At 43.2% G+C, this 134,008-nt stretch overlaps 2 protein-coding genes across 5 annotated transcripts in view; both read right to left on the bottom strand.

Moving 5' to 3' along the window:
• Positions 1 to 36,341: 36,341 nt before the first annotated feature.
• Positions 36,342 to 102,402, bottom strand: LOC129851209 (voltage-dependent calcium channel subunit alpha-2/delta-3-like). The gene is made up of 38 exons (XM_055917595.1): positions 101,758 to 102,402; positions 100,348 to 100,429; positions 93,196 to 93,312; positions 90,574 to 90,633; positions 84,983 to 85,145; positions 81,447 to 81,578; positions 79,807 to 79,867; positions 79,315 to 79,465; positions 78,964 to 79,038; positions 78,649 to 78,738; positions 71,236 to 71,349; positions 67,914 to 67,992; positions 66,743 to 66,876; positions 65,621 to 65,638; positions 63,544 to 63,615; positions 63,381 to 63,461; positions 61,675 to 61,749; positions 58,474 to 58,557; positions 57,852 to 57,923; positions 56,676 to 56,737; positions 55,893 to 55,960; positions 55,666 to 55,711; positions 55,198 to 55,295; positions 54,913 to 55,006; positions 54,523 to 54,618; positions 54,272 to 54,390; positions 52,041 to 52,118; positions 51,766 to 51,827; positions 51,632 to 51,676; positions 51,375 to 51,437; positions 51,211 to 51,281; positions 50,916 to 50,991; positions 49,521 to 49,561; positions 49,350 to 49,405; positions 49,087 to 49,204; positions 47,798 to 47,910; positions 47,372 to 47,454; positions 36,342 to 47,158 (listed from the first exon to the last, which is right to left on the bottom strand). Exons 1-38 carry the CDS (start codon positions 101,877 to 101,879, stop codon positions 47,066 to 47,068), a joined length of 3,264 nt encoding a protein of 1,087 aa, XP_055773570.1. The 5' UTR covers positions 101,880 to 102,402; the 3' UTR covers positions 36,342 to 47,065.
• A 9,033-nt stretch (positions 102,403 to 111,435) lies between these two features.
• Positions 111,436 to 134,008, bottom strand: part of LOC129851208 (voltage-dependent L-type calcium channel subunit alpha-1D-like) — a 45,472-nt gene continuing 22,899 nt past the window's right edge. For 2 of the 4 annotated variants that reach the window (XM_055917592.1, XM_055917594.1), the window contains 17 exons: positions 132,537 to 132,665; positions 131,910 to 131,975; positions 131,481 to 131,572; positions 130,960 to 131,119; positions 130,538 to 130,665; positions 129,923 to 130,019; positions 129,379 to 129,673; positions 125,488 to 125,621; positions 122,278 to 122,394; positions 121,269 to 121,675; positions 120,370 to 120,393; positions 118,709 to 118,834; positions 118,345 to 118,505; positions 117,953 to 118,059; positions 116,015 to 116,169; positions 115,522 to 115,708; positions 111,436 to 115,145 (listed from right to left, as the gene is read on the bottom strand). In XM_055917592.1, coding sequence (XP_055773567.1) covers positions 114,840 to 115,145; positions 115,522 to 115,708; positions 116,015 to 116,169; positions 117,953 to 118,059; positions 118,345 to 118,505; positions 118,709 to 118,834; positions 120,370 to 120,393; positions 121,269 to 121,675; positions 122,278 to 122,394; positions 125,488 to 125,621; positions 129,379 to 129,673; positions 129,923 to 130,019; positions 130,538 to 130,665; positions 130,960 to 131,119; positions 131,481 to 131,572; positions 131,910 to 131,975; positions 132,537 to 132,665 — 2,691 coding nt within the window. In that variant the 3' untranslated portion in view covers positions 111,436 to 114,839. The remainder of the gene's footprint in view (positions 115,146 to 115,521; positions 115,709 to 116,014; positions 116,170 to 117,952; positions 118,060 to 118,344; positions 118,506 to 118,708; positions 118,835 to 120,369; positions 120,394 to 121,268; positions 121,676 to 122,277; positions 122,395 to 125,487; positions 125,622 to 129,378; positions 129,674 to 129,922; positions 130,020 to 130,537; positions 130,666 to 130,959; positions 131,120 to 131,480; positions 131,573 to 131,909; positions 131,976 to 132,536; positions 132,666 to 134,008) is intronic. The other 2 variants (XM_055917593.1, XM_055917591.1) reach the window with 2 other exon arrangements.

Here is a 134,008-nt window from a genome sequence, read left to right as displayed (position 1 = left end):
CAAACTGAAGACACAATTAGTTCTTGCACCCCCTTGTGGACAAACTGAAATGGTACAACATGTTGCATTGCACCATTGTGGACCCTGACCCATAACAGAAAAGTTTTGAATCATTTCCCATAGCTTCATAGTTATGGGAAATGTTTGTTTTGAGATGGTTAGTTCTAACTGTATAGAAAGACCAATATCAGGGTCGTCCCTCAGGAGACTGGTACCAAGATATCATGTCCAGTGTGTTCCAGGCTCAGATGGATCTCAATTATCTGCGCACTCACGGTACCAGATTTTCCCAACGAATCGTGCCATGGTCATCAACCTATGATGTATGAACAACAAAGTCCTGACCGTGTAGAAAACAACTTAACCATCAATATTTTCCAGGAACCGGGAAGTCACTGTACTAGTGATGCAATTCATCTGGCAGAAGAGGTTAAGCAGGTGCAAGAATCAAGAACTTAACAATTTTTTATTTCTATATACATAAACTTGCATCAGTGAATCATTAAACATCTTTACAAACCCCTAGCTACCACCGACACTTATCTACAGGAAAAGTGGAGATTACATTTTACAGCAGCTAGGTCTACACTTAAATGCCACAAACAAGTAGTACAAAAAACTGCTTTATTTAAAAACATATAAAGGGGATAAAAGGAGTTCAGTCACTCTGCTGCTGCCCCCCTTGCCTCGTTTCCCTGTGGTTTTAGCTTCAGGAGCAGCAGTGTCCCCTTCATCACCCTCTGCAGGCTTCTGGAAAGCTTTGGCCTTTGCACCCTTCTTGGCTGCCCCTTCACCCTTGGTAGACTTCTGTGCTTTGTGTTGATCCTCAGCTGTCCCCTCTTCCCCATTGTCCTATTCGACTTGGGCTTCTTAGCAGGGGCCACCTTGGAAGCAGATGCTTTTCCGGACTTCCTGAGTTTTGCATCCTGAAAGATGAAAATGACAGGTTTGCAATGCTGCTGGTTTGTGGTAGCATTTAAAATTTGAGATTCAATTTAACATGGTAAAGCCCAAATAGGGACCAGTACCCATGACAAAAGTGTAAGAAAAAGTCCCTATACACCAAAACCCCTTGAACAATGCCAATAGTCAGAACATAACTGAAACCACACCTGCCTCTGAAGGTTTCTCCTTCTGCTTTTTGGCTGTAGCCTTTTTATTCTCAGCTTCTAGAGACAAGAGTTAGTGATGTGTGTGTATGCATGCAATCATGGACACAATGAGGAAGTGAGATACCCATACAAGTCATTGAATGAGCAATGTTAAATGTCCTCCATTACAATGGGTGGAGCTCAACAACAATGATCCCATACAATTGGACAGATTATAGGGGGATGTCTAAATCCTAGGAGTGATGAGCACAATCAATTCAGTGGATTCAGTTTATCGGCTTCCTTGTCCTTAGTCTTCTTGGCTCCAACCTTGGCAGCCTTTGGAGCCTTCTCCACATTGGGATCAGTGTTTTCAGTGGCCTTTGGCTTGGGCTCCTTCACCCTACCCCTGACTGCAAGCTGGTAAGGGAGAGTGATCACACATTGAGCTACATTATATTAAACACCAAGCCCATGTTCAACATGTTTGTCATAATGTTGACTTATCTAATAAACAACACTTTATATTCAAAACTGGTACCATGAAGTTTGGCTTATTTGGCAGGTAAGCTACTATCACATTCAGAAAATAAAGTCCATTCAACTTGGTTCACATTTTTCTTGATTTAATTACTTGGGTTAACAAAGCCTACAAGGAGCCTATTAAAGTAACTGTCCAGTGGAGATCTCAGTTTATATTCATCCTGTATAGTGATGTTACGTTTGATGCCTGAGTTTAGAGGCATGCTTTGAAATCACAGTGTGCCGATGCCCGTATCACTTTATCAGAAGCACGTGATCAATGACGTCCAAAGCTTCATTTCGTCGAACAACCACCTGATTGGTAGAAGAAAAAAAGGCTACACTGCACACACTATGGGGTGTGGGACATAATCTATAATAATTTGGCTGCTCTAAATCCTTTAGACCAGCAGGTGCCACTAGTGTGCACTTGATCAAAGCCTTGAGAATGTAACCTATTTTAGACAATTAGCTGGAAAATCTCAATGCTCCAGGAAGCTTTGTTTCCCCATCACTAATCCTATTTGTAGCCAAAGCCAAAGAAAAAAAACAAACACCTAGACTTGTTACACAAAACATACAGTTTCGATAATGCTTGCCATTTCCTCATTAAACATTATATCGTGTTGGCTCACTGGCTGAGCTGGCCAATCATTTAATATTGATTTGATTTAATATTTTTTTTATACAGGTATATGCCCACACCATTCTGTTGTTGGGGTACATCCACGGCCTGATTAACAAAGGGGCTTCCCGGGGCTGACGCGGTTTACCTGAACAGGCGCTGACATTTAGGTACCAGTTAGAGCATTCAAGGTAAACTGATCAGTCCGAGTAGTGTGAACTCGCTTCTTCTTCTCTCCTCAGTTCCTTCCTTCCATCCTTTCCTTTCCTTTACTGAGCTTATCAGTTTACCTTCACTGTTCTGGCATATTATTAAACATGACTCACTAAACATAAATGAAATATGAAAACCCTTCTACATTTTAGAGATCATCTGTCACGATCGTGTGGCGGATTGACAGACCAAAACGCAGCATTAGGAAAGTAAGCCATATTCCTTTTAATGAATATGAAGGCAAAACGAAACAAAAACACTTACACACTAAACAAAACGATCGTGAAGCTAAATAACGACGTGCACACACAGGCTACAAATGTATCACATTGACAATTACCCACATCACGTGAAAGCCTATGGCTACCCTAAATATGGCTCCCAATCAGAGACAACAGAAATCAGCTGTCTCTGATTGGGAACTCATTCAGGCAACCATAGACTCTCCTAGACAACTAAACCAACATAGACAACGCTAGACACATGCACTCAACACAAACCCATACACTACACCCAACACCCCCTTCACCATATAACCACCCAAAACCTATAAAACACAAACATTCCCCATGTCACACCCTGACCTAACTAAAATAATAAAGAAAACAAATCAAACTAAGGCCAGGGCGTGACATCATCAAACTCTCAACCACAAATGCAGGGTTTCTGTAGATAAACTTTATGAAGCAGTTAAAAACTTAAAACAGAAGTCGAAGATAAATATTTTTCTCAGACAGACAAGTTAGTTTGTTGGTTATAAAAATCAAATTGTCGGCAGTAATGGTACAAAATAAAATCTGTTAAAGACAGATAGCTTGAGAACCTAAAAATAATTACAGATAAATTATTCTGAATGTTCAGCCTCCTTGTCCCCTGCAACATGACATTAGCACACAGTTGCCATATGAGACATCTGTGGTTTTCCTGTGAACAAGCCCCACATCTACATTTCTATTGAAACATGTATTCTTTGTCCCAGTCACTGCCACCATCTTCTGTGAAGTCAGACTAACAGTATGTATGTAGCTCTCTAAAAAATGACATTGTTCATCCCTGATATGGCTGGTCATCTGTTTTTGCTCATCCTCCTTTTCGGTGAGTTATTTTTCCGCTCCATCTGTTTGTGCTACAGGATATTCCATTCTTCTTTCCCCTCTTTTAGTCTTTTACTTTAGAAACTCTTAATATTTCAACATGTTATGGTTATAATAAGTGTGTCTTATTCCACTGATCATCCTATTGATATATTTCTCTGTCATTATTTGACATTTTGTTCAGATAAGAATGACCACTGCATGATAACATGGCTGTGAATGCATTACAGACTGTTCTGCTTCGCCAACTTGTGTAAAGTGTTCTCATCTCATGTTTTCTTATTTTTCATAATGGCAAAGAGCATGATAATGACCCATTTTGTTATGTCTAGATACCTTCCAGTACATCAAAGCCGAAGGTCAGTATCATTATTATGAATTTAAAGCTGCAATATGTAACTTTTTGGGCTACCAGACAAAACAACGGGTTACCAAAATATTCTGATAACGACTGACATATTTTCAATAAAAACTTTATTTTGATGAATTTATTAATACAATTTCATTCTTCCACGAGATGCTGTATACACTGGGTATACAAAACATTAACATGACATAGACTGACCAGGCGAATCCAGGTGAACGCTATGATCCCTTATTGATGTCACTTGTTAAAGCCACTTAAATCAGTAAATAGATGAAGGGGAGGAGACAGGTTAAAGACATGCATTGTGTATCTATGCCATTCAGAGGGGGAAAGGGCAAGACAAAATATTTAAGTGTGTTTGAACGGGGTATTCTAGTAGGTGCCAGAACTGTAACAGTGCTGGGGTTTTCACGCTCAACAGTTTCCTGTGTGTATCAAGAATGGTCCACCACCCTAAGGACATCCTGCCAACTTGACACAACTGTGGGAAGCATTGGAGTCAACATCGGTCAGCATCCCCGTGGAATACTTTTGGCAAATTGTAAAATCCATGCTCTAAATGTTTGATATACTCTGTGTAGTCCCGACACAAATCTAAGGTTGGTACCCAAGTCAGCTGGTCGATCATTCTAAATCTTCCGTTGCCATGATGGCTGTCAACGTTCTTATGCCTTGCTTGCTAGCTCGGCAACTTCGTCTAACACAGTCACGTCAAACAGTGCAGCCAGAATAACAGCAAAGAAGCTGCATTTTCATTTGTTTAAGTTGTTAACTATAGATTTTTGGGGGGATTCAGCCATAACAATGAACAATTGACTCGATGCGCGATTTTGCCTGGCATAGAAAATGAGCTCTCTCTCTCCAGGACCATTCAGAGGAGCTAGCCAACTACAATACACAGCTAACAGAGTCACTTCAAACTGAAGTGTCATGCCTGCTCCCGCTCTCCCTCTCTGGCACTCGAGGGTGCCAGACTGCGTATCATTACGCACATCTGTCACCATCGTTACGTGCATGAATTTGCACTTCATTGTACCCATCTGGACTCCATCACTATTTGATTGCCTCCACTTTATTTGTCTGTTTCCTCTGTTTCATCCCTGTGTCAGTATTGATGTAATTATTTTGTCCCCTGTCCAGACTCTGTTCCGTTCCTGTTTCATGTCCGTTTATTAAATGCTCTCCCTGTACCTGGTTCCTCTTTCCAGCGTCGATCCTCACATGAAGCTGGAATGTTCCGAAAACTAGCTGCATTTCGTGTTTTTCTGTTGTCATTTCTTTGTATATATCCATAAAAATTATACTGATTCATGATTTGGACTGGCTGAGAAAAGGTGCTAGACTGTCTCATCCCGACACATTTGTTCATTACTGTGGGACAGCTGGAGATACAATTTCAATATTGAAACAATGTTGCAAATGTCGGAGACAGACAGCAAGGTTAATACAAATCTTAACACAAATCTCCGCTGTTGAAAGCCAAATGCTAGTCTAAAATAAATGGCATATAATATCTAGATGCTTTTCACAGTGGAGATCAAGTTTATAAATTGCCCGGCTGGGCTGATGTGATAGTGGATTGAGCAGACAAATGGAATAGTGAATAGACCATTTTTTGTGTTAGCAAACGTTGCCGCTCCGGCGCAATGCGCACATTGTAGTTTTTATAGAACGACAACCAAAAAAGCCTCTATTTCCATGTTGCATATGAGCGCATTTCACACTACTTTTGGATTATAATTGGAGTTTAAGGCTCATATGAACGTCCTGCTTAATATAATGTTTGTGTCATCATCGCAAATCAACTGCATTATACTTCAATTACTTCAACTTCAACCAGTAAAATGACTCTTTGGCTATCTTTTGCGACAGCCTATGGCCATGTCAGTGAGCGTTAGCATTCTAGCTAACAACTTGCTGTATCAAAAATCGTTATTTTACAAAGATCACAACCAAATGTAATCTTAGGGACTGTTCAAGCAAGAATCTAAACATCATTGTCAGTGTAGGTGAGCCGCCAAAAAGTTATTTTGTTTAGAAGTAATAAAAACGTAAATCTAGGCTATGTTGAATGGGAGCAGATGGCGTGGCTTTCTTACTGCAGCCAAGAGTCACGCGCATCTGTACGTGACGTCAGTGTGTCATTCACTGGAAAGTATGGAACGCCATTTGGGTCTTTGAATTTCAAAAAGATACACAGGAAATAACACTGTTTGATCCATCAAATAAGACTATTTGAAACGTCAAATAAGCTTGTTGACCAATCAGGACCTGGATGTGACTGTACGTCACATAATAATTTAAAACGTTCTTTACTTTTTTACGTAGTTATTACAGATTGATTACACTATCACTTGTATTTCATTGTCACAGCGATTCACTGATATATATGATGCTGGTAAAGTTTTGTCTTGCACACCTGCCGCTGCAACACAAGCACAGACACACTTCCCCAAGTTCTGGAACAGTTCTGGTCAGAAAAAAAATCCATCACTTCCGATGTTTGGCTGTTCCAAAATGAGCATACAGTGGGGCAAAAAAGTATTTAGTCAGCCACCAATTGTGCAAGTTCTCCCTCTTAAAAAGATGAGAGAGGCCTGTAATTTTCATCATAGGTACACTTCAACTACGTCAGACAAAATGAGAAAAAAAAATCCAGAAAATCACATTGTAGCATTTTTTATGAATTTATTTGCAAATTATGGTGGAAAATAAGTATTTGGTCAATAACAAAAGTTTATCTCAATACCTTGTTATATGCCCTTTGTTGGCAATGACAGAGGTCAAACGTTTTCTGTAAGTCTTCACAAGGTTTTCACACACTGTTGCTGGTATTTTGGCCCATTCCTCCATGCAGATCTCCTCTAGAGCAGTGATGTTTTGAGGCTGTTGTTGGGCAACACGGACTTTCAACTCCCTCCAAAGATTTTCTATGGGGTTGAGATCTGGAGACTGGCTAGGCCACTCCAGGACCTTGAAATGCTTCTTATGAAGCCACTCCTTCGTTGCCCGGGCGGTGTGTTTGGGATCATTGTCATGCTGAAAGACGCAGCCACGTTTCATCTCCAATGCCCTTGCTGATGGAAGGAGGTTTCACTCAAAATCTCACGATACATGGCCCCATTCATTATTTCCTTTACACGGATCAGTCGTCCTGGTCCCTTTGCAGAAAAACAGCCCCAAAGCATGATGTTTCCACCCCCATGCTTCACAGTAGGTATGGTGTTCTTTGGATGCAACTCAGCATTCGTTGTACTCCAAAAACGACGAGTTGAGTTTTTACCAAAAAGTTATATTTTGGTTTCATCTGACCATATGACATTCTCCCAATCTTCTTCTGGATCATCCAAATGCTCTCTAGCAAACTTCAGAAGGGCCTGGACATGTACTGGCTTAAGCAGGGGGACACGTCTGGCACTGCAGGATTTGAGTCCCTGGCGGCGTAGTGTGTTACTGATGGTAGGCTTTGTTACTTTGGTCCCAGCTCTCTGCAGGTCATTCACTAGGTCCCCCCGTGTGGTTCTGGGATTTTTGCTCACCGTTCTTGTGATCATTTTGACCCCACGGGGTGAGATCTTGCGTGGAGCCCTAGATCGAGGGAGATTATCAGTGGTCTTGTATGTCTTCCATTTCCTAATAATTGCTCCCACAGTTGATTTCTTCAAACCAAGCTGCTTACCTATTGCAGATTCAGTCTTCCCAGCCTGGTGCAGGTCTACAATTTTGTTTCTGGTGTCCTTTGACAGCTCTTTGGTCTTGGCCATAGTGGAGTTCGGAGTGTGACTGTTTGAGGTTGTGGACAGATGTCTTTTATACTGATAACAAGTTCAAACAGGTGCCATTAATACAGGTAACGAGTGGAGGACAGAGGAGCCTCTTAAAGAAGAAGTTACAGGTCTGTGAGAGCCAGAAATCTTGCTTGTTTGTAGGTGACCAATACTTATTTTCCACCATAATTTGCAAATAAATTCATAAAAAATCCTACATTGTGATTTTCAGGATTTTCTTTCTCATTTTGTCTGTCAGAGTTGAAGTGTACCTATGATGAAAATTACAGGCCTTTCTCATCTTTTTAAGTGGGAGAAGTTGCACAATTGGTGGCTGACTAGATACTTTTTTGCCCCACTGTATGTCCTGATGGAAGGATGAAAATAAAACACATTTACTCAGAACAATAATACGTCTTTAATGAAAGACATGTCCTTCATCTTTTGTTTAAATGTTGGCAACCGTTTTGCAAAAAGCTAAATGCACATCGAAGCTGAGGATTATTGTGTGATAACTCCCTCCTAAGGGCTGTTCCTGGCACATTCTCATTGTTTATTGCTTAAATAGACAACAGTCTCTTAATTGTTTTTCTCTTTCAAACTCATATCATATTAACTTAAGTAGTACACTATATGTATGAGTAGTTAAATATTGAAAATTAATTTATAATTCCATTAAAAAATACACTCCATCATCCCTCTGATCTCACAGATCTTCCTCGGCCCAGTCTAACAGTGATTCCTGCAGTCATCAAAGAGAGAGACTCAGTTCAGCTGAACTGCCAGACTCCTCCATCTGTCTCTGAGTGTTACTTCAAAATGGAAGGGCAAGTGGAATTCACCCTACCATCACCCTGCCAACAGACTCTCGCAGGAACACAACTGGTGAGGTGGACAGGTCAGAGTTCACCAGCTGAGGTCAAAATACAATGTCAGTACAGTGCTACAGGTTCACAGTTTAGATCCATATACAGTGAGCCGTCAACAGTCACAATTCAGGGTAAGAAGACTATTTGAATGGTTGTAAACAATGTACTGTTGTGCCATCATTACCATGTTCCTCTTGGGATATGTTATTATACTGTGTGTTGTCATTAGCTATTACATGAAGCAATCAAGGAATATATTATATCTCCTTAATTTCCCATACTGTCGCCGCATAAAGTAATGGACTCAAGATCCTTAAGTCTGAAGTAACAAGGAGGGGCTAGGCTATCAGTACATTTCCCAAAACCACTAAATGCTAAATGCTTAATTCCCCTATTCTCACAGACATTCCTCAGCTGACAGTGAGTTCTACAGTCATCAGAGAGACAGAATCAGTTCAGCTGAGTTGTGAGACTCCTCCCTCTCTCCCTGTGTCTCACTGTTACTTCTACATGGAGGGGGAGAAGATTCTTCCAGACTCATCGTGTACGCAGACAATAACAGGAACAGAGCTGCTCAAGAGGGCAGATCAAACATTTCCAGCTGTGGTCAAAGTGAAGTGTTCCTACACTGTAGAGAAGTCTCAAATATCTCCTAACAGTGATCCTGTCTCAGTCACTGTTCAGAGTAAGTAGGTGGTTTATAAAATTATACACTTCACTGTTACACCGTATTAATTATGCTCGTTCTGAAAATGAGATCTTCTGTCGTATTTCCTAAACGTCTTCATTTCACATAATGATAGGATTTACTGTACTTTGTACAAACATAAATGCTGACATAGTTGAACAAAGGATTTTACATACTGTTAGTATGTATGGCTTACCTCTAATGGATTTTAAATGCAACTTTTGAATAGACACTATTCTCCTCATCTCACAGACCCACCTCCTCCCAGGCTGACAGTCAGCTCTACAGTCATCAGAGAGAGAGACTCAGTTCAGCTGAGCTGTGACTCTCCTCCATCTGTCTCTGTGTCTCAGTGTTACTTCTACACAGAGGGGAGAGATCCTAAACCCTCACCCTGTACGAGTTCACTCACGGGGACTGAGCTGCTCTCGTGGGCAGGTCAAAGTTCATCTGCTGAGATCAAACTGATATGTTTTTACACAGTAGAAACTCACTTTCCATCGATGCACAGTGGTTCAATCTCTGTTACTATTCTTGGTAAGAAATGTTATATTCAGATTGTCTTGATTGATTCTGTTTAAATCACAATCTCATCCAATGTCATTTTAAAATAGTTGTTGTGAAGACAATAAATATTTGAAATGTACATGTCAAAAGTAGAGTTCTAAGATCCCACGGCAAACAACCACAGAGACAGGCCAAAGTACAATCAAAGGTTCTTTATAAACTCAGCTTGACAAAGTAATACACAGTATCACCACGGCCCTATATATAAATAAGCTGGGATTTAGGGCTGTAGGCTAACTAGAAGCAACGGGCCAAACTAACACAGCAGTTGATTCCAGATCGGTGGCCAATGTTCATTCAGGTCCTTCCGAGCAGGGTTTGTTCGTTCGGTTCTACCCGAACAGGGTTTGTTCATTCGGTTCTACCCGAGCAGGATTAGTTTGGCTCTACCCGAACAGGGTTTGGTCATTCGGTTCTACCCGAACAGGATTTGTTCATTCGGTTCTACCCGAGCAGGATTAGTTTGGTTCTACCCGAACAGGGTTTGTTCATTCGGTTCTACCCGAACAGGGTTTGTTCATTCGTTTCTACCCGAGCAGGATTAGTTTGGCTCTACCCGAACAGGGGTTGTCTCTTCCTCCCGAGCAGGGAGAGGGAGATCTGTGGAATCACTGCACACCATACCAGCAAGCAAAATAGTCCGTGCGATTCAATTTGATTTCACATGTGAGAATGTAAGGAATTAAGTGAAAGGCAATCGTTGTAAACAGAAGGCACACATGATTAAATGGCACTCATAAATATGCATGATATCAAATAAGACATGCTGATACGTAATATAAAGAGAATGGCAGGCTCTAGTTTAGTAAGAGTCAGTGTCACTTGTGACATATACATTACATTCAAAGAGAGTGATGCAAAAAGGAGTCTCTGTCCTTTCGCAACAGATCCAAAACCAGACATAACAGTCCATTTTGATGAGGACTTCAACATCATCTGTTTGATTCTTGGATTCGTCAGTCCTGACACCACCTGTAACCTGTATGTTGGAGAGGAGAGTCAGCCATCCTTCACAGCAGAGATCAAGAAGAGAAAAGCCACCTCAGCATACGGACAGCAGTTCTGTCAATTCACTCCAAAACATAGTGATCTGATCAGTCGTCTACAGTCAGTGAAGCGTAAGGAGGTGAGCTGTGACTACAGAGTGAGCTCAGGACCAAACTCTCTCTCTCCACGCAGTGATGGGTACAGCTTGGCACGTGAGTCATTATCTAAACAAATCTATCAGGGCTGCAGGTCTTCATGATCTGACTCACATTGATTTTAGCATCTTCTTAGTATGACTATATTAATTCTGACCAACAAACTAAATACCACATTTCAATCCCAAATGATTTCAGATCTGGTGGGAGTTCACATCAGTGATCCAACAACTATACAGACACCTTCTATAGCAGGTAGGCCACACATTTGTGCTTTTATAGTGACACTATACTTTGTTATTTCAAAGAAAAGCAGGTTTCAGCAATAAGAATAGTTGTGTTAATGTGTAAATGAAGCTGTTCTGTTAGATAATGAAGCTGTTCTATAGATATGACACCAGCCTAAACACCAATGTCTGGGATCATCAGCACAAGTAATAGAATGTCTGTGTTCATCTAGTCGAGTGTTTAGATCGTATCTATGCGCTGTTATGCTTCTGCTGTTAGATAACATGGTGACTTCATTCTAGGAAGCTGTAAACAACAATCAACACCGTATCTGTTCTGAAAGACTTTATCACCTTATGAATTGGTCTTATCATCTCTATAATGAGGAGAAATATAATCTACCAGGGCTAGAAGCCACCTGTCCGTAGTGATTTTTATAGTCCTACTTTGCCCACTTTGAATAGATAAATCATGAAGGTATTTCAAAAGGCCAACAACACCATGATAATCATTAATAAAATCATTAATAAAATGCTAATTTCATTAATATGGGTTTTCTCAGTGGGTTTGACTCCAGGTCCTAGGTCTACTTTGCCTCCCAGCTCGACAGTGAGTCCTACAGAAGGTGTGTTGGGCCTCTAAATTACCATCTCAGCAAATACCAATTGTAGTCAAGAGTTTAGATTACGAGCCTGTAAAATGAAGTGAACAAAATGTTAATGTAAAACCTTATTCTTGTGTAATCATATTGCTTCCCAGTAGTTTCGACTGTTACTTCTACTTTGACCCCAGACACCCCAGTGAGATCAACTACCAGTAAGTAGGCCCACTAATTTGAACTTACATGTATATTTTTGTTAACATTAATTCACTAAAGCTCCATCCGATTTACGAATTGACCCATTCATTGCTGCTTGTAATTTCAGTCCAGATTTGTGTACTTTTAGTCCATCTGATTTGTAGGCAATGTGTAGTGTACTTCTCTCTTTATGCTTATTGAATGACCTTAGATATTCAATTAATTTACGTGTGTTCTTGTGTAATCTCTTCTCACCAGGGTTGACCTCTCCTTTGACCCCCAGCACAGCAGTGAATCCTACATCAGGTGTGCTAGTCATCTTTACCTAGTTAGCAGATAGAACCTAAACAAATAGAATAGCTTTATTTTACCCAGATTTTTACTCACAAACTTCCCCTGATTTAAAAAAGAGGTTGATATTTCATTAATTAAATCAACCCATTTTGATACATTTATTTTTGTATAATCAGATCCAATGACTTTGCTTTGCACCAGGTTTTGACCGCTAGTTCTACTTTGACAACTGACACCCCAAAGAGTCCACATGATTTTAGTTTAGTGGCGTAATAAGTTGTGTTGTGTGTTAACTGTTATTAAACAGTCTCTCTCTTGCGTGTGCCCAGGAGGTCAAAGCTCCACAGAAAGCGTTCTGGGTAAGCATCCATCTCTAGCTGACTACCTGTCTTTTGTCAGACAAATTAGACATTTACAGGAAGGAAGTGGAGTTTACAATAAAAAATATTCTATATTATTCTCAGAAAATAAAATGTCTATCTCCAACTCCCTTACCATGTAGGTCCATTGCTTGTTCAAGAGGTGTTGATATCTGATAGAGTTTTGGTTAATACATCCCATGCCTCAATTGTATTTGCCCGAGCTTTGTTTATCATGGCCACTGATCGCTCTATACAAACAATATCTTGAAAATATGATAACCATGTTTGAGGCAAGAGGATTGTAGGGGTAATCCACTAAGGATAACCTTTTTTGCTGCTGTTAACCCCGCATAAATTATTATTTTCTGAACCAGTTATCATTCAACAAAAATAAAGGTGGATCTTCACAGGGAAACACATTTTTGTAAGGAAATCTGAAACATGTGACCAGAACTGGGACACCACAGGACATTCCCAAAACATTAGTGTTACAACAGTATTCATTCAGCATCTCTCACATATTGGAGTAGGAATCACCTTCATCTTAAAACATTTAATGGTGTTGCATAACTTCTATGTATAATCTTATAATGTATAAGCTGGTGTGCTGGGTTTTTAGAGGTAACAAATACATTTCCCAAATGGTATCCCAGTTCAGGGCAGGCCCCAATCCCTGCATTTCACGGTTCCATACTAGAGGGACACCCAATGTAGAGCATTTAACAGACAGCAGGCAATCATAAGTGTTAGAGACCATTCTAGAAGTTATTGAAGGGAATATCCATGTAAGCATTATGTGGGATGTTAACGGGGCATCCCATGGTACACCATAAGCTTTTAAGGTTCTGGGTTTTAACAGTAATATGCCAAATTATGTAATTGTGAGCATTTAATCTTTCTACTGACTGAGTTGTGTTGTTCTCTAACAGAAATAATGAATACCTTTCTATTTGTGTAATCAGATACCAAATTGACTTGTAATTACTTTCCAGCAGTTTCGACTGTTACTACTACTTTGACCCCTGACATCACAGTGAGACCAACTAGTAAGTACCCCTTACTTTACAATTATATGTTTAATTCACTCTCATTCACTAAAGCTCCAACAGGTTTACTCATAGACTTATTCATGGCTGCTTGTACGGTCACTGACTTTGTTGTACTTTTCTTAGATATTAATTGCCCCCGGAGGGGATGGCTGCCGTTATACGGGTTCCTAACCAATTGTGCCATTCTGGGTGTTTTTTTTGCGTTGTTTGTGACTTGTTTTGTGCATAATGTTTCTGTCACCATCTCTTATGACCGAAAATAGCTTCTGGACATCAGAACAGCGATTACTCGCTGGGCGAAGATTTTTTTCTTTAATGAATTGAAGGAGAAAGATTTACGTCTCTCCACAGACCAGGCCGCAGATCCTGATGTTTGATGAGAATTTGTCTGCACGTAGATAACCCTGCTTTACCATCCGTATCTTATGTTTTACCGAGTCATGGCTGAACGAGAACATGGATCATATACAGTTGGCTGGGTCTTCCGTGCATCGTCAAGACAGAACAATAAACCTCCAGTAAGATGAGGGGTGGTGGTCTGTGTCTATTTGTCAATAACAACTGGTGCGCAATCTCTAATATTAAGGAAGTCGAGAGGTCTTGCTCGCCTGAGGTAGAATATCTCATGATAAGCTGTAGACCACACTATTTACCAAGAGAAATCTATATTTTTTGTAGCTGTCTATTTACCACCACAAAGTGATGCAGGCACTAAGACCGCACTCAACGAGCTGTAAACAAGAGAATGCTCATACAGAAGCGGCGCTCCTAGTGGCTGGGGACTTTAATGCAGGAAAACGTAAAAATATTTTACCTAATTTCTACCAGCATGTCAAATGTGCAAACAGAGGGAAAAAAATCTCTAGACCACCTTTACTCCACACACAGATATGCATACAAATAGCTCCCTCTCCCTCCATTTGGCAAATCTGACCATAATTCTATCCTCCTGATTCCTGCTAACAAGTAAAAACGCAAGCAGGACTTACCAGTGACTCGCTCATTACGGAAGTGGTCAGATGACACGCATACTAAGCTACAGGACTGTTTTGCTAGCACAGACTGGAATATGTTTTGGGATTCATCCGATGGCATTGAGGAGTACGCCACATCATTCACCGACTTCATCTGTACGTACATATTCCAACCAGAAGCCATGGATTACAGGCAACATCCGCACTGAGCAAAAAGCTAGAGCTGCCGCTTTCAAGGAACGGGACACTAATCCGGATGCTTATAATAAATCCCGCTATGCCCTCAGACGAACCATCAAACAGGCAAAGCAGTAATACAGGTCTAAGATTGAATCTTACTACACTGGCTCTGACGCTCGTCGGATGTGGCAGATTTGCGGATTACAATGGAAACCCAACCGTGAGCTGCCCAGTGACGAAAGCCTACCAAACAAGCTAAATTCCTTCTATGCTTGCTTCAAGGCAAGCAACACTGAACCATGCATGAGATCATCAGCTGTTTCGGATGACTGTGAGATCACGCTCTCCGTAGCCGATGTGACTAAGACCTTTAAACAGGTCAACATTCACAAGGTTGCAGGGCCAGATGGATTACCAGGACGCATACTGAGAGCATGCACTGACCAACTGGCAAGTGTCTTCACTGACATTTTCAACCTCTCCCTAACCGAGTCTGTAATACCGACATGTTTTAAGTAGACCACCATATTCCCTGTACCCGAGAACACCAAGGTAACCTGCCTAAATGACTACTGGCCCGTAGCAGTCACATCGGTAGCCATGACGTGCTTTCAAAGACTGGTCATGGCTCACATCAACACCATCAACCCAGAAACCCTAGACCCACTACAATTCACATACCGCTCCAACAGATCCACAAATGACGCAATCGCTATTGGTCTCCACACTGCCTTTTCCCACCTGGACAAAAGGAACACCTATGTGAGAATGATGTTTGCTGACTAAAGCTCAGCATTCAACACCATAGTTCCCCTTCAAGCTCATCACTAAACTAAGTACCCAGGGCCTAAAATCCTCCCTCCGCAACTGGATCCTGGACTTCCTGATGGGCCGCCCCCGGTGTAAGGGTAGGCAACAACAACATCTGCCTCATTGATCCTCAACACAGGGGCCTGTCAAAGGTGCGTGTTGAGTCCCCTCGTGTACTACCTGTTCACCCACAACTGCGTGGTCATGCATGTCTCCAACACCATCATTAAGTTTGCCGACGACAGAATGGTGGTAGGCCTGATCACCGACAATGATGAGACAGCCTATAGGGATTAGGTCAGAGACCTGGCAGTTTGATGCCAAGACAACAAGCACGCTCCCATTCACATTGACAGGGCTGTTATTTGATATGAAACAAATGTACATTTCTCTTCTCATCTCCTCTCACCAGGGTTGACCTCTCCTTTGGCCCCCAGCACAGCAGTGAATCCTACATCAGGTGTGTTGGTCATCTTTAGTTAGTACAACTGAGAAAAAAAATACATATTGTCTTACCCAGGTCTTTGTACTATTTTTTTCATCACAAATGTGCCTAATTACTAGAAAAGAGGTTGATATTGGATTAATTAAATCATCCCATTAAGATGCCTTATTGTATAACCAGATCCAATGACTTTGCTTTGTACTAGATGCAACTGTTAGTCTTACTTTGACAACTGACACACCAAAGAGTCCAAATGAAAGTGAGTATGGCCACACGATTTTTGTTTATTGGTGTTTACTAAGTTGCGATGTGTGTTAACTGTTAACAAACCGTCTCTCTCTTGCATGTGCACAGGAGGTCAAAGCTCCACAGACAGCGTTGTGAATTCAAACGATCAAAAAAGAGTTTTGGGTAAGTATCCTTTTTTAGTAATCCCACAGCAAAAATGCACTTGTCTTTTCCTGCTAGCACTGACTTTGCTGATAACTACTTTGTCGATGGAAAATGTACTTGTTGTGATTGTGATATGTTCTTGCCTCACCTAGCTATCTTAAGATGAATGCACTAATGTAAGTCACTCTGGATAAGAGCTTTTGCTAAATGACTTGTCGTGGAAATTTCCATCAGGGACACCTGAAGTCAATATGAAATTAATAATTATTTATTATCAGCAAGCTGGAGAGGTTCCAACTATAGTACACGTCGGTCGGGAGCTCCGTCGGGGAAGTCCCATTAGTTGTCTTATATGCTGCTTTAAGAGACAAGTTATATTTTCAAGATTTAGGTTATCAATTATTCATAATTAATTCATCATTAACGTTTGGTTCATGCATGTGACCAACCAATATCTCACGAGGCTTCTTCTCTTAAAGCTGAGATCTTGAAACTGAGACACCCCTTTCGGTTTTCAAAACAATGTTCTTGGCGTACTGCCAAATTGCTTCTACTGATAGTGAGGATTCATCCCAGTCACGATCAATCAGTCAACAGCATGAACCCAGTCTAATTGGTTATTAGAAAAGCACAAACAACATTTTCCTTCACAGACTCAAATGTAGAATGTTTAGCTAACTAGCTGTCTTTTCTCACATATATGAAAACGGAAACATTTACCAAGACTAATAATAAAGTGGAATTCTAACACTTGTCTACCATTGAAGTATTTACATTTGGATTTAGAGCTAATGACCTCTTCTGATGACATCATGTCACCAAACAGCGGTGCAATTATGGCAGGCAGCAGTGGGTCTGGCTTCTGGAGTGGGCGTGTTCCTGATGGGATTGACAGCTGTCTATCTCTGCAGGAGGACCAGTGAGTACTTCTGATTCTGCATAACAAAACATGTGCAAACATTGTCCTTCTCATATTATTGTAAGTGCCTTTGACATGGGTTAGTCTTTCAACTCCTTTTGGTGATATTGTGTAGTGTAGGCTACATTCAATAACATTAATTTAGCCTAATTTGTTTTTTCAGAGAAAACCAATTCTCAGAGGTAAGAATTCCCCTTGTGAATATGATGCAGATTGTATCAACCTTTAGTTCTGTATTGTCCATGATGAGATGTTCTTACCACAACCTTCTTATACTTTTATGTTGTACAGACCTACAGCCAGACAGGATGATCACAGACAATGTATGTTCCAAACAAAATACATCAAGCACTGCACACACTACTAACACAACTACACACATGCATGTACAAACACATATTCTAATTTCATTTTAATTTTGTTTCTGTTGTAGATGATTTGGTGATGGGAGCTATGAGCAGTGCAGGCATGTTGGATTCAAGGGATGCTGGGTTCTATTCTCTCATCACCTCTGTACCGTCCACATTTTTGCCCTCAGGTGAGTTTGTAACAGAAGGTCTTCTGTCCCTGTCTTCCTGACCTGGGACGTGAATTTGGGACACTCAGCACAATAACACTTAATCACTCAATGCCAACCAAACTAACTTACATTTTTTAGTCAGAGCATCTTGAAAGCGTGAGAAAAGAGCTGTAAGTCTCCAGGGTGGTTTGAGTCAGGAGGGGAAGTGTGAAGGGACATCCAACCCTGTTATTTTCACTTCTCCTGACCCCCCCCCCCCCCCCCTAGAAAAAAACAACCTCTTACTTGTGTCTTTGTCTCTCTCTGTGAGGTGCAGGTCCTGTGAAGCAATCTGCAAATGAAGATGTAAGTACAGGAAAATTAATTACCTTGGATATAGATACATACTGGTTTTCGGACGGACAGACAAACAGTCTGAGGGAAAATAAGGATCTTTCTCTCTCTCTTTCCTCCAGGCTGATTCAGAGAATGCAGGGGTCTACAGCCTGATCACTTCTGTAGCATCCACATCTATACCATTAGGTTTGTCTATTTAATTAAATCCCAATGATTCATAACATGTAGGGCTTTTTATAGGACTCAAAGTTGTTTAGGCTTGTATGTTGGTCTGACGTAGTCATATCAGTAATTATGTATGTATATAAGTTATACATAAGATAATGTGTTAGAGCATGAGAATAGAGCTGTACTTCTACAGGATGGTTTGAGTCAGGAGGAGAAGTGTGAAGGGACATTAAGTACAGCAAATTGGCATGCAACCACACACAGACACAGACACAGACACACACACACACACACACACACACACACACACACACACACACACACACACACACACACACACACACACACACACACACACACACACACACACACACACACACACACACTCACTCACTCACTCAGGCTCCCTCTGTGTTGTACAGGCCCTGTTGAAGAAAATGGAAAGTCATCTGAAAACGACAATGTAAGTTCAGAATCACCCACTGTGTTTGGTGATTGTGAACGGCTCTCCGTTTCAGATTGATGTTACATCCTTTTAAGTTACATTACATTTACATTACTGTAGAATTAAAGGACTGAAGTTAAACTGTCTGTTTCTTTTCTCTAGTCTGATACGTACCACGTATACAGCTCAATCCCCGACAGACCAGCAACCTCAGCCCAGCCGGATGGGTTGTACAGTCTTCTGCAGACACACTGAAACTACACCACTGGCTCTCTGTATGTCTCACAGAAATACTCTTTCTGTCAGGATGTCCTTTATTTATCACACATCATGTTACTGTAAATAAGTATCTAATACATCTACTGCAGTGCCGTTTCTATTTATAAGCGACATACAGTAAGCAGCCACTAGAGGCCCCTCCAGAAAAAAACGTAGGACAGTAGAATACACAACGTGCAGTTTCGAAATGTGGTTCTGCATCAGCAGTTTTTCTCTTGTTATGTCAGTCACTGACAGTCACTCAATTATCCCATGTCAGCTAAGATTTTATAGATTGCTATGCAAGTTAGTCTCGCCAGCTATCTAAGTCTTGTAGTAATGGCCGAATTACTGCCCAGGGGCCCTTACCTCCAGTGGGCCCCCAATGATTTTGTTAGTCACTCTCACTCAGATATCAAATGAACATGGCATAAGTCATGGCAAAATGTGTAGAATTGCAGGAAATGAGCTTTAAAACTGAATGTTATTATTTCAAAGGCAATGGCACAACGTGTTGAATTTCAGGAAATTTGCCTAATAACTGCAAAGTTCTCCCCGCGTCATGGCAAAATGTGTAGAATTGCAGGACATTAACTTTAAAGCTCCAAATGTTTCTCTCCGCCGCCACGAGCGGGGCCACTAAAATGTTTTGTCGGCGAGGTGGGCAAATCTCGCTTAGGGCCCCCAAAATGCTTGGAACTGCCGTAATTTACTGTATCACACATGGACACCTGGCTTGTTTTACATGCCTATCCATAAAATCTGTTAAAAACTTCTTAGGGCTGAGATCCCGGTAACGGGATCGATATAACAACAGCCAGTGAAAGTGCAGGGCGCCAAATAAAAGAAAACTGAAATCTCATAATAAAAAGTCCCCAGACATACATGTGTCTTATACCATTTTAAAGGTAATGTTGTTAATCCCACCAAAGTGTCCGATTTAAAATATGCTTTTTTAGCGAAAGCACCACAAACGATTATGTTAGATCACCACCAAACCACAAAAAGCACAGCCATTTTTCCAGCGAAAGATAGGAGTCACAAAAAGCACAAATAGAGATAAAATGAATCACTAACCTTTGATGATCGTCATCAGATGACACTCATAGGACTTCATGTTACACAATACATGTATGTTTTGTTTGATAAAGTTCATATTTATATAAAAAAAATCTGAGTTTACATTGGCGCGTTACATTCACTAGTTCCAAAAACATCCGGTAATTTTGCATAGCCACATCGTTTCAGCAGAAATACTCATCATAAATGTAGATGATAATACAAGATACACATGGAATTATAGATATACCTCTCCTTAATGCAACCGCTGTGTCAGATTTCAAAAAAACTTCACGGAAAAAGCAAACCATGCAATAATCTGAGACGGCGCTCAAAACCATAGTCAAATTAGCCGCCATGTTGGAGTCAACAGAAACCAGAAATTACATGATAAATGTTTCCTTACCTTTGATGATCTTCATCAGAATGCACTCCCATGAATCCCAGGTCCACAATAAATGCTTGATTTGTTCGATAATGTCCGTTATTTATGTCCAATTAGCTACTTTTGTTAGCCCGTTTGGTAAACAATTCCAAAGTCACGAAGCGCGTTCCCTAAAAGCTGGCGAAATGTCCAAAAGTTCAGTAACAGTCAGTAGAAACATGTCAAACGATGTATTGAATCAAACTTTAGAATGTTGTTAACATAAATCTTGAATAACGTTCCAACCTGAGAAATACATTGACTTCAGATGAGCGATGGAACAGAGGTCCTCCTCATGTGAACGCGCATTGTCAAAAAATGGGCAGGTCATGGCAGACCTGACTAATTCCTCTCTCATTCGCCCCCCTTCCAGTAGAGGCATAAGACAAAGTTCTACAGACTGTTGACATCTAGTGGAAGCCGTAGGAAGTGAATACTCATTCATATCTCGTTGTGATTTCAATGGGATCTTGGTTGTAACTCGACCAGCCTCAGAATTTCCACTTCCTGTTTGGATTTTTTCTCAGGTTTTTGCCTGCCATATGAGTTCTGTTATACTCACAGACATAATTCTAACAGTTTTAGAAACTTCAGAGTTTCTATCCAATACTAATAATAATATGCATATATTAGCAACTATGACTGAGGAGCAGGCCGTTTACTCTGGGCACCTCTGTGCACCTTTCATCCAAGCTACTCAATACTGCCCCTTCAGCCACAAGAAGTTAATGTGTTAGTATTTTTATTTGGAGATTTTGGAGGTGTCCGGGGCATACTCCCCTTTTAACATTTTTAATTAAATGCCCAAGTAAATATATACTCTATTTATATCTATTCTGTCATCTGTGTGATGTCTGCTTCCATAACAGTTTGATACAATTTACTGAATAAAATATATTTGTGATCAAAATCGATAAATACAGACAATTTAAAATAAAAAATATATGACATATTCAAACATAATGCAAAAACAGGTAAATAGGAAATTAAAAAATTAAGTCATTAAGATCCAAAGTGGTATTGCAAATATATTTTTCTTGGTGAAATTCATCTTTAGTTGAAATATGCTTATAATATAATTCAGATGCACCCAACAAATCTGGGGAAAAAGTCTAATGTTATTTTACCAATTTTTGCAGTAAAAGTTAGCAAACCCCAAAAGCCTGATCTTATAGCAAAAGTATTGATATTGATATTTCCCACATACTTTGTTACAAGCTACAAAATATAACATTTCGGTTTTAAAAATGTTTACATTGTTGGCAACATCAGATCATCAAAACTGAAAAATATACATTTCCTAAATGCTATTAAAATCTCCCAATTTCTCCATCTTTACTTGTTAACTTGTTATTTTCCAAGTTTCCAGTTGAATTTCAACTTACTCAGCACCTCAGTCGCTCCTTCAGTGTGCAGTGTTGTAGACACATTCTAGCCTTGAAGTCCAATGACTGCGGAGTGGTTTAGATGTAAATGGTGTGAGAACACAACTTCATTACATGTTTTCCAGTTAATATGAGCTTCCATTCTGTTTCGATGCACACTTGAGCTCAGCGGTCAGGAGGGTCGATTATGCTATGGGGGATGGCTTTGTTTGTTGAAAAAGGGGTGGCTCCCCCCTCACCTCCCATATAGACTGTACACACTGTACATATATCTTTCTATTGTGTTATTGACTGTACGTTTGTTTATGTGTAACTCTGTGTTGTTGTTTTTGTCGCATTGCTTTGCTTTATCTTGGCCTGGTCGCAGTTGTAAATGAGAACTTGTTCTCAACTGGCCTACCTGGTTAAATAAATGTGAAATAAAATAAAAAATAAATCTCTCTTCTATAAGACCTATAAGGTACAGCAAATACAAATCCTATGTTTTTTTTCTCCTTTTGAAACGCTCTCTTCTGTAAAACAAAAAAGTAAGCAGAATAAATTGACTTTGACCATTCCCTCATCTTTGTTAGTATTTTACATGATTTGATCTTGATTATTCAAGATAATGCAACAACTATGTACTGTTGTCTATGTCACCTTTTTCTGGCCATTGGTGAAGATCAAGGTGCTATTTTCCTTAAATGTTTCTTTCAGTCCATATACAGCGCATTCGGAAAGTATTCAGACACCTTGACTTTTTCCACATTTTGTTACGTTAAAGCCTCTCTAAAATGGATTAAATAGCCCCCCCCCCCCCATTAACCTACACACAATGCCCCATAATGACAAAGCAAAAACAGATTTTTTGACATAGGTTTTATACATAAACACTGAAAATTATATTTAAATAAGTATTCAGACCCATTACCCAGTACTTTGCTGAAGCACCTTTGGCAGCAATTACAGCCTCAAGTCTTCTTGGGTATGATGCTACAAGCTTGGCACACCTGTATTTGGGAGTTTCTCCCATTCTTCTCTGCAGACCCTCTCAAGCTCTGTCAGGTTGGATGTGGAGCGTTGCTGCACAGCTATTTTCAGGTCTCTCGAGATGTTTGATCGGGTTCAAGTCCGGGTTCTGGCAGGGCCACTCAAGGACATTCAGATATTTGTCCCAAAGCCACTCCTGCGTTGTCTTCGCTGTGTGCTTAGGTTCGTTATCCTATTGGAAGGTAAACCTTCGCCCCAGTCTGAGGTCCTGAGTGCTCTGTAGCAGGTTTTCATCAAGGATCTCTCTGTACTTTGCTCTGTTCATCTTTCCCTCGATCCTGACATGTCTTCCAGTCCCTGCTGCTGAAAACATCCCCACAGCATGATGTTGCCACCACCATGCTTCACCATAGGGATTGTGCAAGGTTTCCTCCAGACTTGATGCTTGGCATTCAGGCCAAAGACTTCAATCTTGGTTTCATCAGACCAGAGAATATTGTTTCTCATGGTCTGAGAGTCCTTAAGGTGCCGTTTGGCAAACTCTAAGCAGGCTGTCATGTGCATTTTACTGAGGTGTGGCTTCCGTCTGGCCACTCTACCATAAAAGGCTGATTGGTGGAGTACTGCAGAGGTGGTTGTCCTTCTGGATGGTTCTCCCATCTCCACAGAGGGACTCTGGTGCTCTGTCAGAGTGACCATCGGGTTCTTGGTCACCTCCTGGACCAAGGTCCTTCTCCCCTGATTTTCACAGAGACAGATAATGCTTAGTCCTGGACTAAAAATATTATTCAAAGGAGAATTTACAGATTATCTGTATTGTGGTTGGTTCTACTGTGAGGGAGGCAAAGTGGCCTGCATTCTCCTGCAGCAGTCACAGACAGTCTACAGATCACATACCAACCAGTACATGTATGCTGTCACATATCCACACCTGCAAACAGGTGCCCGAGTGCACACACACACACGCACCCACACACACACACCACAGTCGGGTAGAAAGTTAGACGAGACTCTTGCCGCATCCTGTCCTTCTGAAACTCCAGTCTATAATATTTCAGAGACTAGTTGTGTTGAGGAGATTGACAGAAGTACTGTTGAACCAAACCTCAGATACATCTAACTGAAATGTTTCAACTACTTTACCAGACAATTTTAGCAAGATATAAAAAAAACTCAACTAAATTCACCCCCCAAAAACACCAATATGCGAAATGTATTAATGCTTCTGACCATTACAACAAGCATCTCACGAGTGATGAAACCCCACTTGTCATGCTATATTTCCATGGAAATGTTCAGTGTCGTTGTTTACTGCTTATGTATCTGCACCTCTATTATCTTATTAAGCTAATAACTACAGTAGATAGGAGAAATATTGCCTCTAATGCACACTGTGTAGAGTCATATGGAGCCACAAAAAGACTGTTTCTTGTTACTTACTTTTGGATGTTGGCAATATATACTGCAGTTGTACATGAAACCTGCATTTTATTGTGCAGTGTAGTTAAAAAGAAAGCCTGAATAAAATATCGTTATTTCCTCTGACAGATAAGCAAATGGTTTTAGCTCATGTTAGGAGCAGGAGACATTTACCTCTAATCACATCAGTTGATGGACTTTCATTGTGGTTTTCCTGTGAGCAGGCTCCTCGTCTTCCTCTCTATATAAAGCATTCTCTCAGTCACAGACACGGTACTTATTTTGTAGTTTGTGATAGTCTGTTTCTCTGAAACATGGCGTTATTCACCCTGATCTGGCTCGTTATCTGTTTTTGATCATCCTCCTTTGATTTGAGTTAATCCTCTTATCCAACTATTGCACTAATATATATACACTGTATACAGCTATATCGTTGGTATTGAGTGTCTAATTTGATCAATTTGATCATATTTCATGTGAATATTGTACACTGAGTAAACAAAACATTAAGAACACATGGTCTTTCACCAATTTTATTGGATTTAGGTGAAAAGTTGGGTGAAAAAAGATCAAATACATTTTTCAAATCCAATCATTTTCCCACATTGATTCAACGTAATCACATTGTTTTTTGGTTGAAATGATGTGGAAACAAAGTTGATTCAATCAGTTTTTGCCCAGTGGGTAGTTACTAAAATGATGTTACTGGTGCACTTTGACTGATGCCAATCTATACAAATGTTAAACGTTTGTTCTCAAGAATCATATCCCCATCATGTTTTTAATTTCCTTTTCTTAATCTCGAGTTTGGTCTCGATACCACATATTGAGTGTCTCGGTCTCGGATCCATTTTCACTCAATCTTGACTTGGTCTTGGACAATGATGACTCTGAATTTCTTCCTTAAAGCAGCTTTTGGAGGTGGCAAAATGTTTTCTTTTGCAGTGACATTTGCTGTTTTGGACCTGTAAACACCGATCCTGTAGAGCAGTGCTGCCCAAACCTCTTCCTGGAGATCTACTGTCCTGTAGGTTTTCAGTCCAACCATAATTTGGCATATCTGATTCAGCTAGTTAAGGTCTTGTTGAGCAGCAAATTAGTAGAATCAGGTGTGTTAAATTAGGGTTGGACTTAAAACCCACAGGATGATAGATCTCCAGGAAGAGGGTTGGGCAGCCTTGCTGTAGAGGGCCTATGAGCTATTTCGCAAGCATGAAACCATCACAGTCAGTAAAGGTTAGGAATTTATTCTTCAATGATCATGGAAATGAAATAAACAGTAGGAAATAGATGCCGATTTCAATCGAATTTTAGAATCCAAAGATTAAATAAATAGGCCTAGATTGGAACTCTTCTCATCAAAGGCACATTATATTTAGCTACCTGTTCTTTTGTTATGAATAAGAGTATCATCACATACTGAGTGTACAAAACATTCCTAATATTGAGTTGCATCCCCTTTTGCCTTCAGGGCAGCCTCAATTCGTTGGGGCATGGAGTCCACAAGGTGTCGAAAGCGTTCCACAGGGATGCTGGCCCATGTTGACTCCAATGCTTCCCACAGTTGTGTCATGTTGGCTAGATGTCCGTTTGGTGGTGGATCATTATTGATACACACGGTAAACTGCTGAGCATGAAAAACCCACCTTTCCCAGTCAGAGGATTACGGCAACCGCACAGCGTTACTCACACTGAACGACTTTATTTCCAGAGGACATATGAGATGGATGTGGTTCTGAACAGAGAATAATATGAATGAATATACTAATACACATGGCATGAGAATGAATGAGTAACAGCAGTGAGCAATAATATTAACTGTATAAGGAGATAGTGACATAAGCAAAGGACTGTATAAGACACAGCATCAACTACTATTAACCACCAGCAAAAGTAACAACCAACAGTAAATGCATAACTTTCAATAACAACATCACTCACTTCTGTCCACGCACTCCATCACTCTTGTCCACTTGGAGAGAGACTGTGGAGGCTCTGACCTGAGCAGGTAGAAGGACTGTCAGGTGTCCTGCTCCCTAGCAACCTATTGGTGGCCTGGAATCAGAGGTCACTGGGAGTTGGGAGACAGTTTGTGATCGTCTAGTCTCTCTGGCAGCAAGTCCTCCACTGGCAGCTTCATTAAATAGTACCCGCAAATCACCAGTCTCAACGTCAACAGTGAAGAGGCAACTCTGGGATGCTGGCCTTCTAGTTAGAGTTGCAAAGAAAAAACATATCTCAGACTGGCCAATAAAAAGAAAGATTAAGAATGGGGGAAAAACACAGACACTGGACAGAGTCGCCTCTTCACTGTTGACGTTGAGACTGGTGTTTTGCGGGTACTATTTAATGAAGCTGCCAGTTGAGGACTTGCGAGGTGTCTGTTTCTCAAACTAGACACTCTAATGTACTTGTCCTCTTGCTCAGTTGTGCACCGGGGCCTCCCACTCCTCTTTCTATTCTGATTAGAGCCAGTTCGCACTGTTCTGTGAAGGATGTAGTACACAGCATTGTACGAGATCTTCAGTTTCTTGGCAATTTCTCTCATGGAATAGCCTTCATTTCTCAGAACAAGAATAGACTGACCATTTTGAGCCTGTAATCGAACCCACAAATGCTGATGCTCCAGATACTCAACTAGTCTATAGAAGGCCAGTTTTATTGCTTCCTTAATCAGAACAACAGTTTTTAGCTGTGCTATTGTAATTGCAAAATGTTTTTCTAATGATCAATTACCCTTTAAATGATAAACTTGGATTAGCTAACACAACGTGCCATTGGAACACAGGAGTGATGGTTGCTGATAATGGGCCTCTGTACGTCTATGTAGATATTCCATAAAGAATCAGCCGTTTCCAGCTACAAAGATCATTTACAACATTAACAATGTCTACACTGTATTTCTGATCAATTTTAATAGATAAAAAATGTGCTTTTCTTTCCAAAACAAGGACATTTCTATGTGACCCCAAACTTTTAAACGGTAGTGTATATCAAGCAAGTATTTTTATATTCCACAGGTATTATCAGATTAACTTTTTCTTCAGATAATTATCAGACTCAAGTAAAACAAATGCTGTAAACACACAAATACTTTAAGTAAAAAAGATTCTCACAAAAGTAGTCCACTGGGCCATTACTAGTCCTGTATTAGCGGACTGATATAGATGTCTTCAACGCGGCTAACTACTTCCAGCGGCTCTGGAGAGTGATGAATGTGCTGCTAACGACCAAATCACTGTTAATAATTCCACTCGTTCACAGAGGCATGCACGATTAGACGTGAGACAGATCAAAAAGATAAGCATTCTGAGCTTTGATCACCGCTGGGAGCAATATATAGATGTTGGCTCATAATTGATTTTCTTTATTGTGTACAAAATATATTTTTTTACTAATATGTTTTAAATTAGAGGAAATTACAGAGATCCAGACCTTGGTGTCCTCCTATGTTTTTACGGCCCTGCGGGGGAGGGATCTATATTAAAGAATTAATTTGTATTTTTCCCCAATTTCATGACTACGATCTTTTGTCATCGCTGCAACTCCCCAACTGGCTCAGGAGAGGCGAAGGTCGAGTCATGCGTCTTTCAAAACATGACCCACCAAGGCGTGCTTCTTAACACCCGCTTGCTTAAACTGGAATCCAGTTGCACCAATGTGTCAGAGGACACACCTTTCAACTGACGACCGGAATAAGCCTGCAGGTGCCCGGCCCACCACAAGGAGTCGCTAGAGCGCGATGAGCCAAGTAAAGCCCCGCAAGCCAAACCCCCCATCCAATCCTGGACAACGCTGAGCCAATTGTGCGCCGCCCTATGGAACTGCCTGGTCACAGCCGGTTGTGACCCCGCAATATTGCGATGCGGTGCCTTAGACCGCTGCGCCACTCAGGAGGCCATTAAAGAACATTCTAAAAGAATCCCACCATTTTAGTATACTTGAGGATTCCATTGATCATTTGGTGTGTCTAAATACAAAGCGCCATTGGTGTAACTCAATTTAATTGTGAGCAAAACGATTAATCACATCGATTTAGTCAATTATTTGAAAGGGTAATTAACTAAAACGACCAAAACATTGTCATTGGTGGCACAATGTTACCATAATGGTAAACATAGTTTAAAGCCATTAAGATGCCATATCAGTTGATTTATAATGGGAAGATGTACCTAAATAGATTTAAATTAATTAAAAATCCACAAAAATGTATTAATGCCCAAATGTCACCGCAATTCAAGAACGACCCTTGAACATTCAAAGTGTTTGATTGCTGTTCCAGACAGACATACAGGATAACTAAGATCTATTCTTTTCTCTCTCTCTCTTCCAGGTGGATTCAGGGGATACAGGAAACTACAGTCTGATCACTTCTGTACCATCCACATTAATGCCCAATGTTGGAGTGGATACGCAGGCATCTCAAAAAGTACAGCACAAATAAAAATGATAGCCATAGTTTGTCTCATTCACCATCACCCATGTGAATGTGTTCTGCACTTCTTTAAAATGTTCCTACCATATCATTTATATGCAAAATACTGTAAGCCAAACTGTCAAATTGTCTGTTTCTGTCTTTTAATCTGATACGTGTACAGCTCAATCCCCGACAGACCAGCAAACTCATAGTGAAACCACAACTGTCAATTTCTCTAGCTACAGATCCCAGAATACCCCTCTCATATAATGTCATATGTCTGTTCCGCTCAACAAGTTAAACGCTCGTCTCTCACAGGATGCTGTATATAGAGCATGTCTTGAGGTTAATGGTCAGACAATAAGTATTTCTGTTAAACACCTACCTATCTCTTACGCCTGTCTCGGTGAATGTATTTTTGGTATTTCTATGTCTCATGTTTTTATTCTGATAAACTGAGGTGGTTTAATAAGTATATTGGCTTTTTATTCATGTTTAGCTAATTCCATTAGGTGTCAGTTAAGCAAACTGTAAAACAACACCAACATCCACCTTACACATAAAAGCAACTGTTGAAGTTGAACCAAACATCAGATACCTCAGATACATTCAACAGACACTATGGTTACATTTAACATCTTTACCAGATTATTTTAGATATGAAAACCCAAACTACATACAGCCTCTAAAAATACCAACATGAGAAACCAATGAATGCTTTTGACAATTACTATAAGCACCTCAAGATGTCAACAGAAATGTAGTGTTGTTGAGTTACAGAACCAGACATGGAGTCACAGCCAGAATATTAACTGTTGGGTGTTGCCAATGCTGTACACAAACCTTACTTATTTTTATTAAAGTTGTCACAGTCAAAAAGGCCTCAAATAAAACATATGAATTTACTCTGACAGTGAAGCTAATGCTTTAAGGTTCATTTTATATTTTAGGAGCAAAATATAACTACATAACTTTGGCTGATTGACCTTCCCCCAACCTCATGATGTGAGACACTACTTGATAGTTAATGGACTTTGTTTGTGGTTTTCCTGCGAGGAAGTTTCTCATCTACCTCTCTATTCAAACCGCTCTCTCAGTCACAGACACCATACTCCTAGTAGTTTGTGAGAGTCGGAGGATCTGTGAAAATGGTGTTGTTCACCCCTGATATGGCTGGTCATCTGTTTTTGGTCATCCTCCTTGTCTGTGAGTTATTCCTCCATTCCAAGTTATTGTCGTAGTCTACAGCTATAACTGTGGTAAGTTGATGTCTCAATTTATCAGTCCATTCTACTTTGATTTGAATATGTAACTTTTTGCCTAGAGGGGTATTGCCGTTGCTACTAAATAACGTGAGCTCAATGAGGTGTCTGATCTGAAGTAATAATGTCATGATCTTGTGTGAATAGTTACTAACATTATGTTACTATAGAACTGTGACTCATGCCAATTGATACTGGTTTTGAAAAAATGTGTCTCAAGAATTGTCTTTAATGGCTAATTTGCATAGTGACCCTTTTTTGTTATTTCTAGATACCTTCCAATTCATCAAAGCACAAGGTCAGTATCATCATGGTCAAATAACTTCACATGGTCAAATAACTCAAGCATAGATTGGTAACTCCTTTTCTAATTTGGCACACATAAATGAGAGGCCATGAGTAATTGGTCAAAAAGAATGGCACCAAGTGGCCTATAGGTGGAGCTCTTATAAGAAGACTAACTCAGACCCTCATATCCGCTGCCCCGTTTCACCTCGAGCAGGAGTTTCAAACATACGGCTGGTTTGAGTGGGGAAAAACGGACTCAACATACAGTGCATTCGGAAAGTATTCAGACACCTTGACTTTTTCCACATTTGTTACATTACAGCCTAATTCTAAAATAGATGAAATAATGTTTGTCCTCATCAATCTACACACAATACTCCATAAAGACAAAGCTAAAACAGGTTTTTAGAAAATTTTGCAAATGTATAAAAAACAAAAACAGAAACACCTTATTTACATAAGTATTCAGACCCTTTGCTATGGAACTCGAAATTGAGCTCAGGTGCATCCTGTTTCCATTGATCATCCTTGAGATGTTTCTACAACGTGATTGGAGTCCACCTGTGGAAAATTCAATTGACTGTGTATGACTTGGAAAGAGACGCACCTTTCTATTTAAGGTCCCTCAGTTGACAGTGCATGTCAGAGCAAAAACCAAACCATGAGGTTGAAGGAAGTATCCGTAGGGCTCCGAGACAGATCTGTGTCGAGGCACAGATGTGGGGAAGGGTACCAAAAACTGTCTACAGCATTAAAGGGCCCCAAGAACACAGTGGCCCCCATCATTCTTAAAAGGAAGAAGTTTGGAACCACCAAGACCCTTCCTAAATCTGTCCGCCCGGCCAAACTGAGCAATCGGGGGAGAAGGGTCTTGGTCAGGGAGGTGACCAAGAACCTGATGGTCAATAAGACGAAGCTCCAGAGTCCCTCTGTGGAAATGGGAGAACCATCCAGAAGGACAACCATCTCTGCAGCACTCCACCAATCAGGCCTTTATGGTAGAGTGGCCAGACGGAAGACACTCCTCAGTAAAAGGCACGACAGCCCGCTTGGAGTTTGCCAAAAGGCATCTAAAGACTCTCAGACTATAAGAAACAAGATTCTCTGGTCTGATGAAAGCAAGATTGAACTTTATGGTCTGAATGTCAAGCGTCATGTCTGGAGGAAACCTGGCACCATCCCTACAGTGAAGCACGGTGGTGGCAGCATCATGCTGTGGGGATGTTTTTCAGTGGCAGGGACTGGGAGACAAGTCAGGATCGAGGGAAAGATAAACAGAGCAAAGTACAGAGAGATCCTTGATTAAAACCTGCTCCAGAGCGCTCAGGACCTCAGACTGGGGCAAAGGTTCACCTTCCAACAGGACAATGACCCTAAGCACACAGCTAAGACAACGCAGAAGTGGCATCGGAACAAGTCTCTGAACGTCCTTGAGTAGCCCAGCCAGAGCCCAGACTTGAAACCGATCGAACACCTCTGGAGAGACATGAAAATAGCTGTACAGCGCCGCTCCCCATCCAACTTGACAGAACTTGAGAGGATCTGCAGAGAAGAATGGGAGAAACTCCCCAAATACAGGTGTGCCAAGCTTGTACCATCATACCCAAGAAGACTCGAGGCTGTAATTGCTGCCAAAGGTACTTCAACAAAGTACTGAGTGAAGGGTCTGAATACTTATGTAAATGTGATATTTCAGTGTTTTTCTTTATACATTTGCTAACATTTATAAAAATCTGTTTTTGCTTTGTCATTATGGGGTATTGTGTGTAGATTGGTGAGGGGGGAAAACGTTTTAATCCATTTTAGAATAAGGCTGTAACGTAACAAAATGTGGAAAAAGTAAATGGGACTAAATACTTTCCGATTTCACTGTACTTTAAAATGACTAAAACCAAATCGAAACTTTAGAAACAGTAATAGACTTACATTCATATTGTTTCTTAACTGTCTAGATTGCTTATAATCACCGAAATGTAAGCTAGACAGTTAGGGAGCTTAAAACTTCTCTAGGATAGGGGGCAGCAAATTCACATTTGGTTAAATAGCGTGGGCAATTTCAACTTCCTTCTACTCATCCCCAGAACATAAAATAAGCATATTATTAGTAGATTTGGATAGAAAACACTCTGAAGTTTCTGTCAAAAACTGTTTGAATCATATCTGTATAATAGAACTTATGTAGCATGCAAAACCCCGAGGACTAACTATTATTTTTTATTTTTTTTAAGTCACTGTCTGTTCAATGAGTTTTCATTGGAATACTGGATTTCTAATCACTCTGTTTTCAGTTCCTACCGCTTCCACTGGATGTCACCAGTCTTAGGAAATAGGTTGAGGTTATTCATTTGTGTAAAGAAGAAGAAGGCCATCAGGAAGCAGTGTAACATCATGTGCACTGTTTGAGAGTTGCGCAAGACTAAAAAACGTAGGGTTAGTTTGTTGCTCTCCTGTATTGAAAACAGATAGACCCGTCTTCAATTTGATCGATTATTAACGTTTACAAATACCTTAAGTTGTATTACAAAAGTACTTTGAAATGTTTTGGCAAAGTTTAGAGGTAATTTTTGAGATATTTTTTAGTGACTTTGCACAAATTGGAAGCTGTTCTTTTCTGGATCAACCGCACCAAATAAATGGACAATTTGGATATATATGGACGGAATTAATCGAACAAAAGGACCATTTGTGATGTTTATGGGACATATTGGAGTGCCAACAAAAGAATCTCGTCAAAGGTAATGCATGTTTTATATTTTATATCTGCGTTTTGAGTAAGCGCCGGCAGGGTTGAAATATGCTACTCTCTCTTTGTTGACATTGTGCTATCATCAGATAATAGCATCTTATGCTTTCGCCGAAAAGCCTTTTGAAATCTGACATGGTGGCTGGATTCACAACGAGTGTAGCTTTAATTTGGTATCTTACATGTGTGATTTAATGAAAGTTTGATTTGATATAATGTTTTTGAATTTGGCGCTCTACATTTTCCCTGGCTATTGGCCAAGTGGGACGGTAGCGTCCCCCATATCCTAGAGAAGTTAAACATTTTTAAACGATGGATAGAGGACTATTTAGGGACATTTTTCACGGGAAGGAAATATAAATAATTGTCAGCGCGGTCCTCCGGACCTCGTTTATGACCGAATGCAGCCCCCGGGGAAACATTTGTTTAATACCCTTGACCTAGATACCTGAAACTTTGTATGTAGGTTCTTTCCTCATGCTGAACATATTTGCCTCGAGGACAGGGTAGATTTTCCTCCATCTTGGAAATCTTTTCAAACATTTGAAAAACGTATTCTCAGGAATGGTCCAAATAACACCTTATTCGGTATGTAGGCCCATGGTACATCTCTTAATTTAGCTAAGCTACATGATTGGTTCAGAGATGGCTGAGTTATTGATAAATCAGGGAATCAGATTTTTAATTTTAAATACTTTGGAAATTCACTTCACAATGACCTATCAACTGGAAATGTTTTAGGGTGATCAAAGACATTACATTTAAAAAATATATTTCTTAGATACAAAAATGTCCCCTTCACATCCTTTTCTGTGAGATGTAGGCAAAGATTTGTATAACTAAACCAAGATAGACCACAGCCTGTCGTTTCCAATGGGAACAAAATAATCCTAGTGGATCATAGTTGGGCAGAACAAGCAAGGAGGTGGGCAGAGCCAATCACAAACTAGCGAGATCCTATTGGCACTTTCTAGCATGGATTTGTACATTTCTGTTAGGGAACACCTACTCTGTGAAGTGCACGTGTGCACTAACTCAATTTGCCCTTGCACTCCTTCTGAACAACACCTTTGCCAAAGGGTAGTCTGCAAAACTTAGTCCACTCTGTTTGTAACAGATTTTCGTTTTGCGAACACAAAACTTTGAGATCAAATGTTTTATCGATGATAGAGAATTGCAGAATAACGGACAAAAATCCATCTCACTTCACCTTTTCAGTCAACATTTCCATGTGGGACCCAAATCTGTTAATGAAGGGCTGTTCCACGGGCCCCATTAGAGAAACCCAACAGTGGGACCACTAAGTTTTGTCCTCAGTATCCACGTTGGCCCCACATGTGGTTGCCATGTTGGTCTTTATGTTGGTTCATGTTGGTCTTATTGAGGGACCCCAGTGGGCAAATGTATGATAACCCATGTGGGCCCCAGATTTGAACCCAAGTGGGTTAAGGAAGGGTTAACACTTGAGCCTTCATAAAGATTAACCACAAGGGGCCCACAAAGTTTTGTCCTCAATAACTACGTTGGCCCCACATGTGGTTGCCATGTTGGGCTTCATAAGTTCTCCTAATGGGCAAATTGAGTTCTTACCTGCATGGGTCCCAGGTGTTTACCCAAATTGGTTACCCAGATGTAACACCTGGGACCCAAGTCCTCAATTTTCCCACTAGGGCAATAAGTAGGATGTAAATGTTGGTTTCAAATGGGCTGTCCACCTGGGACCAAACTGGTTTAATTCTCAGTCTTCAAGCAGGCCCCAGATGTTGCTGCCTAAGCTGTTTCTTAATTACTTCTTATGGCTGCGATCCCGTTAACGGGATCGATATGACAACAGCCAGTGAAAGTGCAGGGCGCCCAATTCAAACAGAAATCTCATAATTAAAATTCCTTGGTATCTTATACCATTTTAAAGGTAATCTTGTTGTTAATCCCATCACAGTGTCCGATTTCAAAAAGGCTTTACAACGAAAGCACCACAAACGATTATGTTAGGTCACCACCAAGTCACAGAAAAACACAGCCATTTTCCCAGCCATAGACAGGAGTCACAAAAAGCAGAAATAGAGATAAAATGAATCACTAACCTTTGATGATCTTCATCAGATGACACTCATAGGACTTTATGTTACACAATACATGTATGTTTTGTTCGGTAAAAGTCATATTTATATCAAAAAATCTCAGTATACATTGGCGCGTTGTGTTCAGTAGTTCCAAAAACATCCGGTGATTTTGCAGAGCCACATCAATTTCCAGAAATACTCATAATAAACGTTGATCAAAGATACAAGTGTTATACATGGAATTCTAGATCCACTTCTCCTTAATGCAACCGCTGTGTCGGATTTAAAAAAAAAAGCTTTATTGAAAAAGCAAACCATGCAATAATCTGAGTACGGCGCTCAGAGCCCAATCAAAACAAAAATATATCCGCCATATTGTGCAGTCAACAGAAGTCAGAAATAACATTATAAACATTCACTTACCTTTGATGATCTTCATCAGAATGCACTCCCAGGAATCCCAGTTCCACAATAAATGTTTGTTTTGTTCGATGATGTCCATCATTTATGTCTACATAGCTACTTTTGTTAGCTTTTGTTGTAAACAAATCCAAAGTCACGAAGCGCGTTCCCTAGGAGCAGACAAAATGTCAAAAAGTTCCCTTAAAGTCCGTAGAAACATGTCAAACAATGTATAGAATCCATCTTTAGGATGTTTTAAATATAAATCTTTAATAATTTTCCAACCGGAGAATTCCTTTGTCTTCAGAAAAGCAAATGGAACAGAGCTCGCTCTCACATGAACGAGCGTCACGAGCTCAAAGCATTCTGCCAGACCTCTGACTCATTCCCCTCTCATTCGGCCCCACTTCATAGTAAAAGCCTCAAACAAGTTTCTAAAGACGGTTGACATCTAGTGGAAGCCTTAGGAAGTGCAACATGACCAATATCCCACTGTATCCTCAATAGGGGCTGAGTTGAAAATCGACCAACCTCAGATTTCCCACTTCCTGGTTGGATTCTTTCTCAGGTTTTTGCCTGCCATATGAGTTCTGTTATACTCACAGACATAATTCAAACAGTTTTAGAAACTTCAGAGTGTTTTCTATCCAAATATACTAATAATACGCATATATTCGCAACTGGGACTGAGGAGCAGGCCGTTTACTCCGGGCACCTCTGGGCACCTTATTCATCCAAGCTATTCAATACTGCCCCAGCCATATTAAGAGATGACAAAATCATAGTTTTCTTTAAAATAAAAAGTTTATTGATATCACATCAAATGCATTGTAGGAACGTCAGTTAGAGGGATAGTTAAACATAATTACACATTTACACACTGGTTTCCTTACCCTGTAAGCATCCTTTTGACAAGGTATGACAACAATCCATGCTTTGCTTTTATTTACCTGGCCACTGTTTCCAAATGCTAACTTTTTACAATTTGTAGTACAAATCCAATGCAAATCAATGATACAAACTTTAGCATTTTTCACGCTTCGTGTCTAAATACAGTATGTACAATGTGTATTTTCAAATGTCTCAAGTGAAACTGTCTGTTTCTTTTATCTAGTCTGATATGTACCACATATACAGCTCAATCCCCGACACACCAGAAACCTCAGCCCAGCAGGATAGCCTACTGACTTCCTCTACACTGACGTGAAAAGTATTTGCCGTGAAAAGTATTTGCCCCCTTTCGGATTCTCTCTATTTTTCTATATTGTTGATACTGAATGTTATCAAATCTTCAACCAAAACCTAATATTAGATAAAGGGAACCTGAGTTTACAAATAACAAAAAAAGAAACATACTTATATATTTATTTAATTAACAAAGTTATGCAACACCCAATTCCCTGTGTGAAAGAAATTGCCCCCTTACACTCAATAACTGGTTGTGCCACCTTATTAAACTGCAATGCCTGCAACCAAACGCTTCCTTGGTTTGACTCAAGTTTGCCAAAAAGCACCTGGAAGTACCTGGATGATCGTCAAGACTCTTGGAAGAATGTTCTATGGACAGATGAGTTTAAGTATAACGTTTTGGATGACATGGGTCCCATTATGCCTGGTGAAAACCAAACACTGCATTCCACAGTAAGAACCTCATACCAACGGTCAAGCATGGTGGTGGTAGTGTGATGGTTTGGGGATGCTTTGCTGCCTCAGGACCTGGACGACTTGCCTTAATAGAAGGAACCATGAATTCTGCTCTGTATCAGAGAATTCTACAGGAAAACGTCAGCTCATCTGTCTGTGAGCTGAAGCTAAAGCGCAGCTGGGTCATGCAGCAAGACAATGATCCAAAACACACAATCAAGTGAAAATGGCTAAAAAGCCACAAATGGGATGTTTTGGAATGGCCTAGTCAAAGTCCAGACCTAATTCCAATTGAGATGTTGTAGCAGGACTTGAAACGAGCAGTTCATGCTTGAAAACCCACAAATGTCACTGTGTTAAAGCAGTTCTGCATGGAAGAGTGGGCCAAAATTCCTCCACAGCGACGTGAGAGACTGATCAACAACTACAGGAAGCGTTTGGTTGGAGTCATTGCAGCTAAAGGTGGTACAACCAATTATTGAGTGAAAGGGGGCAATTACTTTTTCCCACAGGGGCATTGGGTGCTACATAACTTTGTTTCTGAAATAAATTAAATAAGTATGTAATTTTTGTGTTATTTGTTCACTCAGGTCCCCTTTATCTACGATGAGGTTTTTGTTGACGATCCGATAACATTCAGTATCAAAAATATGCAAAGGTAGAGAACATTTGAAATGGGCAAATACTTTTTCACAGCACTGTGGCTACTGATCGCAAAATGTCCTATGTCTGCACCACACCCTTTGAGCCTCTTACAGGATGTTGTATGTAGAGAATGGCTACAGTATTATCACTGCTCTCTATTATCACCTGGCTCAGTGATTGTATTTGTACTTATTTTATGTTTTACTAGTTGTCATGTTTTTGTGTAAGATCATTATGATAAACCGTAAGGGCTAAATACAGTAGCTTTTTATTCATTTGTTTAGCTAATTGCATTAGGGTAACTGTAAATCAACACCCACATAAATGCAACTGTTGAAGTTAAGTAAAGAATTGGAGCTGAAAGACAGATAAAAAATATTGATTTGTGTTTATTTAGATAGTAGCAGCGTCCTCAAACGAAGGGGTTTGGGATCGGGGTAAGCATTAAAGGTTATTGGTTACAATAAAAAATTGAAACATGCAAATGTTCATATTTTCATTTTACAGCCAGAGCTCTGAACTTTATTCCTTTCCCGTAACTTAAATGTATTTTTTTTATCCTTCACATGCATCTTTTTAATCTGGTGAAGATGTTCTCTGCTGTAAAACTTAAAGCAGGCAGAATACATTGACTTCAACCATCCTCTCTTCTCTGTTATTTTACATGATCCCTTCCATATCCCAAAAGACAGAATTATATTCTTCAAAATAAAGCTACAAATATTTACCTCTAAAATCGTACAATCGCATCTCTATACCATATTTTTTACAGTTTCTTTTCAATCGTATAGTACTCTTTTATTAAAAGGTGGATTCTTTTTGTTCTTTTAATTCATATGACTACCTTTACATAACTCTTGTTATTTTCTACAGTGCTTGTACAGGGATATTGGTTTCTTTGCTCTGGCATCCGAAGAGGGGTCTGTAACGCGCTCAGGATCTCATCATTGCTGTCACAGTGCTTTCTCATCCTTTATTAGTGATCCAGAGCGAAGCTGTGAAACCTTTTGTTATTCTTAAAATTTTTACCCCTTGACATGGTCAAATAACTCAAGCATAGATTGATAACTTTTTTCTAATTTTGCACACAGAAACTAGAGTAACTTGGTAAGAAAGAATGCCACTGATTGGCCTATAGGTGGCGCTGTTAAAAGCAGTATAACTTAAACCTTCATATCTGCTGCCCCGTTTCACCTAGAGACAGGAAACTTTGTATGTAGGTGTTTTTCCTCATGCTGCACACATTTTCCTCAATGAATCATAAGGTCTATTAGGGTAGATTTTCCTCCATCTTGGACATTTGGAAAATCTTTGAAAAAGGTATTCTCATGAACCATAGGTCCAAATAAAACCAAATTCAGTGTGTAGGCCCATGGAACATTGTTAAATTTAGGGTTATTGATAAATCTTGAAATCAGATTGTACGTGTCCATTTAAATCCTTTGTAAATCCACTTCACAATGGCCGATCAGCGTCAAACGTTTTACGGTCATCAAAGACATGACTGTGATGAGCCATGTTAAGTTCCTGTAGCACATTGTCAAGACAACCATGAGACCAGACATAACCCTAGTCTCAAAGTCCACAAAGACCATAATTATTTTTGAGCTGTCAGTCCCTTGGGAAGATCGTCTTCAGGAGGCGTATGGGAGGAAGAGGGCAAAGTATGAGGGACAAGTCTTTGACTGTCAAAAGCAGGGTTGGAAGGCTAGGTGCATGCCTATCGAGGTAGGCTCCAAGGGTTTTGCTGGGCAATCCCTCTACAGAGCCTGCAGCGCACTTGGCATCAAGGGAGTGAAGAGGAGAAGAGCCATCAGCAGCACAATGTCTCTGGATCAAGAGAGGAGACCCATCGGGAGCAGCGCAATGCTACCTAGAGACAAGTCAGGATCTGATCAAACCTGGTTGGGTCGCCTGCACGAGGGTGTGTGATGTTGACCCGAAACACCCTATGACTCCAGGTTACATCACTAATTATGTGTCCAGGAGCATCAAAAAATGTATTCATTTGATTAAAAAAACAAGAGGCCTCCCGGGTGGTGCAGTGGTTAAGGGCACTGCATCACAGCGCTAGCCGTGCCACCAGAGACTCTGAGTTCGCGCCCAGGCTCTGGCCTGGAGGTCCATGGGGCGACGCACAATTGGCCTAGCATCGTGAGGGTTTGGCCGGTAGGGATATCCTTGTCTCATCGCGTATCAGCGACTCCTGTGGCGGGCCGGGCGCAGTGTGCGCTAACCAAGGTGGCCAGGTGCACGGTGTTTCCTCCGACACCTTGGTGCGGCTGGCTTCCGGGTTGGAGGTGCGCTGTGTTAAGAAGCTTGGTTGGGTTGTGTTTCAGAGGACGCATGGCTTTCGACCTTCGTCTCTCCCGAGCCCGTACGGGAGTTGGAGCGATGAGACAAGATAGTAATTACTAGCAATTGGATACCACGAAATTAGGGAGAAAAGAAGGTAAAAAAAATAAATAAATAAATAAACAAGGAAACAATTAACAATTCCCTGTTCCTTATCCGTCGTGATTGGTTTTGAGGCTCCTTTGGTGCGTGACGTCACTCTGAGCCCTTACCAAAACACCAAACATGGCGGAGAGTTTTACTCGTCATCTGAAACCAGTAGTGACCACCAACTTCAATGACAGTTAAATAACATTGGTGCTGAGGAGGCCTAGCTAGCTAGCTACAGTGTTTGCGTAATCTCAGACGTTTTCTTGTAAAACAGAATTAGCATTTTGCTTGCTAGCTAATGCGTTAGCTAAACTGCTTCTAGATTTGGGATCTCATGGGGGCTTCAGGAGCCAGCAGGTTTGAATTTAAAACTAGAGACTTGTTTAGACACCTGTGCACATTTGTTGCTATTCCTTGCTAGTTAGTCAGTTATTTGCCCAGTTATAGCAGATTGTTGGTCATCTAACAGGGTTTGTTTGGTCAGTAAAGGTCGAGGGGGCTGTTGCTCAAGGAGAGAGAGACATTGCAGCAGCAGGTAGGCTAGCCTATAGAATAAATAATAATAGATAGCCAATTCAAAACATATCATGTAGCCTAGTCTGGCTACTTACGTCGGTGTTTAACTACACTGAACAAAAACATAAAGGCAGATTGTAAAGTGTTGGTCCCATGCTTCTTGAGCTGGAATAAAAAAATCCTATGAACTTTCAATACACACAAAAAGCTTATTTCTCTCAATTTCTGTCCACAAATTGGTTTAAATCCCTGTTAGTGAGCATTTCTTCTTTGACATTATAATCCATACACCTGACATGTGTGGTGTATCAAGAAGTTGATTAAACAGTATGATCATTACAGAGGTGCACATTGTGCTGGGAAAATAAAAGGTCACTCTAAAATGGGCAGTTTTGTCACACAACACAATGCCACAGATGTCTAAAGTTTTGAAGGAGTGTGCAGTTGGCAGGCTGCCTGCAGGATGGTCTGTCCACCCAAGCTGTTTACAGAGAATTGAATGTTAATTTCTCTGTACGTCCAACCGGCCTTTAACAATACAGACCACATGTATTGCATTGTGTGGGCGAGCGGTCTGCTGATGTCAGCGTTGTGAACAGAGTGCCCATGGTGGTGCTGGGGTTATGGTATGGGAAGGCATAAGCTACGGACAACAAACACAATTGCATTTTTGTCGATGGCAATTTGAATGCACAGAGATACTATGACGAGATCCTGAGGCCCATTGTAATACCATTCATACGCCGCCTTCATGTTTCAGCATCATAATGCACGGCCACTTGTCGCAAGGATCTGTACACAATTCCTTGAAGCTGAAAATGTCCCTGTTCTTCCATGACCTTCATACTCAGACATGTCACCCACTGAGCATGTTTGGGATGCTCTGGATCAACGTGTATGACAGCGTGTTCCAGTTCGCGCCAATATCCAGCAACTTCGCACAGCCATTGAAGAGGACTGGGACAATATTCCACAGGCCACAATCAACAGCCTGATCACCTCTATGCGAAGGAGATGTGTTGCGCTGCATGAGGGAAAGGATGGTTGCACCACATAGTGACAGGTTTTCTGATCCATGCCACTACCTTTAAGGTATCTGTGACCAACATATGCATATCTGTATTCCCAGTCATGTGAAATCCATAGATTAGGGCTTAATGAATATATTTCAGTTGACTGATGTCCTTATATGAACTGCAACTCAGTAAAATCTTTGAAATTGTTGCATGTTTCGTTAATTTTTGTTCAGTATATTTAGCCGTTAGCAGCATGTGTTATTGTCATGTCCTATGTTCTGTCCCTGTTTTCGCTGTATGCTCTCACTCTCTCCCTACTTTGTGCGCGGAGTGAAGGGAGAGACTCATTCTGAATGTGAAAGCACATGACAGTTGAGCAAGATTTCAAAATGTAATCGCAGCTAAAACACAACTTTAAAACAACTACTGTTACTGTTTTAAAGAGAGGGGAGTCTCAGCTTTCGCTGAGTATAAATATTACATTTAAACGTTCAATATCATGTCAGATGTCCTCTTTCGTTGGCCTAGTCTGGTTAAATATTTAAAAAAATATAACATGGGGTATGTGGGGCGAACAGAAAGGGGATTCCAGACTGTGTAGTTCAAAGTAGGGGGTTCTATGAATGTAGTAGGTCACCTAGCATTTCAGGCACCCTGTCTTATGAAATGGTGTTGTTAATAACGATCATTGTTTTCTATATCTGTGTTGAGTTTTCGTGTCCAATCCTTGCTGGACCATACCGGTCAAACAAAGATGGTGGCTCAAACTACTCTGCTCAATCCAGTACTTGCCCCACCTATCGTGTGGTCTAGCAAGCTTAATTACACTGGTGGCACCAGTGGGATATATATGTCAGACCATGAGGACACACCAAACTTAGGATCAGATGGCAGCCCCCGTTCCACATAATGGTCAGCCATTCCCCGCAACATGCAGTCGGTGCGCCCTGTCTTCATGCCAGAAACATTTACCGGTATGGGTCTGGAATGGTCTGTTTCGGCTGGACAGTTGGAAATGGCTGCCAAGGTAAACAATTGGAATTTGGGCTCAAGTTAAAATATATGTCTTTGTTACTATCGGGGCGGGCTCGAGACATTTATAGCGGTCTTTCCGTTGAGCATAGAAGTGACTACACACAGTTGAAAAATGCTATGGGGAAATGTTTAGACCCTTGTGACAGTCACAATGGGAACTGTGCTAACTTCCTGGCTAGGAGGAGGCTGCATAACGAAACAGCCCGTGAATTTGGTAATGCTCCACGTCGGTTAATGGAGAAAGAGTACCCAACTGCAGATGCCACTACTCTGGATATGTTTACACGTGATAATTTTATTGATTATTTATGTAGTGGGGACTGGCGAGTCAGTCTTCGTCTGCTAGGCCCGCTACTAGGGAACAAAGTGGGTTTGCTTATGACTGAGGGAACAGAGGCCGAAGCGAATTCTGCTAGGAATGTGGATGTAATCGTCATATGAGAAGAAACTGCCCCTACCTGCCGGGAAACTAGAGGGGGTGTGTACGGCAGGCCAAATGCTCGCCCCCCCCCTTCCTCCTCCTTCTAGACTGGCCTCTCCATGTGACAAGAACACTTCCGGGGTGTACCTCAATGCTAAACTAAGTGGGTGGGACTATCGTCTACCAGTTGATACCAGTGCTCAAGCTTCAGTTGTTTCCATAGCTAAAAATAACTAATGGAGGCACTGAGTTGATGTGTTACCAGGGCTAAGTAGCTGTAGCGAATGGGCGGGAAATGTAGATCCTGGGCCGTTGGCAGACCAGTTGTCAATTTGAGTCTTTAGTCGTAGTTACTGAATTCTTATGGTGGATATCCTGCCCTAAGACATTCTGCTTGGCACTGACATTCTAGCTACATTTGGTGATGTGATTGATATGGAAGATGATACCGACTAATGGGAAATAAGCTACCTCTCTTGCTGTTGTATGATGCTAACCAACCCAAACGTGTTACTGTTCACTATGATACAGTAGTCTCACCCCGCTGCGAAGTAATTAACCCGGTTGGGCAGTTGAAGGTCTTCCCAACAAGTACACCAAAGGTATGCTGGAACCCTCTTCCTCTCTGCTCAACCATTGTGATGTCCTGGTGGCTCACGTCGTGTGTACAGTTGACCAGGGGGTTATGCCAGTATGTATAATTAATATGACTGATGAGAACCAGATTCTTAAACGGGGCATGGAAATTGCCACTCTATTCACCGAGGAAGAGGTAGATAGTGAAATAGTGGAATTCGAAAAGCGGAGAGAATAGGGCATCACCCCTTCCTGGTCTGTAAACACCATTGTGGCACAATTTGGTTTGGAAAAGAGAGGTTTTGAACGCGCCGAACTTCATTCCATTCGTGAACTGCTCCATCGGCACACTTCTGTTTTTAGTACAGGAGACACGGATCTAGGGCAAATTCACCTTACGATGCATCAGATAGATACCGGTAACGCAAAACCCATTAAATGGCCCCGCGCAGGATCCCCCTCCAACTGCAACAGGAATCCGTAGACCACATTTAGCAGATGCTAAAGCATGGCATCATCCGCCCCTCATGTAGCCCCTGGACAGCCCCTGTCGTTCTGGTAAAAAAAAGAGACTCAATGATGTCACTGAGAAAGATGCTTACCTGCTCCGGAGAATTGACGATGCTCTTCACAGTTTGAACAAGGCTCGCTGGTTCTCCACCCTTGAGACAGTCGGGTTGGACCCCAAAGACAGATCAAAAACTGTGTTTTCCACCAGACGGGGCTTGTTTGAATTTAACGTTTTACGTTTTGGTTTATGCAATGCACCAAGTACCTTCTAGAGGTTGATGGATGTAGTCCTAGAAGATTCACAGTAGACCACCCATTTAGTTGATTTGGATGACATTATTATGTCCGGTCGTACTGTTCAAGAACATCTCTTCCACAAATCTCGAACCTTTGCTTATCATCCCCAGTCAGATGGGTTGCTCGCGCGCATCTAGCACATGAGAGAGATCATCTGACCTCCAGCATCCACGAGAGGGGTCTTCCGGTCTTGTTCAGCAATGGGAGGCGCCAGCAGCGTCTCTTTCAATGGGAGGGAGGTCAACGGGAGCCCAACTTTCTCGGTGAGCACGAGCAGTGCGAGACCAGAAGCAACTAGCGTGGTCCAAAGAGACCACATGGCTTCGGAGTGACTCAGGGACGGTCTGTTCCATCCAGGATGGGGGACAGTGTGTTGAACTGGGATGTTCTTCTACCGTATGTCATGATGGTCTATCGTAGTAGTGTTCATGCATGTACCGGGTTCAACCCATACAAAGTGCTGTTTGGTTAAGAAATTGTTCTTCTAGTCGATGTGATGCTTGACATAGATCACAGGGAAAAAATGACATCTGTCAGTGAATATGTATTGTGGCTGGATGACACTTTGTCTACATTAGTGGTCAGTGAAAAGACACCAAGCTAGTGCCTCCAGTCAGCAGAAAGCTAACTTTGATTTTCGGGCCAATTTCCTATATTAATCTGTGGGTGAATTGGTTTGGGTTCGAAATAAGGCTAAGAAGCGGGGGTTATGTCCTAAGTTACAGAGGTGCTACAAACACCCTTTCCAAGTGCTAGACCCAGGTTTTAGAGGTCCTGTGCCGCATAGAACTGGCAGAGAGAGGTCCTGAAACTGTGGTGCATTTCAAACAACTCAAACCCTTTGTTCCTTGTTTATTTGCAGAGACTCCGGTACGACCCGGCTGGGTGGGAGAGAGAGAGAGATTTCCTGCCCAACCTCGCAGGCCTTCCCGCTGACTGGAGGTCAAGCCATGGGTTATCACCGGCCGGGGTTCCAGTCTGCTGTGGATTTTCCCGGAGAGAGGCTGTTCTGCATCCAGGGCTGTTGCATATATAGCACACAAGAGTGGTCATCTGACCTCCAGCTTCTACGAGAGGGTACTTCCGGCATTCTTCAGCAACGGGAAGCAGCATCTCTTTCAGTGGGAGGAAGGCCCAACGGTCTCGGGGAGCATGACCAGTGCAAGTCTGGCAGCCACCAGCGTAGTCCAAAGTTACCACATGGCTTTGAAACAACTCAGGGACGGTCTTTTCCACCTAGGATGGGGATAGTGTGGTGAAGCTGGACAGCCTGTAAGGGAAGATACTACTAAATCATGAACTAATTGCTCACATCTGTGCCTACTTACAAGACTCTGACCAGAATTCTGAGAAACTGATATAAGGCAGAGCCGAGATTGCAGGCAGATCTTGGCAGATAAGCTGTGCTTTGATGAACGCTGTGCTTATAGCCTTTGCAAGTATCTGCATTGCACTCACCTTAACAGAGGGAGGTTTTGGCCAGTTCTCCTTAACCGCTCAGACAAGTAAAAAATCTGTCTTACTTGTCTGAAGGACAAGTGGCAGAAAAAGTTAATGTCAAGCCCTGCAGGTAATTCCACCATGGGCAACTGGCTACAAGAACTGAGCCGATGGACAAGGGGCAATGAAATGTGGTATGTAAACCTTATGTATGTCCTTAGAAGCTGTGTGAATATAAAGTCACTGCAACCTTAGATGGCTGCACCAGACCAAGTAGTGGCACTATAGATCTCATCATCACCAGTGCCACCATAGGATACCAGAGCAATAACTATTGATCAAGTGGACTTTGTCTCATGCAAATAAATTATGTCAAATATTGTGATTTGTATATCTGTATATCGTTGCCTGTGTTATGTTGTTTGAACGTAGGGAAAAGTGGATCTTTTATTCTGTAAAATCCTGTCCTGCCGCTTGCAGTCAGCGTATTACAGCTGTGAGAGTGTATTGAAGTATTTTGGAACTCTAATGTGGAGTGAACCAACTGAGATTTAAATCAACATGGTAATGCTTTCACTGACTGCACATAAAGGAAGATAGTTCCTACATCACAGAGTGCTGGCTTTGTTATCCAACTGATCTTGTGTCCTTTCTGTTATCCTGTGAAACCCGTTCATTGCTGCTCCCAGGTGTATTTTTTCTGTCTAATGTCCATATCGTTTTCCCCTTGGAATATTGTTCTGTTTCTCTTGAACAATGTCGTCTAATTTGTTATTTCTCTGCTGGTCAGGGAGATGCTTTACAATTGGTCCGTCTCTCTGTTGGTAATACGCAACTCAGTTAGTTATGAGCAAGTTCTTCTTGTTGGCGAGGCTCCCTGTGCGTTGTCAGCATTTGATGGTGCGCCAGTCTATCAATCTCTCCAGTGTTGGGTCCAGGACGGTGGGCCTCGAGGGCGGTGTGGTCACCTGCTAATGAGAGTGGCCAGTAGGGGGAGCAGTGCTGCTGTAAGGGGGGCAGAGAGGCATGCTGCTCCTCCACACTCCATGGCATTCTCCTGCATCAGACACAGGGGGCATCACAGGAGTTTCAGACCATAGAAATGAATTAATACATACACTATATATCTATATGGTTCAGACAATATACAGATGGTCACATATATGATTAATGTCATGTTATTAAACACTCATAAACAGGCGTTCATGTACTTTCTGTGTAATCACAGAATGGTGACGCAGACGCACACACATATCTACATGCTGCGTACCTCGGGGTGAAAAGGATGACACGATTCTGGCCGCTTTCTGTCTTTCTGAAACTTCAGCCTATCACATTTCAGAGACTCATTGTGTGCAGAGGGGTTAAGGATAGAAATACTGATGAACCACACCTCAGATACATTTAACTGATACTGTGGTGACCGTTTCTGCAACATCATTCTAGCGTGATGAGATCACCAAACCGTAATGCACGCTTCATAAATAGCTACATGTATGAGATATGGATTAATACCTCTGACAATGAAGAAGCTATTCACATTCACAGAAGACTAAAGTCTAAGTTCAGAGTTCACTTACAGTTAATTTACAAAACCCATCTACTTACAAAACATGTATACTAAAAAACATTCAAAAGCTTTGTACTAACAATACACTCAAACACCTCGAACTTATTGAGGGTTAGTAAAGGATATACATAATCTCGATGGGATCCATGGAAACCAGGGGGGCAGAGCTGCAGTCACACTTGTTGTCCACGACGACCATGAAGAGATTACTGCTGGGAATCTGCTGAATTACAAAAGATCTGAGGAGGGAGAGAGAGAGAGAAAGAGAGAATGAGAAAGCGAGTTGAGGTGATTCAGTTGATGCTTTTAACATAAGGCTAGGTTCCTATTTTCTCCACTTCCGGTCTGACTGACGTGCCCAAAGTAAACTGCCTGTTGTTCAGGCCCTGAAGCCAGAATATGCATATAATTGTACCATTGGAAAGAAGACACTTTGAAGTTTGTAAAAATGTTAAAATAATGTAGGAGACTATAACACAATAGACATGGTCAGAGAAAATCCAAAGAAAAACCAACCGGAAATGTTTTTTTTGGGGAGAGCACATGCTCTTTACAATGGAACGCATAGAGAAATAATTAAATCTAGCTCCCATTATGCAATTCCTATGGCTTCCACTGGGTGTCAGTAGTCTTTGTTCAAGGTTTCAGGCTTGTTTCTTCCAAAACGAGTAAGAAAAATTTGTTTTACTACAGGGACACAGATTTGTGTATGTGCGCGATGACGAGGACATGCACCTGCTAATATCGTTTTCCTATTGAACATAATTCTTTCCGTTTTAAATATTATAGTTTAATTACATTTTACGGTATCTTAGGATTATTAAGAAACATATTTTGACTTGTTGAAACAAAGTTTAGGGGTAGATTTTCGGATTCCTATCTTGGCATGTTGAACGAGTGGATTACTCAAATCGATGGCGCCAACAAAATACTTTTTGGGATATAAAGAAGGATTTTAATCTAGCAAAACGACACTAAATGTTATAGCTGGGACCCTTTGGATGACAAATCAGAGGAAGATTTTCAAAAAGCACGTGAATATTTAATCGCTATTTGTGAAACCTGTGCCGGTGGAGAAATATTTTGATGTGGGGCGCCATCCTCAAACAATCATATGGCATGCTTCGCTGAAAAGCCTATTGTAAATCAAACACTGCAGTTAGATTAACAAGTATTTAAGCTTTCAACCGATATAAGACGGTTGTATGTACCTAAATGTTTAATATCCATAATTTTTATGATTATTTATCTTGAATTGCGAGTCCTCCAGTTTCACCAGAAGTTGTCCCGCTAGCGGGACGCCTTTCCCAGAACTAACGCATGAAATTACCCTGTATTGTGTAAACACCATCAACACAAAGGTTAAGTGAGTTTATCGGTGCCTAATACACAGGTATTAATTGTGTTACAAGTACCTGACACACCCCTCACAGTCGATGTTTCCCGTGGTCTCTTTGATGGTACGCTCAGAAACGAAGGCAGGGTACTCCGTGTCACATGGCACCATCATGGTCTTTCCCCTCGACCTTTGGGCTGGAAATGGGACATGTAAATCTTAACATAATAAAAACACGAAAGACTCACACACACACACATGTGTGCAAGCACCCTTACACACACACACACACACACACACACACACACACACCCCTCAAGGTATATTCTTACACACACTGACCTTTGACTGAGAGATCAACATGCCACCAGCTGTAAAGGTTGAACTCCAGCAGGAAACTGATGAGGAAAACAAACATACATTCATATAATAACACAATAATATGTACTGTGGTTGATAATCAATGCATCTCATTATTTTATCGTATCAAGGTGATTATTTTATTGTTCTCACATGACAAGTTTGGTCAGGAGCCATTTCACGATGGAGAAGGGCTGGGAGAGAAGAAATTAAATAATTAGCATTGACTGGATGTATGTAAGTCTGATGAGTAGTTTAGGGACAGTATGTACATGTGACAATATTTATGGACAGTACTTACATGTGACAATATTTAGGGACAGTAGTTACACGTGACAATATTTAGGGGCAGTACTTGCATGTGACAATATTTAGGGGCAGTACTTACATGTGACAATATTTAGGAGCAGTACTTACACGTGACAATATTTAGGGGCAGTACTTGCATGTGACAATATTTAGGGTCAGTACTTACATGTGACAATATTTAGGGGCAGAACTTACATGTGACAATATTTAGGAGCAGTACTTACATGTGACAATATTTAGGGGCAGTACTTACACGTGACAATATTTAGGGACAGTACTTACATGTGACAATATTTAGGGGCAGTACTTACACGTGACAATATTTAGGGACAGTACTTACACGTGACAATATTTAGGAGCAGTACTTACACGTGACAATATTTAGGGGCAGTACTTACACGTGACAATATTTAGGGGCAGTACTTACACGTGACAATATTTAGGGACAGTACTTACACGTGACAATATTTAGGGACAGTACTTACACGTGACAATATTTAGGGACAGTACTTACACGTGACAATATTTAGGGACAGTAGTTACACGTGACAATATTTAGGGGCAGTACTTACATGTGATAATATTTAGGGGCAGTACTTACATGTGATAATATTTAGGGGCAGTACTTACACGTGACAATATTTAGGGACAGTACTTACACGTGACAATATTTAGGGACAGTACTTACACGTGACAATATTTAGGGACAGTACTTACACGTGACAATATTTAGGGACAGTACTTACACGTGACAATATTTAGGGACAGTACTTACACGTGATAATATTTAGGAGCAGTACTTACACGTGACAATATTTAGGGACAGTACTTACACGTGACAATATTTAGGGGCAGTACTTGCATGTGACAATATTTAGGGGCAGTACTTACATGTGACAATATTTAGGAGCAGTACTTACACGTGACAATATTTAGGGGCAGTACTTGCATGTGACAATATTTAGGGGCAGAACTTACATGTGACAATATTTAGGAGCAGAACTTACATGTGACAATATTTAGGAGCAGTACTTACATGTGACAATATTTAGGGGCAGTACTTACACGTGACAATATTTAGGGACAGTACTTACATGTGACAATATTTAGGGGCAGTACTTACATGTGACAATATTTAGGGGCAGTACTTACATGTGACAATATTTAGGGGCAGTACTTACATGTGACAATATTTAGGGGCAGTACTTACATGTGACAATATTTAGGGGCAGTACTTACATGTGATAGAGAGCGTGCGCTGTCACTGCTGCCAGCATACTCTCTACAGAGAGCCTGGTAGTCATACAGAGTGATCCTAGAGAGAAGAGAAAATAGACCATTCATTGTGTGTGTGTGTGTGTGTGTGTGTGTGTGTGTGTGTGTGTGTGTGTGTGTGTGTGTGTGTGTGTGTGTGTGTGTGTGTGTGTGTGTGTGTGTGTGTGTGTGTGTGTGTGTGTGTGTGTGTGTGTGTGTGTGTGTGTGTGTGTGTGTGTGTGTGTGCAGGGTATGACTGTAACATGATTTCTCCTCTAACCTTTTGAAGGAGCCCATGAGAAGCAGCTTGTTCATAACAGCACTCTCCACCTCTCCAAAGAACAGCCCCGTCTGAGGAAGAAGATGTTTATTTAAATGTAAATACTAGGAACCAGGGGAGCTACAGGACACACACACACACGTCTAGTATATTATTAATGGTACCTGAGAGTTGTCCTCTGTGACCAGAATAAATCCGTTGTTGTCAATAAGGTAACACTTGATGTCCTGTTCGAAAAAAAGAAAGGAACATTTATTCAGATCTTCAAAGCATGACATCATTTAATAATTCAACACTGAGAGGAAACAGAGAAAGGTCACAGACAGTACAGACAGGAAGTAGAAAAGCTGAGACACGGACCACAGGCTAAGAAACGGGAAGTAGCATGAGCCAGTGACAGACAGCTACTATCTGGTCTTACCTCATTATCACAGCTAATGGAGCACTTCCCATCCAGAGCAGCACACTGGATCGAATCAATAAGACGAATAAATTATTAGAATATTCCATAAAGCATGTCTCACAGCACTGGATATTGTGTGTGTGTGTGTCTACCTGTCTACTAGCGGTCCAGAACTTCCTCTGAAAGAAATCCAGCTTCATCTGAATCCCAACGGCTATAGTAGGTTTTAACAAAAACACAAACAGAACACAGTCAGCACACTGTACATCTAGAAGAGGATTTAAAAATGTATTAAAGAGTTTCTTCACGTCTTCAAAGGAGGCTTACTATCGTTTAAAACATTATTTACAAGCCTATAACAGGTACAGTAGCTCTCTATGTCAGGGAGAAGTTAAGGGAGAAGTTAGGGGCTTTTCAGGGAGCTTACAAGCAACAATAGGCGACTTCCTGTCATCCAGCAGTTGTATGGCAGTGCTGGCCAAAACCACACTCTTATTCTCATTTCCTGGAGTAAAACAGGAACACAGAGAAGCACCGATATTAGCCTCAATCAACAAATGTTGTGTAAATGGAAAATAACAAATCCTACTATTTCAACAGATCTTATAAAATACACTATATATTCCATTCCACCCTCAGCACCTCAGCATAATTAATCACAGGTGGAAAACCAAGTCACAGAAACAAAAGGGAATACTCCTTTTCTAGCCAAAAGATGGCGCCATACCCACAGCTTTCAGCAGACAATAGCAACCCACAGCACTACACTCAGTGATGGAATACCCATCAGTAGCCTACAACCAGGGTGTTTATTTGAAGTGATTCTGACACAGAGAGGGATGTGTTCTTATGAAAATAAACAGTTCTGGTACAGAGCACTACAGAACCTCTGGGGACAGGGATTATTGGAGGAGGTTATAGTATTAAACAGGGGAGGTGATAGTAGAGGAGGGATATTTAACAACAGACTAAGGGATGAGAACAGTTAGAGGAAGGTAGAGGCTGGTAGACAACAGGGAACAACAGTGTGATCCTGATCCTCTCTTTCCCTCAGTGGGAAGAAAGTGGGGCACATTAATTACAGACAGCAGTGAGAGAGACGAGCTGTACAACACAACCCAGCTTCCCTAATATACAGTAGCTCACTCTCCCTAACTTGTGATTGAGTGTCATCTGCAGCCTATTTTCCACCCCCACACCCCACTCAATTGATCTATTTAGTTAACCCTGTGTACTGTATCTCTGTGGGTTACCATGGCGATTCAATGTGTCTCTGATAGGTTTTACCATGACGATTCTGTGAATCTGTGTCTCTGATATAGGGTGTATTTAGCCTCTTTGCTCAGTGAGACTTGTACACATTAATCTAGTCTCCTGTCACTGCAGGCGACATCCCGTACCCCGAAAACATATTTATCAGCCCCTCTGATTTACCTATTTCCGTGAAACTTTTCTCGTCACAACGCAAATCTATAATACGGAATGCCTTACCGATTAGTACGGGCTATAAAATGTGTGAACTATGGTAAAAATAAACGTTTAAATCCACATTTTCCAAAAGTCACTCCCTAGTCCCCATACTCCGTAGTAGTTGCCATGCAAGATTACCACGTGATCTCAGCTGGCAACGAACTTTTGGCTTTCGGGTGTGTGAGGGATCAGCTGGGTCAAGTGGTCCGACTGCGCTCTCTGCTGGAGGTGGGCCGCAGTACAGCCACTACTGATGAGCTCACCTGAGGCCAAATGACTGATTATTGTTTGTGCTCTCTTAAGGACCTGACTGAAGGTGCAGATGGGGGAGAGTGATTATGAGCTGGAGACTATGATGAATTCCAGGACAGTAGGATTCCCTGTTATAGGTTTGGCACCAACTGTTGGCACCAACTTTTAATTGATAACCATTACCCTGGCCTTTGTTTGTACGTTCCCGGGGAGAGTTGAAAGAACACCGATTACAGTTTCCTTCTTTTTCTTGAAGTCACGTCTCTGCGTCTCATTTCGTGCTGTCCCACCTATGATTTTGTCAGTGAATAGGTATGGCTTTTCACAGGCGATATGGTGTGAATTTGGTAAACTCTGGAAAAGTTGGATTGAAATGTTTTTTTTCCACAGAGTGTATAGTCCGTTAAAACTGATAAGGCATTCCGGGTTATAGATTTGCCTTCGGTGACAGGAAAAGTTGATCGGAAATAGATAAACCAGGAGGCTGGTAAATATGTTTTCGGGGTTCAGGATGTCGCCTTCAGCGGCGGGAGACCAGAGTAATGTGTGCAGGTCTCCCAGAGCGAAGAGGCTAACCTCACCCTATATCAGAGACACAGATACACTGAATCTTCATGGTAAAACCTATCAGAGACACACTGAATTGCCATGGTAACCCACAGAGATACAGTACACAGGGTTAACTAAAGAGATCTACTGAGTGGGGTGTGGGGAAATAGGCTACAGATGACACTCAATTACAAATAAGGGAGAGTGAGCTTCTGTATATTAGAGAAACTGTATATTGAAGTCAAATGAAGTTGTATTTCAAAGACAACATAATTAAAATACAGTGCAAGTAAATGGTGTAACACCTTGTGTTAGGTGCGGGTGTGTTTCGGGTGAGGGGATTCTGGACATAGAGGAAAGGTACATTTTGTGTAAGTGTCTCCATACCTCCAAAGGGGATCGAGTAGACGAAGGTGCCGGGAACCTGCTCTGCTGCTCTCTTGTACCACAGAGGGAAGTGGTCAGCGTTGAACACCCCCTCCTTATCCTCCGCCGTCAGGAAGTCTCTGATGAGACACAGGAAGACATGAAGGAGTCAGAGGAGAATCTACAAGTCACTGGTGAAAGTACAAGTCACTGGTACATTGCTTTGTCTCAGTTGTTGCACTGATTGGCCAGATGCTCAGTATCGTACTCACTGATTGGATAGGTGCTCTGGGACAACAAACAGGCTGGTTCTAGAGAGGCCAGTGCGTGTGCCTAGGTAAGCAATCTCCACTCCTTTGTCTGAGTTCCTGTTGGGGGGATGGAAACAAACAAACAAACAAAGAAAACAAAAAGTTAAACATTCAGCACATTAATCACGATACCACAGAGTAGCGAGGATTGTGGGAAGAGGCGGGGACCACACGGGTGATCAAAGCAGCGAGACCTAGTGACACGCTGATGACGTTGATGTTTAGAACTGTTTGTAACGACGACCAACCCCGCAAAGTAAGAGATGTGAGAGAGCAACAGAGGGAGGCGTGTTGCATAAAGGAGTTGAGGAGGAGTTAGTTCATGTTCAGGAGTTAGTAGGCTAGACTCACTCGGACTTGTTGAGGGCCAGGCCGGTCCAGTAGGCCTCCAGTGGGGCTGTGACCACAGCATCAAACAACACCTCCTGGATCAGCTCTCTGTCACCTACGGCAGAGAGGGAGTGGTTCAGTCCTGGAAACACACTACCAAGTCCTCTACAGACAGGACATAGGATACAGGGTTAGGGTTAAGGCTAGGGTTGAAGCGAGGGTTAGGGTTACAGATAGGTTATATGATTTCCCAGGATATATAATGAAACCCCAGTAGCCTATAGACCCCAGTGGGGTGTAACTTACATTTGATGTGTGGCTTGCGTCCGGTCAGGTAGAGTTTAATGGCCTGGATCTGGGAGAGGGAGCGGTGCTCATGGTGCTCATCTGTGTTACAATACGTCCTGTCAAATGAATGGGTAGAAACACAGCCAAAACACTTGATGAGGAGCTGACCAACAGAAGCTAAATTACAGAAAGACAAATATAGAAAGTGGCACACTATTTCAGGCAAATAACCCATGTTGCTGCATTTCTGCTGAACAGAACAGAACAGACAGACATGCTGTTATATCACACGGCTCAACATAACATACCTACTAAGACATACAGGGTGCGTTCATATGAATTCCCTCTATCTACTCAGATTTCAGAGCACTCTTGACTGAGAGTGAATTTACGAACACACCCACAGAAAGCAATAACCTATATAATGCTTGACTGGCCAATCCCAAGCTCATAACCCCCAACATTACCCATAACCCCCTGCATTACCATTCATCTGCCAGCGCAACATCTGGCTGTTCCAGGTCAAGGAGCCCTGCAAAACACATGAACATCAGATAAGTGACGCTTCAACAGGGCCAGGCTGAGTGCACTGATATATGACCTTAAGAACAGGCAGACCACAGGTCCAGAACATCCATAAACATCTCTGAAACTGATGAAGCTCTCATAGTTAGTTGAGTGAGTGAGTGAGTGAGTGAGGGAGTGACTCTTACCTGCTTCCACTGAGACGTTTCCTCTGAAGAAGAATTTTCCATGGCCTCTAGACAAAGCCACTCCGACACTAAACACACGGCAGGGTGAGCAGCAGAGAGAAATCAACAGTTACACTCTTAGGGCTGGTTTCCCAAACACAGAATAAAGCCTAGTCCTGGACTAAAAATAATGTTCAGCGGGGATTCTCCACTGTGGCGCAGCGGTCTAAGGCACTGCATCTCTGTGCTAGAGGCGTCCCTATAGGCCCTGGTTTGATTCCAGGCTGTATAACAACCGGCCGTGATTGGGAGTCCCATAGGGTCTCGCACAATTGGCCCAGCGTCGTCCGGGTTAGGTTCTGGCCACGGTAGGCTGTCATTGGAAATAAGAATTTGTTCTTATTAACTGACTTTCCTAGTTAAATAAAGGTTAAACTGCTTTTCAGTCTAGGACTAGGCCACAGGAAGTTGGTGGCATCTTAAATGGGGAGAATTGGCTTGTGGTAATGGCTAGAGCGGAATAGGTGGAATGGTATGAAATACATCAAACCCAAGGTGTCCATGTGTTTGATGCCATTCGCGCCGTTCCAGCCATTATTATGAGCCTTCCTCCCCTCAGCAGCCTCCACTGGACTAGGCGTTGTCTGGGAAATGGGCCCACAGAGACACGTGGCACTTACACACTCACTGAACCAGCCATCGTGTCAACTCTCAGAAGGACATCAGAGAATTGATCAAGATAAATGAATGTGCTGAAAAACTGAAGACGTGTGTGTACCCTACTCTCAAAGCATCTCCCCTCACCTGAAGGGAGTTCCCTTGACTTCAGTGTAGAAATAGTCATTGTGCATCTTCAGGAGTCTTTTCTGAAAGCACATAGAAAAGCATGGAGAATGAGGACTCATCCACTAGATCTCATTAAAAGACGATCTCCGTGCCCCTGCGGAAATCTAATTAGCATAATCAAAGAATCCCCATTAAAAAAAGATGTCTGTTTACGCTAGAGACTTCTGTTTTGAATGAGCTGCGTCTCAATCCACTGCATCCGCCGATGTCGGCCTTCCGAATCTGCGGTGTTTGTCGGAACAGTAAACATCCCGCAAATCGGTCTTCTCACGGAAACGTCTGTAGCGTCCGAAGATGAGATTCTCACAAACACGATGGCGTTCTCCGTTTTGCTCTACGACCCCCACAAGCGTCAGTCGGCAACACCAATCTGCCAACCTCTTGTCTGTAGCGTCCGAAAAGTTTAGCCTACACACTAATACAGGGTTTTCCAAACTCGGTCCTCAGGACCCAAAGGGGTGAACGTTTCCTTTTTTTGCCCAAGAACTACACAGCTGATTCAAATAATTATCTAATCATCATAATTTGAATCAGCTGTGTAGTGTTAGGGGGGGCCCTAACAGAGTTTAGGACAGAGTTTGGGAAACTTTGCACTAATATGACCCCACCATCAACAGGTGAGACTGTCATGAACACGTACATGCTGGTTGTTTTGCTCTGGGAAGCCCACCCCATAAGCCTCACAAGACTCGTCTGAAGGTAGCCCGGTACCAGTTTAAAAAGAAATGGAAGTATATATTGAAGTAGTTTAGAACAAAAAGTGGTTCAATTTGGTAAAAACATTATTTTTTTTAAAGATATCCTGATCTTTCTTAGATCTCTCAGATATAAGACAGACACGTCAAAACGTAGTTCCTTTTGATTTATGTTTTGGACTATCTGTTTTGCCATGTATTCAATGTGTTCTTATGGGCTAATAGCAGTAAGGCCACATTTGATGAAATAACATTTTTTGCTACTTTTTTTTAGGGGTCCTAAAATTCTAAATCAAATAGCTAAAGGATCCTTGGTATGACTTTCTTAAAACAATTCCATATGTTAACCCATCCCCGGGCCCTTAGACCTTAAGGGTTAAAAAAGGAGAGTCGTCAGAGTCTTTAATTGTCAGAGTCATAATTTAATCTTCAGTCTCACCCCTTTGTCCACTGTCTTCTTCACCTCCATGGAGAATGTCCCAGTCTTCCTGTTGACCATGGCATTACGCAGCTGAAACATAAGAACAGGATATTTATCAAGATGAAAAGAGTCCATGCTGTCTTAGAGTATACAGCTTCCCAGAACTCTCTGGAAAGCCGTGGCAATTCTTACTGACTGGACGTTCCAGGTTAAATAAATAGGGATTCTTCAGGATTTTATCAAGGAAGCCCTTTATCTACTTTTCTAAGAGTCAGATGAACTTGTGGATACCATTTTTATGTCTCTGCGTGCAGTTTGAAGGAAGTTGCTAGCTAGCATTAGCGCAATTGCTAACTAGTGTTAGCACAATGACTGGAAGTCTAAGCTGACTGCTAGCATGCTAGTAGATACCGTAGACCTCCAGGCCTTGCACTAACGCTACAGTAGTTAGCATTGGCTCACAAAACTACCTCTAACTTCCTTCATACTGGGTGCAGAAACATAAAAAATGTGGTATCCACATGAGCTCATCTGACTCTGGGGAAGTAATCCCGAAGTATCCCTTTAAGTATAGTAAAGGCAGTTGTAGTTTATCAGGAGTGTGTGTCAAATGTTTCGTTACGTCATGATTTAGACGTACAAAGTCATCCTTGTCTTCCCACTCCACTTCTGAAAGGTCCACACTGCTGTAGTTGGGTTTCCTCCTCTTCTGGCCCTCCTGGTACTGAGGCACAGAGGAACACACATTTGATGGGAACAGTTGAGGAAGTCTAGATTTCGGTGTGGATGGTTTGGGTGCACAGCTAAGTTAAGAGTGAACCTATACAAGGCTTCGTTCACACAGTCTTGCTCAAAACCAGAACAATCCTAGCCAGGTTAAGCAGACTGACCGCTGTGCTCAAACGGAATGTGAGCTATCGTGAGATCAGGCTGGTTCCACCAGGCTAGAACGCCCCAAATTCAATCCCAAATTGATCAGTTCAATCAACAACCAATAACATAAACATGTCCAGTCCCACACACAAAGTCCAGTAGGGTCTAGTACAGCCTCAAAATAGACAACCACAGTCACAGCACAGAGAAACACACACTTACAGTACATAGAAAACCAACACATTCTAAAACACATAGACACACACAAACACACACAGTGTCACAGAGAGGTACTAACATCACATAGACACTGTTACACACAGATCCACTAGCACCAGTTTCCAGTGGAACCCATGCAGGGTCCCAGAGAGAGAGTGAGTGTCTGTGGTCTAGTCTCTGTATGGTACAGTTACAGGACAGGAGGGTTACCTCTGGGTTAGTGTTAGCTCAGTTAGCCAGGGCCAGCCAGCCCTACAGTAGTAGCAATGGCCTGTATCCCTCCCTGCATGCATACATCAAAGGAAAAGGTGGGCATTACAGATTGAGCCTCCCAAACTTCCTCGGTAATACACACTCACACTGTTTATGTGTATGTGGTCCACATAGTCTGTCATGTGACAGAAAAGGGCACGTTCTGTTTTACAAAACACAGGCATTCAGTGTCTGTATTTAAACTATTTATTTAAAGAGATTCTCCAATACTTTTTCTTTACTTTACTTTTTCGCTAGTCTGCGAAAATGGTGTACTACGTCACGTACAGTGCATTCGGAAAGTATTCAGACTCTTTGACTTTTTCCACATTTTGTTAGGTTACAGCCTTATTCTGAAATACATTTTTTTTAAATCCTCATCAATTTGCACACAATACCCCATAATGACAAACTGAAAACAGTTTTTCGGGAATTTTTGGCTAATTTATAAAAATGTAATAAACAGAAATATCTTATTTACATAAGTATTCAGACCCTTTGCTATGAGACTTGAAATTGAGCTCAGGTGCATCCAGTTTCCATTGATCATCCTTGAGATGTTTCTACAACTTGATTGAAATCGTTTTTAAATGGAAGAAGTTTGGAACCACCAAGACTCTTCCTAGAGCTGGCCGCCGGACAAACTGAGCAATCAGGGGAGAAGGGCCTTGGTCAGGGAGGTGACCAAGAACCCAATGGTCACAGAGTTCAAGAGTTCATCTGTGAAGATGGGAGAACCTTCCAGAAGGACAACCATCTCTGCAGCACTCCACCAATCAGGTAGAGTGGTAGAGTGGCCAGACGGAAGCCACACCTCAGTTAAAGGCACGACAGTCTGCTTGGAGTTTGCCAAAAAGGCCCCTATAAAAGACTCTCAGACCATGAGAAACAAGATTCTCTGGTTGGATGAAACCAAGATTGAACCCTTTGGCCTGAATGCCAGCGTTACGTCTGGAGGAAACCTGGCACCATCCTTATGGTGAAGCATGATGGTGGCAGCATCATGCCGTGGGTTTGTCTTTCAGCAGCAGGGACTGGGAGACTAGTCAGGATCGAGGCAAAGATGAATGAAGCAAAATACAGAGAGATGGGTGATGAAAACCTGCTCCAGAATGCTCAGGACCTGCGACTGGGGAGAAGGTCCACCTTCCAACAGGACAACGACCCTAAGCACACAACGAAGACAACGCAGGAGTGGATTCGGGACAAGTCTCTGAATGTCCTTGAGTGGCCCAGCCAGATCCCGGACTTGAACCTCATCTCTGGAGAGACCTGAAAATAGCTGTGCAGTGACACTCCCCCATCCAAGCTGACAGAGCTTGAGAGGATCTGCAGAGAAGAATGGGAGAAACTCCACAAATACAGGTGTTCCAAGCTTGTAGCTTCATACCCAAGAAGACTCAAGGCTGTAATCACTGCCAAAGGTGCTTCAACAAAGTATTGAGTAAAGGGTCTGAATACTTATTTAAATGTGATATTTCTGTTTTTAATTTTTTTTTTAATGTGCAAATATTTCTACAAACGTGTTTTTGCTTTGTCGTTATGGGCTATTGTGGATAGATTGATGAGAAAACATGTTTTTAATCCATTTAAGAATAAGGCTGTAACGTAACAAAATGTGGAAAAAGTCAAGGGGTCTGAATACTTTCCTAATGCACCGTATGTACACATACTGTACATGCAACATGTCACTGCGCTCTCTCTCTCTTGCTCTGCTGTGTGTGCATCTCGCTAGTGTTCCCTTATATGGTGAGGGGCTGAAGCTCATTGGCTAGAACTCAAATTGCTAGGAGGCAGACCCACGTGGGGGAAAATGTAGGGATAATAGTGCAGCACAGCTTCCAGAAAAACAAACTAGGGATTTCGTGGTTAATTGAGGTAAGACAGTAATTCTGCTCATAGATTATGCATGTATGAACTACACATTGACACATCATTCCCAAAGCGGGAAGTAGTTGTTTAGTAGTCGCCAAAGTTCCGGAGCAAGTCTTTAAAGGTCCAATGCAGCCATTTGTATCTCAATATCAAATCATTTCTGGGTAACAATTAAGTACCTTACTGTGATTGTTTTCAATTAAAATGTTCAAAGAAATGTTGCTTTTGTTTTGTTGCTAGGACTCTCTGGGAGGAGTTTGAGTGGGGAGGGGAAAACTGCAATGTACTGTAGCTGTTTAACCACTCCAAAGGTTGGTATGTGTAAAGGCTGTGTGGGTTAGGGTTAGTGCATTGTGGCAAGGCTTGGGTTAGGGACAGGGGTTAGGGACAGGGGTTAGGGACAGGGGTTGGGGACAGGGGTAGGGGTAGGGTCGCAAAATTCAGGTATCTTTCCCAGAATTCCCAGGTTTTCTAGAAATCCTGCTTCGACTATTCCCGGTATAAGGAGGGAATAAGCAGGACATCCTGAATCGTCTAACCAGTATTTCTGAGGAAACCTTTGATTTTACAACCCTAGGAAGGGGACATAGTGTATGAGTGGGTTTAAAAGACAGTGTGTTACCAGTGGCCTCAGGTCCGGATGGGTCAGGATGTAGCCGTTGTTTGTGATGGCAAAGGCGTAACCGTGGATACCCAGCTGAAGGCACAAAAACAATATATAGAGTAGAGGTCGACCGATTAATCGGCATGGCCGATTAATTAGGACCGATTTCAAGTTTTCTTAACCATCGGTAATCGTCATTTTTGGATGCCGATTATGGCCGATTACATTGCACTCCACGAGGAGACTGCGTGGCAGGCTGACTACTTGTTATGCGAGTGCAGCAAGGAGCCAATGTAAGTTGCTAGCTAGCATTAAACGTATCTTATAAAATAAAAAAAATCTTAACATAATCACTAGTTAACTACACATGGTTGATGATATTACTAGTTTAACGAGCTTGTCCTGTTTTGCAAATAATCAATGCGGTGCCTGTTAATATATCATTGAATCACAGCTTACTTCGCCAAACGGGTGATGATTTAACAAGCGCATTTGCAAAAAAGCGCTGTCATTGCACCAATGTACCTAACCATAAACATCAATGTCTTTCTTAAAATCAATACACAAGTATACTTTTTTTTAAACCTGCATATTTAGTTAAAAGAAATTCATGTTAGCAGGCAATATTAACTAAGGAAATTGTGTCACTTCTCTTGCGTTCTGGGCAAGCAGAGTCAGGGTATGTGCAGCAGTTTGGGCCACCTGGCTCGTTGCGAACTGTGTGAAGACCATTTCTTCCTAACAAAGACCGTAATTAATTTGCCAGAATTTTACATAATTATGACATAACATTGAAAGTTGTGCAATGTAACAGAAATATTTAAACTTATGGATGCCACCCGTTCGATAAAATACGGAACGGTTCCGTATTTCACTGAAAGAATAAACGTTTTGTTTTCGAAATGATCGTTTCTGGATTTGACAATATTAATGACCTAAGGGTCATATTTCTGTGTGTTTATTATATTATAATTAAGTCTATGATTTGATATTTGATAGAGCAGTCTGACTGAGCAGTGGTAGGCAGCATCAGGCTCGTAAGCATTAATTCAAACAGCACTTTCCTGCATTTGCCAGCAGCTCTTCGCAATGCTTGAACACCAGCGCTGTTTATGACTTCAAGCCTATCAGCTCCCGAGATTAGGCTGGCAATACTATAGTGCCTATAAGAACATCCAATAGTCAAAGGTATATGAAATGCAAATTGTATTGAGCGAAATTGTCTTATAATTCCTATAATAACTACAAGCTAAAACTTCTTAACTGGGAATATTGAAGACTCATGTTAAAAGGAACCACGAGCTTTCATATGTTCTCATGTTCTGAGCAAGGAACTTAAACGTTAGCTTTTTTACATGGCACATGTTGCACTTTTACTTTCTTCTCCAACACTTTGTTTTTGTATTATTTAAACCAAATTTAACACGTTTCATAATTTTTTTGAGACTAAATTGATTTTTATGTATGTATTATATTAAGTTAAAATAAAAGTGTTCATTCAGTATTGTTGTAATTGTCATTATTACAAATATATATATATAAAAATCGTCTGATTAATCGGTATCGACTTTTTTGGGTCCTCCAATAATCGGTATCGGCGTTGAAAAATCATAATCGACCAACCTCTAATATATAGGTACTTGATTACATAAAGTAGAATATAGTACAACAGTAAATGACAAGGAATCAAATGGGTCATAAACATGGGTTAGTAAACCCAGTACCAGGTGTTTAGGGATGATCTTCATGAGTTCCTGAAGAGGAATGTCTGTGCCCACTACCCCTAGGAGAATACCCTGGTTCTTCTGTAGAGGAGAGAGGAGAGAAAGAGTGAGTATAACACACACACACACACAGATAGACAGACACACAGACACATACACTTACCGTCTCGTTCTTGGTGCTGAACACAGGCATGGCCACAGTGGTCATCAGGCTAGGGCCCTTCTTGTTTCTGGACTGAGATGGAACACAGTGACAATGACAGGCAGTGGCAAAGACCGATCTCGATTGCATACTCATCGCGTCCTCTTTCCTTGTCCCCTTCTCAAAACCCATTGGATAAGAAAGCCAGAGGTCCCTCCCCTCTGACCTTTTCCTCCAATGGGTTTTGAGAGGGAGACGAGGAGAGAGGACGCGAAGAGGTTGCAATTGAGATTTTCCAATTATGGTAACCATCAGAGGCTGTTGCTACAGTATTCCATGTCTGACTGACGCTAAATGCTATGCTATTCGGTGTCAATAGAGGATTATATGCCCCAATGTCCATCCCTACCAAGTAGGCTTCATCACAACACATTTACAGTCCAGTAATTTCACCAAAACAAATTTCACCGAACACTGTGCAGTAGAAATGTCGCCAAATGCTTTTTACACAAAATAGAAGTGAGTCTGCAGTGTAAATCTATGGTAAATGTTGCTTGTGGTTTGTGGTTTTACAGTAAATGCATAGTGAAGCTCCAGTTTAGAGCGATCCCCAGTGTGTGTGTGTGTGTGTGTGTGTGTGTGTGTGTGTGTGTGTGTGTGTGTGTGTGTGTGTGTGTGTGTGTGTGTGTGTGTGTGTGTGTGTGTGTGTGTGTGTGTGTGTGTGTGTGTGTGTGTGTGTGTGTGTGTGTGTGTGTGTGCGCGCGTGCGTGCGTGCGTACGTGTGCCTTCATATTGAGAGCGGGGCTATGTTCAGCAGGATGAGAACTGACATGATTAAACACATGAGCTCACCGAAACTAGGTCTGCTATTCCCTCACCTCAGAGGCTCACGGCCACAGCTGTGAGTGCACTGTGTGTGAGGGTCATAGCTGCTGGAGTAGAGGTTCTAAGGGTGCCCCAGCACCCCCTGATAAATCACCATTAAACAATAATGAATATAACAATTATAAATAAATAGTCCAAAAAAATGTCATCTACCAAATGAGTGCACTCCCACCCCTGAACATCTTCCCACAGCCATGGTGAGTGTGTGGCTATTTGTGTATGCGTGTGTGTGCTTGTGTGTGTGCGTATTTACGTGTTTGACTGTTGTGTGTGTTCATGTACGTGCGTAGGAGAGAGGCAACAAACGGTTACTAGGGTGGGATCGTCTTGGCTGCTCGACAAAACGACTGATGGAGGGTCTCACCATCGACCAACCCACCCCCCCCCCCAGAGCAACAGCCTCCAAAGCCTAGTCTCACCTGTACAGGTAGACCCTGGTAGAACCCCCCAGTCCATCAGAGGAGCTTAGTAAAGACACACTGGGTATACGCAGCAGTAGACACAAGAGAACTTTCTGGGAAACGACCTTGTGCTAGCCCCGCCGCCCCGCTGCTCCCCCATCCCCTCTCCTTCTTTCTCTCCCTCTCTTCGCTCCAATGTCAGTTTTATTACGAGCTTGAGGAGATAAAAGGCAATGATCCACAGAATGATGAATGGCGATTCTCTGTGGCTGAGATACAAGAGCACACACGCCAGAGGACAATCCCCCCCCCCCCCCCCCGCCCTTACTCTGTGTGTGTGTGTGTGTGTGTGTGTGTGTGTGTGTGTGTGTGTGTGTGTGTGTGTGTGTGTGTGTGTGTGTGTGTGTGCGTGCGTGCGTGCGTGCGTGCGTGCGTGCGTGCGTGCGTGCGTGCGTGCGTGTGTCTGTACTGTGCACAATACACATACAGTTCTGGACAATCCACATACTGAGTAGAAGCAGAGCTTTACACATTACAGCAGTCTCAACTGCTGCTGCAATGCCTTAACTCCACAGCAGGGGAGAAACTCACTACTCAAGGACCCTCGGCAACCAGATCACAGACAAAGATCCACGGCAACTATATAACACCTCAAATAATGTATCCATGTAATACACCATAATGGAAAATAGTCCAAATGTGCACAGTATATACTCTCTAAATGACAAGGAAATGAGAGAGAGAGGGAGGAAGAGAGAGAGAGAGAGCGACAGAGAGGGAGAGAGGGAGAGAGCGAGGGAGAGAGGCTTTACCTTGTGTGCCTGGGAGAGCTGCAGAAGGAGACAGCAAAAATGACAAATGAGGATTGAGCTCTCCTCCTGTACAACAGACAGACAGACAGACTGCTTCTCCTGCATTTTACCATTCTAGACAAAGAAGTGCAGGACAATCCAGTCAGAATTAATGAAGCTCATAATGAGGAATCAATCCTGTAGCATGAAGGGGACTGATCAGAGAGGACACGGACGCACACACACACACAGATGCAGGCACACACGCGCACATGCACATACACACACACACGCACGCACCCTCACACACGCACTCGCCGACACGCAAGCATGTTCGGGCATGTATACATACAGTATGAACACATATACAGGGTGGAAACCAGTGTTGGAATTAGTTACTTGAAACAGTAATATATTACTTTTTATGTTACTTTTTTCCTCTTTTCTTTTGCGTTACTTTGCATTACGACTCAAAATCTCTCCGTTTTGTTTGACTGTCGGAGGGAGCAAGGCGAGCCGCGGGCTCTCCCGAAGACGTGCTACTTACTAACTCAGGTTTGATCGCTTGTTTCTCCTTTCATCTGTGGCGCTGCTTTCCTGTGCTAGTCTACAAGTGCTGCACTATACAGGGGCTGCTTAATTAGCCGTATACACTGTTAGCCAAACATCTGTACAGATTTCCTATCTTTCCGTTCAAAATCTTTCTCTCGAGCCGCCAGTTCTGATTATAGACCGCACATACACGACGGACCCATAGAGATGTATAGAGGGCACACTTTCCACTCGACGGAAAAGCCCTCTATGGGCTTTGCTATCACAGAAGTGATCAATGGCAAAGACGAGGGGTGCGCTGTCTACACATTTCTCTGGACAGCAGCTTTCATGACATTTCTCCAAACATCCTTTCTCCGCTCGCTCCGGGAACAAAATGAGGTGGAGATTGGATCATGGAAATATACGCCCGGCAGAGATGTGATTCTGAAAGCTGTTTGACAAAGTAACTGTAATAATAATAGCCAATTTGAAAAAGTACCGCGTTAGTTTACTTAGTTAGTTCTAAAAAGTAATCTGATTACGTTCACTGGTGGACATACAGTACATTACACACACTCACTAACTTTTTCCACTCACTATGAAACTTACAGTGCTGTCCACGTAGGCCTCTGTCCAGACCGTGTCATGCTCGTGGTCGATGACTTTAGGACGACTCATAACATGAAGATACCTCATCACATTTTCCTGTACGTCAGCCAGTGTGGAGATCTGACTGAAATACCCTGAGGCAACAATCACACACACACACACACACACACACACACACACACACACACACACACACACACACACACACACACACACACACACACACACACACACACACACACACACACACACACACACACACACACACACACACACACACACACACACACACACACACAATGTATCACATTAAGGTATTTCACAGGCATTTCCCAGTAAGTGTGTGTTACTGTGAGTATCAGAATAATGTTAGACTAGCTGGGCTGTGTAATCCCACAAGTCATCAGTTTTCCTGACTGTGACTTTCCCAGTCCAGAGCGTTCTCCTCTCATCCGGAGCGTGGGCACACGGGAGCCATCAGCGGCAGGCGGCCAGGGGGAAAGGCTCTGACAGGAAGAGGGATGAGGCAGGGATGCCCCCTGACCCCTCTGTGTCACTCCACTGCTGCTCCGTTCTGCACTGCTCACATCAGCAGCACAGCCACCCCCAACACCTCCAAACACACACTAAAACCTCTCTTCACTCCCCACTCCCCACACCTCACACACTAACACCCCCAACACCTCCAAACACACACTAAAACCTCTCTTCACTCCCCACACCTCACACACTAACACCCCCAACACCTCCAAACACACACTAAAACCTCTCTTCACTCCCCACACCTCACACACTAACACCCCCAACACCTCCAAACACACACTAAAACCTCTCTTCACTCCCCACACCTCACACACTAACACCCCCAACACCTCCAAACACACACTAAAACCTATCTTCGCTCCCCACACCTCACACACTAACACCCACAATCCTCCCCTCCCCAAAACACGCTCACAATCTAACACCTGCGTCTCTTCCCTCCCCAAAACACACTCACAATCTAACACCTGCGTCTCTTCCCTCCCCAAAACACACACACACCTCTTTGACAAACACACACCAATAACCACAATTCCTGTCTACCAAACACACACTCACACCCACCCACACATTTACACACAGCCAAGTGTATGTGTTTCTTATGGTATAGTACGAAGAGGAGACACACCTTTATTAGCACAGGCCATCCATTTCATGTTATCAGCAAAGGCAGACTCTCGGCCAATCAGGTAAGGGAATATGCGTACCTATACGGAGAGGAGACAGCATCGTCAGGCGTTGACAGGGTGGTTGCCAGCTCAGATTTAAATAGAGCGTGCATAAACATTCACCGTGACAGAACCACATGGGGCTCCATCTTCCTGCTCTAGTTTTATCTCTCTGGAGAGAGGAGATGAGGGTGGCTGTATGCACTACCACAGTACTATATGTGCCTCACTAGGAAAGACCAGGGCTCCGTAGCTCTTTATCTTTATTTCTCCCTTCCTCTCTCCTCTTCTCTCCTCTCCTCATCCCTTTCTCCTTTTCATTCCCCCCCCACCTTCCCCCTTGCTCCCTTTCTTGCTCATCCATCCATCCGTACATCTGCACGCCTGTGCTTCATTAGATCTCTGTGTATGTATAAACCTAAGTCGACAGCACGGAGAGACAAGAGGCAGGTTACGTTCTCTCTGTGGCGTAAGCCAATCAGAGGGCTTCAAGCTGGACATGGGAGCGGGTCCATGTGTGTACTTTCTGTGACTCTGCCAATACGGCACGGCTCATTGGCTCCAGATGCTATGCTAGGCATATAGGAGAACCGGAGTGAACGGCTGCCAAATACTGCCCCTCTGGGTATGTTTGGGGATGGCGGGGGGGGGGGGGGGGGGGGGGGGGGGGCTACACTGCCAAATACTGCCCCTTTGTGCGACACGCATTTGCTTGATAGGACTGGACAAAAGGGCCGTAAGCTGCTGTTTTTATTGCACTGTGAATAGCACAGCAGCCCATTTAATTTCAATTGCATTTGTCTAATGCTTTCAACCCAGCCGTTTGTCACAGAGTGGCCCAGAAAATACCCCCCAGAAAATACCCCCCAGTTAATCCTCCCCAGAAAGAGCCAGCCTGGGGGGACAACGACAGAGGCTGAGAGGCAGAAGCAGGGCGAAGCCTATGGTACTGGAGGAGGGGATTCAGGGATTCTGTTGCCAGCCTGGGGCACCAGAGGTGGAGGCAGGGGTAGAGGCAGGGGAATGACTGAGGGTAGATACAGGAGGAGAGGGGCTCCACAGCACAGAGCTACAGTCTGGGGCAGTATAGAGGTAGAGGCAGGGAGAAGGCTACGTGGATACGTACAGGAGGAGAAGAAGGGCTCTAGAGCACTGAGAGCAAGCCTGGGGTAGTAGAGGCAGAGAGAAGACAGGAGGAGAGAGGCTAGACACTGGAGTACATTCAGTACTCCTCCTCCAGCCAAGCACAGGCAAGAGCAGAGTTCGCTGTCTGCGTGCGTGGCTGATTGAGTCAGGCCAGTCGGTCGTTGAGGTGGATGGAGGTCAAACAGAGAGATGCCACTGAATGCCAGGGACAAGCTCTCTGAGCTCTCTCCGCAGCCCCTCCATTATGACTCTTTATGTCACGCTTATAAAGGCTTTATGAATGCTACATAGTGTGTTGTTTGTTTTGTCTTCAATTCATTAAAAAATGTAAAATAAATGTATCCAAGCCCCGTCCCCACAGGAGGCCTCTTGCCAGGCCGTCATTGTAAATAAGAATTTGTTCTTAATCGACTTGCCTGGTTAAATAAAAGTCAAGGGAAACATCGACATAATCATCTCCTTGGGTAAAGTGTTGCCGTGCTTTCTGATCATTGAACAGGGTTTGGACTGGCGGAGGATTAAACCGTTCAAAAAGAGACATGCTTATTAGGCGAAGGAAAGCAGCTTGTGTGAAATGTTTTAGGTTCTGACTGGCTCTTTGTTCTGTGTGCAGCGTAAACCATGCGCGAGTGAGTGCTCGGGGACTGAGGCTGAACCATGATTCTGCCCTTGAAAACAGTTTATCCCCCATGTTTCTCTGGTTAGGACAAATGTCGCGGTGTGTCAGGTCAGCACTATAAAATACATGTATATTTCAGGCAATTGTACATTTACTGGGCTACGAGCTGTACTTGGACAATAAGAACTCACTTTCGCAAAAACGTCAAGAAGGAAAATCGAACTGCCATCGAAATATCCGTGATTTTAAAACGCTGGAAATGTTCAAGTCTCAAAGGAAGGAAAACAAGGCACAAGCAGAAAAAAAAGTCTCAAATGAAACAGATTCACAATGAGAGTCTGAAAGGAAAACCGAGGCAGTGAGAAAATGAGAAGGAGAGATGGATTGGAGTGTTGGTGTGTCGTTGTCATAACAATACAAAATCAACCAAAGGAAAAGTTGGCAGAACGTTTGAATTGAAAATGTTTGGTTGATAAGAGCAACAGTGTTGCCATGGTGATTGTACTCATTAGAATACAATTACATTTGAAAATGATGATATAGCAATTGAAAATGGAATGTTGGAATGTTTGGTTGATAGGCACAAATGTTTATTTGGAACTCTGTTTTGGTGGCAATAACCCAAGACTAGACGCTTCTTTCTGCTATCTAAGATTATACACCCAGCGATTTAACCAGTGACTCTTTATCTCCCTGCAATACCTTCAAAATCCATCAGCTATGGTAATACTGAGACAAATACTGTATTTTTACCAGGATTTGGTTCATTGCTTATTGTTGTGTATATCTGAGTATTACAGGTTTAGAATGCATTTAGGTACATAACAGATCAAGTTCCTGCAGGAAACCAATGGACTCCATTTGAATGCAAATTCTATCACTTGAATCTATATGAATGACTCGACTGCCCCCCCCGCATGAAGAGGAAGGATTTCTGCGGGTTTCTGTTGCAATTATGTAAATCACGAAGTCCATTTGCACTCATTTGCATTTTCCTGTGGAGGAAAACTTTCTGCAACAAAAGGGTGATCAAAGGATGAGGTTTTACGAGGATGGAGTTTTACGAGGATGGAGTTTTACAAAGATTGAGTTTTATGAGACTTTTCTGATGAAGAGATTAAGCAACTGGAATCCATTCCAGGGGTGTTGGAGATGGCTGTGAATCTCTGAGCTATTTTGCAGACATAAGAAATATAAGATAGAACGGGATAGGATTGGTAGATATAGTAAGTTTAATAAATGCAAGTTATTGTCCATTTTATAGCAATACAAATAAATTGTATTTGTTTGCAGCTGTGTGTGTATGTGTGTGTGTTTGAGGGAGTTAGTGAATGGTTGTCTGTATGAGAGAGAGAGAGAGAGAGAGAGAGAGAGAGAGAGAGAGAGAGAGAGAGAGAGAGAGAGAGAGAGAGAGAGAGAGAGAGAGAGAGAGAGAGAGAGAGAGAGAGAGAGAGAGAGAGAGAGAGAGAGAGAGACTACCAATTGTAGAGCCTTCCCAGCCATGACCAGTATCTCACCTTTCTGTCTGGCCAATTGAACTTGGCGAAGACGTCGTCGTACATCTGCGTTGCCCCGTCAGTCACCAGCATGATAGCCTGGCTACACACACTGCCATGCCCAGTCTGGTTAAACTACGCACACAGAGAGAACACACACGCTTACACAGAGATACACAATCATCACATCCAACACAGATACACATACACAGAAATACATAGTTAGGGACTTGACTCTGTAATTTTAGGCAGATTATGGTTGATTAAAGTTCAGATGATTCATTGATATAGGTGATTTACTATTTTTCTAATAAGGAAACTCATTGAGTTGAACCAGGTGGGAACACCAACGACAGGTGTTGCACCGTGTCTTCCCGACAGCCAGATGACTATCTCCAAAAAGGAGCGACATTTATTCACGGGGCATGTTCATCTCTCCTCTAATCCTATCCATCTCTGTCTCTGATACCTGGGCTACCTCCGAGACAGATCTGGGTTCAACCACTATTAGGGCTTGATCACCTGGGCTTGATTGAGCTAGTCTGACGCACACAATTGAACCAATAGAATACTCACAAGGAGTGCAAACCCTGCCCATCTCGCACTCCAGACGAAAACGCTAAAAGTATTTGAAAGATTTGAAGTAGTATTTGAGTATTTGAACCCAGGTCAGCTCTGAGACTCTGTGCCTGTCATCTCTGCCCGTAGCCGTGTAACAGCTGTGTTCACTGCTGATGTCCGATGTCTGACGCTGGCGCCCGGCGTGCCCGTGGGCCCCGTCAGGGACTAAAAACACAGATAATCTCTTTGTAAATAAACCGGGAAGTGCAGCCCACATTAATCTGATGGCAGAAGATGCATGGCGGTAATTAACTGGTTTATTGACCTGTGACAGAGGGAATGTGGAGAAATAGAGGTTTGTGGAGTTGAGTGCCTTTATCGCCGTCTGAAGGCTGCTAAGCTGAGCATGGCTCTGCTCCCAATACACACCAGCATAGCAAGAATGGACACACAGACACACAGGATTGCAATACCACACGGACTGTCTCTTTTGACACACACACCTCTTACACATGCATGCCCAGTGGTCTCCGTACACACTGCAGATTACCACAAGTTTTTTTTTATATATATTTGTATTTTTTTTAACCTTTATTTAACTAGGCAAGACATCTAAGAGTGTTCTTATTTACAATGATGGCCCAGGAACAGTGGGTTAACTGCCTTGTTCAGGGGAAGAACAACAGATGTTTACCTTGTCAGCTCGGGGATTTTAACTTTTCAGTTACTGGCCCAACGCTCTAACCACTAGGCTACCTGCCGCCCCCCAAAAGTTGACCTTGCTCAGAGCATCTCTTCGAGCTAGGGTAAAGAGTTCCTGTAGATATGTCAAACAGACCTAGACAAACACAGCAAATGATTTACATGTATTTTCTCAACAATATGGTCATTGCTAAACGCTTTGACACCTCGAGCCATTTTAAAGCTACGGCGGTTTGTCTGAGGTAAAGAACTGTAAATAAGGCTGTATTGGATGAAACAAACAGGACTCAAAGCCTGTCAAACACAGTGAACTACACCAAAGAAAACATAGATATATATATACCACCCAGACAGAACATAATGTTCACCATAATATTTAAAACAGATGCAGTGTAGAATACATGATTCCATGGTAGGGTTAGTGGTGGTAGGTAGGGTCATGGTAGGATCAGTGGTGGTAGGTAGGGTCATGGTAGGGTCAGTGGTGGTAGGTAGGGTCATGGTAGGATCAGTGGTGGTAGGTAGGGTCATGGTAGGATCAGTGGTGGTATGTAGGGTCATGGTAGGGTCAGTGGTGGTAGGTAGGGTCATGGTAGGGTCAGTGGTGGTAGGTAGGGTCATGGTAGGGTCAGTGGTGGTAGGTAGGGTCATGGTAGGATCAGTGGTGGTAGGTAGGGTCATGGTAGGATCAGTGGTGGTAGGTAGGGTCATGGTAGGGTCAGTGGTGGTAGGTAGGGTCATGGTAGGATCAGTGGTGGTAGGTAAGGTCATGGTAGGGTCAGTGGTGGTAGGTAGGGTCATGGTAGGGTCAGTGGTGGTAGGTAGGGTCATGGCAGGATCAGTGGTGGTAGGTAGGGTCATGGTAGGGTCAGTGGTGCTAGGTAGGGTCATGGTAGGGTCAGTGATGTGTATTCATTGATGCCAAGGGAAGCCAGGCTTCCCAAACAAATTGGCCAATATATATATTTTTTTTAAAACATGAAATAACATATCTTTCATCTCTCTGTGTGTCATACTTTTCCTTCAATTCGCAAGAAGCAGAATGCATCTCAAGGGAGAAAGCATCAGAGTGAGCGAAACAGCGCCCCTCTGTCTCTCTACGTGAAGGCCATCTATCTGGTGCTGTCTGGTCCAAATGAGTATGACATTTTTGCCGACCGTAGCATTGAAGGCAAGGGAAGCCAGCGAGCATCTGGCCTTCCTTGACAACAACAAAGAATGATAAAACATTTGCCATTCACAGCTCAACTGGGAATGGTCCTGGTGCACCAAAAATGGATTTGGATTTGGCGTCACTCCTATCAAATCCCATTGAGACCATACATCCTTGACAGAGAAAAATAGAATTGTTGCATCTTGTTGTGTTGTTGTCCTTCAGTGGCTAGCTAGCTAAAATCTTCCCTTTCCCAAATTAGCCATGGATGGAGCTAGGGATTTGGACTAATTCTCTGTTCTGGGCAATGATTATAATGCCGATTCTGATCCAACCATTAATTCATACATTGTTGTGCCCCTGGCCGGAGAGGATGGAAGTTCAATATGTAGCTAGATGTTGAAGGCTAATGTTAACTAGCTAACATTGCCCATGAATGGAAGTTAGGCTAGCGAGCAAGCATTTTAACCAGGTAGCCTAGGACAACAAAAAATGAAAGCATGTACTGTATGACAGAGTGATAGACCGTTTAGTCAACATGAAAGAGAGGAGGATGGAATTGACGTTTCTCTACAAGTAGAGTGAGTCAACATGTTTTTCTACTTGCACTTGGCTTCCCAAGTGATTTTACCAGTGGTGGAAAAAAGTACCTAATTGTCACACTTGAGTGAAAGTAAAGATACCTTAATAGAAAATGACTCAAGTAAAAGTCACCCAATAAAACACTACTAGAGCAAAAGCCTAAAACTATTTAGTTTGAAATATACAGACAATTCGGAAAGTGTTCCTCATTTTGTTACTTTACAGCCTTATTCGAAAATGGATTCAATAATCCCCCCCCCCCCCCTCAATCTACACACAATACCCCATAATGACAAAGGAAAAACAGGTTTTTTATTTTTTTTGCAAATGTATAAATAACCTGAAATATCACATTTACATAAGTATTCAGACCCTTTACTCAGTACTTTGTTGAAGCACCTTTGGCAGCGATTAGAGCCTTGAGTCTTCTTGGGTATGATGCTACAAGCTTGGCACACCTGTATTCGGGCAGATTCTCCCATTCTTCTCTGCAGATCCTCTCAAGCTCTGTTAGGTTGGATGGAGTGTCGCTTCACAGCTATTTTCAGGTCTCTCCAGAGATGTTTGATCGGATTCAAGTCCAGGCTCTGGCTGGGCCACTCAAGGGCATTCAGAGACTTGTCCCGAAGCCACTCCTGCGATGTCTTGGCTGTGTGCTTAGGGTCATTATCCTGTTGGAAGGTGAACCTTCACACCAGTCTGAGGTCCTGAGCGCTCTGGAGTAGGGTTTCATCAAGGATCTCTCTGTACTTTGTTCTGTTCATCTTTCCCTCGATCCTGACTAGTCTCCCATTCCCTGCTGCTGAAAAACATCCCCACAGCATGATGCTGCCACCACCAGGTTTCCTCCAGACGTGACGCTTGGCATTCAGGCCAAAGAGTACAATCTTTGTTTCATCAGACCAGAGAATCTTGTTTCTCATGGTCTGAGAGTCCTTTAGGTGCTGTTTTGCAAACTCCAAGTGGGCTGTCGTGCCTTTTACTGAGGGGTGGCTTCTGTCTGGCCACTCTACCATAAAGGCCTGATTGGTGGAGTGCTGCAAAGATAGTTGTCCTTTTGGAAGGTTCTCCCATCTCCACAGAGGAACTCTGGAGCTCTGTCAGAGTGACCATCGGGTTCTTGGTCACCTACCTGACCAAGGCCCTTCTCCCCCGATTGTTCAGTTTGGCTGGTCGGCCAGCTCTAGGAAGAGTCTGGGTGGTTCCAGACTTCTTTATTTTAAGAATGATGGAGACCACTGTGTACTTGGGGACCTTCAATGCTGCAGACATTTTTTGGTACCCTTCCCCAGATCTGTGCCTCGACACAACCCTGTCTCGGTCTCGGATTCCTTAGACCTCATGGCTTAGTTTTTACTCTGACATGAACTGTCAACTGAGGGACCTTATATAGACAGGTGTGTGCCTTTCCAAATCATCTCCAATCAATTACATTTACCACAGGTGGACTACAATCAAATTGTAGAAACATCTCAAGGATGATCAATGGAAACGGGATGCACCTGAGCTCAATTTCGAGTCTCATAGCAAAGGGTCTGAATACTTATGTAAATAAGGTATTTCTGTTTTTTCTAAAAACCTGTTTTCCCTTTATCATTATGGGGTATTGTGTGGAGATTGACTTGGAAAACATATCAAAAGTAAATGTAATAATAATGTACTAATAATAGCTAAAATATACTTAAGTATTAAAAGTATAAATAATTTCATATTCCTTAAATTATTCAAACCAGACGGCATAGATAGCCAGGGGCATGTTCCAACACTCAGACATCATTTACAAATGAAGCATGTGTGTTTAGTGAGACCACCAGATCAGAGGCAGTATGCATGACCAGGGATGTTCTCTTGATAATTGTGTGAATTAGACCATTTTCCTGGCCTGCTAAACATTCAAAATGTAATGAGTAATGGGTGTCAGGGAAAATATATATAGTAAAAAGTACATCATTTTATTTAGGAATGTAGTGAAGTATAAGTGAAAGTTGACAAAAATATGAATAGTAAAGTAGAGCACAGATAGCCCCCCAAAACTACTTAAGTAGTACTTTCAAGTATTTTTACTTAAGTACTTTACACCACTGGATTTTACCCACAAACCGCTACTGGGTAGGATACGAGTGTTGACAAATGTGAAGATTATGGGAAGATGGTGACGATCAATATTATGGTCGAGGTGTGTATATGCTCAGACCACGGTACTGCTTCTGGCAGAGAAACACACAAACACCTCCAGGAAACCATAGTCTTGAGAATGATGCCGTGTACTCCACTCCAGAGCTAGTCAATTGCCTCCTAACTTCGATCTGCCCTGCGATAAGCCAGAGAAAAAAGATGGCTCTAGCCCAGTTAGTATCCATTCCATCCATTCACCAAGGTGGTAGCCTGGCCTAGTGTAACAATGCATTTCACACTGGGCCTATTGGCCAACTGATTACCATATTCATTGGACTAGCTTTAATTAATCGGACCAATGCAGACATTGAAGCCGTGCTCCCGGGACCCTGCGCGATGCGGCGGACCGCTAGCCTGAAAACAGAGAGATAAAAGGAGAGCAGAGAGGTCTTATCTCCACCGGCTTTGTGTTCCAATCATCCTCCTTATTAATCAGTAGCATTAATTACAGTCATTAATCACCTTCAGAATCGACGTGTCTGTGTTCGCGGGGGTGGAACGGAGGATAGCGGGGATTGCAGTGAAGCGCTTCGAACGGGAAAACGGCGAGGAGACACGCTGTACTCAGAGCTTGAGAATAAGTAGGTACACCTTGCTGGAGTGTACTGATGTTACTCGTTTTCATCATTCAATTAGGTTGGGACATGAAACTATTGTGCCTGAACTAATTGCCTTTCTACTCAAACTTCTCTGGCGTTTACCCAAGAGTGTTTACGTATTTGTTGTTCAATCAAGTAAAAAGTCATTCTGGAAATAAACTGAAGTCCAAGGCGCATTTCAGAACCAATTTGTGTTTAAGGTTTTGTTTTGTGCGTTTCCTCCGCTCTACATGGTAGACATTTGCTGAGTTGAATATTACACTCTGTGTGATGTTCATGATGTGGATACACAGATACGGCACATGTAAGATGCACAGTTGAAATCGGAAGTTCACATACATCTTAGCCCAATACATTTAAACTCAGTTTTTCACAATTCCTGACATTTAATCATTGTAAAAAAAATCCCTGTTTTAGGTCAGTTAGGATCACCACTTCATTTTAAGAATGTGAAATGTCAGAATAATAGCAGAGAGAATGATTTATTTCAGCTTTTATTTCTTTCATCACATTCCCAGTGGGTCAGAAGTTTACATACACTCAATTAGTATTTGGTAGCATTGCCTTTAAATTGCTTCACTTGGGTCAAACGTGTTGGGTAGCCTTCCACAAGCTTCCCACAACACGTTGGGTGAATTTTGGCCCATTCTTCCCGACAGAGCTGGTGTAACTGAGTCAGCTTTGTAGGCCTCCTTGCTCGCACACGCTTTTTCAGTTCTGCCCACAAATTGTCAATAGGATTGAGGCCAGGGATTGTGATGGCCAATCCAATACCTTGACTTTGTTGCCCTTAAGCCATTTTTCCACAACTTTGGAAGTAGGCTTGGGGTCATTGTCCATTTGGAAGGTCATTGACCATTTGCTTCAATATATGCACATAATTTCCTCCTTCATGGTGCCACCCATTTCTCCAAAGAGTACGATATTTGTCCCTTGCTGTTGTTCTGGGATTGATTTGCACTTTTCGCGACAAAGTACGTTCATCTCTAGGAGACAGAACGTGTCTCCTTCCTGAGTGGTATGATGGCTACGTGGTCCCATGGTGTTTATACTTGCGTACTATTGTTTCTACAGATGAACGTGGTACCTTCAGGCATTTGGAAATTTCCTCCAAGGATGAACCAGACTTGAGGAGGTCTACAATGTTTTGGATGAGGTTTTGGCTGATTTCTTTTAATTTCCCCATGATGTCAAGCAAAGAGGCACTGAGTTTGAAGATAGGCCTTGAAATACATCCACAGGTGCACCTCCAATTGACTCAAATGATGTCAATTAGCCTATCAGAAGCTTCTAAAGCCATGAAATCATTTTCTGGAATTTTCCAAGCTGTTTAAAGGCACAGTCAACTTAAACTTCTGACCCACTGGAATTGTGATACAGTGAATTGTAAGTGAAATAATCTGTCTGTAAACAATTGTTGTAAAAAGGACTTGTGTCATGCACAAAGTAGATGTCCTAACTGACTTGCCAAAACTATAGTTTGTTAACAAGAAATTTGTGGAGTGGTTGACAAACAAGTTTTAATGACTCCAACCTAAGTGTATGTAAACTTCCGACTTCAACTGTAGCTACTGTATATTTCTTTGTGCAATGTTTGTGGTGAACGAATTAATGAATGAATGAACGAACATTTACAGTGTTAAAGTCGGAGGCTGAACTTACATCATTTAGAATGGTGAACGCTTCGGTCAGAGCGTCACCCAGCAGACCAATCCCTTTGGCGAACAGCTTGTCCAGGTGTTCTTTGAAATGCTAACAGATAACACAGGAAGAGACAAACATGCAGTATGATTTGAGTATTAATCCAACAAGTTCCCTCTGATACGATCTACATACAATTGTGTGTGTGTGTGTGTGTGTGTGTGTGTGTGTGTGTGTGTGTGTGTGTGTGTGTGTGTGTGTGTGTGTGTGTGTGTGTGTGTGTGTGTGTGTGTGTGTGTGTGTGTGTGTGTGTGTGTGTGAGAGAGGGAAACTTACAGCTTTATTATTTCTGTCTGCTCGTACCAGTGTGCCGTTCAGACAAGGCTCCACGTAGTGCATCTCCTGATTGTACTGTGAACACATATGAAGAGGGTTAGATATGAGTGGAAAGACATGAAGCACACACACACACACACATTGTGCAGGAAATTCTAGACATACCTATTCATTCATTGTCATTGTTTTAGATAAGAGGTTGACTAATCGTCATAAACACGGTATAGAAAAACGAGCTGTAGAAACACCATATTTTACTCAAATAAACTGATAAGTTCAATGCCCCCCCTCCCACACACACACACACACACACAATCCCACCCCCACAAACAGGTCATTAATGAGACTGACAGCGATGATGTTGAAGAAGTCGTCGTCTCCCAGTGTGTCCAGTATAGAGGAGACCGTCTGTCTGGCGATGGTCAGTCTCAGGCCCTTCATACTGCCACTAACGTCCACCAGGATCACCACGTCTTTAGGAGACGTCGCTGCCTGGATGTACCTGAGCAGGGAGGGACGACAAACTAGTATCCACGCACCAGCCCAAACATTGGTTCTATCTATCCATTAAATACATGGGAGTATATCAAGCGTGTGGATAACAACACACAACCCGTTGCCCAACCTAGGACTGCAATGCAGCAAACACTGACTGGAATCAATTTACTGTAGCGGAGCCAAAGCAACACACAACAAATGGACAACGTACGTGACAGGGGTCAAGACTAGCCATACTGTACGCTGCACAAACGTCTTGATATGGACATCATACTGTAGGCTACAGAGCGAGAAAAGAATCTGTGTTCCAATTGGCTAATGTGGACCTATTGTGAAAAAGCATACCACTTCCTGTTCCTGCAGTCGAAGGCGATGACCCCGTGTTCGTCTGGATGCCATTTGACCCCTGCAACCACGAGGAGAAAGACACGTAGCTAGATACACAAAGCAGCATGTTTAAGTCATACAGAGTGTAAGGATGTGCCAGAGTCAACTATGGGCTGCACATTGCCTGTAGAAACGGGGGTTAAATAAGCAGGTTTGTCTCTGTTTCTTTCATTTCTACTCAATAAAAATGAGAAAGGAGAGTCGGGTCTAAGGATGTCAGATCCCTGAAGGGCACAGTGCTATGCTAGTATGTCCTACACTCTAAAGCAGGGGTGGGCAATTCCAGTCCTCGAGGGCCTGATTGGTGTCACAGTTTTGCCCCAGCCCCAGTTAACACACCTGACTCCAATAATCGCCTAATCATGATCTTCAGTTTGGAATGCCATTTGATTAATCAGCTGTGTTTGCTAGGGATGGGTAAAGAGTGTGACACCAATCTGGCCCTCGAGGACTGGAGTTTCCCGCCCCTGCTCTAAAGCCTCATCACATTAGTGAGCAGTCTGGACGTCATTCGTTTCAATGGGGATCGTCCACAACGGAGTGGTATCGCAGCTCCCCCTTGCGGTTGAAGGCTTCGCAGGCTTTGATTTCGCAGGCTTTGAATTTTTCCAAACTTTGAGTTTTCTTCACTGCAGCCAGAGAGGAAGAGGCGAAGCGAGAGGGATAACTGGGTCCATAATCTGTCTTTGTGAATAGTGAATACTATTTTAGTAGTGATGTTAAATTGACTGTTGCCTCCCATTTTATTTTATTGTGATGGTAATGACTTTTGTTTTTGATGATAATTTTTAAGTGGAGGTCACTAGCGACACTATCTTCAACTTAGCCTAGCTTTTAGCTAGCTAGCTGCTCTGTTAACTAGCTTGACTTGCTAGAAAGTTAGAGAAACAAGTTGAGGAAAAAATAACTAAACAAAACGTTTAATTATCACCTGAAACAATATATTTCACCTGTCTTGACTGATAAGGTCATATTTTACAATCTCCCCCCCCCCAAAATGCTATCTCTAACGAGAGACTAGGCACTCCTCCATCTTGTCTTGCGTTGTGAAACCCTATGCTCCCGGTCCACTAGCGGAACGAGATTGTGTGAAGATGACGTAGGACGTAATGAAAGACGTCGTGATGTGTACGGGGCATAGCACTACACTAGCCTGAACTAATGCAGGACATCATCCACAGTCATCCACAGTGGTGAATGGCTTTAAATGATATGACTGCAATGAGAAGGGACACATTTCTGTATCACCACTTATAGGCCATCTTTGCGGTGTTACAGTAGGATATAGTACTGCAGTCAGCACTGTGGCTGTCTGATGGTGCTGTAATGATCCAATATCTCTGACTGCCATTGCTCTGGACTGCTTTGTAGTATGCTGCTGCTGGACTCACGCATTCTGATTAATTTGCTATATGCATCCTCTCTGATGGTCTGTAAAATTACAACATTAGCAAAATCACCCTTTTAGCGATTCCATTTCATTTCCCCTCAGTTCGTACAATGACCGCTCCCAGCACCTCCCCCACACACACACACACTTAGAACACACACACACTTAGACACAGAGACACGCACTCAGACACACACACACAACTCACCGGGATACTGCCTAAAGAAGCCCTTGGCACTGCCAAAGTACTGCCATATCAGGGACGGGTCTTTTTCAAAGTTATCCACAAACACTTTATTCAAGGCCTCTGACCAATATACCCCATTCACTATGGCTGGATCTGAGAGAGAGAGACAGGGAGAGACAGTGAGCGGGAGAGAGACAGAGACAGACAGACAGAGAGAGAAAGAGAGAGAGAGAGACAGACAGTGAGTGGGAGACAGACAGACTGACAGAGAGAGAGAGAGAGAGAGAGAGAGAGAGAGAGAGAGAGAGAGAGAGAGAGAGAGAGAGAGAGAGAGAGAGAGAGAGAGAGAGAGAGAGACAGACAGACAGACAGACAGACACAGAGACAGAAAGAGAGAAAGGAGAGGGGAGGGAGGGGAGAGAGACAGAGAGAGACCGAGTGAGCGAGATAACAACCAGGTAATAATGATCATCATCACCATTAACACTGAACACAGGTGTGCTGAACCGTTAACCTTTCGCCCTTATTGACCCCGCTGGTGGAGGGACATTGAGGTTGACGAAATACTGTCGTCCTCCTGCTGCATGGCCTCCACATACATACACACACACAGAGACACACACGCACACACACACGGCCAAAGCAGAGACTGAACCTGTCAGGGAGCCTCTCATTGTGCCAAGAACAAAGGGGGAGTGGGAGGCGCTGAGGAGGCCATTATATGCAGAGGAAAGAGGCCATTATATGCAGAGGAAAGAGGCCATTATATCCAGAGGAAAGAGGCCATTATATCCAGAGGAAAGTCAGCCAGGACTACACAGAGAGGCCACACACTGGGCTAGAAAAAAAATAACAGTCAGTCACTACAAGAGAAAAAAATAAACATCCCTTCCTCTCTCCTCTCGTCACTCACTCATGCTGTGACTGCTCTCTCTATCGTCGGGCCATTATGGACCCCCCACCCTCCAGTGGTACCGACACGGCTAGAGCACTTCACCTCATTCTCATCATGCAGGGTCGGGGTCCATTCCATTCCATTGAAAATATATGGCACGTTTCAGTTGTTTTAATTCAAATTTTAGAATTTGACAATGAAATTGAACACAAATCAGCTTCTCATTCAATTGAAAATATTTGTATTTTCCCTGAAGGGCAAATCAGTTCCCGCCATGCACCCACTCCTATCTCATCTCATGTGGACATGCCCCTACTTTTGCTGTATCCATTTTTGCACACAGTGGTGTCTGAGTGTCCCTACCTTTGTTGTAAATGTTGGTGGGCACCTGGACCACAATGAGGCTTAGATCTACCCATACACTTTATTTCCAGTTGGCTCTGTTGGGTGTTCGTGATGGTGTGTGCTGTTGAACGTCCCTTTGTTGTACACGTCGGTGTGTGCTGTTGAACGTACCTTTGCTGTGCACGTCGGTGTGTGCTGTTGAACGTCCCTTTGCTGTGCACGTCGGTGTGTGCAGTTGAACGTACCTTTGTTGTGTACGTCGGTGTGTGCTGTTGAATGTACCTTAGCTGCGCACGTCGGTGTGTGCTGTTGAACGTCCCTTTGTTGTACACGTCGGTGTGTGCTGTTGAACGTCCCTTTGTTGTGCACGTCGGTGTGTGCTGTCGAACGTCCCTTTGTTGTACACGTCGGTGTGTGCTGTTGAACGTCCCTTTGTTGTACACGTCGGTGTGTGCTGTTGAACGTACCTTTGCTGTGCACATCGGTGTGTGCTGTTGAACGTACCTTTGCTGTGCACATCGGTGTGTGCTGTTGAACGTACCTTTGTTGTACACGTCGGTGTGTGCTGTTGGACGTCCCTTTGTTGTGCACGTCGGTGTGTGCTGTTGAACGTACCTTTGCTGTACACGTCAGTGTGTGCTGTTGAACGTCCCTTTGTTGTACACGTCGGTGTGTGCTGTTGAACGTCCCTTTGTTGTGCACGTCGGTGTGTGCTGTCGAACGTCCCTTTGTTACACACGTCGGTGTGTGCTGTTGAACGTCCCTTTGTTGTGCACGTCGGTGTGTGCTGTTGAACGTACCTTTGCTGTACACGTCGGTGTGTGCTGTTGAACGTCTCTTTGTTGTACACGTCGGTGTGTGCTGTTGAACGTCCCTTTGTTGTACACGTCGGTGTGTGCTGCTGAACGTACCTTTGCTGTGCACGTCGGTGTGTGCTGTTAAACGTCCCTTTGTTGTGCACGTCGGTGTGTGCTGTCGAACGTCCCTTTGTTGTACACGTCGGTGTGTGCTGTTGAACGTCCCTTTGTTGTACACGTCGGTGTGTGCTGTTGAACGTACCTTTGTTGTACACGTCGGCGTGTGCTGTTGAACGTACCTTTGTTGTACACGTCGGTGTGTGCTGTCGAACGTCCCTTTGTTGTACACGTCGGTGTGTGCTGTTGAACGTCCCTTTGTTGTACACGTCGGTGTGTGCTGCTGAACGTACCTTTGTTGTACACGTCGGTTTGTGCTGTTGAACGTCCCTTTGTTGTACACGTCGGTGTGTGCTGTTGGACGTCCCTTTGTTGTGCACGTCGGTGTGTGCTGTTGAACGTCCCTTTGTTGTACACGTCGGTGTGTGCTGTTGAACGTACCTTTGCTATGCACGTCGGTGTGTGCTGTTGAACGTACCTTTGCTGTGCACGTCGGTGTGTGCTGTTGAACGTACCTTTGCTGTACACGTCGGTGTGTGCTGTTGAACGTACCTTTGCTCTGCACATCGGTGTGTGCTGTTGAACGTACCTTTGCTGTGCACGTCGGTGTGTGCTGTCGAACGTACCTTTGTTGAACACGTCGGTGTGTGCTGTTGAACGTCCCTTTGTTGTATACGTCGGTGTGTGCTGTCGAACGTACCTTTGTTGTACACGACAGTGTGTGCTGCTGAACGTACCTTTGCTGTGCACGTCGGTGTGTGCTGCTGAACGTACCTTTGTTGTGCACGTCGGTGTGTGCTGCTGAACGTACCTTTGCTGTGCACGTCGGTGTGTGCTGTTGAACGTACCTTTGTTGTACACGTCGGTGTGTGCTGCTGAACGTACCTTTGCTGTGTACGTCGGTGTGTGCTGTTGAACGTACCTTTGTTGTACATGTCGGTGTGTGCTGTTGAACGTACCTTTGTTGTACACGTCGGTGTGTGCTGTTGAACGTACCTTTGTTGTACACGTCGGTGTGTGCTGTTGAACGTACCTTTGTTGTACACGTCGGTGTGTGCTGTTGAACGTCCCTTTGTTGTGCACGTCGGTGTGTGCTGTCGAACGTCCCTTTGTTGTACACGTCGGTGTGTGCTGTTAAACGTACCTTTGTTGTACACGTCGGTGTGTGCTGCTGAACGTACCTTTGCTGTGCACGTCGGTGTGTGCTGTTGAACGTACCTTTGTTGTACACGTCGGTGTGTGCTGTTGAACGTACCTTTGTTGTACACGTCGGTGTGTGCTGTTGAACGTACCTTTGTTGTACACGTCGGTGTGTGCTGTTGAACGTACCTTTGTTGTACACGTCGGTGTGTGCTGTTGAACGTACCTTTGCTGTGCACATCGGTGTGTGCTGTTGAACGTACCTTTGTTGTACATGTTGGTGGGCACCTGCACCACACTGAGGCTGAGGTTGACTGACAGGTTGTTGAAGTGGTCGTTGGGTTCCAGAACGAACTCTCCTCCCAGCTCCACGTTGTTGCCCTCCTCATCCACCTCGTTGATCAGCACCGCGTTAAAGTACTCATACTGAGGAGAGGGAAATAATCCAGACCGTAATGATCGGGGTAACGTTGAGTTAGCATCAGCAACACTCATACTTGGGAGAAATAGACAGTACACCAGTGGAGGCTGTTGAGGGGAGGACAGCTCATAGTAATGGCTGGAATGAAGTCAATGGAACATTTTCAGTGGTTAGAGTGTTGGACTAGTAACCGAAAGGTTGCAAGATCATATCCCTGAGCTGACAAGGTAAAAATCTGTTGTTCTGTATAGGGCAGGCAACCCACTGTTCCTAGGCTGTCAATGAAAATAAGAATTTGTTCTTAACTGACTTGCCTAGTTAAATAAAGGTAAACTATGCTTGATACCATTCCAATGACTCCATTCCTGCCAATGTTATGAGCCAGCCTCCACTGCCGTACTCATAGGGTTAACAGAGTTAACATCCACATTGTTGACCAGCTCCGCGTGGAAGTACTCATACTGGGGAGGAACAGATACAGTGCCTTTGGAAAGTATTCAGACCCCTTTGATTTTTTCCACATTATGTTGTGTTACAGCCTTATTCTAAAATGGGTTAAATATTTATTTTTCCTCTGTAATCTACACACAATACCCCATAATGGCAAAGCGAAAACAGGTTTGATAGAGCTCTTGATCTGATAGAGCTCTAGAGTTCCTCTGTGGAGATGGGAGAAACTTCTAGAAGGACAACCATCTCTGCAGCACTCCACCAATCAGGCCTTTATGGTAGAGTGGCCAGACGGAAGCCGCTCCTCAGTAAAAGGCACGTGACAGCCCACTCGGAGTTTGCCAAACGGCACCTAAAGACTCTCAGACCATGAGAAACAAGATTCTCTGGTCTGATGAAACCAAGATTGAACATCTCTGGAGAGACATGAAAATAGCTGTGCAGCAACGCTACCCATCCAACCTGACAGAGCTTGAGAGGATATGCAGAGAGGAATGGGAGAAACTCCCCAAATACAGGTGTGCCAAGCTTGTAGAGTCATACCCAAGAAGACTCGAGGCTGTAATCGCTGCCAAAGGGGCTTCAACAAAGTACTGAGTAAAGGGTCTGAATACTTATGTAAATGTGATATTTAAATTTGTTATTTGTAATAAACAACAAATTAAAAACAGTTTTTGCTTTGTCATTATGGGATATTGTGTGTAGATTGATGAGGGGAAAAAAAACAATTTAATCAATTTTAGAATAAGGCTGTAACGTAACAAAATGTGGGAAAAGTCAAGGAGTCTGAATACTTTCCGAATGCACTGTATATAGGGTTAAAATCCAATAATCAGACCAGTGCTGCATTGAAGTACTCACACTGACGAGGGGAAACAGCAGAGAGTTAACATTCAACTCAACAACCAGTTTCAATAGCCTTGTAGCTATAAAGTCGTACTTTATTTCTCTTGACAACCCAGACCCTGATGAGAAAAACACATAAGTGTTGCATAAACGGGACGTCCTTTGTGATGAGCTCAAAATACATTAGAGGTGCGTTTAGACTGTGTATTTCTACCGTAACGAGAGTCAAGTTCGGCACTTTCTCAGATAGGTTTCAAATGGAGTGGATGGTACAGTGTAGCAGACTAGCAGTGGTGGTTAGCTCTGCTGCACGGCACTCTGGACGATGGAGGTTTAAGAGAACAATCAGACTTCTCTGAAGTGTAACTCTGCCGTGTGATTGGCCTGTACTTCACAAGGGGACCCGCTTAGATGAGAGACTCTCTCATTCTTTCTAAGCAGCTCGGGTCTGGCTCTGGCTGTGGACTGACAGGCCCCCTGTTTGCCAGTGTGGTGCTGGGGGGAGGGATGGAGGGAGCTGGAGAGGGGGAGGTGTGATGGACTCTGTGGCGTACTCTGGGAAGGCCACGCCGGCATCACCATAAAGCAGGGCCTGACAGCTCATATCACGCCTGAGCGCCCCTCTGACTGGCCGAGGCGGGAGGAAGGGAGGAGGGAGGAGGGGAGGAGAGAAATGTGCACACTCAGCAGAAGGGATAGTGCTGTAGAGAAAGAGGGCCGTTAACCATCAGGGTTATTACTGTAGTACAGAGCAGGAGTAGAGCAGGGCCAGGCTGGGCAGGGGACACTGCGGCTCCACGCCCGAGACGCTCCACTGACTCTTCATGTAGGTTACTGTACACCACTGCAGTGAGTTTGGGCCTACACTCTTAGAAAAAAAGGCGATATCTAGAACCTAAAAGGGTTCTTTGGTTGTACCCGTAGGAGAACCCTTTGAAGAATTGTTTTTCCACAGAGGGTTCGACATGGAACCCAAAAGGGTTCTACTTGGAACCACAAAAGGATTCTACCTGGAACCATAAAGGGTTCTCCTGATTTCTAAGAACACACTGTACCAGGGCTGGCAGCATAGGCAGGCATTGGTGGGTCTAATCCCCTTTTTACATTATTGCGCAACCCTGATTTTTCACAATGTCCTTTCCAGTACAGTTCCATGCAGCAACTATGGATGGATACGTAACCGGGCCAGGCACAGTACAGCTTGCCTCGGCTTGGCTTGCCTCGGTAGTGTATAAAGGGTTTAACTGGTCTAAACCCGGGCTGACTCGGCTCATGTGTTCCCTTCTTTAGTTGACCCCATCTTGGAGGTCAATGTATCCTCTATGAGAGAGTCTCGAGTCTCTTCAATGAGACCCCGTGCTCCGTCGTGACCATTTGATCCTCAGACTGAAGGCAGGCCACCAGAATTACTGAGACTTCTCTGCAATAGTAACAGACTTCACACAAAGTTTTCAAAAATACTGTCTGTAGAAAAAGACTGTAGATTAATAAATGTAATAATGTATACAGGCCCATGTTCTAATATTATTTCCCAGCTATAAGCAATCCCTCTGGATACACTGTGGTTGAATCAACGTTGTGTGCACATCATTGCAATGAAATGACATTGAACCAACGTGGAATAGACGTGGAATAGACTTGACTTGACGTCTGTGCCCAGTGGAATGTAACTTTGTTTGATTTTTGAAAGTCTTATGTTGAAGCAAACACACTGTAGCCTATATGAAGCCTACTTTATCGAGTGGAAATTCAAACAGACGAAAACGAGGCTACATAAAAACCAGCGTTAAGGATATTCGATCATTTTAGAACATCAAACTCTGTGACGCCTCATTTCATCAACCTATTGCCGTTTTCTGACACCATGCATTTTTCACGCACCATTTCCCGAATTCACTATTGTCTCGTTTTAAGACAGTGTAGTGTTTTACATTGACCCGTGTTTGGTTTTACAGACAGGGTTTAAGGGCGTGCAGGTGACTACATATTTTACCGCAAGGTGAACTGTCTCAACCACTGTATCCGCTCAGTAGCCCCTAGGCTATCGATAACAGATCCCACAAAATAATAATGTATTTTTACTGTTGTGTCATTTTATGCTAGATGTCTCTCTGCAATGTAGGTTTAATTGTTGAATAGGAGAAACGTGTTTTGTAAGCAGTAGACGTTTATGAGGCTTTGAAATAGTCTGGCTACTTTTGCTGATAATAAATATATATCAGACCTTTTTTGCAGTTCAAAGCAGGCTATGCTTTGAAGAAAAAAAATCTGTTTTATCCTACTCTAGATCTTTTAAATCAACGATTAGCAATTCTGAAAATCTTTTGCGACACTTTTCTAGAGATACGTGGAGCTGCGGAGTAGCCTACCCTAGATATTTACAATGAAGAATAGGCGTTAGGATTTTTACAATGAACATGCGGGCATGAAGTTGCAGCAAGTTCACTGTAAAATAAGTAGCCTGAATAGAGCCTAAAGGAAATAACGAAATATATGTTTTGACGTAATAATAACCACGTGAGAGATCGATGCACGTTATTCGGGCAAAATAGGTTGTATCTCATATAGCGTTAACAAAGGGATGAATTTGGTCACCATTTCAAATAATACCAAACAATGCTTATCTAAAATAGTAGCCCTGTTAAGTACGCACTAAAATATCAGCTAAACAATGAGTAACAGCCTTCAAAGCTGTGAAAATGTGTTACTAAGCTTGTGTAAACATGTGTAGCTTATTGTAAACGTGTAGGCCTATACTGTAAATGCAGCATACGTGTAGCCTACTGCAGAACTAAATATAACACCCATAAAAAAAAACAGGAAACCATTTTCTCAATGACATTATGCTATCAAATCACAAAACAATACAATAACGTGATGTACATACATATATCACCAGAGCAAGGAACACACATAATAATCTGGACACATTTAATCCGAGTGTTATCCCCAAACTGGAATAAGTGCAGAGTAATGAAGAATAATAACATTGAAATATGGAGAATGAAATGTGGTCCTACAATGGTAATAATGACCTTCTCGACCTTCTTCCAATGCGTTCATATAATCACCAGCGAAACAAACCCTGCGAACCACGGGGTGATCACAAAGTATTCATAACGCAAATGCGTCTATTAACTGGGAAGTGTAGCGCCATTATTTTTTAACGTGTTTTTGTTGCCCGGGTGAGTTTCTAATCTTCAGGAGGAAATGTGGAACAATGCACTGTGCATAAGAGTTGCATTAATCTTTGTCTACTGGGAACAGGGAGAAGGGGGGGGGGGTAGAGAGACAGAGGGAGGGGGGCAGGGTCCTGTACAGTGTTACAGAATTACTGCAATCCCACCGCATAGGAAGAGGAGGCTCAATGCGCCAAGGAAAAGGAAGCCAGCGATAACAGCTGTAATGTCCTTTAAAGAGCACAATGGCCTGTGATGAGCTGTACAACACACCTGCATGGAAAGTTGGAAACCACGCCTGAACAGATGCCGCAGCACACACAATGGGAATATTATATTCTCTCAAATTCCATAAATGTATGAGTATGAATGAATTTATGAACATTTCCTGTATGCAGTGAACATATCCCGAAGACACAGCTGATTGTCGTAGCATGATATCCAGGCATTTGTTTGTGCTGCATTACGTCTCATATCAGTGTACAATCTATATCACTATGCTTCGTTAGAAGACAAAAATAAATAAATGTTCCTTGGGTGTGAAATTGCATTTCGGACTTGTCAAAAGAAGAAGTACCCCATTATTGCTAATGGTTCAGTTACAGAACATTATGATATAATATGAGTCCATTGTGGTTTGTCAGTGGGCGCTGAACTTGAATACTTGGCTTGTGTTGTTTCCAACAGCAGTTTACTGGAACTGTCGAAACTCCCTCTTCAACAGGCTACTTATAAATGATGATTACGCTTCCAAACAATCAGTGAGTTACGACAGCCGCAGTTTGGTATGGCGTTCGTCAATGTATGCAGTGTTTGCTTATTAAAAAGGCGTCATTTATCATCACTGTGACAGGGTATTAATGCGAATGACTGTCAATGCCAGCAGACACTATACTGTCCTTAACCCCTTCTCTCACCTTGTTATAAGTTGCACCGTCCCCCCTCCCATCCGTCTTACCTGCAGCTCTGGGTCCTCCTCGTGCTGTAGATGGGCCTCCTCTGCTGCCTCCACCAGCCGCTGAAGGAGGGAGAAAAGGGATAGATAGGGGAGGGGAGGGGTGGAGATAAGGGGAGGAGCGCAGAGGGGAAGCATAAGCACACCAGCTCAACTCAAAGTCGTCACCCATCACCCAAGAGTTATTTGACCCCCGACAATGTCAGACCGTCTCAGCAGCTTCTAGTTCCAGCCAGCCATCTGCAGGGAGACATTAAATCTGCTGTAACAGAGGGTCAGAGAGCTGAGGGCCAAGGAATGGTCCTGACTGCCTGGCTGCCTGTCTGGCTGTTTGGAGCACAGAGACATAAGCCTGCTCTACAGTACTCCTCTTGCAGCTCTGGGAAGGGGACAGCTCAAGCCAGTCTCGGACATAAAGAAGGGACCAACATAATGTTTAGTCCAGTCTCCCTTCCCTGTCTTGCACTATTCTATATATTTCCACACATTTAGATATTACTGAAAACTAATGGCTAGACAATTTGCTGTGTTGCATTACTTTTCACATCCGTGTCCGATTTACGTTTATGCTTCGTGACACCTGAGAAGACCAACCAACGTTCGTTCCTTGAGTGTGAAATTGCGTTCAGGACTTGTCATAAGGTGAAGTACCCCATCATTGCTGATGGTGCAGTTACAGTATGTTGTGACACTATATGAGGCCATTGTGGTGTGTCAGTGGACGCTGACCGTGGTGCTGAATATACAGCTGTGTTTTTCCTAATAGCAGTTTAAACCCGAAACTGTCGCCACTCCCTCGTCAACAGGCTACGTATGAATGATTATAGCGATATGTTGGTGTTATTTAGTGATGCTCATGCTCTTCGGTCGATGGATATATTCTTAATCCACTTCAAATGATATTCCTGATTCTACCCTCCTAGGACAGGGTTTCTTCAACACAGTTATATCAATAACCTGCCTCAAACATGCTGGAAACAACACGAAACTCGTAGCAAATAGGCCTATATTCTGTCATATTTTTCAGTGATAAGATTTTCCCTTTCACGTAGGCTACTGTAGGCCTAGGTCTACATTTCTGCCTCGAAAAGCACCCACGGAAATACGTGCGTTCAGTGAGATGCTTGATTGGCATATGGCCCAAGGTAGAACCGGATCCCATAACACGCAAAACCTTATATAGCCGCCTTGAAATGTGCTTGCCTGCGTGAGAAAATGCCGGCTGAACACCACAGTCATCGTCGCGGTTCTGGAACAGGTCATTAATAACTGTCCAGCACATCAAAATAGCTGCAACGCAAACAGAAAATGGCGGCATGGCGTAAACACTTTTGTGACAGTTAAACTTCATTTATTTTCATACCGTTGCGTGTCAGTCTTAGATGGTGTCGTCAGCAATACAGACATAATGGAATTAATAGGAAACCTCAAGCCGCTAAATGCAAACATATTTTCCCCCAGGCCTAGGCTATATTTTTGTGTGCAAATGACAAGAAGCCAACGATGGCTATTGGGCAGTCTTTCAAACCATATCAAATTAGTCTTACTGCCGAAAGGCAATTTCAAAACAGGTAGCCTACCTCTTAAATCAAATATGCACGGCTCGCAAGGACTAGGTCAATCTCATACAGACAAATGACATCGTAATTGTTTAATTTTCATTTCGAATAGGCTACGCCACGACGCTGGTATAATGTGCCAGTTAATGACCATTGGAATTTCTCTAACTGGTTATAACATCTCGACTGCTGACAATTTTTTTCACATTATCAAAAATATATTTGTATCATTTTCATCCGACGAATATAGGCCTCCCATACATTTTAAATAGGCCTAGGCAATTTAGTAGCCTGGGCTACATTAAAACAATTCATTTGTTTACACAGAAAGCATTAGTCCAATTTGCAGCACTGTAACACATAGATTGAAATTCTGCCTAATAAACAGGCCTAGAGAATGATAAAGGCAATGGGCACACAATGTTACAACCATGCAAGTAATACAGCCCGTCGCGGGGAAATCTGGCTGTGCGAGATAAACGCTATCATCTCACACCACTCAACTGGGGTTAACTATTAAAATAGGCTACTTGCACCTCTCCTCTCAAGCCCAGTATACATTTCCAACGGATATATATATCTGTCTCGGGAGAATGTCTTGAAGTAAATAGCATACCGCCGCTGGATGAAATGCAACACTGGTGTAATTTAAACCCGTGTTATGAATAGAAATACCCACAAAGCAGAAAGTGTGAGGAGGAAAAACGAAAATACATGTCTGACCACTGAAATACGCTTACAATTGGTTATAACAGCTTCATGATCATGGATAGGCCTGTAACGAAAAAATGCCAACGATACAAAACGTGATAATAATCCTAATGATAATAACAGTACATCTAGATAATCTGTTGATCATTTTATATAGCCTAAATCTAGATATTTTCTTGTCCTGCTTGCGGTGCATGTCTGCAGCTGAGGCTGAGAAATAACAGAACGTCTGATATTTTTCTGAATGACTTTTAAGTCTCCTACTCTCAGTAGTCTACATTGGGCCTACTTCCAGAAAACACCGCAAAAAGCACGTGGATGGTAGATAAAAGGACAGATATGCGACGGTACATACCCGCATGGCCTCCTTTTTCATCCGGAACATTTCCTCCATCTTCTTTGCTAGAGTTTTTACCACTTTCATGCCATCAATTTCTTCCACTCGGACGGACTTCTCAAATTCTTTATATTTCTGTAAATGACAGAGAAAAAAAATACATGTTTTAACGCTCTAGTATTTTGATACTGAACGAATAATCATCTTATGTTTGTGCACAGTTCACATACTACTATTACAAACGGAGGCTTCTAGGCTATTTATTTCACTGATAGATGTGAACAAAATGGGAACATGTTACAATAAATCAAAGTAACTGAACTCAAAGTGTATTGGTCACGTGCACAGGATACGGGGCGGCAGGTAGCCACGTGGTTAGAGCGTTGGACTCATAACCGCAAGGTTGCAAGATCGAATCCCCGAGCTGACAAGGTACAAATCTGCCGTTCTACTCCTGAACAAGGCAGCACACTGTTCCTAGGCCATCATTGAAAATAAGAATTTGTTCTTAACTGACTTGCCTATTTAAATAAAGGTAAAATACAGGGTGTCAATGGTAATGTTCAGTGCGTGAGAATCACAAGTACATCTCATGTCAATGGGTTTTTATTGGGGGGGTAAGCCAATGTGCCCTTTGTTTTAGTAACAGAGAAGGTGAGGTGAGCCTTTGTGCTATCTGATGTTCCACGCACACACACACACACACAAACACACACTTCACATCTGATGACGAAAACCGGTTAAGGAACGTTGTTTCCACATCATTTCAATGAAATTCCTTTCAACCAACGTGGAATAGACGTTGAATTGACGTCTGTGTCCAGTGGGGTCCCCACGTCTCAGAGAGTGGCTTGCAAGACCCAGTCTCAGATGATTGGCTGATAAGATGTATCCTGTTTCATTGAATTGATTGATAGGTTATCTTGTCTCAGTAATTGGTTGACAAGCTGTGGCTCTGGCTCTGATTGGCTGCTGGGTGGCCTGGGAGTGAAGGCCATGCACGGTTGGAGGGTAATTGAAATGAAGTCAAAGCACAAGAGAAAGATAATAACATGTCAGGCTTGGGAGGTTCTGGATAATGAACTAGACTTCACACAATGCTGAGTCTGCAGGATACACTGCACCTGCACTGGGACAGAACAAAGCCCAACAGAACACACAAAGAGAATAGGACAGAACATTTAAAAAAGGTACACACACAAAATAATAATCACAGTATAACCTGCATGTCTCCCATGTCCCTCACACACACACACACACACACACACACACACACACACACACACACACACACACACACACACACACACACACACACACACACACACACACACACACACACACACACACACACACACACACACACACACACACACACACACACACACATATATACATTTCAAAGATACACATTCAAAGAAAGAAACACACAAATCCCAGTACATGAGGCAACAAATTACCCAGGGAAAGGAAGAGTGGGTGCAGGCAGTGGAGCAAAACAGTTCATTTCACGCCTGTCCTCCCTGCCTCAGCACCCCCCCCCCCCCCCCTCCAGTCATCGGGGAGAGGTTAAACCTCATCCATCAATAGAACTGAGTATGATTATTGATTAAGGTAATGACTGATGTGTAGATGAGGCCTGAATGAACCCAAGCCTGAGGAGTCAACACACACACACACACACACACACACACACACACACACACACACACACACACACACACACACACACACACACACACACACACACACACACACACACACACACACACACACACACACACACACACACACACACACACACACACACCACAGTGTCTCCATTCTTTGTCTATAGTCCTGTTCTGTTGCCCATACAGCAGCTCAGCCCTGTGTGGAAAAATGCTAATTCCCCATAAAGCACCCAATGATCATCCTTAATGATCAGCCCTTACCATCGAGACGTTTCTCTCTCTCCACCTCCCTCACTGGCTGCTAAGAGAGGAAGAGGTCTGCTGATTGGATGTAAGGTGTTCTGAACCAGTCACGCTTCCGTGAACCAGAGCATGAGGAAAGTGCTTACATAGGCAGAAAGGAAAACAACTGCCGGGGACATTTGACTTCAGAGTGTTCTGTTCTCACACAAGTCAACAGAGAATCAGCTGTGGATGTTACGCAGTTAAAATAGTAGGGAAATGTTGGGTGTATTTTTTATTATTTTTTTTATCTCGGAAGCACACGCTCATCCAACACACACACACACACACACACACACACACACACACACACACACACACACACACACACACACACACACACACACACACACACACACACACACACACACACACACACACACACACACCACCCATATCTTGCTACAGAAGTGTGTACATTGCTAGCGCTAGCAGTGTTAATGGTAATAGAATTGCAGCAGCAGCCTGGTGCTGAGCTGAGCTCCTCCTTATCACACACATGCAGTGAGGCTGATGAATGGAGTTGGATGGGGATATTTATCTCTTCGCATTTATCACCACTGAGTTCACACACAATCCCACACAATCACACAACATATCACACCAGCAGTATACAGTATGCAGTATGCACTGTAGGAATGTAACAGATCAGGGTCGTATCAACTAGAAACCAAATGGAAGAAAAACGGACTGAAACAGGAAGGGACTACCTGAACTTGTCCAATAAGATAACTGTCAATTTCATTGCAAAACGTTTTCCATTGCAAAACTGCTTGCTACGGTTTATTGCGGTGTGCGATAATGAATACGACCCATGTTTTCGTCTGTCTCCGGTCATCCACTATTTCTGGCTTCAATCCAACTCATTTTTAAACCCCTGCAGGTCTGGAATAATAGAATTACAATTAATTTCACTGTTTAATTAATAGCGCAATTGAAGGTAATTGAGCATAAAAATCTGTAGGAATAAAATGATTATCTACATCCAGGTGTACGCACATAGGGCAGAGTTCCAATTCAATCTGTCTGCGTACTTAACTCAGACTTTCTGATAAAGTGTACACATTAATGGCCCGTTCTAATCCTGTGTGTATACTACAGTATACAGTGCCTTCAGGAAGTATTCACATCTCTTTACTTTTTACACATTTTGTTGTGTTACAGCCTGAATTTAAAATAGATTAAATTGCGATTTTGTGTCACACAATACCCTATAATGTCAAAGTGGAATTTTGTTTGTAGAAAAATGTAGAAATTAATACAAATTGTAAAGCTGAAATGTCTTGAGTGAATGAGCATTCAACACCTTTGTTATGGCAAGTGTAAATAAGTACAGGAGTAAAAAAAAGGGCTTAACAAATCACATGGACTCCTTCCATGTTGAATAATAGTAGTTACTATGATTTTTGAATGACTACCCCGTCTCTGTACCACACACATACAATTAGCTGTAAGGTCCCTCAATTGAGTAGTGAATTTCAAGCACAGATTCAATCACAAAGACCAGGGAGGTTTTTCAAAGCCTCGCAAACAAGGTCACCAATTGGTAGATGTGTAAAAAGAAACATGCAGATGCTGAATATCCCTTCGAACATGGTGAAGTTAATAATTAGGCTTTGGATGGTGTATCGATACACCCAGTCACTACAAAGATACAAGTGTCCTTCCGAACTCAGTTGCAGGAGAGGAATGAAACTGCTCAGAGATTTCACCAGTGGCGGCTCGCCCAGTACGGTGCTAGGGGCGGTGTTAGGGGCACTTGTGATTGGTTAAAAAAATAAAAAAAATAAAACTTGTGATTAGTCTAAATAAATACACAATATTTGTATTACAAAATCTAGATTATATAATTAATTAATTATGTTTTAAATGCTCATAAAAGTGTAGCAAATGTGTACATTTTCCTGTTTCAAAGATATATTGCTCAAAACAAGCTGTGGGCGTACAGGCCGTGCAAACAATGCTTGGATTGTGTTGCCAGCTATTTGCTATGAAGGGGAACTGCCCCAATGAAATCGCAGGATTTCATATCGCAGGATTTCATAGCATGAAGGGACCTGATAAACTGGACAACTACATCCAGCAAGAGTGGAAGGATGGAGGGATATACTAGCTAGAACCTTCTCATTGAAGATCTGGTGGGACAAAAAAGCACGACCAATTTTATTGTTTCCCCCCGATGTTGTTTGTCAGGTTCTACTGTAGGTGACAGGGCGACATGTGTGGACTAAAACAGCATAAAACCGGGTTTTTACAAAGCATGATCAAATTAATTAGCCAGCTACAGTAATTTTGAGAAACATTGAGAAATAGTTTGGTCAATTTTTGGGGTAAAATGAATCAGTTATCTACCTTTATTAAGCAGCTAGATAGCTATAGCTAGCTGTTAGCTTGCTTGTTAGCTCCCATGCCAGTATCAAGTCTTTCTAAACTCATATCTGACTAACTCGGAAATATGAACGTTATTTCAGAATGAACGTTTAACTGGCTAGCGCATCATGCTTTGTGACATTATGTTAGCTATCTATTCCGTTTTAGATTGTGTGTTTTCACTCATTGCATCTGCGTTCTTATTGCGTTTTCCCTGGTGCACTCGTTCATTCGTGTACTGGCTGCTCTAATCTGTTCAAAACAGTGGCGGCACGTGCAGCAGCGGTCAGTGGGTTTTTGACGTGCAACAGTGAAATAGGTGCACTTGTGCTGTTGTTCAAATGCTCAGATCGCTTCATATATCTTCTCAAAGAAACTACCGGTCGTTCAAAAACTTGCCATCATATTACTGTCATGCTGCTTGGTCGACAACTCCAAGCATCTGGTGCTCTGGGTATTCAGCCAATCCATTTTAAAAACAGTTAGAGTTTAATAGTTGTGATTTGAGAAAACTGAGGATGGATCAACAACCTTGTAGTTACTCCACAACACTAACCTAAATTACAGAATGAAAAGAAGGAAGCCTTGTACAGAATACAAATATTCCAAAACATGCATCCTTTTTGCAACAAGGCACTTAAGTAATACTGCAAAAAAATGTGGCAAAAAAAGTAACTTTTTGTCCTGAACACAAAGTGTTATATTTGAGGAAAATCCAACACACCACATCACTGAGTACCACTCTTCATATTTTCAAGCATGAGGGTGGCTGCATCATGTTATGTGTATGCTTGTTATCGACAAGGACTAAGGAATTTATCAGGATAAAAAGAAATGGTATACAACTATAAGCACAGGCAAAATCCTAGAAGAAAACTTGATTCAGTATGCTTTCCAACAGACACTGCGAGACAAATTAACCTTTCAGCAGGACACCAACCTAAAACACAAGGTCAAATCTACACTGGAGTTGCTTACCAAGATGGCATTGAATGTTCCTGAGTGGCATAGTTACAGTTTTGACTTAAAATCGTCTTGAAATTCTATTGCAAGACTTGAAAATGGCTGTCTAGCGATGATCAACAATCAACTTGACAGAGCTTGAAGAATTTTTAAAAGAATATTGGGCAAATGTTGTACAATACAGGTCTCCAAACCTTTTAGAGACTTACCCAGAAAGACTCACAGCTGTAATCGCCGCCAATGGTGCTTCTACAAAGTATTGACTCAAGGGTGTGAATACTTACGCAAAAGAGATATTTCCATATTTCATTTTCAATACATTTGCAACAATTTCAAATATCACTTTTTATATTTGTCATTATGGGTTATTGTCTGTAGATGGGTGAGAAAAAGAAGCGATTGAATCCATTTTGAATTCAGGCTGTAACACAACAAAATGTGGAATAAGTCAAGGGGTATGAATACTTTCTGAAGGCGCTGTACATAGTGCTCAGACTCCATAATGCCCATGACACTGACCACATTGCCAAGAGAACACACATGCTTTTCTTTTACCGTAACCTGTCAACATTGCAAACACACAAACAATAGATTGCCAATGGAAACTCCATGGAACACATCTTATTGTTCAAAGAGCTTGCCCTTCCTGAAGTACTGTGAGACACACACAGACCCAGCCAGAGATTTGGGTCCCGCATTAGGGTTGCAAAATGCTGGTTCACTTTCGAAGATTCACAGATTTTCCAGAAATCCTGGTTGGAAGATTCCCAATTTCCTGCTTATTTCCTTTAATCTTCCAATTGAGATTCCTGAAAAACTGGGAATTTTGGGAAAGCTACTGGAAACGTTCAACACTATCCAGCATGCATTGCCTCCACTTGGATGACAGGTGCTGTAGTGTGCACAACAGTACCTCTTTTCACACTGGAGAGCCCACGTCTGCCCCCAAGTGGTCATTTACTTTCACTTAGGGGGTTTTCTGCAAACCCATCTCTCTTTATCTCTTTCTCTCTCTTGTTCCCTGTATCTCCTCCCCCCTCGCTCTCTGAACCCCACCTACCGCCTCCAAACCCATCTCTCTTTATCTCTCGTTCCCTCTATCTCCTCCCCCCTCTCTCTCCGAACCCCACCCATCACCTCCAAACCCATCTCTCTTTATCTCTCTCTCTCTCGTTCCCTCTATCTCTTCCCCCCTCTCTCTCTGAACCGCACCTATCGCCTCCAACCCATCCCAGCCTATCCCACTCCACACACTTGTATCAAATGTGTCTCCTTGTCCCATTCATATCCTGGGGTTGAAACTCTTGACTCCAGAGTGTGAACTGGAAATGAGATTAGAGAAGGAACAGTGCTGTGGTTAATGGGCCATGTCCAGTACACACACACACACACACACACACACACACACACACACACACACACACACACACACACACACACACACACACACACACACACACACACACACACACACACACACACACACACACACACACACACACACACACACACACAGGCCTTTGTAAAACACACCTGAGTCCTTTCTGACCCAACATCCATATTTAACTGGGACACAGAATTGTATCCGCAGCCATTAAAGGAGAATGCAGCATTACAGAGTACAGTGTGTGTGTGTGTGTGTGTGTGTGTGTGTGTGTGTGTGTGTGTGTGTGTGTGTGTGTGTGTGTGTGTGTGTGTGTGTGTGTGTGTGTGTGTGTGTGTGTGTGTGTGTGTGTGTGTGTGTGTGTGTGTGTGTGTGTGTGTGTGTGTGTGTGTGTGTGTGTGTGTGTGTGTGTGTGTGAGCTCACCATAACGTGAACATGTGTGTGTGTGTGCGTGGGCAGGAATGAGTATAAGGAAGATTGAGGGAAGAAAGAGATACCTTCTGCAGCAGCTGGGATCCAGAGTATTTTGCAGAAATTGATTTAATTTCTCCACCAAACGCCGAGGCCCATAACTTCACCCTGGAAGCGAACAGAACATTTCTATATTGTGATATTTTGGTATTTTAACAGGTGAAAATAACTGACTTGGTGAGATTACACACATTATGTCAGTAAGACATTTCAAAACAAATCTCTACGCATGAAATCATAGATCCATGGATATCTAGATAAAATCATAGATCCGTGGATATCTAGATAAAATCATAGATCCATGGATATCTAGATAAAATCATAGATCCATGGATATCTAGATAAAATTATAGATCCGTGGATATCTAGATAAAATCATAGATCCATGGATATCTAGATAAAATCATACATCCATGGATATCTAGATAAAATCATAGATCCGTGGATATCTAGATAAAATCATAGATCCGTGGATATCTAGATAAAATCATAGATCCGTGGATATCTAGATAAAATCATAGATCCATGGATATCTAGATAAAATCATAGATCCGTGGATATCTAGATAAAATCATAGATCCGTGAATATCTAGATAAAATCATAGATCCGTGGATATCTAGATAAAATCATAGATCCGTGGATATCTAGTGCCTGTGTGTCATACGGCTGAGGATAAACTATGTTCTTGAAGATACTCCTGTTCTTGAAAAACCACAAGACACTCATATAAGAAATACATTGTTAAAGCGAGTTGAGTTTGAGCTGAGAGGACTGAGTCCATCAACAACATGGCAAATACTCTACATTGTAGATAAGTACTTCAGTCAACGTAGCTGTTTATTCATGTTTATTTGGTGCTTATTGATGTGCTATAAACGGATGATTTATGCAGAGAAAGTTGATGCAAAATGTTGCCTAAGTCTTCCCAAGTAGCCTTTAGATTGTTTCAGACTGTCGTGTCTCAACGCAGTCAGGGTTAACCTGGAAAATGAAAATGGCAAGTGCAGTACTTTGTATAGCAGTTATTTTGGACCTATGTGTATCAAAGACAACAATCTGTTTAAAATAAAGACATCTGTAGGCTACATTTAAATGGTGTGTACGTGTCATTGATGTTTTATCCATGTGTTTATTTTAGACTATTATTTATATTATGCCAGATATTATAGGGTAAAGAATACGCCCATTTTTTAAATGTATTTATGAGACACCAACACTAATAAATAATTTACAACAACAAACATTATTATTATTATTATGCTTGTTGTTGTTACATTGTTATTACATGCTGCTTGTTTACATTTGTTTATATAACAAGTCCACTACTTACACACTTCGGGTAATCTAGCAGCTGAAAAACTCAACAACATGCAGAGGTGTGACTTACTGAGTACCTGAAAGGTTGTAAAATATGAATATGAAACCTTCCACTCACACTGAGAGAGGAATCCCTGGCTGGGACCCCATCACCTCTACCCCCGTGCCCAGCATAATCCAGAACAGAAGGAAGCTGGCGCAGCACACGTGTGAAAAGAGGATCCTCCGATTCCACAGCATCTTCACGAGTCTTCCCGACAACCGACCCCGGTACAATGGCACGCGCAAGCTCTTCTCTTTCTAGTCCCGAAAACGCACTCAGCGCGAAAAGCAGCACATACAGACCCGGCAGCACATTCGTGCCGCCTCCCTCGCGCCAGTCCCGCGTCCAAGGTGCCAGTTGTCACTCCTGAAGGGACCCGCGTGCTGAAGGAGATGGTTGAACTATGAACATCCGTACAGGGAGGGACAGCGAGAGACTCAAGTCAAGCCTCCATGTCTGGAAAACATTACAATTGCTGTAAAATCGTCTCTGAAGCAAATGGCGATATCTCTCGTGGGGATTTTCCCAGATTTGCGGAGCTCAATCTAAAAACCACCTCAGCTGCTATCACAGGGAACACTGGGGGAGTAAGACGAGGTGTTGCAGGTAGAGCGCGAAGCAGGGCGCGAGAGAGCATGAGCGAAAAGGACCAATATGTGTGTGGGGGGTAACCTAGCCACCATCACTTGCTGTAAGAACCCCGGAAAGAAGGTGAAAAGGTGAAAAGGTAAAACACGAAACTTTCACACGGGAGCGCGCGCGTGGATCACAGGGGGATTCAACGGGTTCATTCAAGGCAGTGCAGCGTGACGGATCGACACTCGCTCTTCGAGGAGGGACCACCGTACCGAGAACATTACCGCAGAAACAAAATCCATTCCTATGGCGCATACATTCTGAATAAGCATGAGAGTTCTCGGCCTAGATAGCATTTTCTTCCTACAGTCTTCCAGATGTGAATTTGACTCAAAATAGCTTTGACCTGCTTTTTGCTTCCTGCAGTGTTTTAAACGTTACTTTGTTGATTGAGGCAGATTGCACCGCTCGTTGTCTTTCAAGTCGGTTGTGGATGAAACGATAGAACTATGCAATATGCACACCTTCCGTTAAATCGACATGACTGATTAAGCGTTTATTAGGCTAATCAAAGATCGATGTGTATGTCAAGACATTGATAAAGTGGCCTAGTGGTATTCCGCTCTTACTTAGGCCTAATGCGCAGGCTCCACATTTTAAGCGATTTTTCATGATTTTTTTTTTTCATGACAAGTTTTGATTACTTACAGATAACCAAAGAGACTCAGCATTAAGTGCATGTTTTAGGTGGGCTATAGCCACAATGCCATACACTGCGGTGCATAGGCCTACGTGAATTCCCATTACAAATTGTTTCAGTGAGCAAGACTAAATGCATATTAGAGTTCATGTTGGGAGTGGGCTAGCCCATAATATGGAAGATACAGGCCTATTAGTCCATATTTTTGAACTGGTCAATTACCAAACTGTCCTCTATGAGGATGCTCTCTCTTAGACCACATTGTCCAACACTGCTTTTAAAACTAAATTTGCGCTCACAGTTATGTCATTGGGCACTTTGTGTATCAAACAAAACCCTCTCCTTTCTGAAGTACTCGAGAGGTCCTCTTTCTAAACGTGATAATGATGTCAAGGCGGATGGATTTCCCGCCACGCATGCAGCGTTTCGGCGCTAGGCCATTATTAGCTTGGTAATTACGTCGTACATCAAAGGCGCGAGGAGCCTCTGCCAGGCTGGGAACGTGCAGATAAGGCTCATGATGATGGACAATATCAACCGCTACGGCACGCGGTCACAGCCTCTCCTCTGTCGGGGCCGCAATCACATCTAGTGCGAGGAGGGTCGCTGCTTTTAATTAACTATCGACTTCAAATAAAAAGTTTGCCCCGCATTCCGCGACACTTTATCCGAGTTGCACTCAAGACCGGCGCCACATAGGCCTATTCAGTGCGAGGGATTTTGTTCCAATAAACTCAACTGTTGGCACCAGATAGGGTAGATATAGCCGGTAAAACTAGTATAAGAACACGGCATTGAATAGCTCTCTTAATTAATTCTCCCCTATATTATACTTCAAGAATGTAGAGTACCGTAAACCCATGTAGAAACAGCCTCGCCATCAATGGAACTGTCCATGAGTCTGATTTCAGTGTAGTTGCAGGAGGCGCTGTCCAAGGTGCTGATTTTCGCGCATGTCATTGCAAAGCGAGACATTTTATATGGCTCAGGAAGTGTCTCTACCACACAGCCAGTCGTGTCCAATTGTGAATAGTCTTGTAACCTACATGGATGCTTCCTAAATGGAACCATATTCCCTATATAGTGCACTGCTTTTGACCAGAGCCCTATGGGTCCTGGTCAAAACTAGTGCACGATAGGGAATAGGGACGCAACCTATATCCCTATGTTTGTTTCTTTCTTGCAAACCAACTCTAACCATCCTGTCACAGTCAAATACCCTTTATTGAAGGGTAGCCTACTTTAAAGTTATCATGTCTATCTTCTTACAACGAGGATTGTTCTGGCAACCATAGCCACAGGAGGTGGCAGCACCCCCTGAAAAATGTGAATTAAAAAATAAATAATTCTTAATCTCAACAAGCTCTCACAGTCTCACTGCAGAATTAGACGTTCATGCAAGTTCTCCAAAAGACACATTTCAAAGTGTTTTTGTTGCTCCTGCTGCTCTATATCGTTCCATTTCTCCAAACGTCACATTTCGAAGTTAAGGGTTAAGTTTAGGCATTGATTCCAAATGGTGAAGGTAAGGGTTAAGGTTGGGATAGGGTTCAAACTAATTATGATCCAGAGTCATGGGATTACGACCATCCGTCACCCAGTCCACAACGCACTAGCAAAACACAGGCCTACTTGATGGTCATAGTGCTCACTGTTGCCCCTAGTGACCGATTTTGAAGTAATTTCTTGACGTGGATAAACATCTAATTTCGACATCAATCTTGAACATTCTCCCTGCTTCATCTAAATTCAAATTAGAGTCCAAGATTATCATAAGACAAAATAATAAAAAGCGTAATTGATAAAAACACATTATCTCATGAAAATTGTTACAGTAAGTAAATACACTGAACACACTGAACACACACACACAGCTCTGTTCTAGATAAGTAAGGAAGACTGGACAGGTCAGATCACTCAGGAGAGAATAGTGACCTGTTGTTCCCCTCTCTCACTCACACACCTCTTAGTCTGAGGCTGACACTTTCAACTTCCACTGACCCCTGTGAGTGTATGTGTGTGTGTGTGTGTGTGTGTGTGTGTGTGTTTCATTCATGAGTGCTTTGTCAATTAACACTGTTGTGACAGCAGGGCAGGGACAGCACAAAAGCTTAGGTGATCAGACATTTTCCAGATGGCCCTTATCTGGAGCAGCACACATTATTTCACCAAGGGTGTCAGAGAAGGAAAGGGGATCAGGGGAAGAATACAATTCCCATCACATTGACTGGAGTCATGTAATGCACGCATTCCTGTGAGGGTACTTGCAATTCCTTAGAGCCAACTTGTTCTACAATCAGTAGCAGAGTGGGATAAAGGATCTCCAACTGAGGGAATTACTCTTTGCTAAATCCGGATCTGTGAGATATTACATCGCACGACTTAGAACACCTAATATCCGATAGAGATGCCACTCTCCGTGTCTCAATCTGTAAATTGATGTAGTTCTGTCCTTGTGCTGTTCTTGTCCATTAATGTTCTGTACTATGTCATGTTTCATGTTTTGTGTGGACCCCCAGGAAGAGTAACTGCTGCTTTTGCAACAGCTAATGGGGATCCTAATAAAACATCAAATACCCCTAGATTGAGTGGTGTGGGATTCTATAAACCTGTGGAGGCTTGGGGCTCGTACATTACTACCACTAAGAGATTGTGCCAGCCTGGAAAAGGTGTTGGAGAGTGTGTGTGTTCTTGGTCATTCCATAGCCTACCCATGATGCAGCTCCCAGCCTCTCTCCCCCGAGGGCGAGGAGCTCCTGAATCGCGCTGGCTTCAACCCCTTCTCTGTCATCATAGCGATGTTCACCGTACTGACCATCGTGTGTTGAACTCCACGGTGATTGTGTTGTTGCTGATTAACAAGCAGCTGAGGCAGCCTCTGAACAATGCCCTGGTCAACATGGCTGACCTGGCTGACCTGGGGACAGTGCTGACCGGTGGGATTCTGTCTGTGGTCAACAACGCTCTGGGGTACTCTCCCTTGGACGGAACTGGCTGCGTCACGGAGGGATTCTCTGTGGCTCTGTTTGGTGAGTGGCTCTCAGAACTGTCTGGGACATAGAAATAGAATAAGTAGAACATAGATAGAAACGTTGACCATGGAAATTTGACTGATATACTCATCGACATGGAAGACAATAATTCCTTTTGTACAAATATGGCCTTTCTGTAAAGGAAAACCGTGTGACTGTACTTAAAATGTTCACCTTTTAAACATTCATATTTTATCATATGAGACCATGTTGATTTTGTTCATTTTAATTTGTTTCTTATAGCCATCTAGTTGAAACATTATTTTTAATGAATGACTTATTTAAATACTAAAAACAATTCTCAATTAATTAATTAAAACAAGTTCTCCAATGATTCATGTTAATCAATCAATGCAATCATATCCAGGCAACTAAATGTTGAAGTTACACTAACACACTGTTCCTTTAATCTGGTTTCCATAGAGAGGATGTTTGTGGTGTGCAAGCAACTGGGACCTACAGTATCTCCTTTCACACCAGGAAGAGGGGATACGAATTATGGACACCCCTACCCAAAAATGATGACGCATGTCACGCAGCGAGAGTTGAGTGGGGTACGGACGGATTCGGTTGAGTCAGTTCAGTCAGTCGTCTTAATGAGCCACTTCTTTTATACCTCAGTGAGCTAGTTTATGCTTGTGGCTTGAAACTTGGTGTCCAATTCATCAACTAACTATCATGGTACAAACACACCAAGAAAATTGTGAAGAGGGCACGACAACACCTTTTTCCACTCAGGAGACTGAAAAAATTTGGCATGGGTCCCCAGATCCTCAAAAAGTTCTACAGCTGCACCATCGAGAGCATCCTGACTGGTTGCATCACCTCCTGGTATGGCAACTGCTCGGCATCCGGCCGTAAAGCACTACAGAGGATAGTGCGTGCGGCCCAGTACATCACTTGTGCCAAGCTTCCTGCCATCCATGACCTATATACTAGGTGGTGTCCGAGGAAGGCCCGAAGAATTGTCAAAGACTCCAGTCACCCAAGTCATAGACTGTTCTCTGAAGCAGTACCGGAGCGCCAAGTTTAAATGAATGTTCTGTATTATGTATTATTAAATGAACAATTAATGAAATGGCCATCCGGACTATTTGCATTGACACCCCTCCCCCTTGTTTTTACACTGCTGCTACTCGCTGTTTATTGTCTCTGCACATGTATAAATTACCTCGACTAACCTGTACCCCAAAAATTGACTCGGTACCGGTACCCCTGGTATTTGCCTCATTATTGTTATTTTATTGTGTTACTTTTTATTTATAGATTTTTGTTACTCTAGTTTATTTAGTAAATATCTTCTTAACTCTATTTTCTTACAACCGCATTGTTGGTTAAGGGCTTGTAAGCATTTCACGGTAAGGTCTACACCTGTTCTATTCGACGCATATGATAAATACAATTAGATTTGAACATAAGGGAGGAAACAGCGCAATAGCCGTTCTAACTGCGACGTGAATAAGCTTTCATCAAATGCTCGCAGTCAAACAACTAATAATACTGTGCGTCTCTGGTTCTTTTCCAGTACGAATTGAATCGGACCGAGACAACCCTTTTGGAGCAAACCATGATGCGTTGTTTAGTGCGCTCCCGAGTGTAGATACGGTATTCACACTACAAAACAATTCGGTGTGAAAGCCCCTTATTAAATCCACTCAAAGCTCATGTATACGTCGAGACAGGTAGATCCACTCAATGTACAGTTTATATTCCCGGCCCTGGAGATGTGTCTGCCCAGACAGCATCTGTACCAGTAGCCTATAGGAAGCTCTGGGGACAGGTCGTCAGGATATGGAGGCAAACAAATTATCATCTTTAGCGGACAACAGTTAATGAGGTCTTGAACAGAAAAAGCTGTTTGCTTGCGATTTCGTTCATACTGGTGAACTGGTATGTGGTTGCAATATCAACAGTCCCGTGTCTTTGGTATATTTTAGCATGCATCATTCAAGATTAAGTGCAGCGCAATGAACATAGGCTATAGCCTAACGCACAACGTCTAAGAAAAGACTGTCTGGTTTGGCAATACTCTGTCATGCCCGCAACCTGGACCTACAGGCCTGGGTAAAACATTTGCTCACAAAAATGCAAGGCGACGCAGTTGCAACTGCCTAATGTAGCTACTATAGGGCTCTATGTAAAAAAAGAGAGACAAACACAGACACAGGTAGTCTTTCTTCTAAGAGAAAGAGAAAAAGAGACAGGCAGAGAGAGAAGCAGCAAGGAGGACTTCAAGAGACCAGGGGAGTCTCTCAAGTTGGATTTTAATTTACCTTGAACATTGCAGCCCATTTTGTAGGCAGTGTCTAAATGGATCTTCTATCTATTTATTGGTAGGCCTATTTGGTCGTCATTTTCTCATGTTAAACATTCACAAAGCAGTGGTGCCATTTAGACTGCTGGCTGGCGGAAATAATGTAAAACGTTGCATGTCGTAGAATAGATGGCCAGCAATAGATGTTTTAGAGTAGCCCTTTACTGTACAACTGTCTTGTATAGCCTGCCCTACCTGAATAGCAATTTTTTAACCTTTATTTAACTTGGCAAGTCAGTTAAGAACAAATTCATATTTTCAATGACGGCCTAGGAACAACGGTTAACCACCTTGTTCAGGAGCAGAACGACAGATTTTTACATTGTCAGCTCAGGGATTCGATCTTGCAACCTTTCGGTTCCAACGCTCTAACCACTAGGCTACCTGCCGCACACGACATGAGCGTCCTCGCGCTCTCTCCCAGCTTGGATAGAAAGTTGTTGTGCGTAAAACCAGTCTATTATTAATGCCAAATAATGCAGTCATTCCACCCTAAAAAAATTGCCTACTAGGCAATGTTTTATTATGCTTTGTAGCCTAATATCTATACTGTATTTAGCTGATATTTATCAACTTTATATACAAATTACACATCATATAGCCTAACAATGAGGAAAAAAGCAGTCGGCTTGAGGATAAATTCAGCCACTTGTTGAACGCAGCGGGTTTTTTCTGGCTAGTAGCCTATAGAACGACCAACGAGATACTCCTTACCACAAACTAGACACTCGTAGGCACATTCCACAGGCTCCATCTAGTGGAGATCAATGATAATTCAATTTCCCTGTTTTTATTGGCTTCTTGGATCATGCTGATTTTTGATTTTAGATTTTTTTTTCTATTTCATCTTTATTTCACCAGGTAGGCCAGTTGAGAACACGTTCTCATTTACAACTGCGACCTGGCCAAGATAAAGCAAAGCAGTGCGACACAAACAACAACACAGAGTTACACATGGGATAAACAAACGTACTGTACAGTCAATAACACGATAGAAAATCTGTATACAGTGTGTGCAAATGAAGTAAGGAAGTAAGGCAATAAATAGGCCATAGTGGCGAAGTAATTACAATTGAGCAATTACCACTGGAGTGATAGATGTGCATATGAGGATGTGCAAGTAGAAATACTGGTGTGCAAAAGAGAAGAAAAAAACAAATATGGGGATGAGGTAGGTAGTTGGTTGGGTGGGCTATTTACAGATGGGCTGTGCACAGCTGCAGCGATCGGTAAGCTGCCCTGACAGCCGATGCTTGAAGTTAGTGAGGGAGATATGTCTCCAACTTCAGTGATGTTTTGCAATTCGTTCCAGTCACTGGCAGCAGAGAACTGGAAGGAAATGCGGCCAAAGAGGTGTTGGCTTTGGGAATGACCAGTGAAATATACCTGCTGGAGCGCGTGCTACGGGTGGGTGTTGCTATTGTGACCATTGAGCTGAGATAAGGCTGGAGCTTTACCTAGCAAAGACTTACAGATGACCTGGAGCCAGTAGGTTTGGTGACGAATATGTAGCGAGGACCAGCCAACAAGAGCATACAGGTCGCAATGGTGGGTAGTATATGAGGCTTTGGTGACAAAACGGATGGCACTGTGATAGACTGGATCCAATTTGTTGAGTAGAGTGTTGGAGGCTATTTTGTAAATGACATCGCCGAAGTCGAGGATCAGCAGGATAGTCAGTTTTATGAGGGTATGTTTGGCAGCATGAGTGAAGGAGGCTTTGTTGCGAAATAGGAAGCCGATTCTAGATTGAATTTTGGATTGGAGATGCTTAACGTGAATCTGGAAGGAGAGTTTACAGTCTAGCCAGACACCTAGGTATTTATAGTTGTCCACATATTCTAAGTCAGAACCGTCCAGAGAAGTGATGCTGGGTGGGCGCGGGCAGCGATCAGTTGAAGAGCATGCATTTAGTTTTACTAGCATTTAAGAGCAGTTGGAGGCCATAGAAGGAGTGTTGTATGGCATTGAAGCTCGTTTGGAGGTTTGTTAACACAGTGTCCAAAGAAGGGCCAGATGTATACAGAATGGTGTCGTCTGCTTAGAGGTGGATCAAAGAATCACCCGCAGCAAGAGCGACATCTTTGATATATACAGAGAAAATAGTCAGCCAGAAAATTGAACCCCATGGCACCCCCATAGACTGTCAGAGGTCCGGACAACAGGCCCTACAATTTGACACACTTAACTCTATCTGAGAAGTAGTTGGTGAACCAGGCGAGGCAGTCATTAGAGAAACCAAAGCTGTTGAGTCTGCCGATAAGAATACGGTGATTGACAGAGTCGAAAGCCTTGGCCAGGTCGATGAAGACGGCTGCACAGTACTGTCCTTTATCGATGGCGGTTATGATATCGTTTAGGACCTGGAGTGTGGTTGATGTGCACCCGTGACCAGCTCGGAAAACGGATTGCATAGCGGAGAAGGTACGGTGAGAAGAAGGCTGATGTCCTCTGGTAGCACAAGTGAGGGCAGTGGCTCACTGCTACCTAGTCTCATTCATATTTCCCCCACTGAATAGCTGCTGTTCAACATGCAAAACTGTGTTATAAACGTTGAATAAACGTTGAAGCCATTTGATACACAACTAAATGCATGACAGTAACAGTCGGGGATGACGGTGTTGTGTCTTGTCTAGTTTTGGAGATACCCTGTGGGCCTTCTGAGGGTGGGTCAGCGATGCAGACCACCAAAGGCACCATGGCAACCATCAACAACAGTCTCCCCCAGCTTAACACATACAGAGATACAGATACATCCAACCATTGATTGCACCAGCAGCACCAATAAGTGTCACTTATATGTTCTCTGACCTTAAAAAATAAGAAATGTACCTAATTTGGAAGACTTAATAAGGTGATTTATATGAAAGGCTTACCTTTATCATAACCAAACAAATGTACAGATTTAGATTTTAATTCCACATTCAGAATGGAGTGTGAGAGACAGAATTGACTGCATTCTATTGAAATTGACCACAACCCTGGTATTTTGTCTATAGGAGGTTGCAGAATGTATGTCAACTGTAGAATGCATTGTTACTTTATGGTAAATGTAAAAGACGATGAAAATGGTACACAATACATTCAGATGTATGATTTCTCAAACCAAGCACCGATAAAGGACAGCTGCAGAATTTCAGCGTAAGTTTATTCAGTAATAATCATTAGAAAATAAAATATTATCGATTCGAATGAATTCAAGGCCAAAATAAAATGGGAAAATACAAAAAATGTGTTAATACAAAACCTAGAGGGTCAAAATAATGCATTTGCTACTAAGATAAATCATGTTTTACTGAATAAAAACCTTACAGAGCAAAGTTTTGGGACTTTCAAGTAGAGAACATTACTATGGGTCTCTCCATACATTTGTACATACTTAACATGATCTCTTCTATTTGAATACATATTTAATAACAGTAATAGTAGTAAGAGTAATCATAATAATTATAATAATAGAATGAAAACGAATCAAAATGCTTAAATCATCAAGTCTTTCTCTGTAAACTGGTATATTACCATTTTTAACCCGCAAACAGAGGAACAGTGCACCTTGAAAATGTTTAGATTTTTTTCTTTCATATTTCTGTCCCAGCAATGTAAGGTGAGGTGTAAATGACAAATATAGATTTCACTAAACCATACACAGTCACAAAAAAAGTACAAAATTGTCTCACCTTAATACACAAACGTTTGTATAGAAAAATGAGAAACATTGGTACTATACAGTTACTTGTGCAAAGACAAACAGCTATGTTCTAATATTTAAATACCATTGGTATAGAACCAAATCATGTTCTCTTTTCTTTTTTCAGGAATCCCTGACATGAGGTAAAAGTAAGTTGGTTTTATCTTTTGCTTAACACAAGTGTTTACAAAACAATGCATATTTTCAGTTTATCAGTAATTGCTACGAATAGTACAATGTGCCTGGAATTCGCATTGGTTCTTTCACAAGATAGTTATCAACAAAAAGACCAGAACACACTTTTATTTTTTTACTCACAAACGATTCAAAGAGCCCTTTCAATGTGCACACAAAGTGGAAAACCTACATTTTCACGGCAGTTGACTGAGAACGCATTGCGAACTCATGAACTACAAATCAACCACTCGTGAACTACAGATCCCACGTCTCATCACCTACCCATCATCTGCGCTTATTCAAAATCTCCAGGGCAGCGCCTGGAAAAAAGCTCGATCCTTTTTGTCGTCTGTATTTTGTCTGTTTGTGTAAAGTCATTTTGTGGTCGCATCAATGTTCAACTTTCGTCGAGAGCAACAAGAGTGGAGTTCTCTCGTAAAAACGAGCCGTGGTACAAACGCTCCCTTCTCATTGGAAGGAGAAGCTCGCTGTGGGAAAGAGACTGGTTGGTTGCGAGGGAGGCTGATATGTTTTCCCCAGACCGTGCTGGACCACCACGAGGTATAGTGTATGCAGAGAGAAGCCGGAGAGAGAGACGCCGAGAGAGCGGGGTTTAGTATTGCTTACCCTCTCTCCAGCTTAAACACATCAGACCCAATAAGACACGACAACACAACAGAAAAAGAGAACAATGGCAGAGACTGTGGACCCACCTAGACCACGATGCCTCATTATGGTCTCATCTGTCCTGTGAACATCCCCGACGAATGACGTGCCTCACCAGTCAGCCACCATGCCAATCCGGTCTATCCTGGCTCACACAGGCTCAGTCTGTCACAAGCCTCACACAGCAACAGCAACATGAAGGCCAAGTGATTAGGAAGTGATTAGGAAGATTCAGTTTGAAAGGGTCGGTGGAATTTACTGACATGCATCATATCGCGAGGAAAAATCCCAATACAAGCATTGAGAACGACAGAGATTCCCGTTCGTCTCACTTCTTCGATCATATCGCTTTCTTTCAGCGGCACAAGGCATGTCCGTTGGGATAGGTGAAACGAATGAAGTTGTCGAACGAATTTCAAAATGGGTGAATGAAGCAGCGTTGTCGACGCACTAAGCGTTTGAGCTTCCTGCGCTGTGCACCTGCACAACGTACGCAAACACAAATGTTTATCATCACATCTTCGTTAAAGGTGGAGTAGGCTCCTTGAAGCCTAGCTAACTTCAAGTCCAACAAAGATGCTCTTAGTAAGGGGGGACTTAACGCTGTGGTACTGGTACTGGTACTGGTGTGGTTGGGGTGACGCACAAAGTGTTCTTACGCTCGCTCTTAAAACAAGTTAAAAAAAACAACAACAAAAAAAACATTTGCATTTCCCGTGCAGCTGTGTCGCTACTCCGAGAACCACACGGTTTCACAGACAAGCCAACGATGCATATGAGCAACAACAAAGAGAAAGGCCAATTCATCTCAGAATATTGTACCGAATAAAACAATAACACCAGCGACTCTTCTCTCCTGGTAGCATAATAGGATTCCTCACGGCGTGTATTGCTGACCTTCTTTTGAAATGGTACATCATTACAAAATATAGAACGTCTCTTTACAATTATTATTATTCTTTTTAATATAATACAGTTCATTTACAGTGTATCTACTATGAAATATTAATTCTCAGGCTATTCTAAAACTAAAAACAACCTGCCTGCTAGTAGTCACCTCAGAAGTGTATATTTAAGCAATAAGGCACGGGGGGGGGTGTGGTATATGGCCAATATACCACAGCTAAGGGTTGTTCTTATGCACGATTCAACGCCTGCATACAGCCCTTAGCCGTGGTATATTGGCCATTTACCACAAACCCCGAGGTGCCTTATTGCTATTATAAACTGGTTACCAATGTAATTAGAGCAGCAAAAATACATGTTTCGTCATACCCGTGGCATATGGTCTGATATACCAAGGCTGTCAGCCAATCAGCATTCAGGGCTTGAACCACTCAGTGAATAATTCTGGTTTGATGATGCTATAAATGTGACTGATATCTCCTGCATACTTAAACTGGTTAATCTTATACTAAAACATCTAAGGGGGGGGGGGGGGGATATGCCTTCCTATGCTTGCATTGAAAACTTGCATGATATGCCAAAACCTTAATAAAGTGACAGAGGGAATGACATCTTTCATCTGATTGTCAACACCCTTAACGACCCGGCCCGGTACCTCACGCCTCTGCCAATAGGTCCATCTCCTCCACTGACACTCCACGCCCTCAGTCTGCGACTGGCTCATTGATGAGCCTGTGTCACCTCCAGACCGTGACCTATGACCTACGGGCATGGTCCACCATGTGCCAGTAGTGCCGGTCTGGGAGGGCGGAACTAACATAGTTTCCTGGCACCAGGATTGGTTCCTGGCCCTGTGATTGACAGACGTTGACGTGAATGCCCTGGCTGGCAGAGGGCGAGTGACAGAATAAGTGGACGGGGCCCGTGTCTCTCTCTCCTCATAGGTACCTTTCTCTTCCATGTAAAAGGCACTTCTTTTGGTCGTAAGTCAATAGATGCATTTCTCATTGGGTTTTCCACTGTCGGTGCTGTAGTCTATATTAAGTAGAGTACATACAGCGAGCAGTTCACTTCTAGTCGTTTATTCTCCAGCCGATGCTATAAAGTGGTGATACAGATCATCTCGCCTGCCAGGTCCTCCTCGTACACCACTCTAAGCTCCACCTCCGGCTCCTCGTCACTATAACGGGCCGTGGCGTCTTGAAGGTCGTAGTCCCGCTCGCTCATGACGGGGTACACGTTGACCCCGTTAACCACCGGCACCACGCCAGCGCTCAGCAGGTGGCTGGCCGCGCTCTCCATCTCGTCGATGGTCATCTCGCACGCGTCCGCTATCTCGTGCTTGGTGGCGGCCACAAACTTTGGATCCATGGCGTATCTCCCGAGACCCTCTGATATCAACACCTGCCCGGCGACAGGAGAAAACAGACCACATTGTGTTTACGCGGGTTATTAAAGTTACTGTTAATAGCGATAAAAAGCCTGTTTGCGTATCTGAAACACAATGAGTTTGAGTGTTCAAACCATCCACACCTGGCACACTGTACTCACTAACGTGGTAGCCTACTAATGACTTCCATGTATCATCTCAGAGCACATTTCCCTACACTAAGGTCAATCACATTCAATTTCTAGCAATTACATTTTCATTACAAGTTCACTTCCTGACTTGAACAAATTTACATTTTACATGACTCCATCCCCGGTACCGTACGCTTGTCCACTGGTTCTAGCCTGAAGGGCACCAACCCACCCTCCTCTACCCTGCCCATGGACTCACCGCCTCCACCAAGGAGGTGGCGCTCTTCTGATGGCGCTGCTGGTGGTACTCCGGGGCCACCTGGAGGTGGACGGGGGAATAGATCCCCTGGGAGTACTCTGGGTCGTCTGTGTACCAAGAGCTCTTCCTCAGAGGCACCTGGCTGCTGACGCCACTCTCCCCGAAGAGAAGAGGAGATTCAGACGCTCTTAGAGGAAAACGGAGGGCCAACGATAAGGAGGAGGAAGCAGGGGACAGTGTGACTCAGTGTGAGACATAGTGTGACTCATAGTGAGACATGCAGCGTGGCTCCTGCAACCCCTCCAAACGCAAGACTGAAGCATTACCCATCAACCCTTACCCTTCCTCCAAGAGCCAGAAGAACAGGTCTCCGAATGAAACACACAGGTTACAGTCACACTATACATTTCTGTCATTAACTAAAACAAAAATGTGTGTCGGCATGTATCCTTCATCGGGGTTGTACAGACAGAACAGCGGAGTGTTTGTATACCTGCGTCCGGGGTGATCCACCCGGATGAGGGGCGTGTAGCAGGGCGACTGCTCCTTACTGGCCGGAGTGGCGGGGGGAGAGGTCCAGGAGCGGGTGGAGCGGGAGGGGGAGAGATGGTGGGCTCTGCTGGAGTCCAGCCCTGCTACAGCCATCACCTGTAGATGGAGGTCAGGAACACACACTGGTCTAACAACACACAAACTGGTCTAACAACACACAAACTGGTCTAACAACACACAAACTGGTCTAACAACACACAAACTGGTCTAACAACACACAAACTGGTCTAACAACACACAAACACTGGTCTAACAACACACAAACACTGGTCTAACAACACACAAACACTGGTCTAACAACACACAAACACTGGTCTAACAACACACAAACACTGGTCTAACAACACACAAACTGGTCTAACAACACACAAACACTGGTCTAACAACACACAAACTGGTCTAACAACACACAAACACTGGTCTAACAACACACAAACTGGTCTAACACACACACCGGTCTAACAACACAAACTGGTCTAACAACACACACACACTGGTCTAACACACACACCGGTCTAACAACACAAACTGGTCTAACAACACACACACACTGGTCGAACAACACACAAACTGGTCTAACAACACAAACTGGTCTAACAACACACACACACTGGTCTAACAACACACAAACTGGTCTAACAACACACACACACTGGTCTAACAACACACACACTGGTCTAACAACACACAAACACTGGTCTAACACACACACACAAACACTGGTCTAACAACACACAAACTGGTGTAACAACACACAAACTGGTCTAACAACACACAAACACTGGTCTAACAACACACAAACTGGTCTAACAACACACAAACAGGTCTAACACACACACACACACACACCGGTCTAACAACACAAACTGATCTAACAACACACAAACTGGTCTAACAACACACAAACTGGTCTAACAACACACAAACTGGCCTAACAACACACAAACTGGCCTAACAACACACAAACACTGGTCTAACAACACACAAACACTGGTCTAACAACACACACACTGGTCTAACAACACACAAACTGGTCTAACAACACACAAACTGGTCTAACAACACACAAACACTGGTCTAACAACACACAAACTGGTCTAACAACACACACACTGGTCTAACAACACACAAACTGGTCTAACAACACACAAACTGGTCTAACACACACACACACACACTCGTCTAACAACACACAAACACTGGTCTAACAACACACAAACACTGGTCTAACAACACACAAACTGGTCTAACAACACACAAACTGGTCTAACAACACACACACCGGTCTAACAACACAAACTGGTCTAACACACACACACACACTGGTCTAACAACACACAAACACTGGTCTAACAACACAAACTGGTCAAACAACACACACACACTGGTCTAACAACACACAAACACTGGTCTAACAACACACAAACACTGGTCTAATAACACACAAACACTGGTCTAACAACACACAAACACTGGTCTAACAACACAAACTGGTCAAACAACACACACACACTGGTCTAACACACACACACACACACACTGGTCTAACAACACACAAACTGGTCTAACACACACACACACTGGTCTAACAACACACAAACTGGTCTAACACACACACACACACACACACACACTGGTCTAACACACACACTGGTCTAACACACACACACACACTGGTCTAACACACACACTGGTCTAACACACACTGGTCTAAAAGCACTGGTAGAGCACTGCACTGGTAAATCAATTCATGCAACATGGAGCACTGGTAGTGTGTGTGCTATATGATGCTGCAGATGCAGAGCTGTCCACTGGGGTGTGTGTTACCTGCTGGTGCATCCCATGCAGTGGTAGAGCAGTGTGTGTGTGTGTGTGTTACCTGGTGCTGCATTAGGTGCAGTGGTAGAGCAGTGCGTTGGTGTGGCAGCTCGTCCTGACTGCCTTGCCTTCTCAGACACTCAAAGTTGAAGGAGGGCCTCCTGTGACCTGGACGAGTGACGGGCGGACAGGACAGGGGGGTGAAACTAGTGAAACTAAACTACTCATGCAGGAAACAACGACTACATGCAACTGAAGGGCATCAACACACATTCACAAACAAAACAATGTCATGAAGGGCTCTTTAAAATCGGAGAAAACCAAGTCAGTGACAAGTCAGTTTCAAAAACTGTGTGTGAATAGCTGTCGAAGATTAGCTTCTATCTGACCTTAGTATCAGTTTATTTGTAGACAAGCTTCAGAAGCATGCTGGACAGAGAGACGGGATGTTACCTTGGGGCGTGGCAGGAAGCATCCGTCTCTTAGGCGACCTCCTTCCGTCTTGGTAGAGGGGTTGCTCGTCGTCATAACTGTTGGGGTGATGGTAGCCTCTCGGCGTCTCGTACTCCATGTCACTGTTCTGGTACCTGTCCACGTGTTCCATATAGGACCTCCTGGAAGGATAGGGTGTTGGGAGGTGAACTAGCAGCTTGAATTCCATTTTAATATGCTCGGGGGCCGCATCTGGCTCGGTGGCCGCTAGTTTGAGACCCCCTGCTCTAGCAGAAAGGAACACATGGTGAGGTACGGTATATACAATATGTAGGATACATTTATTTCTCTGAGGTTGTAAGGGTGGAGTGTCGGGTTACTTTACCTGTCTCCTGACAACATGCTGTCCTCCTCGTAGAACTCCTCCCCGCTGTAGTACTCTCCCGAGTACCTGTCATCCTCAAACTCCTCCCGCCGGATGGTGGGAAGGCGGGCGTCTCCCCGGTGGGACCTGGTGCGAGAGGGTGAGGGGTCAGGGTTCAGAGATCAGAGGGGGGTGGTGGGCAGTGGAGGCTGGTGTCACTTTAAAATCGGAGGACAGGCTCATTGGAATGGAATGAATAGAATGGTACCGTTTCCAGCCATTACTATGAGCGGTCCTCCCTTTACCAGCCTCCACTGGTGAGGCTGGACTGCGGGAGTTGTGGGGGAACAGGGCCATGCACTGTCATGCAGACGCAAACCTCCAGCCTCCAGGGGGCAGCGATGCAACAGAACTAGCGTCCTCCTCATCCACCCACCACCACAGCCTCATCAAGACAACAGGGACAGTAGAAGCTGTAGTAGACCAGCGGACGATGCGTACAGTACCAAAGAGCAGCACTCAACGTTCACTAAACACTTCTTTTTGTCGCTCAAAGGAAAACCACGGTTGCCTGTAATACGATTGTTTGAGAAGTCTTCAATCAGACGTACCAAAACTTGCGTCCACTTATCATCGTCCCCCATCTCAGCCGTGGGATAGCTCACCCAAATTACAAAATGACCTATTGGTTTATTTACCCTGCAAGCAGTCTATGGACAAGGGAAAACAACAATCCATGTTCTGGTTTTGTCCGTACACTTAGATAAATAGGGTTCCAAAAGGGTTATTCAGCTGTCTCCATAGGAGGAGAACCCTTTTAGGCTCCAGATAGAACTCTTTTTGGTACTAGGTAGAACTCTTTTGGGTTCAATATAGAACCCTCTGTGGAAAGGGTGCTACATAGAACCCAAAAGGGTTCTACCTGGAACCAAAAAAGGGTTATTCAAAGGGTTCTCCCATGGGGACAGCCGAAGAACACATTTTGGCTCTAGATAACACCTTTTTTTTCAACGAGTGCTTGCAGGATAAGGAAACCAATATTTAATTTTGTAATTTGGGTGAACAATCCCTTTAATGAAAGACATTTCTGAGGGCCTTCTATAGAGCGCCTGGTCATTGCTGGCCTCAGGAAGTAGTCCGGGTTTAAGGGGAGCAAAGTAAGTTTCCATTCATATCCATGTGGTTTGAGCACCCAAGTTCCTCCTTCAAGGCAAAAGCACTTCACTTCACCTCTCTAAGCAGTGCCCTCCTTCCTAGCAGACACATGCATACAGCAAGATTGGTCTAGGCGCTAGGCAGTGTGCTGGCCAATCAGGCCTTTCCCTTCTCTTCATTAAACATCAGACTACTAGGACAAGGGATACTACTCCACAGATAGGTGGTGGTGCAGAAACAGAGAGATGGGATGACTGGCCAGCACTAATTTAGCAGGGATTAGGGTTGCAAAATTCCCAGTAATTTCCCCAAAACTCCCAGTTTTTCCGGAAATCCTGATTGGAGGATTCCCAGAATCCGGATTTCTGGAAAACCTGTAAATTGTGGGAAAGTTACCGGAATTTCGTAACCCTAATAGGGATGCAGTTAGTCACTTACTGGCCCCATAAAACATAATTAAAATGAAAAGTACCCCCTTGTTGTGGCGGACACATACGGCTCTAAACATACCTAGGAAAGTAACATACCTAACATAGGTCTCATAGTAGCGCCTTTTGTCCAAGAAAGCAGAGAGATGGTTGAGAGAAAGCATTTTGGTTAGGTAGGGAGAAAGGGAGGAGAGAACAGAGGGAAAAGGGACCCCATGAGTGGCATATATTTATCCTACAGTATATGAAGCATATACATGCATTCCTATATATGTATAAGTGAAGAAAGAAGACAGAGGGGTGACGTTTGTACCAATGTTGGGGGGGGCAGTTTCATTTCAATTACAGGCAGTTCAGGAAATCATTTCCTGAATTCCTAAGAATTGAAATGGACTTTCAAACCAACCCTGGGGTGCTCCAGAGAGATGTATTGACTGATTGTGGGATGGGTTACCTGAATAAATATGAAGTGTGCTGTTGGTCAGTTATATGGAATGAGGATGCTGATAAGCATGTGATTGGTCAGTTTAAGGGAGGGTCTGAGAGGGTATGTGCTATAGGTCAGCGACAAGGGGAAGGTCTGATAAGGAGAGGCTAGGTCCTGCCTTTGGCAAATCTTTAATGATAGGCACACAGAATGGCCTTATGGCTAATGGTAGCTGCATGCTAACTCTCCATGCGAACTTATATCCCAGGTTTGTTATATTGTACAAAAACCCATAGTGTTGACATCATCATACACATTGAGACAGCTGTATGACTACGAGGGACTACGAGAGTCACTCAGGTGAATTGACAAGCGACGGAAGAGTTTAAAGGTTAGACATTATAGCTTCTAAATAGTGTGGCATTTGAAGTTTACACGAAGCTTCAAGCCACAGACGTTTCCCCATTTTCTCTTACTCTAACTAATCAATCCCATTCAACAACACATGACGCGTCACCCATTTCATTTCTCGGCCAGAGAAAGAGATAGCTGATGGTCAGTGTGTGGTCACCTTTGTCCCTGCGGCGTGCCGCGAGGTGGCGGCTTGTCGAAGTCGGTGTAGTAGAGGCCACCGCGGTGTCCCGGGTAACCGTTGGCGGGGGGCGGAGTGTACTCATAGTAACGGTGGTGGTGTCCTCCTCCGTTGGGCAGACTGGACACGTTGGCGTTGTTCAGGTTGACGTTGGTGGACTTGGGCGACTTGCCGTACGAGGAGTTGTGGTGGTGGTGATTGGGGTGCGGGTGGGACATGACGTTGGCCCGGCAGAGACGCCCCACCGGCTGCTCCATGTGGGCATAGTGCGGAGGCGGCTGCACCTGCAGGGGCCGCTGGGTGGCGTTGGTATGTTGCCCTGACGTGCGCCGGTTGTGGTCCCCGTTCACATGGTTGATGTGGTTACCGAACAGGCCACCATTGCGCTGTGGAGGAACACTCAGGGTCAAATGGTCACGGACTACTTTCTGTTCAACACAGAGGATGAATAAACAACGCTAGTGATGTGCAAACTGGGTTAACTTGTTGTGGTTGGTGATTTGTTTTCCTTTCAGAAATCATCGTATGGGCAGAAAATAAATTCAAAAGCTGGTTCGTGATATATGCGCAATGAAGGCCCTATAATTCATTTTTCGGAACTGAAAAAAGAAAAACAGAAAAACTGCAAATGGTTTACTTCCTCTGAGAGGAACAGAGTACATAGTCCTGTCCCTACGCCTACAGGTTTGATCCGTGCAACTTGTACGTCCAGTCCACCTTGGTGACTAATTGAGTTTATAGCTTTGTGATTTTGCTCGGTAAATGGAAAGTGCCATACAAATCAAATACAACATTATTACCACTGTGTGTATATCTGTGCGTGCCGTGTACAGTGCATCTACCTCCATTAAGGACATTGATGTGAGGCATAATACACTGCCATTACCATTATTCCAATATTCCATTTACCCAAACCAACACATTCCAGCAAGACAAAATACATATACGTGCCATACACCCCCTCAGGCAGATAAATTGAATAAGTTACCCTATAAATCTCCTCGTCCTCCTCTGGAATAAAGTCTACTAGCTCCTCATCTTGCAGGTCACATGATATCGCTCGTCGAATTTCGGGCCCAATATCATGTAGCGTGCGAAGGCCAGCCTGTAACCATGACAATAGAGGGAGGGGCTAAGGGCTGGTAGGAAGGTTCTCGTTCAGGCAAAGAGGCTCTTCGCACACACACACACACACACACACACACACACACACACACACACACACACACACACACACACACACACACACACACACACACACACAGCTGCCCTTTGCTGGCTCTCACGCAAAACCTGACGTCTACAGACGCCCATACTGGACAAAGCTAGACAGACTGTGAGAGATGAGAACATTTACAAGAGACAAACAAATGTGCTCCCCCTGAATATGCCTTGTCGTTAGTGTGTCTCCTATGACATTATCCCGAGTGTGTGGTTAAGTGGGAAATGTCAGATACACCTTTGTCTACGTGGACTACTAAAGCTAGTTACAATAGGCACATACTATAGTTTACTTCCTACAGGACCCGTTTCAGTGAGGACAAAATATAGCTAGGAATATGAGGGACATTAGATAGAGAGGACTACCTGCATGATAAAACCTCACGGCTCGAAGCGAACGGTGATGGAAACAGAAGTAAGCTGCTTTGAGTGTGACCTTCATGAGTTGATGGGTGAGATACATGTTAAAACGCTGGATGACGACATAACGAGTGGACGGAGACGACCGTGTGCCTCCCAAATGGCACCCTATTCCCTACACAGCGCACTACTTTTAACCAGACGTAGTGCACTATATAGTGAATAGGGAACCATTTGCGACGCAAGCCAGACATACACGCATTACATTGTCAACGGCAACACTGAGACGGAGACACACGCCTCTGCGAAAGAGACAGACATTGATAAACACGTCCGTCATCACACAGACAGGATCCTCGTGCACACCAATAGTTCTGATCATGAATGACCTGCTGAGTCATGAATCACAACATTAGCACACTTGGTGGTATGCCACGCACTCAAAAAATGCATGCAGATTCTCACACACGTTTCGTCACACATATATTCTCAACAGTCATGTTGACCCAATCGCTCACACACGCACGCGCGCGCACTAGGGCTGTGAACGTCTTGGAATTTTGGGGTTACGTAATTGGCCAGGTTACATGACGTAACCGTTGGGGTGGGGAGTCCCCTCTACTTTTCTGAACAATTCGCAGAACGTCACCAACGCCGCAGCGGTTATTCTCCGTGGCAATATGTTGTTCAAATTGGTTATAGAGGATGCAGTAATGAGAGAAAAATAGTACTGGAAAAATAATATTCGAAAATGTTAGAATATAGGCTACGCATCCTATAGGATGAATCGTGAAAGGAGCTTGGCTACAGCAGCCGGCGTTCAATTCAGTTGCGCCCCATTTAATACGGGAGGAAACGCAGAACTGGCACCTGTCCTCATTCCTCGCACATTCACTGACCCTGCAACAAGACACCGTTTTTTTCTGATTGGGGCGATGAAGTCCAGACAGGCTAGGCCTATTTTAGGTAACTTTCCGAATGGCACACCCGCCCACCTAAAAGGACTCATCAATCAAAGCCGCCTGCACTGCAGCGCATCTTACTCAAGAAACATAAGCAAATCACATTTGTCCTTTCTCAAAACCGTAATAAAAATCTTGCCTTAGATTCAAATCCTTTACGTAGGATATGAAAAAATAGTCTACGTTATAGGATGATGCTAAATCAATGTAGCCAAACATATACATTTACGAGGAAAGTTTTAAGTAGGATATACACCGAGTGTACAAAACACTAAGAACAATGAACAGCATTATAACAGCAACTTATTCGGAGCAGTTTTTTTAAACTAATAGGCCGATGCCTATTTGCTTGCTGAATCGCATGCGAAAAGAAGCTAAAATCGATAAATAATAAATAATTAACGTGTTCTGACAGGACGATATTTCGCAATTCGTGTGAACGGCGTCATAAACAAGACATTTCCTTGTTTTTTAACTTCCTAATTATTCAGACAAAAATAACGGAGTTGTTGAGAAATGGCCTTTACTGAAAATAGGCATTTTACAAGATTAAATCATGACAGGTGTGTTTGATTATTTTTTAAAGAGATAGAGTCCAGACAGGCTACGTTAGGAATCTTTCTGAATGGACATATACTGTAATCATTTAGAGAGAATCAGTGAACTCACACACGGCACACCCCAGTAAAAAGGACCCGTCAATCAAAGCTACCTGCATATGTCAGACACAAGAGCAAATATTTCTCCTTTCCTTAAAACAAAACCTAGGCCTACTTTAGGCTTTCCAAATGTCGACTATAAGATAATGAATTGTCAACGAAAGTGTGAGGGGGAGAGAGACAGCTATGGGATTGTATAAGGATGATATTGACAATCACTCATTTATAAACAAATACAAGCAACATGTCCATAGCCTAGTTATCAGCTTTGATTAGTCTATAAATTAAGAAAAGATTCCATATCAAATTACACCATGCTAGGTTGGATTGGCGCATTGTCCAGTTGACAGAACGTTAGCGCATTATAGGGCTGAGACAGAACAACCTTGTCGACCGCTGTTGAATAATTCACGAATAGTCAGACACATCCAACCTTTTTTGTAAAAGAAGACATAGCCTATAAAGCTTCTAATCCCCCGGTCATTTAGTGGATTAGCTGGTTGACCATCAAACGACAGCTGGTTGACCATCAAACGACAGTTGGAAAGAGATGTAGACAGTTTAATAGACAGACTAAGTTTGCAAAACAATTGCTTATAATCATTAGTAAACACTCCCGCTATTAGGTCAATTTTATCTACATGAAAATAAAGTTAATCAAAGTTAAAATCTATTTTTTTTAAAAGAAATGAATGTAGGCCTATTAAAACGGTTTTGAAGTTTTATTTTCATGGCAGTCTTCATCCATAACCATCAGTTACATGGTTATTAAATTACTGTCGCAGCCCTAGCACACGTACATGCACAGTCCCACAGTCTCTCTCGCACACACACACACACACACACAGACAGAGACAGACAGACAGAGACAGACAGACAGACAGACAGAGACAGACAGAGACAGACAGAGACAGACAGAGACAGACAGACAGACAGACAGACAGACAGACAGACAGACAGACAGACCAACACACCAACACACACCCCAATACTCACCTGTAGAGCGATGGCTGTGTTGTTCTGGGAGGCGTGCACCCCCACCAGGCCCTCCTCTTTACGTTTCTTGAATTTCCTAAAGTAGTCCTGTATCAGGAAGGTGGCATAGAACTTCCCCACGGTTACCTCATCATCTAGGTGAACAGACCACACAAACGCTTCCTGTGTCAGACAGCAGGTCACTGCACAGCATCCTGGGAGATTGAGCCTGCCCATGTCCCTGCGCCAACTCCCTGACCATACCCCTCAAAAACCGGACCCTAACCAAAAGGATAACCTATAATAACCCTATGATGAGGGATTATATTCTTTAGATCACTATACTGTATTGGACTGTCATGCGCTATACTGCACCGGTAAATAAACTGGCACAGTGCCTTCAGGAAGTATTCTTCTAAAAGTTGGTTGTTGATCAGTGCTAGACAGCCATTTTCAAGTTTTGCCATAGATTTTCAAGCCAATTTAAGTCAAAACTGTAACTAGGCCACTTGGAAACAATCAATGTCATCTTGGTAAGCAACTCCAGTTTATATTTGGCCTTGTGTTTTAGGTTATTGTCCTGCTGAAATATGAATTTGTCTCCCAGTGCCTGTTGGAAAGCAGACTGAACCAGGTTTTCCTCTAGGATTTTGCCTGTGCTTAGCTCTATTCCATTTCTTTTTATCCTAAAAAAAATCCCTAGTTCTTGCCGATGACAAGGATACCCACAACATGATGCAGCCACCACCATGCTATGAAGAGTGGTACTTAGTGATGTGTTGTGTTGGATTTGCTCCAAACATAACACTTTGTATTCAGGACATAAAGTTTATTGCTTTGCCACATTTTTGTAGTTTTACTTTAGTGCCTTTTTGCAAACAGGACGCATGTTTTGGAATATTTATGTTCTGTACAGGCTTCCTTCTTTTTACTCTGTCAATTAGGTTAGTATTGTGGAGCAACTCCAATGTTATTGATCCATCCTGTTTTCTCCAATCACAGTCATTCAACTCTGTAACTGTTTTAAAGTCACCATTGGTCTCATGGTGAAATCTCTGAGTAGTTTCCTTCCTCTCCGGTAACTGAGTTAAGCAGGACACCTGTATCTTTGCAGTGACTGGGTCTATTGGTACACCATCCAAAGTGTAATTAATAACTTCACCATGCTCAAAGGGATATTCAATGTCTGCTTTTTTTTACCCATCTACCAATAGGGGCCCTTCTTTGCAAGGCATTGGAAAACCTCCCTGGTCTTTGTGGTTGAATCTGTATTGGAAATTCACTGCTTGACTGAAGGACCTTACAGATAATTGTATTTGCAGGGTACAGAGATGAGGTAGTCATTCAAAAATCATGTTGAACATTATTATTGCACACAGAGTCCATGCAAATTATTATGTGACTTGTTAAGAATTTTGACTCCTGAACTTATTTCAGCTTTTCATTTTTCCCTATTTTGTAAACATTTCTAAAAACATAAATTGTGTGTGGGCCAGTGACACACCATCTAAATTGAATCCATGTTAAATTCAGGCTGTAACACAACAAAACGTGGAAAAAGTCAAGGTGTGAATACTTCCTGAAGGCATTGTATGTCATATTAGCTGTCATTCCACAAATTTGGTGCCTTTGGGAAGTGTAACTTGGTAAAAAAAAATTTTTTTTTGGTTTCACCTAATTTTAACATTCTGTCACAAAAAGCACACCCATGTGGATGGTGTTCATACCATACCTCAAGATGCATCACATGGATGGCCAATCCTCTCTGTAGGTCAAAGACCACAATCCCTCAATAATAACTCAATAATTGAACCTAGATCCTCAACTACGTCTTTCAGTCCTGGGGACATAGCTTGGAGAGAAGAGGCAACACAAGTTCCATGCCACCACCCTAAAACAGAACCGGTATACCTCACAGGTACACCTCAAATAGAACTAAACCCGAAACCGTAGCTGAACTATGGTTCGATACTAGTTCGGTTCTGGGCATCCCATAGAGATCCCATAATCCCTTTGAATTATAGGATCTCTATTAGGCCTCCTGGCCACTTCTGAACTATCACTTGTATCAATAATCTCCTGTCCAATCTAGGCAGGCAGCCAGAGGAGAGAGAGGCCACAGGCAGGGTCAGAGGTACAGGACTCTTACGTTGGTTCAACGTTGGTTCAAACCATTACGTTGGTTCAAACCTCTAAGATCCTTTTAAAGACTGCAGGTTTAAATAGCACACATTTGTAGTGACTATTATGAGATTATGGCATGTCATTTAGACAGAGTTAACGCTCTAAGCAATTTTTTGTTGTTGTTGTAATTTTACCCAATTTTTACCCCAACTTCGTGATATCTAATTGGTGACTACGACCTTGTCCCATCGCAGCAACTTTCCAATGGGCTCTGGAGAGGCTAAGGTCCAAACACGAGTCCTCCGAAACATGACCCGCCAAGCCTACACTGCTTCTTAACACACTGCTCAATCAACCTGGAAGTCAGCCGTGCCAATGCCTCGGAGGAAACACCGTTTGACTGACGACCGGGGTCAGCTTGCGGGCTCCTGGCCCGCCACAAGGAGCCGCTAGAGCACGACGAGCCAAGGAAAACACCCGGCCAAACCTAACCTGCTTGGGCCAATCGAGGGCCTGCCCTACGGGGCTACAGGTCACATCTGGCTGTGACAGCCTGGGGATCGAACCCCAGGCTGTAGTGGCGCCTCAGCACTCGGCAGGCCTAAGCTGTTTTTGTCATGTCGACCTATGAAACGGCAAAAGAAAGAGCCAGCCAGAGGAATTTAAGTCAAGCAGTTAAGATCCACTCCAGCAGAGGGATTCGGGCTGTTAAGGAACCCAACCCAATACACAGTTCGACTCTACTGAGCACATGCAAGCAAGCAGAGCTAGGCATACGCGCGAGTAGGCTAGCGCTGGTGTGGATTTGTGTGCGAGCGCGTGGAGCAACGTGGAAAAGGGTGTAGACGGAAGATGTTTGCGAGTATATGAACGCGTGCATTTACAGTGCAGTATTGCGTGCGCGTGAGAGAGGATGATTCTGAAGAAGGGGTCGCTTTTAAACAAGCATGTCGGGGACAGAGATCGGAGAGGAGAGGCAACACTAGTTCCATGCCACCACCCTAAAACAGAACTGCTGCAGAATATTCTGAAGTTCTTAACAGTCGTTTTTTTGGGGGGGGGGGGGGGGGGGGTTTGATAGACACAGATATAGAGCGAAGGCACTGAAGCTGTTGGAAAAGCTCGAGCGGAGCGAGAGAGAGAGACATAAGGAGAGCGAGAGAGAGAGAGAGGGAGAGAAAGAGAGTTTAGTAGGAGAGATACAGCATGCACTGAGAGACAGTCAGTGGTCTACCACTATGACGCCATGCAAGCCCAAAGCCTGGCGCACAGTCACAGTAACAGCCACAGTCACAGGCACAGTCACAGTCACAGTCACAGGCACAGTCACAGTCAAAGTCACAGTCACAGGCACAGTCACAGTCAAAGTCACAGTCACCCTGGAATCTCCAGTGGTATCCAGAACAGGTGGAAGGAGTGGAGATAAACAATGCACACAGATCAAAAACACACTGCGGAGAACACGAGAGCAGAAAACAGCAGGACCAAGCTGGAATCATGAGTTCGAGAGTGTTTGTGAGGGTGAGCGAGTGTGTGTAGGCTATGTGTGTGTGAGAGAGGGACATTGTTGATATTCGAGAGTTCATACTTGTAGATGTATGCACGTGGGAAGGTGGAACGTGTGTGTAATATGTGATATTATGTGATGTTGCGCTGGAATGTGTGTATGTGTGTATTGCTGCCTGGATCCCAGGTGTGTGTGTGAGTGTGTAATGCCGGGGATGATATTTCTACTGAGATGTATTGCTGTAGCAGCCTGGGGGAGGGGAGGGGTGTGATATAACTGACCACCAGCAGGGGGCACCACTTGATCAAGCAGTTTCATGCTGGTCCGCTTCCAGATCTTCTTGATGACGGCTCTCAGCTCCTCGTTGGCCTGCTCCAGATTACCTACAGCACGGGTAAACACCACACACGGCCTATCACTATCAACACAAACTAAACAGCTGGTGCTGTTGTGGGGGGGGGGATGTCTCCTACCGTCTGTTTTGATCTTCAGGGCGGTGCGCACTAACGCAAACAGCGTCGCATTGAACATGACGGTGCCGTCGCTGTTTAGAGGCATGTTCATGGCCACCAGTCTCTGAGAGGGAAAGAGGGTTACTATACGTACGCTGTGTATAGGGTTGAACACATGCCAGATCAATTAGAGGGGGAGGAAGAGATACAGAGACAAAGTGAGAGAGAGATAGCGGAGAGAGAAAGAGAGAGAGATGGCAGAGAAAGAGATGGCATAGAGAGAAAGAGAGAGAGAGATGGCATAGAGAGAAAGAGAGAGAGAGATAGCAGAGAGAGAGAAAGAGAGAGAGAGAGATAGCAGAGAGACGGTTACCTTGCAGGCCACTCTATGAGGGCAGAGTTTGCCGAAGCCCAGTGGAGGCTGGATGCGTCGGAGCAGAGTGACCACGTCCAGATGTTTAATCCTGCCCCTGAGAGAGAGAGAGAGAGAGAGAGAGAGAGAGAGAGAGAGAGAGAGAGAGAGAGAGAGACAGAGAGATAGAGTGCGAGTGAGAGCGAGACAGAGAGAGAGAGTGCGAGTGAGAGCGAGACAGAGAGAGCGCGAGAGAGAGAGCGCGAGAGAGAGAGCGAGAGAGAGAGCGAGAGAGAGAGCGAGAGAGAGAGCGAGAGAGAGAGCGAGAGAGAGAGAGAGAGAGAGAGAGAGAGAGAGAGAGAGACATACATTCAGACAACTGCAACAGGCAGACATAATCTCAAACATAATACAGTCAAATATATCCACTCAATACACCGGGGATGTTCAGTTCTGGTCCTGGAGGGCCGAAACACTTCTGGTTTTGGTGTCTACCTGGTAGTTAATTGCCCTCACCTGGTGTCCCAGGTCTAAAACAGTCCCTGCTTAAAAGAAGAGGATGAAAACCAGAAGCGTTCCGGCCCTCCGGGACCGACATTGAACACTCCTGAAATAGACACACACACACACACTTACTTGGCCTCTGGGTCGTACTCAGACCAGATCCTCTTGAACTCGTCCAAGTGGTGAGGACCCAGGATGGACCAATCGCGAGTAAGGTAGTCAAAGTTGTCCATGATGACCGCCACAAACAAATTGATAATCTAGCACAACAGAACAAACAGGATCAGAGCAGGATAGCGACGGACTGTGTCTACATCCGCAGTCTGTGTGAGCGTACGTGTGGAAATGTACGTGTGTGTGTATGTGTATGTATGCTGCGTGGATATGTGTTCCGTGTCTGTTTGTGTGTGTGTGTGTGCTGTGTGTATACGTGTGTATAGAGTATATGCGGTGTGTATACGTGTGTATAAAGTATATGCTGTGTGTATACGTGTGTATAAAGTATATGCTGTGTGTATAAAGTATACGCTGTGTGTATAAGTGTATTTATGCACCAGGAAGGCACAGAGCATGTAGAAGCTGATGAAGTAGATGTAGGCGAAGCTGGCGCCACAGGTCATCTCCTCCCCAGGGTTGTAGTCCGACTCTGGGTCACACAGCTTTCCCGAAATACACGACAACATGATCTCCTGCCACGCCTCGCCCGTGGCACACCTGGGACAGAAACATGACTCGTCAGATACCTCAGCGTAACCTTCAAGGCAACCTACTCCCAAGCATGTTACGTCATCGACGTATCTCCTCGCGCCGCGCTACACCTGGGACAAAAACGTGACTCGTCACGTCGAATGAGTCAGCATAACCGTAACCTATCCACAACCCATCCATAACCTTTGCACAACCACATCTCCTGATGAAGGCCTAAAGACCAAAATGTTGTTAATAAAGTACATTGATTGCAGATTCTCTTTTACCTTTAGCTGGACATGTTCTAATCGCTACATATCCGACCTACAACGTCTGCGTGAACTCTGACCCTGTAACCCCCCCCACCCCCCACCCGACCCCCACAGACCTGAAGAGCAGCAACACGGCCTGAGGGAAGGTCTGGAAGTTGTTGTTCCGGTTGATGTGGGTGCCGTCCACCATGGCTATCTTCCCAAACACCTGAAACAAACAGTATAGATAGACAAGGACAAGGGTTCGTTTTCATACTGCGTGAGGAATAGGGCTGCGTTCAGAAGGGCATGCAATGGAAACCGTTTTTTAAACCTTTTGCAAAAGAAACTGAAAATGAGTGTTTCTTCAATGAACACGTCCAGGTAGTCTCTTCTGAATTCAATCAGGTTTTTTCCCCCGTTTGGTACCTTATGAACATGACCCAGGTGTACTGCTGCTCCTTATGAAGAGGTTTAGTGGGGCTGTTGCTGTGAGACTGACTGGAGGATTAAGCTGGTTTGGGTGGCGAATGGTTTAGTCGCAAATAGCTGTTTCAGTGACTCACCTGCATGCCAATGACTGCATAGATGAAGAAGAGCATGGCGATCAGAAGGGCAACATATGGCAGAGCCTGGAGAGTGAGAGACAGAGAGAGACAGAGACAGAGACAGAGAGAGAGACAGAGACAGAGAGAGAGAGAGAGAGAGAGAGAGAAACGAGCGAGAGAGGGATAGAGAGAGAAAGAGAGGGCAGAGAAAGAGAGAGGAGCGAGAGAGAGAGAGAGGAGCGAAAGAGGGATAGAGAGAGAAAGAGGTCAGCGAAAGAGAGAGGAGTGAGAGAGAGAGAGAGAGAAAGAGAGAGAGAGGGATGAGCGAGAGAGGGATAGAGAGAAAGAGAGGGCAGAGAAAGAGAGAGAGAGGAGCGAGAGAGAGAGAGGGCAGAGAAAGAGGGAGAAAAAGAGAGAGAGAGAGAGGAGTGAGAGGGATAGAGAGAGAAAGTGAGGGAAGAGAAAGAGAGAGAGAGGAGCGAGAGAGGGATAGAGAAAGAGGTCAGAGAGAGAAAGAGAGGGAGATAGAGAGAGAAAGAGAGGGCAGGGAAAGAGATAGAGGGTGAACAAGGGACCAGAGTTAGTTCAGTGCATTAACAGCCTGGTAAATGAGTGATGAGTTATCAGGGGCGTGGTCGTCCTCACCTGGAAAGACTTGATGAAGGTCCACAGGAGGGTGCGGATCCCCTCCCCTCTGCTCAGCAGTTTGACCAATCGCATGACTCGGAAGAGGCGGAAGAAGGTGATGGAGATGCGAGCGTTGTCCTCCGTGTTCTGTAGGGGGCGGAGGCAGCGTCAGAGGGCCGGAGTGTGTGTGTGTGAGTGAGTGTGTACACAGGGAACCTGGCTGTGCTTCAATGCCATGGACAAGCACTTAACAGTACTCAGCGTACTACACGCAGGTAGACTTAGTCCAATTGCGATCCTAAAGGTCTACTGAGGCTGAGATGTGAGATACACACGAGCTGATTCAGCGTACCGCATCTTGACATCGCCTAAAATCTCTCCGTGAACCTGTGACTTTTGAGACAACCGAGGGTTGCTCGAGGGATGGGGACTACGTGACGTAGGTAACATGAACTAATCCTCGATCAACTGGAACAAGTTAACTACGGAACTACAGATCCGTCTAGGAAAGAGGATTAAAAGAGGCTTTAGAAGTCCCCAGTATATTTCACATTCCTTTAAGTATTCCCGGTAGGGACATCAAGACACTTCCTCTCAAAACCAGGCGAATCCCGGACTTGTTGCATGTAGAAGGGCAGGTTTTTTTTCCAACTCTCTCCTCGGCGACCACCAGCCACTTCACACATCTGTTCTATCACGGAGGAGAGGTTGGGAAAACCCAGTACAACCTGACTGACAGGAGTTTAAAGTGACAGGGTGGGAGTTGTTGTCCCCTACGCAGGACGGCTGAAGCTGATAGGCATCTACATCTACGGGGCTGGTCGTGAAGCTCTACCAGGAGCCCTGCTACAGTACAGCCCTACAGGGGAGGAGAGGGACAGGACCGCATGCCGTAGGGAGAGAAAACCTTGCCATAACTCGACTGGACACATCAGCACAAGCATGGTAACCCCCCGGTCCAGAGTCACTGCATGCGGAGTCACAGTGGGTACCCCCCCCCACCCGTGAGGTCAGCCAGGAGGAGTCAAATGTCATAGCAGAGGTCATGACCCCAAACCCAGGTGTCATCCACGGTTCGCCGCCCCACGCAGGGGCCACATGGCACGGCGGAGACCATGCGGCGGTGTCAGCGCTACAAACGTGAGGAGGAGCGGAGAGAACCCGCCCTCGCCATGGGGGATGCACACCGCCACGTTTGAGTGATCGACACACTCTCCTTCAAAAAACAACATGCCCAAACGAAAAACGGGGATATGAAGAGCAAAAAAGCCAAAGCAAACTGACTCAAACCAACAGAAAATACAACCAAAAATAACTGTCAAAACCCCAAACCAAACTGTTCTCAGAATGGAAAGCAAACTTTTTAATTGCATAAATTAAAAAGGCGAGGTTATACAAGAGGCCATGTAGAGGATTAGAGGAGGTTACATAGATAGAAGACAAAAGAAATAAACAAGCAAATCAACATAGACCAATGAAAACCCAGAGAA

This window comes from Salvelinus fontinalis, chromosome 3 (assembly GCF_029448725.1).
Source record: "Salvelinus fontinalis isolate EN_2023a chromosome 3, ASM2944872v1, whole genome shotgun sequence".
NCBI classification, from domain to species: Eukaryota; Metazoa; Chordata; class Actinopteri; order Salmoniformes; family Salmonidae; genus Salvelinus; species Salvelinus fontinalis.
Note: the sequence above shows the minus strand (reverse complement) of the source record. Positions and strands in the feature narration are given on the sequence as shown.

What these genes read in the sequence shown, in the direction of transcription:
- LOC129851209 (XM_055917595.1), bottom strand. Translation starts at nt 101,879, where the DNA reads ATGCTGTGGAATCGGAGGATCCTCTTTTCACACGTGTGCTGCGCCAGC. An exon ending in GATGGCCTGTGCTAATAAAG is followed by an intron (nt 66,877 to 67,913) that starts GTGTGTCTCCTC and finishes TTGTTGCCTCAG; the next exon opens with GGTATTTCAGTCAGATCTCC. An exon ending in TCTGGACCGCTAGTAGACAG is followed by an intron (nt 51,677 to 51,765) that starts GTAGACACACAC and finishes GATTCGATCCAG; the next exon opens with TGTGCTGCTCTGGATGGGAA.